Here is a 127,913-nt window from a genome sequence, read left to right as displayed (position 1 = left end):
AAAGTGCAGAGGCAGAGCTGAAGCGCTGTATGTCATCTGATGGCCTCAGAGAATTTACCTGATTGAAATATAGATATAACACTGTTTTGTCGCAGAAAGTGGAGTTTTGGTTATTCAGAGCAAGACAGTCATGGGGACAAAGCAGGGAAGCTCTGGCTAGATATATAAAACAGAGAGAGTCTTTTTCTACCATTCCCTCAGTGAAATCTGCTGGTGGTGAAAGTTTTACCTCAGCCATTGATATTAACAATGCCTTTAAAGAGTTCTATCTTGATCTTTATAGTTCCACGTCTACGTCTACTGATGAAGATATTAGAAACTTTGTGGAACCATTAGATCTTCCTAAACTGAAGACTGAGCAAAAAAACTCTCTTGATTCTGAGATAACCTTGGAGGAGCTTCACGAGGTAATTAAGTCCCTACCTACTGGCAAGTCTCCGGGGCCAGATGGTTCTGCCGCAGAATTTTTTAGATCCTATGCTACAGAACTGGCTCCACTTTTGTTAGAAGTTTATACTGAATCATTAAAGAATGGAAAGCTTCCTCCAACCATGACACAAGCCCGGATCAGTCTGATTCTTAAAAAGGACAAAGATTCAAGTGAGTGTTACCACCCAATCTCCCTGATCCAACTAGATGTAAAATTGTTGTCAAACATTTTGGCTAACCGATTAAGTAAGGTTATGACATCTCTTATACATATAGATCAGGTAAGGTTTATTCGGGTCCACAACTCTTCTGATAACATCAGGTGTCTCATCAATATCATGTGGTCAGTAGTGAATGATCAGTCTCCGGTCACTGCCATCTCACTTGACGCCAAAAAGGGGTTTGATATGGTAGAATGGGATTATCTTTTTAAGATTTTGGAAATGTATGGGTTCAGGAGTACATTTATTGGTTGGATTAAGTTACTTTATAAACACCCTGTAGCAGCGGTACAAACAAATGGATTAATTTCAGATTATTTTACTCTGAATAGGGGCACTCGGCAGGGTTGCCCTCTTTCCCCATTATTGTTCTGTCCTGCCCTGGAACCATTAGCAGCCGCAATAAGAAAGGAGGATGATTTTCCAGGGGTGATTGTGGGAGGTGTGGCGCATAAGCTTCTGCTTTACGCAGATGATATTTTATTATTCGTCTCCGACCCCACTAGATCTATGCCTTGCCTCCACAGAATTACTAATTCCTTTTCCAAGTTCTCAGGATACAAAGTCAATTGGTCTAAATCCGAAGCTTTGGCTTTGACAGCGTACTGTCCAGTAACGGCCTTCCAGCCGGGCGCCTTCCAGTGGCCCAAACAGGGCATTAAGTATTTGGGAATTTTATTCCCAGCAAATTTGTCTGATTTAGTCAGAGTTAATTTTGATCCCTTAATAAAAAAAATTTCGTATGATGTGGACAGGTGGGCTTCATTACACTTATTGATGATTGGGAAGGTTAATGAAATTAAAATGAATTGTATTCCAAAATTCAACTACCTGTTACAATCACTCCCTATTGATGTCCCCCTCTCTTATTTCAAGCAATTTGATAGCATAGCGAAGTCCTTCATTTGGAATGGTAAGCATGCCAAGTTAAATTTCAATAAGTTACACAGGACGATTGACAAAGATGGGTTAGGCCTACCCAAGATTTGGTTTTATTATTATGCATTCGGTCTCAGACATTTGGCTCATTGGTCGCTTCCACCTGAGGGAGCCCCTCCCTGGTTTCTTATTGAACAAGAAGTTCTTGCCCCTATTTCGCCATTGCAAAGCCTTTCGATCAAACTAACCGGAGAAGTTAAGTCACACCCCGTTATTTCGCATTTGCACGTGGTTTGGACTAAAGTGTCCAGAGTGTTTAATTCAGACATTTATTTAAATGTTGCCTCAAGCATATGGCTGAACCCTAAATTACATATTAATAAGTCCCCTTTCTGTTGGTCAGAGTGGATTGGGAGGGGAGTTGCTACACTCGGTGACCTATATGAGAGTGGAGTACTGAGATCTTTTGATAATTTGGTTCAACATTTTAAGATTCCTAGATCCCAATTCTTTAGGTTTTTACAGCTGCGCCTCCTGATCTGTACTGTTTTTCGGAGTGGTGTACACCCCCCTAAAGCGGCAGATACTTTGGAAATGGTGATTACTGCTAATGGGAAAGGTCATGAAGCTTCTGTTTATTACTCCCTGTTAATTCAGAGTCTAGGGGAATGGAGCTTCGTCTTCTCTCAAGAGATTATGGGAGAATGATTTAAACTTGGTATTGGAGGAGGGAGAGTGGGCTAGGATCCTAAAAAGCATCAGGTCTGCATCTAGAGATGCAAGGATCCTTCTGATGCAATTTAAGATTTTGCATCGGTTCTACTGGACCCCCTCTAGATTGTATAGGCTTGGTCTTAAAGACTCACCCACCTGATGGCGATGCCAGTCAGAAGACGGGGACACAACCCATTTTTTTGGGGTTGTATTAAGATTCAGGAATTTTGTGTGTGACGTACTGGACACTCAGTTTTCATTTTGCCCCAGACTTTGTATTTTGGGTGATGAAGGGGTCCTGAATATAGGAGATAAATATATGAAAAGCTGGGTCCTAAACAGCGTGATGATTGGCAGACAGCTAATCCTTAGGGGTTGGAAGTCAACTGATGCACCCTCATTTCACAGGGGGTTATAAAGGGTTATAAGTTGATTCCTAAATCATAATTTTGTGGTTAAATTTATTTTTGTCTGTCTGGAATCAATAAAAAATGTTAATAACAAAAAACAATCACATCAACCAGGACAGCCAGAAATCTCAGGGATATGTTTGACAATCAGTTGAATTTCACAGACTACTTTGCAAGAGCAGCCTGATCAAGCAGATTTGCGCTGTATAACATTAGGAAGATCCGACCCTTCCTATTTGAGCATGCTACACAATTCCTTGTCCAGGCTCTTGTTATATCTAGACTGGACTACTGTAATGCTCTTCTGGCAGGACTTCCTGCATGCACAGTCAAACCTCTGCAACTGATCCAGAACGCAGCAGCACGATTGGTCTTTAACGTGCCCAAGAGAGCGCATGTCATGCCTCTTTTCATCAAACTGCACTGTTTGCCAATGGTTGCTTGCATCAAATTCAAGGCATTGATGCTTGCCTATAGAACAACCATTAACTCCATACCCCCCTATCTACACTTGCTACTTCAAGTCTATGTGCCCTCCAGAAGCTTAAGATCAGCGGGTGAGCAGCACCTCAGTGTACCATCTCACAGAGGCACAAAATCACTTTCCCAGACGTTCACTTCATCCATTCCTCACTGGCTGAATGACCTTCTAAACCCCACCCGAGCTGCTAATTCTCTAGCCACCTTCAAGAAGGGGTTCTAAGGGGAACTAATTACAATGGTAACACTTTACTTTAATGTTCCCTTTTGCTAAGGGTTTATAAAGGAGTTTATTCATTATTTATAATTTGTTTATAATTGTAATATAAATCATTGATATGCAGTTGTAACGACCTACATAAAAAAGAGAGACTTTCATGCAATACCGGCAATATATTGAGCCAGTTTACCTCACATGTTCTAAATGCCTAATTACACATATTCAGCTTTAGAAACCTATGAAAACGTACCTTAATGTAAAGTGGACACATATAAAGCATTTGTTCAAGAGTTGTCCACACTTTAAACCTGTACATAAAGTTCAGTATGGTTTAATGGACATCAGGCTGAAAAATTATATATGCTGTGAATGAGCATGAAGACATGGAAAGGGTTTTCACAGAGGAGTTTAGGTAACTTGGACTAGGTGAGTTAGGTCACCACTAAGAAAGTGACATCACAAGTGGTTCAAGACATTACAGTAATGTAAATACATAGCGAATTGTAGCAAAATGACATAATCCCTCCTTTTAATCTGAATTTCAGATTTTTTATTTATTATTATTATTATTATTAATATTATTATTATCTTTTTCTCTTTTTTTGTTGCATTGTGACATACGTCGTGAATAAGGGCATTTCAAGGTTTGATTAATATAAGTATGAATAAGTGCATTTATTAAGCATTTATAACGTTAAAATGCTCACTATTTGGCAAGTATTGCATTAAAGTCGTCCTTTTTATTCATGTTGTCAAAACTGCATATTAATGATTTATAATACATTTTCAAATGACTTACTAGTCATTAATGAAGTCCTTTATAAACACTTAACAAAATGAACATTAATGTAGGTGTTAACATTACAACAAATAAATCTATTTTCTTTATAACTATGATTAAGAAAAACAGTTACCTGCAAAGCTCACATTCTGCTTTTGGTTCCTCTTTCTTTTTGGGTGAAATCTTCTTTCGAGCTTAGTGTCTCCGGCTGTTAATTTGAGTTGCCTTTCAGAGAGGCCGATGACAAGGTCCCAGACGCAAAACAATCCTTTTTCATGTACTCCAGTGATGATATGGGATTACCCTTGTATTTTCAACGACTGGAACTTGTTTTGTTTTTTGTACTTATACATATATATATATCTCCCAATCAAAGGCTACACCGTATTTGAGTGTCTTCTTTAGGTGCGAATAAGCTCATCTTGTGTGTCTGCTCTTTGATGAGCAGTTTGATGCAGTCGGTAACGTAGTTTTAAAATCAGCTAGAGTAAAACTGAAATAAAGGTTGCCACAGATAAAGACAGATCTGGTTTTTATTAAATATGCGCACAGTGTTTGTTCTCGTTATGATCATAATCATATTTTTATTTATTTTTTATAGTTCCTTCTTCGTTAGTAGGCTAATTTCGTCTGCACTTTTCTCACTCACTATGCGTAAGCTATATTCATCGCTATTCGCTTAAACAACTGTTTAAAACCTAAACGTGCCTTTTTGATATTTAATATCTTGAATGTTATTATTTAAATAAATAATAGTAATATTAAATATAATTACTTGAATATTTAATCAATATAAACTATTGTTTAGTATGAATGAATGAAGCTTTAAATAATAAATAATTTAACGTAATAATTTATTTTCAATAATAAATGAAAAAAAAATTGCAGCATTATGCTTAACAAGGAAATATATGAATAAAAGTTTTAATGGCATTTCTGACTGTTTGAAAGCATGAGCTAATTTGTTTTTAAATTAAGCATTACATAACAGGCCTGTAATAGCTTCTTTTTTTATATAACAATGTTATAAAAAAAATATGATCAACTAACTAAACTGCATTAGCCAACATTTTCAACAAAAAAAACATTTGTTTGAACGGATTTGTTATAGTCTTGTTTTTCAAACTTAAAATTAAATTTGTCATAGCCTGTTTATAATTACTCTAGAAGACATCATTTTATTTAAAACGACGCAGTTTTTAATGTTCGCTATTCTTAGCGAGACAAACAAACTGTTGGCTCTTTGTCTTTGAAACAACGAGACTGCATCTTGCTACACGCGAATGGTATTTAGACTATTGAAGACTTTCAACCTGGCGTGCGGATATAAACCACAATGACACTCAGTGCACCGTGTGGAGGATGTACATCTCTTATCTGGAGGATTGCCCTCAGAAAAACCCATTCTTGATTGTTCACCTATCAAAAATATGATTCACTCCAGAAGCAAGGGCATCGGTTTGATTAGAAAGTTGGTAGGGACATATTGCAAGGAAGAAAACATCCAAAATGTTGGTATGAAGAAAATGTAAGAAAGTCTGGTAATATCCACGATTTACACAGGCAAAATTAAGCGAAATTATCCATTATGCTTAGTGCGTTCTTCCAATGTGGATGCTACAGACTTCCTGTTCGCAGCTTATTCCCATTATCAAGAAGTGAAACATGACTAACAACAGTCAAAAATGGCGGAATAGTCTTTACTTAGGCTGCATATGCTGAGAAAACGCTGTCACATACACACAGCGCAACATGAGATATACAAACCTCGTAAAGATGATTAAAAAATAAATAAATAAATAAATAAAAAAAGAGGAGCTTAAATGTTTTCCATCTTTGTTATCTGCCAAAATGACAGACAGTATTTGGAATTACCTGTCAATGTTTAAAAAAATAGGCAAGTGGGGGGCTTGGGTAGCTCAGCCAGTATTGACGCTGACTACCACCCCTGGAGTCCCAAGTTTGAATCCAGGGTGTGCTGAGTGACTCCAGCCAGGTCTCCTAAGCAACCAAATTGGCCCGGTTGCTAGGGAAGGTAGTGTCACATGGGGTAACCTCCTCATGGTCGCTATAATGTGTGGTTCTCGCTCGGTGGGGCACATGGTGAGTTGTGCGTGGATGCCGCGGAGAATAACGGCCTTCACACGTGCTACGTCTCCATAGTAACATGCTCAACAAGCCATGTGATAAGATGCAGGGATTGATGGTCTCAGATGCTGAGGCAACTGAGACTTGTCCTCCACCAACAGGATTGAGGCGAGTCACTACGCCACCACGTGGACTTAGAATTGGGCATTCCAAAAAAAAAAAAAAAAAAAAAAAAAATATATATATATATATATATATATATAGGCAAGTGATGGAGAATTAATTAGGTTAATGCAACCTCTGCTTATTACACCTGGTACGGGGGTCTAGCTGATAACAACAACAAAGCAGTGCGGAGCATCAAAGAGAAGTTAGGAAAAAGATGGATAGGCAAAATAACATTATTTCCTCATATAACATGTCTAATTTCTCTGCCATACCACATTAAATATTTGCCTGTTTTATTTATTTATTTATTTATTTTTTAAGAATAAACCGGTTTACAACTGCATGGTGGAAAAATGTGATATACGATAAACTTCAAATTAATGTCAAAACTAAATTCAATTTCAAGTAGATCTACATCGAGAAAATAATTATATCCAAGGGACATGAAATGACATTCTATAAAATGTATTATCCAGCATTAAACAAACTGTAGCTTACAGACAATTACATGTGCAAACTGACATCAGATAAACAAATTATGGGGGAAATGAAGCATTGCTTTCCAACTCCCCTTACTCTCACATTATCACATATTGTTTATTTATATGCAGTTACATTTTAATACAAAATAAATAAATAAAATGCCTTCTGAACCATGTAGGCTTTAGGTTTAGACCTACAACTAATTACTATTTAGATCACGAAAACCGATTTTATTGTAGACTATATTTTATTGAAAAAAAAAAAAAAAAAAAACATGCTTTTTATATCTAACGAGAAGTTCTCCAAATTGCTAAATAAAACATGTATTGGCTAAATGTATATTATAAGTTGTATGCAAATATATATATATATATATATATATATATATATATATATATATATATATATATATATATATATATATATATAATGTGCAAACGTTCTTGCGCTGACGTAGACCGACTCATTTTGACGAACTGCTTGCTCAACTCTTTCACACACATCTAAGAACACAGTTAGTCGAAGTCTGCCTAGTGTTTTCTGCTCTCTGCATCTTTATAAACTGTATGGATAGATGCATTAAAAACATACAGCAAAGTTCATTTACGATATATCGTGAAATTTGATACAGTATCCGGCAACCCTATTGAGCATCGATACAATTCTTAATTTGGGATGGCATTTAGTTCTCTGTGCAGTTATTGCGGTATAGTTCACCCCAAAAACGAAATTCTCTCAGTATTTACTCTCATGCCATCCCAGATGTGTAACTTTCTTCTGCTGAACACAAACAAAGATTTTAGAAGAATATCTCAGCTCTGTAGGTCCATAAAACTCAAGTGAATGGTGGTCAGAACTTTGAAGGTCCAAAAAGCACAAAAAGGCAGCACAACAGCAAACCACACGACTCCATGTCCATGTCTTCAGAAGTGATATAAGTGTCTGTGAGAAACATCAATATTTAAGTCCTTTTTACTATAACTATGCTATATACTGTAAGCTTAATAATTATAATTAATTGATCATATACTAGGCTATAAGCTCCAATCCTGGCGTCTTCCGTTGGTGTTGTTAATTTTGTTGTTAGCTGGAATCGTGCGGGCAAACAATGTCAGAAGAAAAACGGTCAACACCAGATGACGTCACTATAGGGGTTACTATTGTGAGTGTGAATGCAAGAGGGGTTAAAGTCTCCTCGGGTGTGCCATTCCTCGTAAGAGTTCTCATCTAGAACGTTACTAAGGGAAAAACACCAGGACTGTAGGTGGAAAGGGGCTTACCACCATGTTTTCTTTATCCTTTCTTTTAAATCTAATCACACACTTAAAAAAAAAAAAAAAAAAAAAAAAAAATCCTTACAGCTTACTTGGATTAAATGAACACATCAATAAACAGAGACAAAAGAATATCTTTGGCTAGTTGTAAATTTGTCAAAGTGTAAATCAAAGTGTATAATTACAGTTGCAGTAATGCTGTATTTAAAACAGAAGGGAATGCTGTCTTCACAAGACTCCATATACCATGTGATTATAGGTTGTCAATTTACAGTAAAGGTTGACGGGCTGGAAATAAAAATATTTGTATTAAATCAGAGATGTTGAAAGGTAACATTTCAAAGGATTCAAAGGTGCATTCCAGTTTCATCATACATTGCAAACAATATTCATTGCAATGTACATTCAGTACATTCATTTCACTATTGTACTATAGTACTAAGAATTTTTAAACTTCAAATCTAAAATCAACGGACATGTTTAAAGATGATTAGGATATGAGCTGCACAGGGATTTTTTCCTTTGTAGTTGCATTGACATTCTGTAAATTATTGTTTATAAACTAAGAATAAGGCTGGTTTAGATCCTTCATGATTTACATTTTATCAATATTTTAAAACTGAATAAATTGGTACCTGCACAGGGGCTAAGCACCTATAAAAGATCCTTTGTATTTTAGCAAAACAAAACAAAAAAGCAAGTGATAATTAATTAATTACACACAAATTACTATTTCCCCAGCAACCCAGTTAAAATCAATCCTGAGAGGACATCCAGAGATAGAGCTATATTTAATGATTCTCCACACACTGGATTAGGCTTCATGCAGCGGCATCATCCTGTAAAAATATTAAAGTTTAAAGATTAAATATGCAGACTCAAGGTGGAAAATACTTTTGATGTTTCTCATATGGCAGTTCTGTCTTCATTGTACTTTGTAGACTTCAAAATAAACTGAATCAAGTGCTGTGTTGTGCAAAGACTTAACTTGAATATTTAATGGTATTTGGCACTCATATTTTATACACGTTGAAACTGTCTCCTTGTCTGCATTTAATAATGTATCTGATGGGGGTCAACATTAATCGCAAATATGTTGGGAGCCCAAAAAAATATAAAAATAAAATGCATCATCATTATCAGTGCATAACTTGCTGTGATTTAAATTTTGACACTTACCTCTAATTGCCATTATGACAGAAATTAGTGTTTAACAACAGCCATAATGAAACGAAAATGTTTTGCTTATGCTACCACTTTGTGAAAAGTGAATTCTCATTTGAGTTGCCTTTTCAAACATAAGATAAATCAAGAATTGTTACTACTGATAGGCCAAAAGAGTTTTTGCGATGAGAAATTCTTGTGTCTTCATCCATACATTTAATTATTTATTCATTGCAAACTTTTGATATATAAATTTAGCTAAAATGTAATCAAGATAATTTAATTTTTTTCCATTCTGGTCTAACTTCTCTCAAATTCAACATATCCAAAAATGACCCTTTATCTATAGTGTGTATTACACAGTATGGACACTTTGTTGAGCAACTCAGACAAGAAACTAATTTCACAACAATGATGACTAAAGTCTACTAAATAAGCTTCACTGTATGAACATACAATAATATGCAAAAGTCTTAGGCACATAATATGTTCCACAAAAACATTTGTCTTAAGATGATTATTTATATCTTCAGCTTTAGTGTGTCAATAGGAAATATAAATGTTAGACTCCCAAACCTTACTTTTGCAAATAGAAAAGATTAGAAGAACAGGGAGCCCTGTAACAGATGTCATGGCCCCCACAAAGCCCCCCACTGAACATGGAGTGAGTCTGGGATTACATGAAGAGACAGAAGCAATTGAGACAGCCAAAATAGATAGAAGAACTGTGGCAAATTAAGCTTGGAACATCCTATCTGCCAACAATGAAGAAAAACTGCGTCCAGGAGTATCTAGGAAAATTGGTGCCATTTTGAAGGCAAAGGTGGTCACACCGAATATTGATTTAGCTTTTTTTTTCTTTTTTTTTTTTTTTTTTATGTTTAATGGACTCTGTATGATGTTAATTGATAAATGAAAACTATTTATGTCATTATTTTTGAAGACATCCTCACTATGCAACATTTTTCACAAGTGCCTAAAACTTTTGCACAGAACTGTATATGGACCCAGATTAAACAAACAAGATTAATCCAAAGCCATTAATTAATTTTCATAATGAAGAAGGCATGTCTAACTCTTGATTTGTTTATTTAATTTAATCAAACTAAGGCAATATAAAACACAACAGAATTAGAACAAATGCAACAATGCATAAAATATTATGTATGGACTCCAACATGAATTTTTTTTTAGACCCACGTGACACACAATGCAAATCCTTAACATAATCGAGCAAATAATAATGGACAAATTCTTCTTGCAAATTTTAGCTTGTGTCACTTGTAGGTTTTCATAATTGTTGACATGGTTTGAATTAGACCCCTCGCTATTTAAAGGCAGGGATATAACAGCGAACATCAGCATGTGTGATATAAGTGCATATGAAATGGTGTGAACTACACATCAGACTATGTGAAATGGTATTTTATGGCTCAAACATTTAGAGTGGTCACGTGTTTAGTTATATTCCAGTAGTGCTTTGTAAAATATCCTGCCGTCGTATTTACTCGATATTCAATAGATTTTAGGTCAGTCACACAGATGGGTGAATATCACAAACATGTCCAGGTCACCACAAAATAATAAAGAAAAAAATGATATACAATTATTATAACTTTATATTTATATTATTATTGTAAGCAAAAAGAAAATGATGCCTTTAAAGACCATTAGCACCCCCATTAACAATGTTTTACTAAGAGTGTCTTGGTAATTTCCATCATTCTCAATTATTTTTATTAGATTCTAGTTAGTTTCATACAGTATTTTTTATGTTTTACAGTAAAAAAAAAAAAAAAAAAAAAATACAATGGAACCCATTAGAGGAATGGGAGGGAATTTATTTTCTGAAATAGTTTTACGTTACCTCGCAAAACATTTTGCATTCCTTCAAAATTATTTTGTGTTCCCTCACAATAAATTAACCGTGGTTTTACAATAGTAATATTGTAGTACACATAACTGTAGTAATCATGGTTAATTTTGTGGTTACTATGGTTTTACTACAGTAACTATAATATTTGTAGTAAAATCATACCATAGTGTAACCATATTTTAACCACGGTATTCATGTTAAAACTGTAGTAATTCAGAAAAAACAAAACTATGGTAATAAAAATCATAATCATTCTGCCAAAAAACATGGTTAGTTTTACTAGTAACACCATGGTTAATTTGTAGTACATGTACCATTGTTTAAACATTGTCCTTGCAACAAAAATGGTTACCAGTTTTACCACAGTGAAACCATGGTGCATTTTTCGTAAGGGCATGCTTTTATGTGGAGACCATGGTTTTAAAAACCATACTTGTTCTACTAATAAACCAATGTGTTTACTATAGTAAAACTGTAGTAATAAAAAAAAATTTGGCAGAATTATCATAGTTTTGTTTTTTCTGTATAATTACTATGGTTTACAATGAATATCATGGTTAAAATATTGTTACACTAGTAAAACGGCACTGGCAAATTTTGTGGTAATACTTTTACTGCAAATACCATAGTAAAACTACAGTTACTATAGTAAAAAAAACATGGTACATTTTATGGTTTCTATAGTTTTACTACAAATACCATGATTAATTTTCCTAAGGGATGGATAAAGGTATTGCGACGGAACGCAAAACTTATAACAAGGATACATAAAATACTGCGAGGGAATGCGACACTTTTTGTGAGGGAACTCAAACTACAAAAATACATTTCCTCCCTCAGATATACTGTAATATGTTTTTTTTATTTTTATTTTTTTTTTTACTTATATCAGCATAAAATCAAGGTTGTTAAATACTACTACGGTGTATAAATAGTTTAGAATTTAAATAGTTAGAAATGTTTTTTTTTTTTTTTTTTTTTGGTGAAATGTGACCTGGACATGTTCTTGACTCTTTCAAGTGACTCTAACTTTACTTCCTCAGTCTACTTACATAATAACTTCCATCAGATATTTCACCAAAAATGCTCATCAGGCAATCAGCATTGACTTCCTGGACTAATGATTCTAGATTTTAAGTGAAATAAGTTGATGCATTTGGGGTCAAATTTTCCAAAGTAGAAACAACTTCGCTATACCAACAAAATATTTAAAGTTCAAAATGTACATTAAGATGACATGTGAGATCCCTTTTAATAAGAAGCAGAATGTAAACAAAAAAAAAACTTTGCAGAAAGCAGATTTAACAAAAAACAAAAACCCCTTGAACCAACTTGGAAGAAGAAAGACTTGAAGGCACCAGTGAAATTTCTGACCAAATAAAATTCAAATCCTAACCCACTATCCCATCAAAACTAAAACAGATTTTGTTTTAACTGCAAAAATTCTACATATAAAACATGGGGAAAGTCATGAGATAAATTACATTCAGACAACTGTCCTCCGAACTTAATTAGCAAATAGTTATTCTGCAAAGCGGAATAGCATTTCGTATATAAAAATAAATAAATAAATATCTAGATTTTCTATGACACAAATCGGTTCCAATTGTATCAAAATGTTGTGTCAAAATGAATGAGGAAAAAACAAACATCACTGAATAGTGTCTTTAAAGCACTGGTGCTTTCAGTTTATTTTTCATTGTAGAGAACACCCAAACTGAAGATCGCAGCGGACTTTAAACAACTATTTCCAGCATGCCCGACCCTCCAATTACAGCAGATTGAAAGTTTGATGGGTTACCCAAACCAATTATCATCACTCAGTTTCCAGAAGTAAAAATATATTGCAATGCAGAATTTGAGAGTTACACGAAATTAGAGCGAGAGGAAAAAGAGAGAGAAGATTCACACACACCACAGTTACCACCCAACAAAAATGGCTCATCTTCATGTGGCCGTCTATACCTTACTCCTGAAGAGTGGCTTGGCTCCAGGCCCGCAATACTCATTGTAGATGAGTTTGAAGAGAAAGAGGTGGAAGAGCGTGATGAGGGACGCCACACTGAACCAAAAGAGAAAGGGCAGCCCTGGATACTGTTTGGCCATGTGGTCTTCGTGAGCTAAGATGGCCTTGACATGTATGGTGTGCCTCAGGTCCTGGAGGTGAGTAAGATCAGTGGAGATGTACAGCAGGGGAGTGATGGGCTGGGTCACCATCACTGGAAATGTGTGACCTCGCAGCTCTGAGGTCAGCTCCACGGGCTCATTCATGCAGCCGGCTTCGCAGGCATACAGCTTCACCGGTTTCTCTTGAGGCTTGACAGACACATGCAGGAAGGGTTTGCCTTCAACGTCCTGCAATACGGCCAAGTTAATGAGGTCTTTATTGTAATGAATGCCCCTCAAAGAGTAACTGTTGTGAAGAACATCTGGGTCAGCCTGGAACTGGAGGTGGTTTTCAGTGAACTGCAGACCGCCAAAACTAAGGACCATGCCTTGCATCATACCATGAGCTCCTGCCGCCACAAGGACCTTGCAGCCCCTTTTCTGGAATGTCAAGTTCCAGAGGTTGACAAGCTGCAGGATCTGAGCTACATTGGTCAGCCGCTCTGGCCACAGGTTCTCAGCGTGCATGGTGGCGTGGCCGCTGAAGCAGTGGTCGGCGTAATTCAGGCTGGACTCCAGCCGTTCATGCTCCTCTGCAGTCAGACTTTGATCTAACAGGGGTGCTGTGGAGGTGGAGAGAATGTAGTAAAGGGTGTTGTTGACTGTGCGACTGGATGGAGTATGGGCATCTGTAATCTTTCTGATCTCCACACCTGTAAAGCAGCAAAAGGCATACAAAGACTATGAAATATTTCTTTAATCATGTTCTTCAAGAAATAAAAAAAAAAAAAAAAAAGTGCTCTCATCCGGAGTTTAGACACATAGAAACCAATACTGCCGGCATTAGGGTAATGCACATATATAAACTCTGAGTCAACATAAAGGCTATCACATTTTGATCATTTCACACATTATTATTCAGAAAACAAATAGTGAAAAACAAATTCAGAGATGTTCAGAGATGTAACGCACAAACTGGTCTGATAAGCTTCCGAGCTTTTCGTATTGCTTCGCAGTTTCTCTCCACCATACAAGCTGTTGGTTTGCATGACTACAACAAGAACTGAATATCAATAGAGTAGAATTCAATAATCAAAATACACTACACTAGGCTTTGCTTTCAAAAGCACAGAAAGAGCCCTTCTATCAATGGGAGCCTACAAGGTAACAAAGCAGTGCATAACACGGGTGTCCCATTACAATTATATGAGTGGTACACTGGCGAGGAGACAAGAGGCCATTTTTTTTTAATAGATGTCTATGGAGGAGATGCTTCAGTGTGCTTAATAAACTGCTTTTGTGAGGAAACAGCTCATCACTTAAATGAACTGACCACCTGTCTGCTAATCTTCAACATGTTTTACAATAAACAATCCTTTTGGAATGAACTATGTGTGGAGTTTACTATGATAAATCTGTTTTATAAGAGATAACACAGACAATTTTGTGACAGCTAGGTGTCAGTTTACGGCCCTCCTTATACATTTGTATGGTATCCGCAAACGGTGACTTACTGTCGTAACACGCTAGTTGACCATTACGCCCTCTCCTATGGTAAAAAAACGGAGGTTGTTGGCTGCATTTGCAGCTTACTTGCTGCCTTATCAGTTAATGGCTTAACTGACAGCATTTTTGAATTAATATAATTCTTAAGAAAACTGGTCTCAGAAATCAATTTACGATATTCGATTAGTGTTTTTAATAGTTGACTATCTGGTGCAGAAAGAGTACTCGATTAGTCGATTTTCTGGGGGTTGAAGTAAAAAATTTCAAAGTGGTGTAGCCATCTAGAGACAGCAAAAAAAAAAAATAAAAATAAAAAAATAAAAAACTGTCATTAAAGGAATATTCCGGGTTCAATACAAGTTAAGCTCCATCGTCAGCACTTGTCGCATAATGTTGATTACTACAAACATTTATTTTGACTTTCACTTCTGTTCCAGTTAGGCAGAAGTGAATGGGGCCAATTTTTGGAGGGTTTAAATGCAGAAATGTTTAGCTTATACTTTTATAAATACACTTACATTAATTCTTCTGTTAAAACTTGTATATTATTTGAACTGTAAAGTTGTTTAAATCATCGTTTAAGGTCTTTTATGGGTTATTTCATTATGGCATACTTCATATATACAAGTTGTAAAACTGGATATAACTGTACATAGAAACGTTTAGTAAGCGATATTATTCACAATAAAATCATGTTTACAAGCATATTGTTTACATCGTATACTTTTGAAATGGTGAGAGAGTGATTTAACATTTATGGATTGGCCCCATTCACTTTCATAGTTAATGCCTCACTGTAACCCAGATTTTTTTTATTTTATTTTTTAAAGAAAAGGAGGGACAATAATTTAGGTTGTCCAAATCATCTTTTTGTGGTGGTGGAACTTCTGGTTATGAATTGCTGATGTTATTCCTTTGGTGGCTCAGCAGTTAAGGCTCTGGGTTATTGACCAGAAGGTCAGGGGTTCAAGCCCCAGCACCACCAAGATGCCACTGTTGGGCCCTTGAGCAAGGCCCATGACCCTATCTGCTCCAGTGGTGCTGTATCATGGCTGACCCTGCACTCTGACCCCAGCTTAGCTGGGATATGTGAAAACAAATACGTTTCACTGTATATATGCAAAAATGTATTATGTGTGACCAAAATAAAGGCTTCAATTCTATCAAACCAGTCTCATGCTAACACATCTAGCTTAATGTTTAAGTGTTGGCTTTTCTTTTTGAAAGAGAGTGATAACTGTATATTTTCAAAGTCTGTAGTAAACAACAACTGTGACGTTTCAGTATTTAACCCTGAATAATCCTTTAAGATTAAAATAATTCAGGTTTCATAAAGCTACATTAATTTATAATGAATTGCATCCAATCTGGTTACTCTCACTGCTTAGGGAGAACTTGAATTTCCACTTAGTCCACTGGATTTGAAGTATCAACAAATATCAAGTGACATTGATAATAATCATGTCAGAGTTTGCTCAATTAACTTGCCAGATATGAAGAGATCCACCCATGCTTGCTGGTGCTCTTGCACTAACTCCTCCACATTTGCTCGGAGGACATCCACCATCTCCCTCTTGACTCCATCTCTAAGCTTGCCGAGGGTCTCGTCCAGTTTCGCTCCTTCAGTAGGTTCTGATGTGTAAATCACACTCACCACATTTTCGGAGTAGTCCGACTTGGCAGGAACCTGGATCTTGGTGCTTAGATTCTTAGTGGCCACCACCAAAAACACAATGTCCTTCTTCTCCGTGAGCACCTTACCTGAGGCAAGCATAAATTCTTTGTCTTCCATCTTTTCCACGGTGCTCCTAAACTCTAAAGGAGACTCTATAGACAAGTCAACTGAAACGACTCGGTCTGTAGGGTTTGAAATGTGAATCCTCTGAAGATAGACATTGGGTCGACTGCGGAGAGCGATGAATTCCTCTCGTACAATGATACAATCGTGAGGTGACTGAAAATTACCTGTCAGGACACAGCGGGATGACAGCACAGAGCCTTTTCTGTACCACAGCATCATAGCCCGCGCCTCCAAGCGCATTCCTGGAATCTGCAACTGTGCTATTGGGGAATAATCTGTTTGGTGAACCGGTGCAGATCCAGGCTGTGAAGATGAAGCTACCCAGATTTTATTAGAGTCCACGTCAACCAGAAAATGTCCATTACCGACCACAAATGGTACTGATTGTTTTGTCTGTGGGGTAGAAACTACTCCCTCCCCTCTGTCAACCAGAGACAACCACCTGTGAATATCAGTCTGCAAACACACACCCGCAGCACCGCCAGAATCCCTGGAGATGCTTAGAAACTTCAGGAGCCCATCTGAGCTCGAATACCAGTAGAAAATGAGGAAGAGAAGCAGTCCAACCAATACACGCCGGGCCCAGCTGCTGGAAAGTAATCCAGGAAAGCCCTTTAATCTCTGCTGAAGCCACATATTCTGTCTTCTGCTCAAGATGTCCTTTGATGGACTGCACATGAACTGCTGCTGTAGTCCTCAGTGTCGGGTGATCACTATAAGTGTCATCAGCAACTTCCCGATAGCAGTACAAACTGGGAGTGGCTAACAGCTGTGACAGGCATAGTAGTATTAGCTCATCAAGCTAAACTTGAAAAACTACAAATACAAGAGGGACAGGTTGTTAACAGTGGAATAATGTTTGAGTACTTTTTGACACAAGCAGCAAAGATACTGTTTCGAGTGTTTGGTCTTAAGTCTCTTGAGTTTGTCTATTACCCGTTAAAATAAGTGCAACAATTAAATTCAAAATAATCTACTTCCAATCTATTCTATAGTGCGTTCGTGTGTTATTCATGTGCGTTCTCTATTTGCAGTGTTATCATGCTAGTCAGCTGACTAGTCAACACATTTCTGCTCACCCAGCTCGCGCTGCCTCGTCCAGATTTACTTTGTCACATCGGAGCTACATCTGCGTCGCTTATTCATGTTTGCGTGCTGGAGTTCGTTTTGCCGGTGTTTATTTATCTTATTTTATTTTCAGTGTGTACTTATCAACCTCTCAACCAGCTGACATCTCTGCTGTTTGTGGAAACAAACCAAGCTGCCGTAAAACCAACGGAAGGAGACCTATCGTAGGGTCGTATCTAGAAGGGAAACCTATTAGTGGGAAGGTCTCGCGAGAGTCAACATTTGCTGTTATTAAAGTTAAGGTTAGGGTTAGTGTTAGGGCTTGAGTTAATATACGGGTTAGGTTTTATGGAAGAGGTAGGTTTACAGTTTCTGTTGGAGTCCAAATAAAGGTATTAAACACCGTGTATGAATGTCGCGTGCGACTCTCGCAAGAGTTTCTCCAGCACGACGGTTCTCTTCTAGACACGACACTCTACGAACGCTTCATATCGCGGTTCCACAAACAGTTATTAACAGTCTGTCTTACGTCATTGAAAGGCAATAGCGGAAAACAACACAGATCCTGGATCAGCACATGAGACGAAATTACTTGCGCCCTCTAAACGGTTTTACGACAGTGTTGGTGGTAAGTGCTGCTTGTCACGTTTGAATGAAGATACTAAAAAAGTTTCTATACGACTATTATTTTAATAATGGACTTTTTAAAATTATATTTTGGCAAGTTATATGAAATGCGTGTAAAAAAAAAAAAAAAGGAATATATATATATATATATATATATATATATATATATATATATATATATATATATATATATATAGCACGCAAACATGAATAAGCGACGCAGATGTAGCTCCGACGTGACAAAGTAAATCTAACTATATATATATATGTCTAACTTATGTCTAACTTCTTCGTAATACTAACTTTATACGAAAAGATAGGACTAATTTTGATTTAAAATCAGCCTTGTATTTTGTAAACAGTCTTCTTTGGAGTTGCTCATCAATGTAATTTTTTATAAAAAAAAAATATATATATATATATTAAATTTGAAATATTTCTGTCCATATTTTAATTGAAATTTAGCCTACAATTAAAAAAAGAAAGAAAGAAAGAAATGAAACATTTAATAAACGCACTTCGAAAAATATGTGTGTTATAGGAACATTCCGGGTTCAATACAAGTCAAAGCAGTGCTGCAACCACCATAGACATTGAGGGCGACATGACCCCCACAATATTTATAATAGTGGTCTACTGATATGTTCTTTTTTTTCTCGTGGTTGATTATTAAATTATCAACCATGGAAACCCCCACCAATCCAGAAAATGTGGTTACATCCTTGAGTTAAAGGGATAGTTCACCCAGAAATGTGTACCCATGCCATATGTGTACGACTTTTTTTTCTTATGCTGAACACCAATGAAGATTTTTAGAGGAATATCTATACAATGTAAGTGAATGGTGACCAGACTTTTGAAGCTCCAAAAATCACAAAAAGGCAGCATAAAAGTAATCCATAAGACTCCAGTGGTTTAATATGTCTTCTGAAGTGACGCAATCACTTTGGGTGAGAAACAGATCAATATTTAAGTCCTTTTTTGACTCAAGATTTCAACTTCCACTTTCAGAATGTGAAAGTGAAAGTGGAAGTAGAGATGTATAGTAAAAATGACTTAAATATTGACCTGTTTCTCACCCACACTAATCATATAGCTTTAGAAGATGTAATAATCCAGTGGAGTCTTATGGATTACTTTTATGCTGCCACACTTGCATTGTATGGACCTGCAGAGCTAACATATTCTTCTAAAAATCTTTGTTTGTGTTCAGCAGTAGAAAGTAAGTCATACAAAGATGGGATGGCATGAGGGTGAGTAAATGATAAGAGAATTTTCATTTTTGGTGAACTATCACTTTAAGCTCAACTGACAGCATTTGTGGCATACTGTTGATTGCCACAAAAAATAATTAAGACGTATCCCTCCTTTTCTGTATAAAAGAAAGAGGTTACAAAGAGGCTCTTACCATGACAGTGAATGGGGCCATTTTTTGGAAGGTTTAAAGGCAAAATGTGAAGCTTGAAAAATAGTGACATTAATTCTTCTGTTAAAACTGACCTCTAAAGTTGCTTAATCATCATCACCAATATATTAGGCTTTACAATGTCACATCATGGCAACACAATTGTAAAATTGAATGTAACTTTACACAGAAAAGGTTAGTAAGCAATTTTACCACACTAAAATCATGTTTACATGCATTTTTTTATTGTATTTTTTTTTTAAAGAAAAGGTGGGACAGGTCAAAATTAATTTTGTGGTAATAAACATTATGCCACAAATACTGTTGATTGAGCTTAACATTGAAACCGGAATTATCCTATATATTCCTTATATTCTATACTATCCTTGAAAATATCCTCCTATAAAACACTGATTTAAACTCCTTGAGAAAGTTCGTGATTATATTGCAATAAAAACTGCATGTTAACTGTTGATGTCGGCGGTGGTGATGATGGTGCACATGACATCTCGTCAGCATTGGAAGCATGATTCTCAATAGTTTTCATCAAAGGTAATAATGTTCCTCTGTGACGTGTGGTCAGGGATCTTGTGGGCTGCATTCGAGGGGTGGGGAAAGGCAGAAGTGGGCTGGCTATGTTTGTACAGTAATTTACAACTAACTTTCTCTCGAGGAAAGAACTTATTTTATCAGTCGCCGTTATTGCAGAGGGCTGAAGATTAACGGATCCAAGTATGAGACGACCAACTCTGATCTTTCTATTGTGTTTGTTTACGTTATTTTCCCCGATTTACTGTCATGAGCAGGGACCGATCCCCGAGGGTAAGCCAACGATTTCAGCTTATCATCATCTTAGATAACCTCTTCTGTACGTGATATTCTAACACACTATCGCTGTTTTACAATGAATAATGTAAATGCTTCGTTACACAAATCTCATATGCATTCGGTGAAGTTATCCGGACATTATGAAGAGCCCCAGGCCGCTGACGTGGACCGTTCATGCAGGTATCATTACAGATCCGCGTAAAATCAGTGCAGAGTTTATAACGACGAATAACTACTAAACACACTGCAAAGTCTTTACTCAAGGTCTTGCGTTTACTGTTAAGCAGCGAAAAGGCGTCATTAAGCTAACTGATATTTGTTACATACTTGAGTATTCTCGCTAAACGTGACCAGGAGGAATGCGTTTAGATTACATAACAAGACAAGTCAGATGTAAATATAATTATATAGAACCCCCCTTTAAAAGACATTTAACATTTGCAGCAAAATTAGCTTTCATGCTGTTAAAGAGCATTTTAATATTCCAGTTGTGTACGGAATTCCCGTGTGATCCTCTGGAGAAGAAAAGGGATGTAGAATACCCATTAGACAGTGTTCTTTCTGCACGTAGGCAGAGGAACCGAGCAGCTGTGGAGATGTTTAACAAATATTGGCTGCAACTACTTTAACACTGACTTGAGTTTTACTCTCTCTCAGGAGACCTTCTAGTGCTGACTGTAGCCACACAGGAAACTGATGGCTTCAGGCGTTTCTTGAGATCTGTACGACACTTCAATTACACCATCAAGGTGCAACACTTTCTCAACATCTTCCTTTTTTAAATATATTTTTATTGAGCATGTTAACAGAGGAGAATGTTAAAGGAATAGTTCACCCACAAACGCCATCCCAGATGTGTTTGACTTTCTTACTTCTGCTGAACACAAACAAAGATTTTTACAAGAATATTTCAGCTCTGTAGGTCCATACAATGCAAATGAATGGTGGCCAGAACTTTGAAGGTCCAAAAAGCACGTAAAGGCAGCATAAAAGTAATCTATACCATATGATGCCATGGTTTAATCCATATCTTCTGAAGCGATATGAAAGGTGTGGGTGAGAAACAGAGAAATATTTAAGTCCTTTTTTACTATACGTCTCCACTTTCACTTTCACATACTTCTTCTTTTGTTTTTGGCAAATTCTTTGTGCATATTGCCACCTACTGGGCAGCGAGGAAACGTTATAGTAAAAAAGACTCAAATATTGATCTGTTTCTCACCCTCAGTTATCAGATCGCATCACAAGATATGGATTTAACAACTGGAGTCATGTGGATTACTTTAATGCTGCCTTTATGTGCTTTTTGAAGCTTCAAAGTTCTAGCCACCATTCACTTGCATTGTATGGACCAACTGAGATATTCTTGTAAAAATCTTTGTTTGTGTTCAGCATTGGGTGAATCTCACAAAGAAAAACGTCTGGCTATATATATATATATATATATATATATATATATATATATATATATATATATATATATATATATATTAGGACCATTATTATTAGCACTGTGACATTGTTTTCATGACAGTTTAAGCACATTTATCTCCAAATTCTGTAATCTGTAATACAGTAATTGAAATAATATATATATATATATATATATATATATATATATATATATATATATATATATATATATATATATATATATATATAATATTTGTTTTAGCTTACATCAGGTGACTGACAATTCTTATTGAAACTAAATGGTCAAAATGGCTTCATTTTCTTTATGCACTGTAAATTCTTGTTTTTTTCCTTTAAATTTTGGGGTAAAATAAGCTATAATCCTGGTATTTTTTTAACAGTTTTTGTGAGATTCACTCTATTACACTGTTAAAGGTCTATAATCTACAAACTGATGCCTCATTCTTTTGCTGTTTTTAGGTTCTCGGGAAGGGAGAAACATGGCAGGGTGGAGATTATATGTCACCTCCAGGAGGAGGACAGAAAGTGCGCTTGTTGAAGTCTGCTCTGGAGGAGATACAGGAGGAGAACAAAGTCATTCTATTTGTGGATAGGTAGTTATCTCCTCCTTTATATCTGTAAATGGAACATTCCTTGAATTGGTAGGAGTCTTGATCGTTGACTTGGTCTTTCCACAGCTATGACGTGATCTTTTCTTCTGGTCCAAAAGAGCTGCTGAAGAAGTTTCAGCAGGTCAAACACAAAGTTGTGTTCTCTTCAGAGACTCTGATCTGGCCAGACCGTCACCTAGAAGACAAACATCCGCACGTCAGGGAAGGGAAGAGGTTTCTTGGAGCAGGAGGCATGTATTTGTCTCTGTTCTGGTATTATTGAGTTTTAGCTATACTGCTAGTTCTGGTAGTGCCTGTTCTTACACAAACATCCTGTATAGTTTTGAGTTCAGAATTGAAATGTTTATGGCACACATCATTATTTATGGGTGAATCTCACCAATCAATGTCTGGGTTATATTTCACATAAATGTTAAATCAAAAGATTAGGACTGTGACATTATTTTCATGACAATTAAGTACACTTGCCTCAGATGTTTTCATTGTTTTAATGCGACAACTGTCTCATTACTGCAATATGGTAATACAAATCATCCTGTCTGGACACAATCACAAAATCAGCACAAAGTAAAATAAATTCAACAACTACTATCATGATGTATACTTACAAATCATTTTGCATTACGTCAGTGAGAATGAGATTTTTAGATCAAATAGAATTATATCCTTGTGTTAACAATTGCATGTTCCCATCCCAAGTCCTGTAGGCTGATTTCATTGTAACACTGGCTGTTTTATTTCTAGGTTTCATTGGCTATGCAGCCAACCTTAAAGAAATGCTTTCTGACTGGTCAGGAAAGGACAGTGACAGTGATCAACTGTTTTACACCAAGATATATATCACCCCAGAGAAAAGAGTGAGTGTTTGTGCAGAGTTTTTTTCAGTTACACATAATGTGGTTTCATAAAACTTTGTAGCTCTGTTCTACGACATTTTGCCATGCTTTCAGAAGTTCACAGTTTTCAGAAAATGGCACATATTAAATGTGTTTACGCTGCATTTTGACATTTTCTTCCCTGTCATTTCCTCTTTAGAAATCTATAAATATAACTTTGGACAACAAGTGCAGATTGTTCCAGAATCTTCATGGAGCCCTTGGTAAGTGGATCATTTGGTGCACTTACAGAAGGTTTTGTAAGGTTTAATTGGAAAATTGCTCCTTTAAATAGGCCAAATTCTACTAGCATCAGCTCTCTTAGGAAAACTGTCCAAACTGCAGTGTCAGTGCAGTTCTTGCCCTGATACCTGCTGGGAAATTTCCTCTTTCTGTAACCTGTCTGTTTAATAAGTAATTACTAAATGCTTTGCTGAAGGTCTCAAAATGCTGATTGGTTTCATATGAGTTTCTCTTTGGGTTAAAAGCCATTTTCTGCTCGGCAAGCAGCTGTAGTTTTGACTCGCAGCCAGACTGTGGGTAGAGAGTGAGTTTCCCAGTTGCCTGTAATGACACTTCTGGAGCTAACTGTAAGATGTGCCTGCGCACACGTACACATCCATCAGGGAGTTACAGTCCAGCTGTACCACACTGCAGCTATAGTTTGGTTAAAAGAAGACACTGTGCATTCTGTCTGGGAAAGGGCCATTACTGCACCTTAAATATTTAGTTATGCTGTCATTTGTAAGAGATTGGTCACCAAAAATTAAACAAGAGTTTCATTGTTCCTGTGACACTTTTGAGTGGTATTTTCTCAAAAGTCTTCCATTGGCAGATAGAAATAGGTTATCTCTAAGACAAAATGTTTGTTGCTGCCCTACGAACACTTTAGAGTTAGTCAAAAGAATATTCCAGGTTCAATACAAATTAAACTCAATCGATAGCATTTGTGGCATATTGTTTATTACAACAGAAAATATTTTCAAATCATCCCTCGTTTATTTAAAAAAAGAGAAAATTGCTGTTACAGTAAGGAACTTACAATGGAAGTATATGGGGCAAGTCCATAAATGATAAAATACATACTATTTCATAGTATAGCCGTAAGATGTAAACATTATACGTGTTAACAGCATTTATTGTTACACAATCTCTGTTCTACACAATTTTAATATGATAAAAACGCTTGCAGAGTTTACTGGCATTGCGTTGTCATGGCACTGAATTTACCAAAAAAAATAAAAAATAAAAATAATAATATGAAATTATATTTTTACACAAAGAATATGAAGTCTAAATTTAGGACCATTAAGATTTTTTAAGCACATTTCCCCTCATTGATTCTGTTTGAAAAATGTCTATTTCAAACTTTAAAAGACACAAAAAAACATAAAAGTGAAAAAGTGTTTTACTGTTTTAAAGCCCTCTTTCATGTTAAGTCAAGGATAATTAATTTCCTGGTTCCTCAACCTCTGAAAAAAATGCTTTAAAAGCTTCTACTGTTCTTGTAGATCAGAGGTATCCATTACACTTACCCAAGAGAGATACACCTAAACATTTGTGGAGGAAATCATGTCATAAGAAAACATTTTCTCAGACCAGTGGATGTTTTAAGCCATTTAACTAGACCTTTAAAATCAGTATGAAACCAAAATTGACTCTAATTTCTTCTCTAATTTCTAACGACTGTTCTGTTTGGGTCAAAAAAGACCCGGTAGAGTAAGGCAGATATGCTGTGCAAAAGCCTTAAGCCCTGTTCACACTGCCGGCGGCATTGACGTTTGGTGCCGCTAGACTTTGTGATCTGTGTCACTAGTGGGGGTTCCTACATCTGAGGCCGCTCTAACGTGATTGGTAGACTGCACAACTGGCCATAGTAGCTTTTGAAATGCTGATGACAGACGATACTGCCGATTAAACGAAGATATCATTCTAGTTTGACCAGGAATCAGTTCTCTTGCCTCTAAAAATGAACATTCTCCAGGGGAGAGTGTTTTATATAATCTGCAGCAGTGCTTAAAGCATCATATCATTAAACAAAACGAATGTCATGTCAATATATGAATCAAACTCACTCAGAATGCTCTCACTGAAAATGAATGGGATCGTGTCGATATGCCGCTAGTGGTGTGAATGGGGATTTAGGCACATTAAATGTTTCACAAAAAACATTTGTCTTATGATTAGTGATGCACTGTAGAAATAGACAGTAGACAGAGAAGAACTGCATAAAAATGTGTTGACCATTAAGAAAACCTTTGTTGTTAACTACTCTACTGCATAATGCAACAGCAAAATTTACAGTAATTCAAGTGTAAATCTTCAGTGAACATGAAGCTAGTTCTATTGGCACTTTTTCTCCACATTGTATGTGGATCTGGAATGTGGAAAAGATTCTTTAGTGTACACTTTAGTTGTAGTAGAATATTACATTACTCAGTTCATTTAAATATAGTTGTAATTTGTCAAATATTATTATTGTTATTATTAATAATAATAATCTGACTGTACATTGTCCTGCTTATTACATGGCTACTAAACAAACAAATAAATAAATGGACATAAAGTTTGGATTTTCATTAATTTTTATTTTTTATTTTTTTATTTTGTGAGAAGTCACTGAACAGCTGAATTCCTCCTCCGGATTGCGAGTTCTCCGAGTTCTGTTGGTGTTTATTTTGTAAATAATGACCATCTGATTGCTAATACAGCTTATTACAAGACTGTATGCCAAATAAATAAATAAATAGACATTAAAATCACTGATTTAAGTTGAAGTTATTTTATTAATTGTAGAGATAGCAGTTATCCGAGAAGTAGGAAAGATGACTCGCAATACCCGGATTACCGGTCTGATATGTCTTGATCCCCAGATGTGAAGTTATTATTCAATATATAATATATATATATATTTAATATCAAACCACTAATACTCGACCAATCAGAATCGAGTATTCCAGAGGCCCGTGTTATAAACAATAATACATTTTCAATCGTAATTTCTTAAATTTGGCTTTTATTTTGGCGTAACGCTCCAGGAAGCAGCGAATCATCATGAGCGTGCCACGAGCCGCATGTGACGCTATTATGAAAGGTCAAATGTTCTTTTAATGTTTTCAGCATTACTCGTCATAATTGCATTTTTACAGAGCTCTATAATTAAAATTTTACTAGTAAAAATTCAGATTCGAGAACTCTACAATTAATTTTTTTTTTTTTTTTACACAATTGAATTATACTAACAATTGTGTGGCTACAGAAAGATCATATTATTAATCTTAGTTTATTTTCATGAACAGATGAGGTTGTGCTGAAGTTTGAAGATAAACGTGTGCGAGCCAGAAATGTACTTTTTGACACACTTCCTGTTATAATCCACGGCAACGGACCCACCAAAGTAACGCGATTTACCATCATTATTCATATAACTGTAATGAATAAGCAAGATCTGTCTTCTTCATTTTCATCATTTTTATTACATGCTGTGTCTTTCAGCTTCAGATAAACTATCTGGGGAACTACATCCCAAACCTGTGGACATTTGAGACGGGATGCACAATTTGTAATAAGGATTTGCGACTGCTTTCTGGACTCCAGGTGAGCCTTACATTTACTTTTCCTCAGTTTTTAATTGAATTAAATTTCAGTGAAAATAGCGAACCCTGGAGACATTTAAGGAAGATATTGTTGTGTTTATTGCTCTTATTCTAATCCTTATATGACTTTATCTTAATAATCTCAGACACAGTCATAGTCATGGCTACAGTAAAGCATATACATTTAAATTAATTTAAGCTTTAGATGATTCATTTTTTTTCAGTTAGAAATTGCAGAGTGTTTATTTAGACTTGCTGTTTGTTTGCAGGAGAGTGAATATCCTGTAGTGGTCATCGGGGTTTTCATCCAGCAGCCCACTCCGTTTGTCACCGTGTTCTTTGAGCACTTATTCAATCTCAAATACCCTAAAAACCGACTCAGATTATTTATCTATAACCAGGTAAGATATTATGTTACAGATTTATACCTCTTCTATGTATCTATGTTTCCAATTATGCTCTTAAATCATGCTGCACCTGTGATCCATACATGATATTAACTGTTTTACACAATTTACATTTACTGTTTACATTAAGTGTAAATCATCTCTGCGTATGTACATCTGCTCATATGTATGCTCACGAGCACTGTATTAGTTATCCACACATAAAGTGATGCTTTGGAACTTATTTTAGCTGTATTACATGTCAGTCAATAAACATCTGCTTCTTATACAGCAAATACTTTAAAGCCAATGCAAAACAAGATTATATTTGAGCATTTGAGCATTGATTTTTACAGAAGAAAGTAAACATAACACATTCAAACATGCAGTTTTATTGGCATGAATGGGTAACAAACCATTAAACTAAAATCCACATTGTGTTGTGATAACATTGGCTAGGGCTAAAAGGTCATTTAGTGACTGCGTTATGTGGCTCTAAAAGTTCTTGATTTGGTTGGTGCAAAGTACTTGGTGTGCATTATTTTCTGAATTGATAAAAAACGTAATATCTTAAGTAGTAAGGGACAAAAAAGTCATACATACGAATACAGATCAGACTGGATTGATGTCGCCACATGTAACACTTTGTATACAATGAAGATCTCTAATTTACACCAAACAGAATGCTTACCACCATTTTTACCATGGGATTTGGTATTTCCTGTATATGTATATAATTACCAGATTTTACATACAGTACATTCGTAGTGGTTGCTGTGCAAAACAACCTCACTTGTCCTTATAAAATTGTAATATTTTATAGTTGTAGCATTATTTTTTATAAATTCTCATTCTCTAACATTCTCTTTAATAACACTTAAAGGAATGTGTGCAAAAATTCGCCTAGATCAGCTGGTAAGAAGTTTTCCGAAGCGCCATCGACAACTGTATGCACCGAACTTTGGAGAAACTACAGCTATTCCATCATCTCTTGAATGCTACTGTTTTTTTGTTTTTCCTAAACAACAATGGCAAAATCAGAAAACAGGTCAGGTTCCCCATCAACTTGTAATACGCCCTGTTCTTTTCAATAAAGTGTGCCATTATTCATTTTTTTCATAAGCTGGGTCATTCAGTGTTATTCAGCAAAAGGCAAACGAAAGTAGTGGTCGACCGATATATCGCCTCTGACTTTTTTAATTATCAATATCGGCCGATACATTTTCCAGTTTTGCCGTTTTCTTTTCTTTTCTTGAGGGCACTGAAAATCGACTGCTTGCATGTGAAGCGACAGAGACATGTAAACAATCAGTCAGGGTTTGTTGTTACGTACCATCGTGTTACTACAATAATAGACCAGTGTGCAACACAGTCTCATTTAAACGGTCCACTTATCAAAGTTGGAACACGGCAGACGCGTTTGAGCTCATAATGTTAAAGTGCTCGCCTGTTTCATTCTACCTCTCTCTCCTCAACAGTTCCCTGTAACATTTAACTGTCTTGTCTAATGAGAAAAAGGCAAATCTCAATAAAACTAATCATATACCGTCTGCAAATATGCGCATATCTCGTTTAAACAAATGTAATAAACAAACCTCACACAGCTTCAGCAGATCCAGCATCCTGTGGAGCACTTATAAATCTTCCTCTGAAGCATGTATTCTAACAGTCTCTCCTCAACAGCTCCCTGTAACTTTTCTAATGATAAAAGGCAAATATCAATAAAACTTATATTATATACCATCTGCAAATAAGCAGATATCTTGTTTAAACGTGTAATTCATGAACCTCACGAAAATCCAGCGTTTTCTTCCCGTCGAACGTATTCCATCAGCCAGAATCAAAAACTTCAGGATCAGGATAAAAATTCCTCTCATTCACAAGTCATGATGGTCACTCACAAGCAGGCGATCCAGGCTGTTTAAACTGTCAGGAGATTGAGGCTCACGCTGGATCCGCACGAGCACGTGAGTGCAACTTCAAGGCTGCGTCTGAAACCAGGAAAATGCTGCCTGTATATGGCGGTAGGATGAAAATAAGGTGCTTTATCAGTCGACCACTAGATGAAAGCAAAGTAAACCAGATCAGATGATTACATTATTTTTATTGAGGACACAGGTCCTCTTGTACATCTGAATTTCTACCTAACTTGTCATTTTGCTTACAGATTGCAGGTTTAATGAATGTGCTAAATTTTTCACTCAAGTAAATGTAAGAAATTATGATATTGTACTAATAGTGTCATTCCTGGTATTCGGTGCCTTTTGGACATCATAACAGTTAGAAAATCAAACACAGGTTTTAAAATCCCTTCTTGTGTAATCATGATAGGGAGATATAAAACATTTGAAAAATGTTCAAGCTCAGGTAAATACATTTAAGCATTTATGAAACTAAATAAATTAAATGGAGTACCAAAAATGTCCACCATGTTAGAGACAAATTAACAACAATTTGAAAGACTTATGTTTTAAATGTATGGGCATTGTGTACATTATCTTGTCCCTTTGTCCTCTTAAAAGCTTATCAGTTAATACATTATATAAAAATATTATGTATGAATTGTACTTACTTTCTCTCCAATGCATTTATTAAAAAAACAAAAACGAAATGCTTAACGGGGTGGTCACAATAATAGGTCTTCTGACTTAACAGAGTGGAGATTCTGACCTAGTCAGCCATTGCACCATGTCTGAGCAAAAAGAAGCTAACATAGAAGGTTTATCAAATAAAGAATTGAATGGATTTTAAAATGTTGATTTAAAAAATCTGAACTACTACTGACTTTTCATATTTCACTCAACAGAGTGGACGTATTAAGGTTGACCACATCAGATTGGAAAGATAAAATAAGTAAAATTAGACAATAAAACAAATTGAGGATCTCACTTTACTTCCCAAGTTGTTTTCCCTCCAAGGAAGTTATGTCAGCTTTATGAAATGATGTAATTCTTTTTGCCAGCTTTCATTTAAAGAGACAGTAGTCGAAAATAACAGAGTGGACAATAACTTAAGGGACATGCTAAAAACCTTTATTGTAATTGTTAAAATAAATGTAATAATTGAAAACAATTTACACATTAGAAAGATGTACCCAACAATGTGAAAAATTGGGAAAAAAATAACTAATAGTAAGTCTTGTATTCATCATGAAAATGGGATACACAAGCCTGGGGACATAGGACAAATTTTGATATTTGGTGGTTTGAAATGCTGTAATATGTCTAAAAATATATATTTTTAATCAACCTTAATATGCTTAAATGGTTATATTTATGTCAAAGACAGCTTTAAAATATTGAATAATATACATTTTAAGGCAATAAGATCATGATCTTTACTCGGGATGCAAAAGGCACCAAATACCAAGAGTGACCCAAATATGGCCTGGGTTGAGGAGTAACAGAATACATGTAACGAGATTACGTATTTAAAATACTAAATATTAGTAACTGTATTCCACTACAGATACAATTTAAATCATTGGTAATCAGAGTACAGTTACATTCAAAAAAGTATTTTGATTACTGAAGAGATTACTTTGCCTTTAATTGTCATTTATTTTATTTAATATGTAGTCTATTCAGTTGAAAAACATGTATCCATATAAATGATGCAATCCGAGGAGCTTTTGAACAGCGGTGAAACACGTATGATTTGTTTCATCATACGAGTGCTTTCACATTGTTGTGAGTGAAAAGGTGGATATGACGTCATTGAGGAACTTTCCCTTGGAAGCCTGATAGAGGAGCAACATCGTGTTTCTGCAGCTTAACAAAAAACAGTTAGAAACACTTTGACAAATGAAACAAATCCAATAAATACCAATGTAGCCTTTAACATTGTATAGAAATCTACAAATAATATATTTTCTACCTCATTCTATGAGCAGAATCCACATACGATCAGAAAATGATGTCGTTGTGTACACTCTGTGGGGTTTTGAAATTTGGAGCAACAAAAATAGTTAACCTTGTGTAAATTGTCATGTAAACCTTTAGCTTTATGCTAAGCTAAAATGCTATTTCCTGTCTTTACATGCGTTTTTTTTTACCTGGCACGATTATATTTTATAATGAATTCTATGAAGAAAATTCACATTAGAGCATTATTTTTTTTCTCTAGTAAGACCTTTGAAATTAGGGCAAATGATGTACTGCAGATGTAAAAATCCTTAAAACAAGACAAATTTACTTGAGTAGCAAATCTACATCAGATATTTTGTCTTTTTTTTTTTTTTCAGAAAACATATATTTACAGTGAAGTGCATTTTTTTTACTTTATTTAGTTGTTTATAGTCAAAACAATTAAAATTATTTAGATTACTGACCTTGAGTAATCAAACAGAATTTGTTACAAATTACATTTTACAGCATGCATTCTGTAATCTGCAGAGGAATACTTTTTAAAATTAACCTTCCCAACCCGGATAATGGATAATGGCAATGTTTTGAAAGGGATAGTTTTCACAAAAATGAAAATTCTGTCGTAAATTACTCACCATCATGTCTTAGGAAACCCATATGACTTTCTTTCTTTGTATGCTCTTTGAAGCATAAGCAAGATTTCCGAGGGAAGATTTTCTGTGAATACCAGCTTAAATTTAAGTTTTTTTCCTCACACAAAGCTATTGGCTTCAGAAGACATGGAATATAGTGCATGAGTCATATGGACTATTTTATGGTGTTTTTTTTGTTGTTGTTTTTTTTAAAGCTTGACAGTCTCTGGTCAGAGAGCAGTGTGAATATTTTTCAAAATTTATCATGTTGTGTTCCACGGAATTAAGAAAGTCTGTTGGGTTTGGAGTAAATCATCACAGAATATGACGAAATTGAATGTTACATTTTTTTGGGTGAACTATCTCTTCAAAATAAAGTATGTAAAGTTTGTAAATTGTCTGTAATATACCTATATATACATTCATCAAAATATACTGCGGGACATTGCTTCCCATTTCATTTCTTTTGTAGGAGTCACACCATGATAAACAAGTTCGCACATTTCTAGAGTCTCATGAGTCTGTGTACCAGGCTGTTAAACTGATTGGACCAGAGGATGGTATAGATGCAGTGACATCACGTAATATAGGCTTGTAAGTGTCCTCTTTACATACTACAACTCAGTATTTATAGACACAGATTAAATTCTGAGCAATGTGCAGTATAGACACTTTTGTATTCATATAGTACATCTGAACACTATGAAAACCTGTGAATACAGTTACATTGTCAATTTTTGTAAAAATAATAATTTTTAGCAAATTTCTGATTGTGAAAATTCCAAAGAACTCCAATTAGCTTTGTATATTACAGTAATTGTTTTTATTTTATATATATATATATATATATATATATATATATATATATATATATATATATTATTTTTTTTTTTTTTTTTTTTTTTTTTGTTTCAGCGATATGTGTCGAGATGACATTGACTGTGAATACTTCTTCAGCATTGATGTGGATGTGGTTTTAAAGAATGAAGACACACTTAAAATCCTGATTGAGCTCAATAAGTAAGTAAATAAGGAAGACTTAAAGTATAGTATGGACATGAGGGGTCACAGTGGTTTTCTGTGTTGAATTCATGTCTTCTGTTCTTTAATGAAATAATAATTTAATCACTGGCCTTAAGATATATCACAGGAGAAGCATTTTTAGGTTTCTTAAAGACCCCTTGAAATGTTTTGTTGGTGTAACCTAATGTAGTCAGGTAGATTTAAACATGGTAAGTCATATTTTTGATTAGACTTAAACTGGTTCATTTATATGTTATTACATGAAGCACATTTTCTGTTAACTTGTGGGGGAGTGACATTCTCGTTCTAAAGGGCATTTTATTGGGCAAAAATTTGTTTAAGCCCCCGAGTGCAGGATGATGTCAACAATATTTTTTGATCTGTTTTACCAGAAGAGATATACTGTCCATTTCAAATACATTTATCTGCTAAAACTTTTAGTAGTACACTTGCATATAGATGACCTCAAAGCTGAAAAGCTACAAAGTCGAATTTTGATTTCATAGGGTCTTTAACACCAGGAGAAAACAATAGGTCAGTTCTCTGTGATTATTCTATTTTATCAATCCCACAGGCCTTTCATTGCCCCAATGATGACCAAACCAGGGCGATTGTGGACGAACTTCTGGGGTGCACTTAGTGCAGACGGGTACTACGCCAGGTCAGAAGATTACGTGGACATAGTTCAAGGACGTCGGGTGTAAGTTATTATATTTAGTTCATTTCATTTGAACTAACCTCACCATTATCATGAAACCATAGAGCTATTGTTATTGGAGGGTCCTGTATGTACAGTGGCAAGAAAAAGTATGCAACCTTTTGGAATTAGCTGGTTTTCTGCATTAATTAGTCATAAAAAATGATCTAATCTTCATCAAAGCCACAAGTATAGACAAACACAATGTGCTTAAGCTAACAACACACAAAAAATTATAATCTTTCATGTTTTTACTGAAAACATCTCATTAAACATTCACAGTGCTATGGAAAAAGTAAGTGAACACTTGGATTTAATAACTGGTTGATCCTCTTTTAGCAGCAATAACCTCAACCAGTCGTTTCCGCTAGCTGCGAATTAGACCTGCACAACATTCAGAAGGAATTTTGGACCATTCTTCCTTACAGAACTGCTTCAGCTCAGCCATATTCTTAGGATATCTAGTGTTAATGGCTCTCTTGAGGTCATTCCACAGCATCTCTATAGGGTTAAGGTCTGGGCTCTGACTGGGCCACTCCCGATTTTCTTTTTTTGAAGCCATTCTGTATTGGATTTACTTCATTATTTAGGGTCATTGTCCCACTGAGCTTCAGCTGGCGCATAGCCACCATGACATTATCCTGTAGGATATCTTGATAAACTTGGGAATTCATTTTTCCCTCGATGATGGCAAGCGGACCAGGCCCCGAAGCAGCAAAGCAGCCCCAAATCATGATGCTCCCTCCACCGTACTTCACTGTTGGGATGATGTTTTCATGTATGCCGTGCCCTTTTTATGCCATACAAAGTGCTGCGTGTTCTTCCCAAACAATTCAACCTTAGTTTCATCAGTCCACAAAACATTTTCCCAGTAGCTTTGTAGAGTGTCAAGATGGCCTTTGGCAAACTTCAGGCATCCAGCAATGTTTTTGTTGGAAAGCAGCGGCTTCCTTCGTGGTGTAATGACATGGACACCATGCGTGTTTAATGTTTTCCGTATAGTAGACTCATGAACAGAGATGTTAAACAGTTCCAATGATTCCTTTAGGTCTTTAGCTGTCACTCTAGGATTCTTTTTTACCTCATTGAGCATTCTGCAGTGTGCCCTTTGAGTCATCTTGGCTGGACGGCCACTTCTAGGGAGAGTAGCTACAGTACTAAATCATCTCCATTTATAGACAGTTTGTCTAACTGTGGACAATATCTAAGCTCTTTGAGATAACTTTGTAATCCTTTCCAGCTTTATGCAAAACAAGAATTCTTGATAGTAGATGTTCTGAGATCTCTGTTTTGCAAGGCATGGTCCATGTCAGCAGATGCTTGTGGATTTAAACTCAAAATGTTTGAGTGCTTTTTATAAGTCAAAGAAGCTGTAACATGCCAACTCCTGACTCTAATTTACTTTTGTTGACGTCATTAGCCTAGGGATTCACAATCGTTTTCCAGCCTACACTGTGAATGTTTGAATGATGTATTCAGTATGTACAAGAACAATACAATCATTAATGTGTTATTACTTAAAAGAGATTGTGTTGATTCATTATTGTAATTTAGATGAAGATCAAACCAGATTTTAAGACAAATTTAGAAAAAATTCAGGTAATTCCAAAGGGTTCACATACGTTTTCTTTCCACTATACATTATATGTGAAATAGTGTCCTAACAATATAACATAAGTGTAATGAAAGTTTATGTCGCAGAGTAACAACCTAGCATGTTGTTAAAAGAAACGTGTTGAAATTTTCACACCGTGTATGGAAAATGTGATCATTCTCTGGTTCTTCTGTAGGGGTTTGTGGAATGTACCTTATGTGTCTCACATATTCCTGGTGAAAGCAGATGCACTGAGGACTGACCTCAAATCTCCTGACCTGTTTGAATCTGCAACGCTTGATCCAGATATGGCCTTCTGTGCCAACGTCCGAAACAAGGTCAGAGAAACTTTAATACATATTAAACAAGAAAAATATTTCACCAGAATACACGACTTAAAAAACAGTTAAAAGGTGGATGATGCACGTGAAAACATCTTTCAAAATGTCATGAACTACCATTTACTTTGCTTTCAGAATCACCCAATGTTGTGTATAGCGCAAGTTAAATTGCTTGCTGGCTGATATCTTATGCATTTCCTTCTTTAATTCATAGGGAGTCTTCATGTTTGTAACAAATATGTACACATTCGGACGAGTTTTATCTACAGAAAACTACCAAACACACCACTTGCACAATGATCTCTGGCAGATTTTTGAAAACCCTGTGGTAAGATTGAAAACTGTAGTTATTTCAGAGACATATTTCAGAGATTTCAAATACTATACGAAAGACGAGACATTCTGTAGACAGGCTATATTTTATTTTGTGCTCTACTGTTAATTTACCATTTGTTTTGTCTTATTGTACTTAACTATTCCCTGGACCAGGACTGGGAGGAGAGATACATTCATGAGAATTATTCAAAGATTTTGAGAGACCATCTTTTAGAAACAGTGAGTATTCAACCAAGAGACAAAACTGAGATGATTATAGCCACATTGGGTATCGCCAGCCACCTCACGATACAATACGTATTGCGATACACATGTCACAATCCGATATATCACAATACAACACGATATTATGGTTCGATTCCGCTTTTAATTTCAATTAATTTGGGTATAGTTCAGTTATAATGTCCATTTTGTTTGCATACAGTATGAAAAAAATTCTGTTTCAGCTTATGATGTTATTCATTATACAGGGGATCTTTAAACTTGTTAAATTACAGACATATCAAACTTACAAATTTTATTTTATCATTACTTTTTCATCATTTTGGTGACATTTTAGCTTTTAAACAACATTTTTTTGACATTTTTCAATAAATATGGTGTATTGAAATTGCATGCATTATATTACATATACTGTATACAGTATATTGTTACATGTTTGTTGTTTACATGCCTTATTTGTGCTGTTTACAAGTATTTACCTATGTATGTAGAACAAGTGCTAAAATGGGACTGTCTCTTTAAGACCAGCAGCAGGGATTCTGACAGTAGTGTTTGTTTGGTCAAATGGCTTCTTTACAGCATCCATGTTTAGGGTTAGGGTTCAGGGTAAGGGCTGGATTAGGATTAGGGGTTAAGGTTAACAGTGTCACTATAGATGTAATTAAATGCAGGTACTATAAATGTAAGTACAATGCAACAACACGTATGTACATAATAAGTACATTGTATCAAATGCTTAAGTACATATTAGTTAAAAACACCTAATATAAAGTGGGTCCAAAATGTTTATTTATATACATTTTATTCAGTTTAATAAATGAATATTTATTTGATGTATCGGGGTGGAAGAAAACTTAATTTGCAAGAATGCCATTACCTGTGTTGAATTTCTTTGAATTACAGTTCAGTAAATTCTTCTTCCTGTCATTCCAATTAAAATTCCACTTCAACATCCTGTGGGGTGTGGCTAGTTGAATTTAGGAGCCAATTCTTAAATTTAGCATTTTGCCGAACCCTGACCATTAGCAATAGTGTTGGCGAACACCATTAATGATTTTAAGTCTCTTGTAAAGTCATGATACTTGAAGCTTTGTTTATTTTGACCTTTTTATGTAGCCGTGCCCTGATGTGTACTGGTTCCCTGTTTTCAATAACTTGGGCTGCAATCATCTCGTTGAAGAAATGGAACATTTTGGCCAGTGGTCAGGAGGTGGTAATGTGGTATGTGCTGTTTTTCTCTGTCTTAATATATGTTTCTGTCTTAGTATTTCTTTTGAGTGAACCTTTTTTTTTGTGCGTTTAGGATACTAGGATTCAGGGTGGATATGAAAATGTCCCCACAATTGATATCCACATGAATCAGGTGGGCTTTGAAAAAGAATGGCAAAAGTTCCTGTTGGAGTATATAGCGCCTGTCACAGAGAAAATGTATCCTGGGTACTACACACGAGTGAGTCTTGCTTTGTTTTTTTTACTTTGAAAGTACATCTTTTTTCACTATTAATGTAGCTTGTAAAAGTGTCGCTTTGCAGAAAAGACCCCCGGTCTTAGAGTATAAAGAAGGCAATGGGAATGTTAGATGCAGTGGCGGATATAGGCATGGGTGACATGGGCAGCCACCCAGGGCAGCATCTTGCGGGGGCGGCACAAGGTGCCCACACAGACAAGTGGGCTCTCTGAACTCCACCAGCCATCTCATTTACAATCCCCGCACCCCCCCCCCCCCACCATCAACAACTTTGGGGGAGTGCTGTCTCATTACGCAAGAATGTCCTTGACATCTGTGCAACTGTCTGTGTGTTTGTGTTCTTCAGGCTCAGTTTGATCTGGCATTTGTAGTTCGGTATAAACCTGATGAACAGCCTTCCTTAAGACCTCATCACGATGCCTCCACTTTCACTATCAATATAGCACTCAATCAAGTGGGGACTGACTATCAGGTGAGTAAAAACATGTATATAACACTTGACTGTGTTGTTGTTAGGCACAAAAGGAAGTGGATTTTAACGTGGCAAAATCAATTTAACTCATAGCCTCGATTGGTTTTTTGCTCTTATAAAACACTGTCAAACACTTGGGAGCAATTTCCAAACACCTGAAGGTACCACATTCATCTGTACAAACAATAGTATGCAAGTATAAACACCATGGGATCGAGCAGCCATCATACTGCTCAGGAAGGAGACGCATTCTGTCTCCTAGAGATGAACGTAGTTTGGTGGGAAAAGTGCAAATCAATCCCAGAACAACAGCAAAGGATCTTGTGAAGTTGCTGGAGGAAACAGTAGACAAGTATCTATATCCACAGTAAAACGAGTCCTATATCGACATAACCCGAAAGGCTGCTCAGCAAGGAAGAAGCCACTGCTCCAAAACCACCATAAAAAAGCCAGACTACAGTTTGCAAGTGCACATGGGGACAAAGATCTTACTTTTTGGAGAAATTTCCTCTGTTCTGATGAAACAAAAATGGAACTTTTTGGCCATAATGACCATCGTTGTATTTGGAGGAAAAAGGCTGAGGCTTGCAAGCCAAAGAACACCATCCCAACCGTGAAGCATGGGGGTGGCAGCATCATGTTGTGGGGTGCTTTGCTGCAGGAGGGACTGGTGCACTTCACAAAATTGATGGCATCATGAGGAAGGAAAATTATGTGGATATATTGAAGCAACATCTCAAGACATCAGCCAGGAAGTTAAAGCTCAGTCGCAAATGGGTCTTCCAAATGGACAATGACCCCAAGCATACCTCCAAAGTTGTGGAAAAAAAGGACAACAAAGTCAAGGTATTGGAGTGGCCATCACAAGGCCCTGACCTTAATCTGAGAGAAAAGTTGTGGGCAGAATTGAAAAAGCATGTGCGAGCAAGGAGGTCTACAAACCTGACTCAGTTACACCAGTTCTGTCTGGAGGAATGGGACAAAATTTCAGCAACTTATTGTGAGAAGCTTGTGGAAGGCTAACCAAAACATTTGACCCAAGTTAAACAATTTAAAGGCAATGCTACCAAATACTAACAAATTTTATGTAAACTTCTGAACCACTGAGAATGTGAAGATAGAAATAAAAGCTGAAATAAATCATTCTCTCTACTATTATTCTGACATTTCACATTCTTAAAAGAAAGTAGTGATCCTAACTGACCTAGGACAGGGAATGTTTTCTACGATTTAATGTCAGGAATTGTGAAAAACTGAGTTGTGTATTTGGCTAAGGTGAATGTAAACTTCTGACTTCATCTGTATATACATACTACTGTATTTAACACAGCAAATCCCATGTACACAACATTTCTGAAGTGAAACAAACAGTTATTTTATGCAATATTTAATTACATTAGCATAAATTGCAATATTTACTCACATTTGCATAAACTTGAAAAAAAAGAAGATGACATTTTTGACCATTCATTGAAAAATCTATTGGTATATTTTGGAACTGATACAAGGGAAATTAACACTTCTGTTAATCTGCCAAATGAACATGGTTATCGATTGATGCGTAATGGCCAAATATCACCCAATTAATTGTCCTGGCCTATATAATGGTCTATCACTATACATGCAAAATATTGCTGGAAAATGAGAGTCCCATGTTCACACTGTAATACAGCAACATGTCTTGACCTGCAACTCTCCTGAAAGCTTGAGAAGTGGAAACTTCCAGATATTCCAAGGATATTCCCTGTTGCTTGAACAAAAGCAATCATGATTTTCTGCTCCTTAATTAATTTTACTTTAAAGGGATAGTTCATCCAAAAATGAAAATTCTCTCATCATTCACTCACCCTGATGCCATCCCAGATGTGTATGACTTTCTTACTTCTGCTGAACACAAACAAAGATTTTTAGAAGAATATCTCAGCTCTGTAGGTCCATACAATGCAAGTGAATGGTGACCAGAACTTTGAAGCTCCAAAAATCACATAAAGGCAGCATAAAAGTAATCCATATGACTCCAGTGGTTTAATATGTCTTCTGAAGTGACGCAATCACTTTTGGTGAGAAACAGCACAATATTTCAATCCTTTTTTTTACTTTAAATCTTAACTTTCACTTTCAGAATGTTAAAGTGGAGATTTATAGCAAAAAGGTCTTAAATATTGATAGGTTTCTCACCCACAACTATCATATCGCTTCAGAAGACATGGATTTATTCACTAGAGTCGTATGGATTACTTTAATGCAGCCTTTATTTGATTTTTGGAGCTTCAAAGGTCTGGTCACCATTCACTTGCATTGTATGGACCTTCAGAGCTGAGATATTCTTCTAAAAAATGTTGATCCTCTGTTTTGCGATGATATATATATATATATATATATATAACATTTTATCATCAAAACATGTTGAAAAAATTATTTTTTTGCATGATTTTCCTTCTGGATGGCATATTTTGTTCTGGGCATCTAAGATATAACATTGGATTATTCAGCCAAGCAAGCTCACAGACAAGTATATAAAATGTTTGCATATTTGGAGCTTACAGCAGCAGTTATTGGAGCATAAACAAGATGTTTGTATTTGATGACTTACAGAAATCATATTTCACTTTGTGATTCTTTTGAAAATCTTTCAAACTGTGGTATTAGGGCAACAAAAATAAAAAAAACATTTAGGTGTTATGTGATGTTATTTTAAGTAACATAAATACAGAAGTGATGGTAATCTTTAAAGAGTTCAGATTCTAAGCTTTCAAATGATACCTCTTATGCCTGACTTATGTATACAGATACTTTAAACGTTGTAAGCGTAAACATTTTTCGCAATATAGCGCCCCCCTTCCGGCAGGTCCATAGAGTTTAAGGGGTTGTGCTGCACTGCCCATGTACACAAATACATTGTAAAATGCTTCATATTTTTTGTCTGCTATTTTTAAGTAGTTTGATAGAGCACAGAGTATTTTAATGATATATGACTATTTATTACATTCACTCTTCTGTTCAGGGTGGTGGCTGTCGGTTCTTGAGGTACAATTGCTCCATTAAAGCTCCCAGGAAGGGCTGGGCACTCATGCACCCAGGACGCCTCACTCACTACCATGAGGGCCTGCCCACCGTAGAAGGGGTTAGATACATCGCCGTCTCATTTGTGGACCCTTGAGTTAAGATCTTTCTATTGGAAACTTGAATCTGCTTTTCCACAAGAAGGGCTAGAAAAGATAATCAATGGGAGTTTGTGCTTGAACATGTTGAAACAGTGCCTTACAATTGTGAATACGGCAGTGTAAATATTGTTTTAATATTTTTGTTACAAAAAGGGCATTCTTTGATGTAGACATTAACGATGAATATTGAAAGCAGTTTTGACAGATCACTATGCAATTTGTGACTTCTATGCAAGGTCATTTTTACTCTGTTTAATTTATTGTCTTGTGTAGAAGGGATTATTCCATAGAGGAGATTTACATTTCAGTGATGCATACCGATAACCACACCAATGGAGATATGTTCTGTCATTGGCTTTGACATTCACAAACATATGGAGTTGTTTTTTAATTAATGATGCCCCTCAAGCATTCGGTGCTACTGTTTGTAAACAGTCTGATTAATGATTTGTTTCCTTACAGCTTAATGCTGCTTGTTAGGTTTGGAGATTTATTTTCTTGCCTTGTTTATGAATCAGCCATCATGAATTTTGGAAGAAAACACAATAAAAAGGAGAAAATTAACAGACTGCTCAAATGCATAATTGTTATTGGCCACACACTGATATCAAGACACAAAATGTAATTCTGGTGTTTTTATAACTAGCAGCTGGTTAAGTTTTATTATAGTCAGCTTTGTTTTGCTTATCTTCATCTTTCCAGTTTAATTGATTTATTAATATGAATACAGGCAAAATTAATGAATTTTAGTGAGAGTGTGAATTGAAGCTATAGTACACACACCAAAAGAGGATAACTGAAATATTTTAGACTATAAAAATAAATCAGAAAGCATTTGTTTTCTGCGAACAATTCTGTAGCATAAATTTACTTAAATAATATTCACTTTGTGTAAAGTAACAGATACAGAATGCTCCATTTTCACACATTATGACAATATGACGTAACTGTGTAAATATGACGATATGCTTAGTTTATCTTTAATCTGAACATAAAACAACCTCCTAGTTTAAGGGCAGTAATAAGATCATAGTATTAAACTAATTAAATTACACTGCCTGGCCAAAAAAAAAAAAAAAAAAAAAATAAGTCACCGTTTTGATTTAAACAATGTTTATGATCTGGGTTTGCTTCAATTGGTCAGGTCTAGGCTCAGCAACGTTATGCGGCAATAAAATGAAGTCAGCTGACAACCTGAATGTACTGAATGACCAGGTTATCCCATCAATGGATTTTTTCTTCCCTGACGGCACGGGCATATTCCAGGACGACAATGCCAAGATTCATCGGGCTCAAATTGTGAAAGAGTGGTTCAAGGAGCATGAGGAATCATTTTCACTCATGAATTGGCCATCACAAAGTCCTGACCTTAACCCCATTTAAAGTCTTTGGGATGTGCTGGAGAAGACTTTATGGAGTGGTTCGACTCTCCCGTCGTCAATACAAGATCTCAGCCAAAAATTAATGCAACTCTGGACGGAAATTCCCAATGTGCTCTAAGTCCTCGTGGTGGCGTAGTGACTCGCCACAATCCGGGTGGTGGAGGACAAATCTCAGTTGCCTCCGCGTCTGAGACTGTCAATCCGCACATCTTACCACGTGGCTTGTTGAGCGTGTTACTGCGGAGACATAGCGCATGTGGAGGCTTCACGCTATTCTCCACGCCATCCACTCACAACTCACCATGCGCCCCACCAAGAGCGAGAACCACATTATAGCGAACACGAGGAGGTTACCTCATATGACTCTACCTTCCCTAGCAACCATGCCAATTTAGTTGCTTAGGAGACCTGGCTGGAGTCACTCAGCACACCCTGGATTCGAACTCGCGACTCCAGAGGTGGTAGTCAGTGTCTTTACTCGCTGAGCTAGACCAGCCCCCTCATAACCATTATTTAAATCCAAACGGTGACTTTTTTTGAGGGGCCAGGCAGTGTATATTAAGAGAGAAATAGAACGTGAGTAAATATTTTGGATTCAGAAAGAGTTTTTTTAAGTAGTAATACAATATATTTCTACGATTCTTGATGGCTTCTGAAAATGGCGAGGTTTAACGTCCTGGACTTGAATACAAGTTAAGCTCAGTCGACAGCATTTGTGGCATAATGTTGATAACCACAAACAATTTGTGGTTTTCTTAAAAAAAACAGTGAGGTTACAGTGAGACACTTACAATGGAAGTGAATGGGGCCAAATTTTGGAGAGATTAATGGCAGAAATGTGAAGCTTATGATTTTATAAAATCACTTACATGAATTCTGCCGTTAAAACTTGTGTAATATTTTAGCTTTAAAGGAGCATTATGTAACATTGACATCAAGCGTTTAAAATGGGTACTGCAGTCCAAATTGAAAATATTGGAGAGAGTTGTCTCCCCCGCCCTCCTCCCCAGACTCAAGCTCATGCGGATTGCCAGGTTGAGGACACGCAACAGGAACGAGCAAACTGACAATGGCAAGCGACGAGCCTTACACTGTAAGTTGATCAGCTAATCAACGTTTGCAATGTTTTAATTGTTTGCAAATTGTAAACCAGCTTATGTGGATTTTTTTTATAACTCTGTCAATGTTAGCTAAAGGTATTGCTAGCTTCCATGGCTGCAGCACGCTGTGTTTGCCCGCTAACTTGTGTCAAATCTGGCAACACGTGGTGTCGAAATACTATTGGGAAATGGGCAGTGGGCGGGATCACACTGGCCAAAACACAAACAGGCTGTGTCTCATTTGGAAGGATGTGTCCTCCGGTGGTCGCATTTGTCGGCCGTATACGTCATCGAGGCTGTCTCGTTTCAGAAAAGGGAGTAGGACACTTCGAATGCGACCTTCTTTCACGGGAATTTGGAGGATGCATGAGGTGTATCCTTCGTGGGCACTCACAACCCACAATTCTTTGCTTCAACGGAAATGTCTTAAAAAAATAACGCCAATTTGCCGTAAATATGACGTTCAAACGCAATTAATGTTCATTCCCAAGTTGAAGTACCTCAGTAGATGGGTGCAGAGTATATTATATGTATAATTATATTAATATATAATTAAAATAAAGTATTAGACTAAAAGTACACCACTAAAATCTGTTTTCTTTTCTCTTTACATAATTTTAACTCTCCTAAAATGTACCTCATACATTCCCTTCCAGAGGTACTTTGTTCCCTTATCACTCAAAGCGCTAGCGCTTGTTAAAGAGTGACGTGCTGTCATAGCAACCATGTTACCTTCCGTTTCCGTTTGTCCTACGTAGGTCGTCTCGTTTAAACGAGATTTGTTTAAAGGAGGACACTCGGTATACTGCAGCCTTCAAAGGACGCGTCCTACCTAGCATGCATCCTTCCAAACGAGACACGGCCACAGAAATCCGGACGGGACCGACATTTCAAAGTAGATTATGCTTGCTGTAGCATTGTTTTCGGAGAAGCCAGTATTTCAACTTAGCATGTTTCCCAAATCTCTGATAATTTATTATGATAATTTTATGCTTTAGTACAGTAAATATATTACATATTGCTCCTTTAAAATGTGTAAAAAAAAATTGTAACATTGGATAAAACTTTACACAGAAATGGTTAGTAAGCGATTTTATCACACTAAAATAATGTTAACACGCATATTGTTTATGTCTTGTGGTTATACTTTTTGAAACAGTGAATATTTAAACATTTACGGATTGGCCCCATTCACTTGCATTGTAAGTGCCTCACAGTAACCCAGATGTTTGCTTTTTTTTTTTTTTTTAAGAAAAAAATAAAGAAGGGACGGGTTGAAATGCAATTTTTTTAAATTTATTTATTTATTTATTTTTTTTTTAATCAACATTATGCAACAAATGCTGTCGATTGAACTTGTTTTCAACCCAGAATATTTATTTAAGATAAGTACTTTGGGTTTAAGTAATTTTCCTGTTTTCTTTTCACTGTTTTACATTCTATTCATTGTCATTCATGTGTAAACTACTGTAGCGTGAAGTGGCATTGTCACGTGGTAGCTATTTGTGGTACTAATTATTTATTTATTTTATATATCATTTAATAGAGATTGCTGGGGCGGGTTTTCATTTTCCATATTGAGAGCAAATCGCTGGAATTAATACATTTAAATTTGTATAATTTTTTCAGTGTAGTCAGTACACATGTCTCCAATTAAACAATAACTAAAGTCTTACGATTTGAATGCAGCTCACAGGAGAATTACAGAATTCGATTTTCTGCGCCCACTGGAGCATGACAATTGTTTTTATTATTGTTATTTATTTATTTATTTATTTTTTACATAGAAGCTGTCACACTTAGATGACGTAATACATCTAGCTAACGTTATAAGCTAATGGCTAACATAATGACGACCACATAAAAGCTGTGTAGTATTGTAAGATCATTTGTTGAAAATAGACAACTTAAATTTGCGTGACAATATAAGTTTAAAACACAAGTTATATTGATATCGAAAATATCAGTTTTTTTTTTTTTTCTTTTTTTGTGTACATAGTAATTAGCAACATTGCTTGCGCGCCGTCGTTTAGCTCAACAGTCTGATTATCAGTCGCAGTCATTTCTTTCTGTCTTATTAAGGATTTTGTTTAGCTTTCGTTCAGTCTGAAGTGCATGGACAGTTCTTCTCGGGAAAGCACTTCCAGAAGAGGATTTTGATATTATTTTGAGGACACATCGCCGGATGAACATGCTTGAGGAATATTATAAGATCTAATCGCTGCACCCTTTCTGGTAAATATATACTATTGTACATATTAAACAGATTAAAATATAAACGTGTTGTTGTGCACGGCAGGTTTGCAAGTCTACCATAACTCCGCACTCTTTATGAATATTAGTCAGTGTACTGTGTATGACATTGTTGAATGATATGCAAAACGACTGATACATCTGTCATCGGACTGGACCTTCTCTCTCTCAAAAAACAAACAAACATAATTATTAAGATTGTCTGATTGTGTTTACGATGCTGCTGTGTGTGTGTGTGTATCTGTTCTTGTGGTGTGTATGTGACAGTTTATTACATAATCAAATGTCTTATTCAGTTAAAGGTGCTGTAAGCGTTTTTTTTTTTTTTTATTTTATTTTTATTTTTTTTTTTTTTTAATACAGTGCATCAAATGTCACTTATCTCACATGTCTCAAGGTACATATTTCAGAAACATCACAAATGTCTGTGTGTGACAGCCGAAGGTTGTAGGCTAAAGACAGTCGTGGGAGCGGCCCGCCCTTTCTCGGCCTGTCAATCACTATGCGCGTTCTGGTATGCTGACATCAGGTTGGCTGGCATGTATATGGAGGGCGTGGTTTTGGAGCGAGGGTGTGTGTCAAAAGGAAATGGAAGTTTTTTTTAAAACGGATAAAATCACTTACAGTACCTTTAAAGCTGAGACTGACAGTGCTGTTATTTTTGTTTCGGAATATTTTACGCATTCAGACTTGTTAAAACAGTCACGTGATCACGGCGCTCGGTCTTGTGGAGGAGTGGATCAGAATCGCGAGCCGCTGACAGGGTCGTTGATGTCGTGAAACACACTTTATGTAAACCGTGTCTCTCATATCAGTCAGTCTGAAGAATCTGAGCTAAAGACACGGACGGTGCAACAGAGGCATGTTTCGGGATATTTCCCGCGTTACACTCGTTTAGCACGCGTTAAATTCATTCTCGTGGAGGAGTGCAACGGAGCCGCGCGCTGCTGCCACTGTCAGTAACATTGAGTCGTGACTCTGATATTGTTAGTGTGTCTTATATGGAGTGTATGAGATCATGACTTTATCAGGACTCTTTAATTTGAGTTTACTGCGGGAAATGTAGGCGACCTGTCATTGCAAGAGCAAATGCTGGGGAGCTGATACGCGATTTGAGCATCATCTTTATGTTATATAAGGTGTTACACACACTGTAAGGTAAGCATTTGCTCTCTTTTATGTAATTCGTTATCTTCTGATTTTATGCACATTTTCCCTGTATTGGCCTGCTCAAACGTATATGTTTACAAACCATTATCATTACCTTATCATTACTATCAATTTATATCCAAATTATGTTATAAATGGACATTGTGTGAATGTTTGATGGATTAAGGATGACTGTGCAGCAGTGAGAATGCTTGCATCATGTTAAAGGGAGTGTGTATGGGAGTGTTTCCAGTGCTGATAAAGGACAGAGGTGATGCATAAAGTACTAACTGTAGTAACCAAGATATTTTAGCAGAAACTGTGGTTACCATGTTGCATTAACCTTGTGCGACCTTAGGGACATATTTGTCTTTTTCATTTTTTCAGTCATTTTGGCTGTGTTAATTCCAACGGCATACGTTTAGCCAAAGGTGTGTATTTTTGAGGGAATTTTGATATTTCAACCTCAGTTCCTTTAATACATCTATATGTGTTACAAATCTATCTACTGTGTACACAAAATAGTTACAGTCAGGAACTTAAGGACAAAAATGTCCCCATTGAAACCCATTCAAACTGCAATATTTGATCCCAGTGCCATTAAAGCATAAAATCATGAATTCTATGATATCATGCTTTCATTCCAGAGCCCTGGCTTCAAAATTTAAAACGTGTGTGTGTGTGAAAAACAACAGTGGCATTATGTAAACATCTGGCATTTAAAATGTTAATCCTGAAAATGAATGAATATGAAATGAATATTTGGTAGTTATGATCAGGACTGATGTTGGTTAAAATCTGAGTCAGTGAAAGTGGAAAGTAATATTAATATATTTTTATGGCAGTTTTTTGACGTGGACATTTTTGTCCTCTAAGGTCCTGAGTGTGTGTGTTTTTTTTTTTAATTTTTTTATCTGACACTGCATAAAATTTTTTTTTTTTTGTTTTTTTTTGTTTTTTTTAATCAAAATCAGTGTTGTTGCTAATCATTGACAAATCCCAGACTGTGATAATCCAAAAAAAAAAAAAAAAAAGCATTTTGTATATGGAAAATAATAATACATATTTTTTTTTTTCTTCATAAAAATCAACAGTGGCATTATATAAACAAACCAGCATTTAAAGGGTTAAAATCCTGAAAATGAATGAATATGAAATTAATATTTGGTAGTTATGATCAGGACTGATGTTGGTTAAAAAATGAACTCATTGAAAGTGGAAAATAGTATTCATGTATAATATTATTATAGCAGTTTTTTGACGCAGACATTGTTGTCCTCTAAGGACCTCTGAGTAACTTTTTTTTTTTATTGACGCACAAGGGTTAATGTAAGCGATACTCCATGTTGTAACAATGACTTTGAGGTCCATAAGCAAATACCTAGTCAGTTTTAAATAAAAGCATAATTTATATTTCATATGGCACATTTGTACATTTTCGGACAATAACAAGCAGTCTTGTAGTGTGACATGATATGCTTCATGTAAAACTATTTTAATCAGCATATTTCTAATTCTTGTATAATTGTTACATATGCACTGCAGGTTTTATTGTGTGACCATGGAATACTAAAAAAAAAAAAAACTATCACACCGCAGGACTATTTAAGTGAATTGCAAAATAGCTAAAAGGTGAGAAACGGTGAGCAGTTATAGCACCTAAAACTAACACTTTCCCTATACATAAATGCCCACGTTATGTAAAACTACCCATTTATCCTCTACTTTGCACATTTTTACATTTGCATTTTTAATTCCTTTGTTCTGTTAATTTTTGTGTTGACATGTTTTATTGTTTTGTTTTTTCTATAACCTATGTTTGCAACTTGGCACTTGCACCAATAGAAATTCATTGTATATCTATACTTGGCAAATGAAAGTTATAGGTTACTTCTATTTCATGCAATAAAACTGAACTTGCAAAAAGTCAAGCCACAGCAGTGGCATATTGTAAAGAAAATTTCCTGCTTGCAGTCTTCTCTTCAAGGAATACTTCACCTAAAAATGACAATTCTCTCATCAATTCACCCTCATATAATCCCAGATGTTTATGACTTTCTTTCGTCTGCAGAGCACAAGCAAAGATTTTTAGAAGAATATTTCAGCTCTTTAGGTCCATACAATGCAAGTAAATGGTGACCAACATTTTACATTTCCTTAAAGCACATAAAAGCAGCATAAAAGTAATCCATAAGACTCCAGTGGTTCCATCCATGTCTTCTAAAGCAATTGAATCAGTTTTGAGTGAGAACAGAATGTAACTTCTTTTTACTATAAATCTTGACATTAGCAGTCTCCTTGGCGATCATGATTTCAAGCTTGATTACACTACCTAGCACCACCTAGCGCTCTGTGCAGTGTAATCGAGCTTGAAATTATGATCGTGCCAAGAGACTGCAATGGCAAGCAATAGTACCATGGACATTGAGATCCGCAGAACCTGTTAGTTGTAACCAGCAAACTTAAAAAAAACATACCATGATGTGACCCACATTTGGTTACCCACAGCCATTGAAAATGGCTCAAATTGAACAATTTATGAATGGAGCCACATTGAGAGACCCATATCTCTGGGATTGAACCATATATGGCCTTAAAAATTAAGAAAATACAAAGAAAAGTTTGTTCAGAACCAGAATCTAAAAGGATTTTAATATCTGTTTAATACTTCTGGAGTTATAGGCATTACAACTTTAGGAAAACAATACAAAAAAAGTGTTGTTTCCAATTTTTGGACTCACACCATTGGTAAACTCAGCTTTCAGGACACTGTATTTTAAAGATAATTTTGTAAAAATTCAAATAACTGTACAGATCTTTATTGTAAAGGGTTTAAACAATGTTTTCCATGCTTGTTCAATGCACCATAAACAATTAATGAACATGCACCTGTGGAACGGTCGTTAAGACACTAACAACTTACAGACGGTAGGCAATTAAGGTCACAGTTATAAAAACTTAGGACACTAAAGAGACCTTTCTACTGACTCTGAAATACACCAAAAGAAAGATGCCCAGGGTCCCTGCTTATCTGTGTGAACGTGCCTTAGGTATGCTGCATGGAGGCATGAGGACTGCAGATATGGCCAGGGCAATATATTGCAATGTCTGTACTGAGAGACGCCTAAGACAGCACTACAGGGAGACAGGAAGGACAGCTGATCGTCCTCGCTTTGGCAGACCTCGTGTAACAACACTTGCACAGAATCGGTACATCCGAATATCACACCTGCGGGACAGGTACAGGATGGCAACAACAACTGCCCGAGGTACACCAGGAATGCACAGTCCCTCCATCAGTGCTCAGACTGTCCGCAATAGGCTGAGAGAGGCTGGACTGAGGGCTTGTAGGCCTGATGTAAGGCAGGTCGTTACCAGACATCACCGGCAAAAACATCGCCTATGGGCACAAACTCACCTTCGCCGGACCAGACAGGACTGGCAAAAAGTGCTCTTCACTGACGAGTCGCGGTTTTGTCTCACGAGGGGTGATAGTCGGACTTGCGTTTATCATCAAAGAAATGAGTGTTACACCGAGGCCTGTACTCTGGAGCGGGATCAATTTGGAGGTGGATGGTCCGTCATGGTCTGGGGCGGTGCGTCACAGCATCATCGGACTGAGCTTGTTGTCATTGCAGACAATCTCAATGCTGTGCGTTACAGGGAAAACATTCTCCTGTAACATCCTGACATGACCCTCCAGCATGACAATGCCACCAGCCATACTGCTCATTCTGTGCATGATTTCCTGCAAGACAGGAATGTCAGTGTTCTGCCATGGCCAGCGAAGAGCCCGGATCTCAGTCCCATTGAAAACGTCTAGGACCTGTTGGAACGGAGGGTGAGAGCTAGTGCCATTCCCCCCAGAAATGTCCGGGAACTTGCAAGTGCCTTGGTGGAAGAGTGGGGTAACATCTCACAACAAGAACTGGCAAATCTGGTGCAGTCCATGAGGAGGAGATGCACTGCACTGCACTACATGATGCTGCTGGTGGCCACACCAGATACTGACTGTTACTTTTGATTTTGACCCCTCCTTTGTTCAAGGACACATTATTTCATTTCTGTTAGTCACATGTCTGTGAAACCTGTTCAGTTTATGTCTAAGTTGTTGAATCTTTTTATGTTCATACAAATATTTACACATGTTAAGTCTGCTGAAAATAAAAGCAGTTGAGAGTGAGAGGATGTTTCTTTTTATTACTGAGTTTATATAATGCAACAAGGGGTGCTGAAGTCAACTGATTTTAGTAATAAACCAACCTATAACCTTTCTAAAGTTATTTCTTTGACTTGTAGTTTTGCTAAAATCATAGGCAAAAATTGTCATTTTGACCCCCTTTTACAAAATAATGGATTACTCTGCACATATTGATCCATGGCATTTAATATTTTAGTTTCCGGCATTGTTTGTTTATATTTCTTAAAATAAAAAAATTCAGCAGGGGAAGTTTCTGAAGATCTTACAACCATTCTGGCTTTTATCTAGACAAGCAGAATGGGGTTCTTGAGTTGTTCCTGTGCATAAAAACTGTCAGTGTCCACTGTCCAGATTCCGGGCATATGATGGATGGACTCACTAATAGATTTCAGGTTAAATCCACCTTTGAGGCCTGGTTACCATGTGAGTGCAGACAGCTGGACTCTATTGACGTTGTCTTTGTCCTCTTAGTCTGTGCATTGAAGGTGACTTCCCTGAGAACATGAACGCACCATTTTGCACGTATTTGCCAACTGCCTGTCCAGACTCTTTAATATGACACCGCTCAGTTGTTCAGATCTCTGGCATTAGCCGTGGTGAATGTTAATAGTGTACGGCTGAGGTCACATATTGGTCATAGATTAATGTCCGCACCTGGCTTGATTTGAGGAAGTAATGTGCATCTCAAGAACTTCATCATTTTATTTGTTTGTTTAGTATTTGGTTTCATTTAATCATTCCAGCAATATTGAACTGGTCTGTCTAACAAGAGCAGCTGAGTTTTAGTGCTGCATCAGCTTTCTTGATCTCTGTACATCCTCAAATAATATGCAGGCTAATAGTTCTGTAATTTGCTTAAATCAATGCATTTCAGAATCAGTGTGTGCATTTAAAATATTCCAAATTAGATTAATTGGTAATTAAGGTTAACTGTCCACTTCCTGCATTCATGACTGTAGAGAAACTTGCTTTGTAATGCACCCATAAAGGTGCCAACTCGCTATCCTTACACTAAACAGTATTAAACACTGACTTGGTGTTCAGAAAACCTAAAGGGAATAGTCTTGAATAGTCATCAACCAATAATAATCGGACAGCTAATTCATAGGCTGATATTTGGCTATTCTGAGATTATCTTTACAGTAACTGTTAAATAATAAATAAAAATAATATTGGATTTAATGCCCTTAGCAGCCGGTTACAAAATGAGATATGAGAGAAGTTTATATTTAACAAAACAGATTTTTTCAAAAGCTGTTTATACAGACTTATTAGTTTATTGTTTTAATGAATTTCAATAATGTTAAAAGTCAGAGTCCAGTAAGAGCAGGTCATCATGTCAACTCATAGAACCAGAAATATGCCTGACATTCTACAAGGATGTAGTTAATGCTCAAAAGAGCGTAAGATACAAATGGTCCATTTTTCAATTCCTGCATTGAAAATGCATTGCATACAGCTCATTTAAACTACCAAATTCTTCTGGATGGGCTGTCAAGCAAACTCATCTGGAAACTGTAGTAAGCACAATTAGAACGGCTTGTGCATTGGGTGTTGTTGATTCTCTCCTATTTTGGGTGACACAGCATTTCCCATCAACAAATGGGACTTAGACAATAGCTCTGAGCAATGCAATTAGAAAACAACAACATACAGTAGCTGAAGAATGTTTTCAGTCCAGAGCTCAGAGTTTGTGAAAGAGGTTTCAGAGCTTTTCTGTTTTGTTTTTTCTGTGTTTATTTGCAGCAGTGTCTTGTGGGTATATAATCCCTTTGTTTTACCTGTTTAAACGCCCATATTTTACGACTAGTCAATCCCCTAGTTTGTGATTAGATATTTCAGAACAGGGAGACTGATTGTGCTAAATTATTTTGTTTTATCTGATTGTAACAGCACATTACAGAGAAGCTGTCCTTAAATGTTGTTCACACTGCCACTACAAATGCCAACACTTCAAACATTGTAAAGTTGTCTGTTGGGAAACATAACTGTCATTTTCACACTTCCCCAACACACACCAGTATGGTTAACACACTGATCCAGCAAAACCCAACAACAGTGTTTCCTGGGCTGTGCTCCGTCGCTACTGAATCTCCGGTGCCACGGCAAAAGAAATGATATTTTAACCGAGTTGTGAGCTTGAAGTTTGAATATGATGACATTAAAAGAGTGCATACTGCGAAACAATGGTAAAACAACACGTCTTTCTGTTGCATTGTGTTTGAACTTGGTTACCCTTGAAAACAAACATACAGCACAGTCCAGTTCATGAACAAAGGGCTCTTATGATCCGTTTTTTTTAATGAATCAGTCCAAATGACTCATCAACCTACAAGTTATCAGTATTGAATCAGTCTGATGAATACTTAACTGAATGAACTCACTGAATCAGTCAGAGCGCTTACTGAATTAAGTGTCTCACTTACGGAACCGCAAGTCTTAATATCAGTCACTTCTAAAGCAAGATAGTGTATATATGTAAATGTGTGTATACACTGATCAGCCAAAACATTAATACCACCTGCCTAATATTGTGTAGGTCCCCCTCGAGCCTCCAAACAAGCACCAACCTGCATCTCAAAATAGCATTCTGAGATGATTTTCTTCTCACCACAATTGTACAGAGTAGTTATCTGAGTTACCGTAGACTTTGTCAGTTTGAACCAGTCTGGCCATTCTCTGTTGACCTCTCTCATCAACAAGGCGTTTCCATCTGCAGAACTGCCGCTTACTGGATGTTTTTTTTTTGTTTGTTTTGTTGTTTTTTTTTGTTTTTTGGGCACCATTCGGAGTAAATTCTTGAGACTGTTGTGTGTGAAAATCCCAGGAGATCAGCAGTTACAGAAATACTCAAACCAGCCCATCTGGCACCAACAATTATCCATGCGATTATCTAATCAGCCAATTGTGTGGCTGCAGTGCATAAAATCGGGCAGATACAGGTCAGGAGCTTCAGTTAATGTTCACATCAACCATCAGAATTGGGAAAAATGTGATTTGGACTGGTTTGAGCATTTCAGTCTATGGGAAGAAGGCAGGCCGGCGGAGGCAGTGTGATGCTCTGGGCAATGTTCTGCTGGGAAACCTTGGGTTCTGGCATTCATGTGGATGTTACTTTGACACGTACAACCTACCTAAAGATTATTGCAGACCACATACACCCCTTCATAATAATGGTATTCCCTGATGGCAGTGGCTTCTTTTAGCAGGATAATGCGCCCTGACACACTGCACACATTGATCGGTAATGGTTTGAGGAACATGATGAATAGTTCAAGGTGGCCTCCAAATTCCCCAGATCTCAATCCGATCGATCAACAATTTCAATCCACCACGGCTCCACCTCACAAATTGCAGGTTGGAGTTGGTGGTGTTGGTGCCACAGGGCTCCAGACTAAAAAAATGACTTAGGAGCCAATGGCTCCTAAACTGAAACATTAAGGAGCCAGATGGCTGTTTTTAGTCGCCAAATCACAGATTTTCTCGATTTAGATTGCTGTTCAGAAACGAGATAGAAAGCCGAAGAAAAGGAAGACAGCTAATAACCCATTCATCGAAGGGTTAACAACTATAAGTATATATAGTTGAGAAGATAAGTTTGCATTCCATTTTGTCTCGTAAATTTTCATATATTTTGAACATTACCCTTTCATAATATATACAAATATAACAGATAAAAGTTTTTTTTTTTTAGTACTGCTCTTCAGAATCTACATTATAGATATTTACATAAAGTATAGTATGCATATAGTAGTGTGTTGTCTTCTTGAGCATCGGTGAATGTTTGCACCTTGTGTAATAGTTGTGTACAAGTCCCTCAATTGTCCTAAGTGTCAAAAGCTTGATTTTTATATACACTGTATGTGTGTAACTTAACAAACTTTTGGCTGCCAGTGTGTGTGTGTGTGTGTGTGTGTGTGTGTGTGTGTGTGTGTGTGTGTGTGTGTGTGTGTGTGTGTGTATATATATATATATATATATATATATATATATATATATATACACACACACACACACACACACACACACACACACACACACACACACACACACACACACTGGCAGCCAAAAGTTTGGAATAATGTACAGATTTAGCTGTTTCGTAAGGAAATTGGTACTTTAATTCACCAAAGTGGCATTCAACTGATCACAAAGTATAGTCAGGACATTACTGATGTAAAAACAGCACCATCACTATTTGAAAAAAAGTCATTTTTTATCAAATCTAGACAGACCCCATTTCCAGCAGCCATCACTCCAACACCTTATCCTTGAGTAATCATGCTAAATTGCTAATTTGGAACTAGAAAATCACTTGCCATTATATCAAACACAGCTGAAAGCTATTTAATTCATTAAATGAAGCTTAACATTGTCTTTGAGTTTGTTTCTGAGTTGCCACAGTATGCAATAGACTGGCATGTCTTAAGGTCAATATTAGGTCAAAAATGGCAAAAAAAGAAACAGCTTTCTCTAGAAACTCATCAGTCAATCATTGTTTTGAGGAATGAAGTCTATTCAATGCTTGAAATTGCCAAAAAAACTGAAGATTTCATACAAAAGTGTACACTACAGTCTTCAAAGACAAAGGACAACTGACAACAAGGACAGAAAGAGATGTGGAAGGCCAGATGTACAACTAAACAAGAGGATAAGTACATCAGAGTCTCTAGTTTGAGAAATAGACACCTCGTATGTCCTCAGCTGACAGCTTCATTGAATTCTACCCGCTCAACACCAGTTTCATGTACAACAGTATAGAGAAGACTCAGGGGTGGGCTCTTTTGCAAATGAAAAACATGATAAATTATTTGTTGTAAATGAAACATTTCAATACACATTTTTTTTCTTACACATTATTTCCTTATTGTTGAGCCATTCTCTAATTGATCTCTTCTCTCTGTGTTTGCAGTGAAATGTCTCTGGTTTTCCCACGACCCAACACTAGCGTGATCGGTAAGAAGGACAAGCGACTCATGGCCGAGGTGAACGCCTCTCCACTCAAACACTTTGTCACTGCCAAGAAGAAGATCAATGGCATCTTTGAACAGCTGGGCGCGTACATAAAAGAGAGCTCAGCCTTTCTGGAAGGTATCTACTCCCATTCATTCACTGACCGTTGCTTTTACTCCTTGACTCAAGATCTTAAAGCACACTGTCTAGCTGATAAGGGAAACCTGGTTGATTTTGACTCACACACAGCAGGTAGCAGAGACAGGTTACATAACAGACAGAGACAGCTGAAGGCTCAGGAAAAGCATGGTTTTGTCAGCATTGCATGCAGATAAGGCGCTATTCTCTGAACGCCACAGGTTTTCTTCAGATAACACATAGCTCATATGCCCAACAAGCTTTTTCCTTGAAAGATTTTGGTATTATAGTTTATTGGATGTCAAAATAGCAGAAGTTTGCTAATTAGTTCAAGCTGATCTGGATTCAGATCTGGGTTCTATTTGTACTTTCTTTGAGCAGTAGGGTCTTCCCAGTTCAAATGTTGCTAAATATTTGCAAGGGCTGTCAGTAGGTTAAACATGTTAATCAAATTAATTACATGAAATGCCAAACATATTAATTTAATTAAACACATATATTTATATTTGCTGAGAAAATCCCTTAAATGAAGATAATTCAAAGACATGACATTGCGGCAGTAAATCATTAAATAGACATTACATAAAAGTTGCTTTAGTGGTACTTTTAAAATCAAGTGTAGTTAAAGCAGTCCATTTTCTGTGATAGAAACCTACAGCAATGAAGAACTGGATCCTGTTACTACGGATGAGCAGGTGGCGGAGGTACGGGGTTACCTGTCCAAAGTGGCAGGCATCGGGGAGGTCCTGTCCCGCAGACACATGAAGGTGGTCTTCTTTGGCAGGTACAGTGTAAATTGCAGTCAAAGCATTTACCCAGAGTTTGTGCCATTTTCAGAGTATCAATCAGTCGTACCTCCTGTATTTACAGGACCAGTAATGGGAAGAGCTCCGTCATTAATGCCATGCTCTGGGACAAAGTCCTGCCATCTGGAATCGGACACACCACTAACTGCTTCCTGCGGGTGGAAGGCACCGATGGCAACGAGGCTTTTCTGCTCACCGAAGGATCGGATGAAAGAAAGAGTGTTAAAGTAAAAGATCTCTGTCGTCTTATTTATGATACAGGCAGAAAAAAAAAAAAGATTTTATGGGTGGGGGCGGGGTGGTATCTGACTCAAATAAGTTTAGTTGTTTGTTGTCCGAACAGCGAAAACCACATGAAATCCAATATTTGTGAATCCAAGCCATATCCATATGTGGTTTGAAATCAGATTTTTTGATATGCGTCAGATCTGTTAAGACATCAGAACAGTCAGATCTGATTTCAAGATTTTTTTTTTTTTTTTTTGTCATTCGTTATGCAACACATATGTAACATCATATAAATTGCACAATATTGTTTAGAAATTTTTGTTCAATCTTTCCTTGTTGAGCAAACTATGTGACATTCACTATGTAGTGAATGAGTAAACAAGTCAACGGTTTTCCATCTTATGATTGTCAGTTGTTTTAGAAGAAACTCTCTTGGTGTTGTGCTGATACTAAAGTCATTACAATGGCAACCATTGTTGATGCACTGGATGTTAACACACTGTCTGAACAAACATACGAAATCTGCAAACAGTCATTTCTAACGATCTGATTGGAAAAACAAATCAGATTTTTGTGCAGTGTGAACAAAGCTAGAGTTATTCCTCAGTGATTCTGAGACCAGCACTCTCTGGTTTGACTCATTAGGTGTGTCTGAAATGTTGAGTCAGATCAGTTCTATGCTTTAGGATTGGGATTGGAAAATGCCCCTTGCGTAACACAACACATCTTTCTATAGCAACAATGAATGAGCTTTGCTCAATGCAGGTGTTAAGGAGGCTTTGAAAGCTCCTTAGTGTGACATGTGAGGAAGTCACCCTGTATAACTAATTATGTGTGTTCTTAAAGACCTCAGAAAACACAGGAAACTATTGCCAACCTGAATTGTGTCCATGTGATTAAATTAAATATAATGTTGACAGATGAAAGCTTATTACTCATGCAGAGTCTTCAGATATGACAACACCCATGTTTCACAGACTGAGATCTGCAACAGTGTTATAATATACAGTGTACACAGATGAGCCAAAACAGTATGACCACTCACAGGTGAAGTGAATAATGTTGATCATTTCCTAACAAGGCCACATGTCAAGGTCTGGGTAGATTAGATGGTAAGCGAACAATCAGTTCTCGTAGTCAATGTGTTGAATGCAGGAGAAATGGGCAGGAGTAAAGACCTGAGTGACTTTGACAAGGGCCAAATTATGGCCAGATGACTAGGTCAGAGCATCTCTGAAATGGTAAGGCTTGTGGGGTGCTCCTGTTTAGCAGTGGTGAGTACGTACTGACAATGGTCCGAGGATGGACAAATCACAAACCAGCGACAGTGTGTTGGACGGCCAAGGCTCATCAATGCGCGAGGGCAACGAAGGCTATCCAGTCTGGTCTGAACCAACAGAACGAGAAGGCCTACTGTGGCACAAGTCTCACAAAATTTTAATGATGGTTATGGGAGGAATGTGTTACAACACAGTGCATCGCACCCTGCTGCGTATGGGGTCAGAGTGCCCATGACGACCCCTGTACACCGTCAAAAGTGCCTACAATGGGCACGAGAGCGTCGGAACTGGACCTTGGAGCAGAGGAAGAAGGTCGCCTGGTCCGATGAGTCCCATTTTCATTTACATCACGTGGACGGCCGTGTACGTGTGCGCCGTTTACCTGGGCAAGTGATGGCACCAAGATGCACTGTGGGATGACAAGCCAGTGGAGGGAGTTTGATGCTCTGGGCAATGTTCTGCTGGGAAACCCTAGGTCCGGCCATTCATGTGGATGTAAATTTGACACGTGCCACCTACCTAAACATCGTTGCAAACCAGGTACACCACTTCATGGCAATGGTATTCCCTTATGGCAGTGGCCTCTTTCATTCGGATAATGCGCCCTGTCACACTGCACACATTGCTCGGGAATGGTTTGAGGAACATGATGAAGAGTTCAAGGTGTTGCCCTGGCCTCTAAATTCCCCAGATCTCAATCCGATTGAGCGTCTGTGGGATGTGCTGGACCAAAAAGTCTGATTCACGACGGCTCCACCTTGCAACTTACAGGACTTGAAGGATCTGCTGCTAATGTCTTGGTGCCAGATACCACAGGACACCTTCAGGGGTCTTGTAGAGTCCATGCCTTGGCAGGTTGGCGCTGTTTTGACGACACGTGGAGGACCAACAGCATATTAGGCAGGTGGTCATTATGTTTTGGCTCATCAGTGTGTGTTTATATACAGTTGAAGTCAGAGGTTTACATACACCTTAGCCAAATACATTTTAAACTCAGTTTTTCCACAGTTCCTGACATTTAATCATAGAAAACATTCCCTGTCTTAGGTCAGTTAAGATCACTACTTTATTTTAAGAATGTGAAATGTCGGGGGGCCTGGGTAGCTCAGCGAGTATTGATGCTGACTACCACCCCTGGAGTTGCGAGTTCAAATGCAGGGTGTGCTGAGTGACTCCAGCCAGGACTCCTAAGCATCCAAATATTAGTAGAGAGAATTATTTATTTCAGCTTTTATTTCTTTCATCACATTCCCAGTGGGTCAGAAGTTTACACACACTTTGTTAGTATTTGGTAGCATTGCCTTTAAATTGTTTAACTTTGGTCAAACTTTTTGGGTAGCCTTCCACAAGCTCCTCACAATAAGTTGCTGGAATTTTGGCACTTTCCTCCAGACAGAACTGGTGTAATGGAGTCAGGTTTGTAGGTTTCCTTGCTCGCACATGCTTTTTCAGATCTGCCCACAAATTTTCTATCAGATTGAGGTCAGGGCTTTGTGATGACCATTCCAATACCTTGACTTTGTTGTCCTTAAGCCATTTTGCCACAACTTTGGAGATATGCTTGGGGTCATTGTCCTTTTGGAAGACCCATTTGCAACCGAGCTTTAACTTCCTGGCTGATGTCTTGAGATTTTGCTTCAATATATCCACATAATTTTCCTTCCTCATCATCCCATCTATTTTGTGAAGTGCACAAGTCCCTCCTGCAGCAAATCACCCCGACAACATGATGCTGCCACCCCCATGCTTCACAGTTGGGATGGTGTTCTTCAGCTTGCAAGCCTCGCACTTTTTTCTCCAAACATAACAATGGTTATTATGGCCAAACAGTTCAATTTGTGTTTCATCAGACTAGAAGACTTTTCTCCAAAAAATAAGATCTTTGTCCCCATGTGCACTTGCAAACTGTAGTCTGAATTTATGGTGGTTTTGAAGCAGTGGCTTCTTCCTTGCTGAGCAGCCTTTCAGGTTATGTCGATATAGGACTAGTTTTAATGTGGATATAGATACTTGTCTACCTGTTTCCTCCAACATATTCAGGTCCTTTGCTGTTGTTCTGGGAATGATTTGCACTTTTTGCACCAAACTACATCATCTCTAGGAGACAGAATACGTCTCCTTACTGAGCAGTATGATGGCTGCATGGTCCCATGGTGTTTATACTTGCTTATTATTGTTTGTACAGATGAACGTGGTACCTTCATGCATTTGGAAATTGCTCCCAAGGGTGAACCAGACTTGTGAAGGTCCACAATGTTTTTTCTGATTTCTTTGCTGATTTCTTTTGATTTTCCCATGATGTCCAGCAAAGAGGCACTGAGTTTGAAGGTAGGCCTTAAAATACATCCACATGCATACCTCCAATTGACTCAGTTAGCCTATCAGAAGCTAATTGGCCAATTGCCTGAAGGCTTGACATAATTTTTCTGGAATTTTCCAAGCTGCTTAAAGGCACAGTTAACTTAGTGTATGTAAACTTCAGACCCACTGGAATTGTGATATAGTCAATTAAAAGTGAAACAATCTGTCTGTAAACAATTGTTGGAAAAATGACTTGTGTCATGCACAGAGTAGATGTCCTAAACGACTTGCCAAAACTATAGTTTACTAATATTAAATCTGTGGAGTTGTTAAAAAAGAGTTTTAATGACTTCAACTTAAGTGTATGTAAACTTCTGACTTCAGCTGTATATATGTGTGTGTGTGTGTGTGTGTGTGTGTGTGTGTGTGTGTCAGGGCTCAACAATAAGGACTGCCAGATGGCCCGGGGCCAGTGTGAGAGAGATTCGGGCCAGTTGCTAGAACTGTCACTTGCCCGATCGGGCCAGTGCTGCATTTATAACATTAGTGCAAGCAAACAACAAGCGAGAGAGCACAAAAATTACACGGAGCAAACGAAGTCTTCCAACCGAGGAGCGAGCTCGAGTATATTTATCTCGCATGCCAAGGCACAGTCGTGTGCATGCACAAGAACATGCAGACACTGAGCGTAGTCTCCTAGCACTGTCCTCGCTCTTTTCCAAGTGTCTTAGCAGCAGCTATTACCAATGTGTAGAAAATAGCAGGAAAAAACCCACTTAATGAATTTCGTAATAGGATTTAACATCTTGTGCAACACTAAGTATCCCCGCACATTCCGTGTTCACATTTTTCGATTTTACATGTTTTTGAAAATTAGTAATCCACACATTGGAACACAAGAAATCAACAGTTTTTTTCTATAGGACTGAAAATCCATGTCTCTCCATGCATATGTCTCATCATCTCTCTCTGTGCAGTGTAGACTGTTTCACATGCATGTGCTCTCGTAAAGGGACAGAGCGCTAGTTTTATTCCCACTGTAAAAAAACAAATACATTTTCTCTCATTAATTTGCCTTTAGAGATGAAGTGGCGAATGAGACGTAATTAACTTTGTTAAACCCCAGTTATACGCGTGTCTGGAAATCACGAGCTGCTCAATATCCAAAATGTAAGTATACATTTAATTAGGTAATGTTTCAAAACGTAAACATTAATTTGACATTATAATGCCTATTAGGCTATTATTATCAGAGCTGTATTAAAAACATAAGATACGTAAAAAAATATTTATCTTCGGACATATTTTTTGCGTGCGTGCGTGTGCGTGCGTGCGTGTGCGTGCGTGCGTGTGCGTGCGTGTGTGTGTGTGTGTGTGTGTATGTGTGTGTATATATATATATATATATATATATAATTACACACACCGATCAGCCGCAACATAAAAACCACCTGACTAATTTGTGTAGGTCCCCCTCGTGCTGCCAAAACAGCGCCAACCCGCATCTCCGAATAGCATTCCGAGATGATATTCTTCTCAGCACGATTGTAAAGAGTGGTTATCCGAGTTACCGTAGACTTTGTCAGTTCGAACCAGTCTGTCCATTCTCTGTTGACCTCTCTCATCAACAAGGTGTTTCCATCCACAGAACTGCCACTCACTGGATGTTTTTTTTTGTTTTTGGCACCATTCTGAGTAAATTCTTGAGACTGTTGTGTGAAATCCTACGAGATCAGCAGTTACAGAAATACTCAAACCAGCCCATCTGGCACCAACAATCATGCCACGCTCCAAATCACTGAGATCACATTTTTTCCCCATTCTGATGGTTGATGTGAAGATTAACTGAAGCTCTTGACCCGTATCTGCATGATTTTATGCACTGCACTGCTGCAGTAAATGAATACATAGCTCCGTTATTGTTACATGCACACAGCAAGTCATTCAGACATGCACTCTTAAAGGGATAGCACTAGATGATAGCAAAGATTTATCTCATCTTGATTATACAGAAACAGTTTGTAAGTCCATAAATATCCAATATCGACCAATTACGATAATTTAAAACCAAAATAGTCACTGATCTAACATGAATGTCTAGGAATTTTTGTTTTGTCATCTAATGCAATCAAATGCACAGAACTAGGGATGCACCGATACCACTTTTTCTCTTCCGATATCGGAAATCTGCCGATACCAGGGTAGTTTTTTTTTTTTTTTGCATAATCAATTTAGAATATCCTTACATTATTGTGTGGAACTAATTGGGAGTACTCTTTAATATGTAAAGAAACACAAACCTCTAACTACACATTATTTCAATATAAATGTATAGCTTATTAAGAAACACTTTATTATTAACTAGTATACTGGATAATGTAGCAGCAAAATTATCAGTAATTCCAGTCTTCAAGTCTTCAGTAGAAAAGAAACCAGTGTTTTTTTTTTTTTTTTTTAAATGATACAACATGCATCTGGACATTAAAGGATTCAGATCTCTTTTTTGTTCAATTTAGTTGTAAGACATCAGTCCACTTTTCATTCACACAGTTATTTATTGGAACCCATTCAACTTAAATATTGTTAGAAATTGTAAACAAATACTAATGATGACAATAATAATAATAATAATAATAATAAATAGTTATTATTATTATTATTATTGACTTTTATATTTAAACCCTCATGCTTTTATTTTGACATTCTAAACTCTCCAGGAAGTCCTGTATGTGTCTGTTTGTAGGCAAGTTCACAGTAGTTTAATTCGCTTCTTATTCAAATTCTGGTAAAATGCACCTCCGGTGCCATTCTAAATGCATATTGTAAGTGAACTGAACAATAGAGCATCTACATCTGAGATGCTGTTCTTGAGTAGCGTTCAAATATTGCGCACCGCTGTGAAGGCTAAAAATAGCCGCGAGTGCATCACAGCCTGTGCATGACTTAGTGTCAACAGAGCAGCACCATTCACTAATGCGCTGTGCATACTATATATTTACTTATTAAACACAGCCTTTTTTGATTCACAGAGCTATCGCACATCTTCAAGTGGCTTTGAATAAAATGCACGAGTCATATGAACTGCTTTAATGGTGTTTTTATGGTTCTTTTATGTCATTTTTGGAGCTTGACAGTAACGAACGTAACTAACACACAGTATCGGATTTGGATCGGGCCCGTCGGACCGATACCCGATCCGTCTAAAAGCTTCAGTATCGGAGCCGATACCGATCCAGGTATCGGATCGGTGCATCCCTACACAGAACAATGTTTGATGAAAGCAATTATATGAATGCTGTGCTGCTGTAAAGACACACTAAATGAATGTCTGTGGATCTTGATTGACTGTGAGCTCTGCTCTATAATTACGCCCACATGAGTCAGGGATTCTTTCTTATCAGCTGTCACAAGGTTGCATGTTTCTGCCATTCAAGACTTGTCTCATGACCTTTCCTCTGCAGTGACATATTACGGGGCTGATGGCACATTTTCACCATACATTCAAGAGCGCATTGTCTGCTGTAGAGGAATGCTGGGAATGCACATGCTTTTTTTAATGTCAGTGTACTTGCCAGTTCTTCTGAAAAGAAGAGAGACAGAACAAGAAAAGACTAAGACAAATGTTTAAAAGTTTTAAGCCTTCTAAACTTTTGTAGTTGTGGCTAACGACAGGAGCATGACATTTATAGATCATCTATATATGTTGTATTTTGTGAAAAACAGAGAAAGGTATTATTGTACATTTGCACAACAGTAGATAAAGCATAACTTCAGCAGCCAGCTAACGTTCATTAAACATTGCTTAACACTTATCTGTTTCTAAGATTCACTGTTTATGCTCTCTGTGGGGATGGGTGATATTGCTAAAAGAATATACATCTCAATACTTGTAATACATTTTTACAATAATAAGGATGCTACTATTGATCGGCCACCGATCGGTATTGGCCGATATTGATGTCCTATGATCGGTAATTTGGCTGATCATATAAACCTTAAAGTGGCTCCTTTAAGACTTCAGCAGCACTGTCATGACATCACAGAGTGTGGGGAATAATGGCATAGTGTTGTAAGACAACAAACTTGATTCAGTAGTTAGGAACAATGCAGTGGGAGAGGTATGACGAATATGAAAAATTTGTGTACTGTTAATGTGGCGTTTCACCCGCGACAAGGCAAAGGGAAAACAGCACGAGCTGTGTAACGGTCCTTATTGTTCATGGCAGCAGCTTCTCATTCTCCGCCGGTCATAGACATCTCAATAATAACGCGAGATACAAGATGTGGTGTAATTCAAACATCTTTATTATATATCTCCCGATTAAACGGCATTAACAATAGTAGCACCCGTCGAGTCCAGAAACATGCGCTCTTTTCATCTCTTTCCCTCAAGAGAGAGAGCGCGTTCCCCTCAGTTCAAGCAGCAACAAGTGAAAAATCAACTATTAATACAATCATCCAACTCAATGAAAAGGCAGGGAAGGAATTTATAAATATAATAATTCTTTATACAATATTAAGATAGCCCTACCATAATATAATATTAAATATAATGCAAAAATAAAAAAATAATAATTATATGATAGGATGACAATGAATCAATAACTAAAAATGTTACATTAAGTTTATTTGCACCTATGGGTCATCAGTTTGTCTTCAGTTTGACACTAAAGCCCTGTGCACACTGTACGATTTTGGCCACGATTCTGCCGTCTGAGACAATTTTCAGGAATCCTAAAAGATTTTTCTCGTCGCAGGGCAAAATCGGCAATCTTACAACGTTCAGTGTGACATGTTCACAGACGGCCGATTAATAGCCTTTGCGATGATCTTCAGCCTCCGACAAAGTTTGGGTAGTGTCTGAAATTTAGCATCGCAGCCGTATAGTGTAACTTCTATTACGACAGCCAGATGAAATATTCCGCTCCTCTCTCACACCCTAATTCACTTGGAAAGAAACCTGCTCCGCGTTTGCACCACCATAGCAACATTTGTGCCCAGTTATCACTCTACTCAAGCACTTTCAATGTTTTTCCTTCTTTTCATTTTATATAAAAAGTTTTAAATAAATAAACAGAAAATACTTGGAGAAAAGTGTAACACGTCAACAATATGAAAGCATTATTCTCTGAATTAAATAAAGACAGAGCTTAGGCTACAAAATGAATATAAATAAATGATTGCATTTTCTCGTTTTTTTTTCCTTACATTTATCATGCATTTTCTTTACAACGTTATTTTAATTAATATTTTACTTTTAATAAATTTACTTTAAACGTCTGTAATCTTCTTTAGTTAAGATTCACACCACTCCAATTTTATTTATAAATAAATAAATTAAATAAAATAAAATAGAAAGATTGAACAATTTATACTGGTAAGTATTTATGGGACGTTTTAATCCAAATCAGCAAATACAGTTGGATACAGTTATAGAAATCTATGTCATGTTTGTGCATCATCCATAGGGGATTTGCAAGCGTGATATATTATTAGCCTTTATGAATTTTCAAAATTTTGCGTGGCCTATAGGTTACTAATCTAAAAGAGGAGAAAGACATACTATAACCCACCTTTTTTGTTTTCTCCAGTGTGAATGGAGAAGTTTGTAATTTTTCGGGCCACAAGTCTTTTTATTTCCACAATGAATATTTGCTTGTGGTAGCTCATTATTACTGTCGGCTACCTCCCGCACTCACGTTCATTCTCAACATCTGTAATTTTCTGTATTTGTGATCAAGCTGTCTTATTATAGGCTTATTTGACAAAATCCATCTTTCTTGTAAATGTTAGCCTATGCTCGTGATGGAGTGGTATTGGAGCAATGGAAATGCTGATGTCCTGACTTTCAGAGAGAGAAAAAAAAATGCTCCTCCGTGGAGGGCAGATTTCGCCGTTTCGCTTCGATTCCGCAACACTCCCGTAACGTGAGTCACGTTCACTGATCGGGACGATTGGGACCACAGTCGGCTACGATGTATATCGTGCAGTCTGACATAATGTCGCACAGTGTGCTATGGCGACATCAATGCGTTCATATTGTACAGTCTGTCAAGCAACAATCGTAAAGGACTATTATAAATCGTACAGTGTGCACCTGCCTTAAGCTTCATTTTTATAGGGCTGTCTGTCTTAATATAGAGAATGTACTTTAGTCTATACTTTTTAAATGTCTTACAAAAAAGCTTTCTTAATAAGCCTTTTAAACGTAACTTTTTTTTTTTGTTAGCAAAAACTAGGCAAAGTGATATTACTTGGAAGAGGAAAATTCCATTAATAGTGACAGTGTTCAGAAAGCTTACATATAGCCAGTTATGACAGAGATCTTGATAAAAGGTGAAATGATCGAGATCGGTAACAGCCGATTAAGTGACAAGAAGATTGGTGATCATATCGGCTGTAAAAATCCTGATCGGAGCATCCCTAATAAACAGTGATGCCATTTTTGTTTGGTCTGGATCTATTTAATTCACCCAAAACATTTCTTGAATACACCTCTTCTGTGATGTTTTCAGTTTTTGAGTTCAAAATCATTTTTATATTTTTCTGGGGCTTTAATTAGTGGTGCAAGTATGTTTATTTTATTTATTTTTTATTTAAAAAAATATTCAAAGTTGGCATAGTAGTTGGAATAATCTTTTTTTTTTTTTTTTTTTAATAAAAAAAAAAAGCTGTGAAAAATGTAGTTTTGAAACATTATTAATATTTGAAAAACTTTTGCCCACCAAATCAAAGTCAGGTGGTGTAACCCCATAAACCAGATAAGACCCCTATAGAAACTTATGACTTTTTTTATATCAGATATTTTAACATTTTTATGACAAGCAACATTAATGCTTTATGTTCAGGTCAAATGGAGTAATCCTGACTAAACGTCTTGATACTTGTTAATATGTTTGAAAATGTAGTTTTTAAATTAATGATTAAGTTGTGTACACGGAAAGTTACAAGGAAAGTATTTTAATACTTTAACCTTGATGGTTAGACCACGACATTTTTAAAGTCATTACATATTCTTGATTGCAGAAAATGCTATTAATGCTTTAAAAAATTGATGTAACCAACATGGACACAATTACATTTATACAAACTGAACACGTGTTTTAAACTACATTTTTAAAACATTTCTCATTTTTTATCACCTCAGACAGCCTTATTTGTCAATGACCCATCTGTTTCTCTCTTTTCTATTTATTTTCTCCAAAATGGGTTAAAAGGGTGATTTTTATTATTATTATTATTATTATTATTATTATTATTATTATTATTTTATTTTCCAATCAGAGGAACCATAATTTCAGCCAAGCCATTGTCGTCAAGTAGATTCAAAATACTTAATGCATTAAGTAAAATACAGTAAAAATCTAGGCGTGTTTAGAGCAAGGCCTGTTTTCCATACTGTTTTTAATGAAATGATAATGAACAGCAGTATTTACTTTCATGTATTTTTACTGAAATAAAAAAGTCACATATGGGACTTCTGTGAACATTTCTGAGTTATAAGTTATGTTTTTTAGCCAATTCATTGAAACTGACAATTCAAAAGAACTGATTTGAAGAAATGAATCAAACATCCCAAGTGTTGCTACTCAGATATAAATCCTGATTATCACTCTCTTTGAATGATTTATCACTGTTGTCTCTCAGTATTTGATAGAATAGTTGGTAAGCATCGTGTAAATGCCCAGTGGTCATGTTCTGATATCTGGGATTTCTCTTGAGTCCTTACTGCATTATGATGACTTGCATTCACACAGGACACTCGTCAACATCTAAATATAGCCCACAGATAATGTGAGCCGAGCAGCTGGCTGATAGGTTCAGGATGTGGGACACAGCAGCTCTTGATGCTTTTCCCAGCATCTCTCTCTCTCTGTCTGAAAGAGGCCATTTCCATCCTGCCTGCTAGCATGTACACGCTCTAATGACATAAACAAATGCACTCATCCCAAGAGTGAGCCAAAGGTCTCCCGTTTCCCTGTACCTCATCTTAGGGTTATTGTTTTTGATCCTTTACTATCTAATGTGTGTTTCCCTGCATCCACAGGTGATTTATGATAAGCCATACTTATTATTGGGTTCATAAGCCAAACGAGTATAGTGGCTTTTGTTTGCTTTATTTCTGTGGAGTTATTTTTGTCTTATTCTAAATTCGAATAAGCTTGGGCTTGTATGATGTAGAGGAAAAACATTGACAGGAAGATGATGTCACTTCCACTAATTAATTTGTTACAGCAAAATTCACTGACCAGTCACACACCCAATAACATGAAAACAATGATAATCATTACACATTAAAGGGATAGTTCACCCAAAAATGAAAATGTTCTCATCATTTACTCACCCTCATGCCATCCCAGATGTATATGACTTTCTCTAAGTTTTTTAGAAGAATATCTCAGCTCTGTAGGTCCATACAATGCAAGTGAATGGACCGAAACTTTGAAGGTCCAAAAAGCATGTAAAGGCATCAAAAAAGTAATCCATACGACTCCAGTGGTTTAATCCATGTCTTCAGGAGTGATATGATAGGTGTGGGTGAGAAACAGATCAAAACAAACAAGTCCTTTTTATTATAAATCTCCACTTTCACTTTCACTTTTCATAGGTCCCATGGACCTATTCACAACGGGCAATCATATCAGCAAATTCAAAATAATTATATATATTCATGAAAAATGACTCCTTTAATCTCAGATTTGTCTCATAGTGATGATGATAGATTGTGGGTTGTTTGTGTATTTGTTTGTGCAACATGATTATAATAGATTAAAATGATGCAGAAATGCTAAGCTTCAATAAGAAAGATTAATGCTGCTGTGTGTGTGTGTGTGTTTGTTGGCAGACGGTAAATCAGTTGGCTCATGCCTTACATCAGGATGAGGATCTGGACGCAGGCAGTCTGGTGTGTGTCATGTGGCCAAAAGCAAAGTGTGCATTGCTGCGAGATGACCTCGTGCTTGTAGACAGGTACACACACACACACACACACACACACGCACACAAACATACATACACTCGCACCTTGTCTGGTTCTGAGGCCTGAGCCATATTGACCGCACTGTCAGGAATATTTGATGTCCTTTAACATCATTTCCAGCACTTTTCCTATCTTTGTTTAAATATTTGTAACTATCAGACTTATACATATTTAACTGCAGAATTTTTTAATTTGTTTATTTGTACATATTAATTTTTAATTGAGCTGTTTATATTCATACTGCATGCTTTGAGCATTACTTGAGATATGTAACTGATGGATGGATAGATGGATAGCATCATAAGTCATATGAGTTTATTTCTAAAATTCTATAAAATCTTAATTTTAAGCCCTGGCATCGATGTAACAACTGAGTTGGACAGCTGGATCGACAAATTTTGCCTTGATGCCGACGTCTTTGTGCTGGTGGCCAACTCGGAGTCCACTTTAATGCAAACAGTGAGTTTTATTTGAACTTTAGTTTGTGGAAAAAGCTAATAAAAATGTTAGCGTTTACTCGACACGTGTCGCTTATTTCTTGAATATATTACTTACATGGGAATATTACAGAATAATGGACATGTAGATAAACTGCACATTATTTCTTAAATAATCAAAGCTTGCGAAGCAAATGTATTGATTGATTTTTCTTAAAATTGTCACTGCAACCCTAAATATTACTCATCAAGCATTATTATGTAACCTCATGACTGAACTATGATTCTCCACCCCACCTCTCCTCTGCCCTCCTTAAGGAAAAATCATTCTTCCACAAAGTGAACGAGCGCCTCTCCAGCCCCAATATCTTCATCCTTAACAATCGCTGGGACGCCTCGGCCAATGAGCCTGAGTACATGGAAGAGGTCAGGCTCACATGACACAACAAACTACATGCATCCTCTGTGACACATGACCCTGATCTGTGTTTAAACTATTAGACCACCATTAGTATGTTTTTGCAAGTTGAACTTAAAAAGCAGATGCTTATTAGTTTAACCCTTATATTGTGTTCCAGTCAAAACTTCTTTTTTTCTTCTGAAAATCATAGTTTATTTCTTCCAGTTGGAATACATTTCCATGACTGTGTTCACTCAGGTCAACTGAACATGCATTTTTTTTTTGTTTTTTTTTTTTGTTGATAATTTTCATATAATTGTATTGGTTTTATTTCACGTTGTTACACCTGTGGTGTTCCCGGTCTAAAGTGACTCGCCATTGGAAATGAATGGATTTGACTACAAAATACAGAAATATTAGGAGAGCAGGGCCATCCAAATCATTTAGATGAGCACATATGTTGATGTGTGTTTGCACTCACAAAGTCCTCGGACATGTGCACACACACACACACACACAAACAACGTGTGTTGAGCTCCCTTTTGTACGCTGTCTTTCTGTGTACTCTCTTTGAGGAATATTTCAAGATCTACTTATGTTGTGTTTGGGCTCATTTGAATCGATAGTCTGCTGTAAGTTACGAAATGACATTGTCTAAGTCATATTATTTTTATTTTTTTTGACCAGTTGTTTTTATTACGGTAGATGGCATAGTAATACAGTTGTAGTTGCAAACAAAACAGTAGGGCATTTAAGAACAAAACAGACCTGCCCACCCACCCTACAGAGTACATATACAAACAGGGAAACAGCAGCCTCCCCCCACCCCGACCCCCCCACCCAAGCAGTCCTGCTGATATAGGGTATAAAGTAGGGCTGCACGATTATAGCAAAAATCATAATTGTCGATTATTGCCCTTGATATTGTAATCGCGATTATTAATGTCGATTAAAATATTAAATTACCGTGACGTCACAAAGTAAGCAACCGTGTGGTTCTTCAGAGTAGCTGATTTCAATGGTGGATATGAGCTGCGCTCCAGTTTCTTTTAAGCATCTTTTAAGCATTATTTTGTATTTTATATTGAAATAATGTTTGTTAAGGTAAGGCAAATCAAAATTATTTTAAATGGATATCTATCATATAGAATAAATTAAATTATTGCTAAATTACTGCTTACATTTTTAGTCCACGTACAGTAAATAATATGACATATTCAATATTGAAACTTATTAACTTATTTAAATTGACCAAGTTACTTACTGCGTTCAGTAAGCCCTTTGTTGGCGAGACGGGACCATTCATCCCGTTAGATCTTCAATGGTGATCTTGTTCATGTAAGATCATCGTTAGATCATTTTTGGCCTCAGTGGTTGTACTTTGGAAATTAAAAACAGTCATTTGCGATTGGAGTTTGTGCGATTCGTGAAAATGTTAAATCTACCAATACGAGCTGCGTGGCAAATGGGTCTTATTAGAGCAGACGTGATAAAAATGATGGTGATTCCTGAAATATGCTATTCATGCCATATTCTTTATGTTGGCTGCACCTCCAAAACAAACTTAGAACAGTTAAGCTGAATTACTTTATTGCTATTTTTGTACAAATCAAATTCACATTGGCCTACTTATTAACATGACAAAACAAAACTGTTATTACATTTTTAATCAATTGTACACAAATCGAGCAATGCGACAAACTCTCCCATTACAGTGACTGCTGTCACTCACTGCAGGTTTACACTGTTTGAGACCTGCATTTCCACGCAAGCTCAACGATGCTCCGCACAAAGTTCTGCACTCTCGCGAATGCTTTAATTAAAAACAAAGCTGTCTAATCAGCATAATAAATCAGTTATTTACACCACGTCTGTGCCTTGATTAGAACGGGATCGTTTTAGTTTTGTCGTGTTGCTCATTTGAAGTGTATTTAACATCTACGTTCAAAGCAAGTGGTGCAATATGCAATGAAAGTGCTTTTCGCGTTTGTTCTACAGCTTCTTTTCAAGTGTCAGGTGATGTTTCTTCAGTATTAATTTTCGTGTGCCACGTGAACAGAACTAGAACATAAAGCAAGCATCTGGGCATTCAGATGGTTTAAAACTTGCGCATTAGGATCAGTTGTCATTACTGATAGGACGGAGGATTAATTTAAGCAGCTCTGATTGGTCATTGCCGTTTCATTGCTCAACGGACATGTTAGTGATTGGTTAGAATACTCAACCGCTGCAAAAACACGTTGTAAATAGAAACCATTGATGCAACAGGAGCAGACTTAAATTGAACGCTGTAATCGTCAGTTTTCACGATTACATAATCGTTGCAGCCGTAATCGTAACCGCGATTGGTTTTTCGATTAATTGTGCAGCCCTAGTATAAAGGTGTGTGTATATACGTATATATATATATAAAACACCTACACATCTGCACAGTAGTACATGAGTTCTGCCACTTGGGATATAATAACTTAGACATGTCATATTTATGTTTTAAGGAAGTAATAAGGAAAAAAACGTGACACAAAGACACTCCTGTTTTTTATATTTATGTGTGTCATTGGGAACTTCATACACTAATACTCACTGCAGTTTGGCCTCTGAGGGACACAGATTTGCTCATTGCATTCTATAAATTGAGACCTTTCCAATGATATATAACACTATCTCATCTTTTTATGTTTTTACCAACTCAACAATTTTGATAAAAAAATAAATAAATTAAGAATTGGTAGGATCAGCAAAATGCATTGTGAAGTCCAGATTCTAAGCTTTATAATGAGACCTATTTTGTTTAGATCAAGCAAGTGGTTTTTCATTTATTACATAATTATAATAATGTTTATTTATTTTTTTCTGTTGGGAGTGTCCCCCACTAGCCCAGTATGAGCTCAGTTCAATGAATCCTTATATTAATAAAAAATTCATTTAAAAAAAAGTACAAAACCTGTCATAATTACTGAAAAAAATCTAATGCAATATATAGGGATAATACTGTATATGCAATATGAGAGATTTATTAACAGTCTTAGTGGGCCGGCCATTTTTGACACAACAGGTGTTAGCAAAACGAACACAACACAAACAAGGGTTAAAGGAATGTTCTGGGGTCGATACAAGTTAAGCTCTATAGATAGCATCTGTGTAATGCCATCAAATAACACAGAAAATAGTTTCGACTTGTCCCTCAGTTGGCAAAGAGGAAAAACCATGTTTACAGTAATGTACTTACAATTGAGTTAAAATTAACACTACTTCAAAAGGATATACACAAGATTTAAATATTGTACTTGTTACATGGGACTAAAGTGATCAAATCACATGCTAACCTTGTCTGTGCAAAGTATCTAATCTTTCAACTCCTGTCATGATTATGCAAAGCCACTTTCGCATAATACACGCAAGAAAAACACAAAGAGCCTATTCATACTGAAAAAAAAAAACCTCAGGATAATTACATTGGTAATGCATAGCCAGCCCTGAAGTTTATTTGCCTAAAACTGCTTTGGAACAACATGTATTGTGCAGCACTGTACAGATGAATTGAACTGAAGTAGTCCCACCTCTAAAAAGGTGATTTAGACACCTTTTCTAACACTTTTGACACATTAAATAACATGTTACGGAAGAAATAATATAAGCTCTTTAACAAAACATTCCCTTCGGGAATGCCTTGCCCCATAGACTTCCATTTAAACCAGAGGAATGAGGATGGCTACACATTAAGCAAGTTATTCTGGGTTTTTGCACGTCTTAGATTGTGTGTGTTGTGTGTTTGTTAGGTGAGGCGGCAGCACATGGATCGCTGCTCTAGTTTCTTAGTGGATGAGCTGCGGGTGGTAGACCGTGCTCAGGCCAGTGACCGGATCTTCTTCGTCTCTGCTAAAGAAGTTCTGCAAGCACGTGTCCAAAAAGCCCAGGGCATGCCTGAAGCAGGTACTCACATTACATCAACATGTCATACATTCGGTCAATATCATGATGATTTCTGAACAAGACATTTTTGCATCATTTTGTCATAAATTAACTGGTTTGACTAGGCAGGGAGCTTTGCATTGTGAACACTAGGGTCTGCATAGTACATCAAACTTTATTTCAAAAGAGCAAGATAAATCCTATTTGTCGTGATATGATCCCTTCTTTGATTCTTTTTGGATTTTCAGGTGGTGCTTTGGCTGAAGGTTTTCAAGCGAGAATGTTTGAGTTTCAGAACTTTGAAAGACGCTTTGAAGTGAGTGTGATGTTGGGTTTGAGTAATTCAGTGGTTCAGGTGTGTGAGTGTGTTTGTCTGACTATCATAAATGTGGATGCTTACAGGAATGCATCTCGCAGTCAGCGGTGAAGACAAAGTTCGAGCAGCACACGATGAGAGCCAAGCAGATTTCTGAAGCTCTGCGTCTGATAATGGACTCTGTGCATATTGCAGCTCAAGAGCAGAGGTGAGCGCAAACACGCCTGCTTTTCTTAGCTGGATTGCCAACAGACTAAACACTGATCCACTGCTCACTTTGAAATTAGCTTAGTTTCTGACTCTGCTGGTGCAGTCTGAGGAGGTGATATAAATACTACAATTGAACGTCTTTGAGCATACCTCATTCAGCTTTTAAGGAATAGTTCCCATTAAATGAAAATTGTCATCATTTACTCGCCCTCATGTCGTTTCAAACCCAAATTACTTTCATTCTTCCATGGAACACAACAGGAGAGGTTTAGCAGAATGTCCAGGCTGCTCTTTTTATATGATGAGTACATATCTAAAATGGTCGCAAATGTGTGAAAAAAATTGCTGATTTTAAATCTAGTCACTATTGGCGACAGTCAGGAATACTCTGTGTGCGTTTCATCAGATATCATCATTGTATTTTCAAAACATCATTGTGAGTTAATGAATTACATGTTTAGATTTGCGCAAGTGTGCCCCTTTTCATAGCACGAGCCATGATGTCCGAATCGCTAACAGTGACTCTTCGAACTGGGTCTTTTAATGAATCGCCTGAAAATATTCACAAAATGGGTTTGAACTCAGGTTAGCAATTTGAATCAGAGTCACTTTCTCAGCGAATCATACAGTGAATCAGCTGTCAGTGAGTACACAATTGGGAGCACAGACATTTCAAAATAGTCTCTGGTGTATTTTGGGCTTTTATAATTAAAAGTCCTATGCTATGTGCCAAATCCTTTTTTGGGGGATTTTGGTAGCACAATAAACTGCATCTGGTATTTCATTTAATTTGGACTCTTGTAGCCTCTGCGTCTGGGCTGCCCCATCATAGAAAGACTAAGAATATTTTTAACACATTTTATACATATGTACATTTGCATACAGTGTATAAAAACTCAATAGATTTTTTAAAGCTATCTGCTGATTATTTTTTCTGTTTTATATTTTTTACTTGTGAACAATCATGTAAATTGAGCAATTCTGTAATATGACGACATTTGGATCCCTTTAACTCTATGGACCTGCTGGGCGGGTCAGTGGACGGGGCAAACCTCGTATGATAATTTTACACTTAAATTGTAAAAGTCCCAGATACATAAGTATAGATTTATGTTCATCATAAGATTGTATAGATATACAGTTTCTTTCTGTAAAATGAGACCAATTTTTAGCAATTAGTGAGCTTTTAAATTTGGGAGTGAAAAATTGCTGGCGGCAGCCAAAAAAGGCAACAGAGTTGAAGAGGTTAATGTTTCAGTTCAGGAGCTAATGGCTCCGTAGTATTTTTTTTTTGTCTGGAGCCCTGTATATAGTGACCATGGTCTGTCAAGCTCCAAAAAAAAAAAAAAAAAAAAGCATAATTAAAGTGGTCTACACGAGTTTTGCACTATATTCAAAGTCTCCTGAATCCATTCAGTAGCTTTCTGTGGGGAACAGACAATTTAAATTGTTATTCACTGAAAATCCTCTGACATGTTTGAATTGTATGCAAATGAAATTTGAGTGCTACAGCTGAGTGGAAGAGTTTTGGAGAATAATTATTTCAGTTTGGGTCTGTTTTTCACACAAAGGTATTAAATGATTCAGAAGACTAGAAATCAAGCGCACGAGACCTATGAACCTCTTTTATGATGCTTTTTTGTCATTAAGCATCCCGTTCCCCATTCACTTTCATTATATAGAAAAGAGCAGCTCAGACCTTCTGCATAACATTTTCTTTTGTGTTCCATGTAAGAAAGAAAGTCATATGTGTTTTAAATGACAAGAGGGTAAGTAAATGATGACAGAATTCAAATTTGTGGGTCAACCATTCTTTTATGGTTTATTTAAAATAATATTTTTTGAAGTATCAAGACATTTCCACTGTATTTGTGCACAATCTTTCTCCGCATGAAGTCACCGTATAATCAAGCAGGGACTAATTACATCTGCAGGTAAATGTTATACATTGATCCTGATAAATTGCCATTGTTTACTGTGCCCTTGATTTCAAAACACTATTAGATAACTATTATTATTTTATAAACACACTTGCATTTACTTAGCTTATCTAAATGGGGACATACCCATAAACTTCTATTGTTTTGTATATTAAGCTGATTATAACTACTACAGACTAACCCTAAAGGTAAACTTTTTTTTCATTTTTAGAATTTTCTAAAAACATCATTTTTATACTTTTTTTCTCAGAATATTATTTATGTATGTATAAACACACACAAACACACACACACACTTTTTGTTGTGCCTGTGCTGGAGAAACACTGTAACCTGCAGATCCAGGCAAACAAAGTGTGACTAAAGTGAACATCTAAGTGTTAGGGCTGATTTGATTTATGCGGGTTTGTGCACTAGGATTCATTGTTTAGAGGTGAAGGAGGAGCGAGAGGACAGGCTGGAGTTTATTGACAAACAGCTGGATTTGCTCACGTTGGACTGTAAGAGCAAAATCAAGAAGATCACAGAAGAGGTGGAGAAACAGGTAAAACTTGCTCACTGCAGAGTGTTCCAAACACTTGAAAGACCCAGTGTGTCTATCGATATAGGGGTCTATCTGCAGAAACGGTTTCAATCTTTCTGGTGCAGTTTGTTCTGCTTCCAGTACGGTGCCTCATAGAAGTAGCTCTGGCTGCACTAAGATTTTTTGAATATTTTATATAAGAATATTTTCGTTTATTTATACAATCTGCATCTTCATTAATTGAACTGTAGGACATGATGTTAAAGCTCACATAAAAAAAGAAATATTGATACAATATCTACATGCAATATTGCGAGAATAAGATGTGCACTCTATCCCCATGATCCCAACTGAACTTGTTCTTGTGTATGTGCAGGTTTCTAACGCTATGGCAGAGGAGATCAGGAGACTGGCCGTGCTTGTGGACGACTTCCACTTGGACTTCCATCCTTCACAAGTGGTGCTGAAAGTGTACAAGAATGTTAGTGTTCTCTCCTCTTTATAAGTCCACTCCTTTATTTCACTGTTTGGTGTTGACTGCTAATATTGAACTCTCTGCCTGGAAATTCCCCAGCCTCCCAATACCAGCATTTGATCTTATCTAATGGGAAGTGAGCATGCTCTTGTCGTCGGCTAATAGGCAAATATTAACTTTCAGATTTATATGTGGCTGTCAATAGATAAAAATAACTAACCATGATCTCATTATTTTTTTGTAGTTGAAAATTCAGTGCAGTTTTAAAAGAAAAACAGAAGAAAAAAAAACTATGTATTGATAGATACAGTGGCAATAAAAACTATGTGAACCCTTTGGAATTACCTACATTTATGTATAAATTTGTCTTAAAATCTGGTCTGATCTTCATCTAAGTTACAATAATGAACAAACACAATCTGTTTTGACTAATAACACACAAATTATTGTATTTGTACATATTTTATCATTTAAACATTCTCATTGTAGGCTGGAAAAAATTTGTGAACCCCTAGGCTAATGATGTCAAAAAAAGCTAATTAGAGTCAGAAGTTGGCAAACCTGTCATCCAATTAATGAAACGAGATTGGAGGTGTGGGTTAGAGCTACTTTGACTTATAAAAAGCACTCAAACATTTTGAGTTTGCTATTCACAAGAGTGACAGCTAAAGACTTGAAGGAATCATTGGAACTGGTTAACATCTCTGTTCATGAGTCAGAAAATATTAAACAGGCCACAGGGTGGCTGTGCGCCAGCTGAAGCTCAGTAGAAGTTGGGTGATGCAGCAGAAAAATGACCCTAAACCGAAGTAAATCCACTACAGAATGGCTTCAAAAAAAAGAAAATTCACCTTTTGGAGTGGCCCAGTCTGAGCCCAGACCTTAACCCAATAGAGATGCTGTGGAATGACCTTGAGAGCCGTTCACATGGCTGAGCTGAAGCAGTTCCGTTAGGAGGAATGGTCCAAAATTCCTTCTGAATGTTGTGCAGGTCTAATCCGCAGCTACTGAAAAACGCTTGGTTGAAGTTATTGCTGCCAAAGGAGGATCGACCAGCTATTAAATCCACTAGGTTCACTTACTTTTTCCACAGCACTGTGAATGTTTAATGGGATGTGTTCAGTAAAAACACAAAAGATTATAATTGTTTGTTGGTTGTTAGCTTAAGCACATTGTGTTTTTCTATACTTTGACTTTGATGAAGATGAGATCACATTTTATGACCAATTAATGCAGAAAACCAGTTAATACCAAAGGGTTCACATACTTTTTATTGCCACTGGAGATGGTTAGGGGTTAGCATAAATATGCTGCAGTAGTCCTCCGGTAATTTTCTTATTAACTTTAGTGCCATTTGACTTTTTTTTTTTTAGTGACCTTCAGCTTTAATAATGAAATGATGCCATACAAAGAATGCAAATTGCTTTACTTTTGTTAAAATTTTATTTATACATATATAGATTCCTATATAGGGTATCCATTTAATTACATTAAACAACTTTTTACTTTAAATTGTCTCATAAGTTAATGCGTTAACTTTGCAACACTATTTTAACGTGGAGATGAATTTGTCATGTTTTGTTTGTGTGTTTGATTGCAGGAGCTCCACAGACACATAGAGGATGGTCTGGGCAGAAATATGTCTGAGAGATGCTCCAGTGTGATCACTGCTGCCCTGCAGACCACACATATGGACATGATAGGTGAGTATCTCTCAATCTGTGAGATGTCATACAGCAGTAACAGCAGTATGTACATGAGACGCTCTTGTTCTTACTCCAGAGGGTCTGAAACCCCTGCTGCCAATCGGGGTTCGAGAGCAGGTGGATAAGATGGTGCCTAGACAGTGCTTCAGTCTCAGCTACGACCTCAATTGTGACAAATTGTGCAGTGATTTCCAGGAAGACATCAGCTTCCACTTCTCTCTGGGCTGGACCATGCTGGTCAACCGTTTTCTGGGCCCCAAGAACACACGGCGTGCTCTAATGGGCTACAATGACCAGGTAACGCATCTAATTTTGATTTAGTTTTGGTTTTAAGATCAGATTTTGGCTGAAATTGGAAAATTAACCACTTAACATGAAAGTTACATGTTTTCAAATGCTGATGTTATGGCTAATGCAATATAAGATGCGGCATCCACGCACAACTCACCACTTGCCCCACCGAGAGCGAACCTCATTACAGTGACCACGAGGAGGTTCCCTATGTGACTCTAACCTCCCGAGCAACCGGGCTAATTTGGTTGCTTAAGAGACCTGGCTGAAGTCACTGACCACGCCCTGGATTCGAACTCGCGACTCTAGGGGTGGTAGCCAGCATCTTTTCTCGCTGAAAACTCCTTTTTTAACCACTCCACAGATTTAATATTAACAAACTGTAGTTCTGGCAAGTTGTTTAGGACATCTACTTTGTGCATGGCACGAGTAATTTGTTTACAAACCAGTTGTTTACAAACAGATGGTTTCACTTTTAATTGACTATATCACAATTCCAGTGGGTCAGAAGTTTACATACACTAAGTTAACTGTGCCTTTAAGCAGCTCGGAAAATTCCAGAAAATTATGTCAAGCCTTTAGACAATTAGCCAATTAGCTTCTGATAGGAGGTGTACTGAATTGGAGGTGTACCTGTGGATGTATTTTAAGGCCTACCTTCAAACTCAGTGCCTCTTTGCTTGACATCATGGGAAAATCAATAGAAATCAGCAAAGACCTCAGAAAAAAATTTTTTGGACCTCCACAAGTCTGGTTCATCCTTGGAAGAAATTTCCAAATGCCTGAAGGTACCACGTTCATTTGTACAAACAATAGTACACAAGTATAAACACCATGGGACCACGCAGCCATCATACCACTCAGGAAGGAGATGCATGAATGTAGTTTGGTGCAAAAAGTGCAAATCAATCCTAGAACAACAGCAAATGACCTTGTGAAGATGCTGGAGGAAACAGGTAGACAAGTATCTATATCCACAGTAAAACAAGTCCTATATTGACATAACCTGAAAGGCTGCTCAGCAAGGAAGAAGCCACTGCTCCAAAACTGCCACAAAAAAGCCAGACTACAGTTTGCAAGTGCACATGGGGACAAAGATCTTACTTTTTGGAGAAAGTTAGTAAATGACCATCATTATGTTTGGAGGAAAAAGGGTGAGGCTTGCAAGCCGAAAAACACCATCCCAACCGTGAAGCATGGGGGTGGCAGCATCATGTTGTGGGGGTGCTTTGCTGCAGGAGGGACTGGTGCACTTCACAAAATAGATGGCATCATGAGGAAGGAAAATTATGTGGATATATTGAAGCAACATCTCAAGATATCAGCCAGGAAGTTAAAGCTTGGTCACAAATGGGTCTTCCAAATGGACAATGACCCCAAGCATATCTCAAAAGTTGTGGCAAAATGGCTTAAGGACAACAAAGTCATGATAATGGAGTGGCCATCACAAAGCCCTGACATCAATCTGATAGAAGATTTGCAGACAGAACTGATGAAGCGTGTGCGAACAAGAAGGCCTACAAACCTGACTCAGTTACACCAGTTCTGTCTGGAGGAATGGGCCAAAATTCCAGTAACTTATTGTGAGAAGCTTGTTTAAGGCTACCCAAAACATTTCAGAATCAGAATTAGAATCAGAATTAGTTTTATTGCCAAGTATGCTTCCAAATACAAGTAATTTCTTGGTGACAGAAACTTCCAGTGCACAAACAATACAATAACAAGACAGAGATAATAATAAATAAAAAAAAGAATTAAAATAAAAAGTAAATAGAAATAAGTATATATAGAAATACACATTCAGACATATATATATATATATATATATATATATATATATATATATATATATATATATATATATATATATATAGTTTGTACAAATACAAATATGTTATATACAGTGTAAGGGAATGTAATGCAGAAGAGGTAGTGTATGTTAAATAATATAGTTGACTAGGCTGTGTATTGCATGTAATTATAGTATAATTTTAACTGTTCATGAGATGGTTAGCCTGAGGGAAATAAAACTGTTCTTGTGCCTGATGGTTCTGGTGCTCTGTAGCGTCGGCCAGAAGGCAACAGTTCAAAAAGGTAGTGGGCAGGGTGAGTGGGGTCCAGAGTGATTTTACCAGTCTGTTTCCTCACTCTGGAATTGTACAGTTCTTGAAGGGAGGACAGGGGGCAACCAATAATCCTCTCAGCTGTCCAAACTGTCCTCCGTAGTCTTCTGATGTCCGATTTCGTAGCTGAACCAAACCAGACAGATATTGAAGTGCAGAGGACAGACTCAATGACTGCTGTGTAGAACTGTATCAGCAGCACCTGTGGCAGGTTGAACTTCCTCAACTGGCGAAGGAAGTACAACCTCTGCTGGGCCTTTTTCACAGTGGAGTCAATGTGGGTCTCCTATTTCAGGTCCTGTGAGATGGTAGGGTTGTCTGCAAACTTCAGGAGCTTGACAGAGATGTCCTTGGCGATGCAGTCATTGGTATACAGGGAGAAGAGTAGTGGGGAGAGCACACATCCCTGGGGGGCACCAGTGCTGATCGTACATGTGCTGGAAGTGAATTTCCCTGCTGCCTGTCCGTCAGAAAGCTTGTGATCCACTGACAGATAGACATGGAAACAGAGAGCTGGGTTAATTTATTCCATTGGAGAGCTGGGATGATGGTGCTGAAAGCCGAACTGAAGTCCACAAAAAGGATCCTTGCATATGTCCCTGGTCTGTCCAGATGTTGCAGGATATGATGCAATCCCATGTTGACTACATCATCCACAGACCTGTTTGCTCGATAAGCAAATTGAAGCTGATCTAGAAAGAGTCCAGTGATGTTCTTCAGGTGGGCCAACACCAGTCTCTCAAATGACTTCATGACTACAAACGTCAGAGCGATGGGTCTGTAGTCATTAAGTCCTTTGATCTTGAAGCAGCTGGGAACTTCACACTGCTCCAGTGATCTGTTGAAGATCTGTGTGAAGATGGGGGCCAGCTAAAGAGATCACAGATATGGATGAATCTCTAGAGCAGTTTTGTAGCAGTAATAATTACGGTTAAGATTTGTCTGTCTGAAACATCCTGTCTTTGTAAAGGATTGGCACTATATGAAGATGTAAATTAAGTGTTTGTGTTGTGTCAGGTTCCCAGGCCGATGGCCATCACTCCGGTCAGCACCAGTATGGCTCCTTTCCCTCAGGGATCCATGACCCAGGAAGAGCTCATGGTATCCATGGTAACTGGATTGGCATCACTCACCTCCCGGACATCGATGGGCATCATAGTTGTTGGAGGAGTGGTAAGAACATGTCAAATAACAAAACTATTCAACAAAAGCTTTATCTAACACACTATAATTAATCTGTACCTGTATTATTTTGTTTAGCTTAATTAGTTCGCCCTGAAATGAAAAAATTCTGTCATTATTTACTCACCCTCATGTTGTTCCAGACTTGTATGATTTTTTTTATTCATAGTCACAATGAGCATGTTTACATGCACAACAAATGGCTGATAACTACCAAAAATCAGCTTATTCAAAAAAATCTTACAATGCAAGAAAACAGCATTTACATGCGATTTGAAATCATCTGATTATTCTCCCCTTTTGACGTCGAAACGTAAACAGACATGCACACAATACTTGAGCACATTGGATAAGATGGAAAGAACGGCAGTAAAGGTGTTAACATAAAAAGCGAAATCAGGCTAACAGGTAAAATCGGCCAGTGTCTATATTTTTTTGCTTAACCCCTTACGTCCTGAATGGATTTTTAAAGACAAACAGAAAATAAATTGTATTGTTACAACATAATTGTATTGTATCCTAGGGGTAGGAAGCAACAAGGTGAAGGAAACGATTTCCGCACAACCGTCAGACCAAACACGAGAACAACGGCGTATATATTAAACAATTTTTATTGTTGTAAAGAATTAAAATTAAAGCAGCAGGAAAGAGACTTCAGAGTGATCCCTGGCCCAAAATAATGTACAAATTAATCTAGAAAATAAAATAACCTAAATGTATGACAAATAAAAATAATTAAAAAAAGACTTTCCTACCTATACTAACAAAAACAGGGACAAACGATAGTCAAATGAAAAGGACAGGCCACCCCTACACCTTTCTGCTTTAAAGACAGAAACTAATCGTAGTTTCAAGTGTTGCACAAACTGCACATGAATTGCATTTAAACAACACATGCACAAAACACACAAAGTCTGGTCTGGCAGGTGGCAGAGAGTAGGGAGCAGCACGACCGGCTAGAAAGTCATGACAGCTCCCATCTGAAGGTCTGCACAGAGATTTTATCCAAAGCACAATCAGGGACAGCTAATCGCCATTGCACAGGTGGAGCAAACAATTAGCAAATCTGCTGCACCTGAAACAGACACACAGAGAGCAAACACACACACACAGACAGAAAGAGAGAACAAGCAGAGCAAACCAGCAAAATGCACAAAACAGCATGGATTAATTTTATAGAAAACCCTTTAAAATATGGAAGAAGAAAAAATAGATTTGGAACAATTCTTTTTAGACACTGCTGAGAAAACTCTCCAAATTGTAGGTGTCCAAAGTAGAATTTTTTTGTTTTTCATTTTTGACAATTTAAATTAGGATGCAAATAAGTCAGAAAAAAAACTTTTCTTTTGTTCACACACGTCAAGTGTACCTGGAAAAAATGTGTAGGTACTACAAAGGAAACAAAAGTTACAGCATTTGGAAAGTGGTTGGCCTTTTAAGTGTCCAAAAACCTCTCCAAGCAAGCATTTCAGGTGTTTTATTGAACACAAACAGAATTACTGAAAACTATGAATGCAAACATTCATATATATATATATATATATATATATATATATATATATATATAAATACTTAAACTTATATCAAATAAATAACCTAATAATGAAAAATAGTTCATATGGACATCTTATTCCATCACTCCAAAAAATGTGCTTTGAGCACCCTCTTGTGCATAGTATATGTACTCTGGGTCTGATTACATGGGAAAGCTTATTCCAAATATGGATTCTAACTAATGTTGTCAGTCGATTTAAAAAAATTAAATAAAATTAATCGCGATTTAATACTAATTTTTTAGCAGTTAATCGCAGATTTTGAAAGTGCTGAAATTGAACACTATACGTATTTTCTTGTCAAAATGTATTTATTTCCATCTTAAGAAAAGAATATTTAGCAATATAATGCTTTATTAACATTTTTCAAACAAAGGCTTCCACAATGTAAAGATAGAAATGCACTAAAATATCGCCAATTCAAGCAACATTAAATGTTTCTCAAAGTCTAAGTGAGACTAATTGAAATAACTAGTCTCCACATAGGTTGCATATTCATTGCAATGGGCATTAAATCTCTAAAACTTTCATTCTCCACAATATTAATCCTCCGGTAAACTGTGGCTATCTGCTTTCCAACAGCAATCGTGAAGCTGCGTTCATGATTCGTGTCAGAGTGTCAATGCCAGTGTTGAGCGCCTCTTTGAACTCACCATGTGCCTTGCATAGGCTGAAAAACACTTGATTTCTATCACAAGTCCCATCTGTGCTTGTTTTGTACATCAAATAGGGCTAAGAGCTCCTTTCTCCATTTTATCGCTGTCAGAGATTAATTTATTTACTGAGATAACAACTACCGCGGCTCTATCACAGGAGAGAGCGTGTTACAACAGTACTGCCCACAGAATGTGTATGGGACTGCCACGTTATGCTAAGCTTGTAGGCTCCCCTTGGTAGAAGGGCTCTGGCATGTGTTTATGTTTTGAAGTGTGCTTCAGTGTAATTACTCCGGGCAGACATCACAAAGGTTTCGCCCTTCACACTAGGGCTGGGCGATATGGACCAAAAATCATATCTCTATATTTTTAGGCTCAATGGCGATACGCGATATATATCTCGGTATTTCCTACGAAGTGGACTAAATGTTCAGTTGTAAGTCAAAGCCACATGTGAGATGGTAAATGAAGCTTGCAAAACGCTTCGTTTCGGGGTAGAAGACTTTTCGGGCTGCGAAGCCTTCGAAGTTTAACTCATTTAACACAGTTTATGGCGCTGGTGGAAGAGATTTGAAGTGCTTCCACTTTTTCTACTTATTTTCTATATAATGTTTATTTTTCATAAAGTAATAAACTAAAATGTGAGACACATTGTTTATCTGTTCATTATACATGTGGATTTCACATGCGAATACTCACTGTAGTTTGGTCTCTGAGAGAAACAAATTTGCCCGTTGTATATCGTTATCATTATACCATTTGTTTTGTTTTTTGTTCAGCACACCCCTGTAGCCTGGTACTGGGCCGCTCCTGGTTTAAAAGGTTAAAACGTTTAATAAAAATAAATACCTTTTTGACCTCAACTCGATAAAGGAAAACCGTTTTAAGTCATTTACGTGACCATACACATTGCCGGGCTTATTAAGCATAATTGGTGTTAAATCGTGCATGTAAATGCGCTCAATATCTGTCAAGTTCCAAAAATGACAAAATCCCCTAAAAAAAAAAAAAAACAACGGCATGAGGGTGAGGAAATGCTGAATTTTAATTCTAACATGAACTGGTTGCATGAACAATTTCTTTAAATATGTTATTATAAAGCTTCTTAATTTTCATCGTAGTTTCTCCTAACTAAGAATTTTATCATTTATAATAATTTGTGAATTATTTGTCTATCAAATGTGTGAGGATCTTTCTATATGTGTGTCAGATCTGGAAGGCAGTGGGCTGGAGGCTCATTGCCCTGTCTGTGGGTCTCTATGGGTTGCTGTATGTGTATGAGAGACTCACCTGGACCACCAGGGCCAAAGAGCGAGCATTTAAAAGACAGTTTGTGGACTATGCCAGTGAGAAACTGCAGCTTATCGTCAGCTATACTGGATCCAATTGTAGCCATCAGGTGCAGCAGTAAGTATGAGTCTGATTCTACCTTCACACAGATTATAGCAGTGTGGCGTCATGTCAGTCATGCCTGCCAAATTAATCCCATTGGCTGAGGAACTTTTATGGGATTTACTCATCCTAAAATGTAGTGAGTTTTACACTGCAAGCACCATTTACATTTTCTTCATAAAATGTATTCATTTATAGCATTATATAAATATTGTGTTTGGTGCTGTCATAGTAGGGTTCTGGTGTATAAATATATAGATGTTTTCAATAATAAGAGTAAAACTGGAATATAAGGCAAAAGAATAATAAAATAATGCCTACAAACAAATAACAGCTATTGAATATCACACAATCATGTGTAACAGTGTTTTACACATTTGACTTCAGAAAAAGCTGCTTAGTCCAATACAAACCAGAGATTGTAGGTTGTGTGATAGAGTCTGGGTCTTAATGTCAATGCAAATGTTGTTGTGTCACTCAGATGTTACATAAGCACTCACATTTAAAAAGAGATTTACCTGGAGCAGCTCTTCATTAACTGCCTCTAGTGGAGAAATAACAAACTCTAAATGGGATTAAAGGAATTTTTCAGCCAATAATGAACATTTTGTTATTATTTACTCACTGTCATGCCGTTCAAAAACAGTAAGCTGTCAGCAATGATTTTAATTAGATTTTACATTTTGTTTCATGGACGCATGAATATTGTTATGCATCTGTGTATATTACAAGACATTTTAAGACCTCAAAGGTGCAAGTCCAGGCTGTCTGCATATTTTTCAAAGATTGATGCTGAGCACTCATCGCAGCAGCCTGCTAACTTATAAAGCTGTCTTTGTGTTGAACAGGGAGCTGGCCAGCACCTTCGCTCAGCTCTGTCAGCAGGTGGACGTCACCAGACAGCAGCTGGAGGATGAGATTCGAGACTTTAACAGCAAGATTGAACAGTTGGACTCCCTGCAGAGTAAATCCAAGCTGCTCAGGTGAGAGATTGACATCCCTAATCACACGATTGAAAATTGTGGATTACCCATTGGCTGTTCATAAAGTTTATAATTCTAGAGTTGATTTCAAAGTGTATTGCGATCAGTACCTTATGATAAATGCAGCTAAACAAAGTAAATCGGTGTGACTACAAATAAAGTAAATTACATTGCAGTATCTTAACCTCCTGAGACCTGAGCGTGATGCTGTGTGCATTTTCCATTCCCCTTTTTGATTTGTAACTAGTAGCCCCTAAGAAACATTAAAAAAAAAATTTTTTGTAAAGTTTTCCTAAAAATTGATGTCCACATATGTGGACAGTGGGACTAAGTTGTGAAATTTTAAATAATACCAAGCTATTATTTATTTATTTATTTTTATCAAATTGTTTCTTATGTTTCCAGGAGTGTTGGTTATTCATGTTTTTGAGACGTTACATCATAAATTAGCATAAATATTTCTGATTCAAAGTAATGGCCAGCATCATCCAATCACGGCCAACCATGTTAAAATAACATTTTGCATGAAAAGTTCTGAATCTATTTACTGATTACCATTGTCCAATGTCTGCCAAACATGTTGAGTGATCCAAACATCATCTGCAGCCTAAAACTGAACTTTTGATTAGAAGTTTGGATTGAATGCGCTTAGCTGCATAGAGAGCTATAGGATGCTCCCTATATAGTGAATGACTTTTCCTGCAGTGTGCTGTCTGTCTGCACTGATCTCAGAGCAGTTTGAAATGCACCCTATTTTCATCCTAACTCTGTATACAGCCTTTGAAAGCAACATTTTCCAGTTTTTGGATGCATCCATTGATTCTCAATGTGATAATGCACAATAAATATAGGATATTTTAAATGAAAATGAGCATATAGTCCACTTACGTGGTCATTGTTTTTAACAGCGTGCTGTTTCGCGATAAATCTCACATTTTAAAAATGGCATATTGGATAAAACTAGAGACTCAGCTATGTAAAACGTAATGAGGTTTCTCACCAGATGTAGTTTTGTTGCCGTTTCTCCCAAAGACAAACTCAGCTGTGATCGGTGCCATCTTTTTACTTTTTTTTTATTTTATTTTATTTTTTCACATGACTCCTTGCATTGAAGGTTTAACCTTTTACCAACAGCACAGAGTCTCCTGAACTGAGATCAGTCGGTTTAAATGAAATAAAATTATGCATTGCGTATAGTGAAGCCAAAATACAACGTCCAGGCATGTGGACGCGGTGTCGCACGGGGTTAAAGGATATTACTTTTTTTGTGATAGGCCTGAACATCATATTATATTTAATAAATAATGTGTGTGGTTTCTTCTACAGGAATAAAGCTGGCTGGCTGGACAGTGAACTAAATATGTTCACCCAACAGTACCTTCAACAGGGTCGATAGAAAGATCGAGTCTGACCAACACTATCAACGCAGTGAGCAGCATAGAGCCCATTGATCTTATTCTCTACTGCTGCATTTTTATATAATATCAACTTCTGCAAATAATGTAACACTTAGCCATGCTTTGATACATACCAAATATCATTGCTCATTGCATATGTTTTCTTTCATAGGTTTTGCAATGTTTTTTTCTATTAGTATGTTTTGTTCTGAACTATGAGACCTGCCTTTGTGAGTACAGTGACATGTGCCACTTTAAAGAGAGCTTCCTTTTGTGTCTTTGTTTTCTATTTAATACAGGAGTAATTATTTATTCTTTGTATAAGAGGTCATGTAAAGTGTTTGACCTCTGTAGATTGTGGTTACAGTGTATAGATTTCCAGACTGAGATTTTGCAGTATGCCACAGGATGTTGCAAAAAATAGTCTCTCACATGCCTTGTTATTATTCGGGGTAGTGTGCCGGACAATAAACATAACGGGATTATCATTCTTTTATCATTTTACTCACCCTCATGTTGTTCCAAACCCATAGAACTTTCTTCTTTGGAACACAAAAGGAGGTGTTAGGCAGTACGTCAGTCTTAGTCACCATGTAGTTACATTGCAGAAAGTCATACGGGTTTGGATCAACAAAGTCGTTTTGCCAGTGTACAGGCTTGTAGAGGTCAGATTCTTAGTTGGATTGGGGAAGGAGAACTGACCTATTGGAATTCAGTGTAAATCCAAGCTGAGTTACTATATAAATAATTATATTTTTGTCACTGTGTTCCCAAAGTCTTGGTTTGAGGGAGCATTAAAAACAAATGAAGGGATTGGTTTGAAGATGCAACCATTTTTAAACTCTTGGTACAAAATCTCTCAATGATTTTTCATTTTGTTTTGTTTTTTAATATAAAGTTTCATATAGTTTTTCTATTGAGTGACGTTTGACCTGATGTAATCAGTGATAATTTTGTGCCTCTAATTGTTTTTCCGTACCTGCCCCATATTAATACTAATCGTAGGTTTAGTATAAATACTGTGCATATTGACACATTAATTTAACATGGTAAATATGAAATGCATAGGCAAACCAGTTTTTATGTGAAGTGGGACTGATTTATATTTCACCCAAGAAATAATTATATAAAAAGAGATTATACATTATGCAGATTATACTGCATAAAGAAAATTAAGCCTATGTTTTGCATTGTTGAATTTTCATGATTCACCACTGACATCCTCCTCTGACTACATTCTGAAAGCATACTGATCTTTGTGATCAGACTGTAAATGTGTACGAATCATTGTTCACCAGTAGTCCCTCACTAATGTATAGTATGGTATATGGTAACCTGTTAAGTTTGGATTATGGTGTGCCAAGTGTTCGAGAAAGTGATCTGAAAAGCTCTTGTGACATGCACTTTATATTTTGCTGCTTTTTTGCATTATTTCCAGCAGGTCCGTTGAAAAGAGAAAGGTACAGCGATCCTTGTACTGGTTCCATGTCAACAGTAATGTATAGATTATGAGCATGCAGACAGCTTTAATTTATTGTGTTGTTCACTATTACTCTTAGATGAAATAAGTAATAAAGATGACACTGTTCAAAAGTAATACAGTCTGTTTTTCTGTTACATGTGTGAGGTGAATACCTGATTCTAAAATTACAGTGAAAGACAAAAAAAAAAAAAAGATATATTATATATATATATATTTATTTTTTTTTTTTTTTTTTTTTTTCAAACCACTCCGTTAAAGCAATGTTAGAATTACAGCCAAACAAAATAAGCTTACATTATTTAACTGGATTAGTCATAATGTAGGTCCAGAATTGCTGAAGATATACATATACATGTAAATACATCAGTACTGCTCTGTTGTTTTCTTTCCTAATGTTCATCTGATAGCTCTTAATTGTGGTTTTATAATAATGATTTACAGTATATGAATAATTTTTTGATTACATATGCACTGTTTTCTGCTCATGATGATAATTTTTAGCATTTTGTATAAGATTGTGAATAAATGTTGGTATAAATCTGATAGTTCCGGTCCTGGATGCTGATTGGTCAATAGCCATGCTTTATTCATGATAAAGCACAGCTCTGACCTCTTCACGGAACTTCTGTTTGTATCACTCCGCAGCACCCATAGCTGACAGTTATTCTTGTTGCCTTGTGACGTTCTGTTTACTGTTAACTGCCTGGGATTATATTTTCTGGTGGAAGGATGGCATTTAATGATTTTACTTCCAAAATATGACATTTTAATGAACATTTGTGTCCTTAATATTTTTATTGTGTTGTGACGATGTTATAAAAGCAATAAGACACTCGAGGCCATGCTATATCGTGAAGATAGTCATGGCTAAAGGGTGTTTTAAGTCGCAAAGCGAAGTCTGTGGCCATGATATTGGTACTATGACTTTATCTCTAAAAAGCACCATACATTTTATGTACTATTCACCTTATTCAGCCCCACCCCTTTTCAGCTCTCTGCTCTTCCAAATTTTGTCATCTAACTTCCTGCTTGTATTGAAGCTACTGCGAAGAGCCGATCAAAATGGATTACGTGTGGGAACACAAAGTATTTTTCACAAAGAGTGGATGGTGTGACTACACCACTACTTTACTACGTGAAAATGCTTGTGAGGTGTATTTTCTGTCACTCTAAATGTTTGTTTTTTCAGACACCTGTTGAGGACCTGGCAGATCACATTCAGACAGCTATGACACACCGCACTTTTTAACGATACAAGCGTTTAATTGGTATACGTGTAATTCAGATTATTTTTTAGGTTTTAACTTATGTGTTAAAATGTGTCGTTGACATGAAATTTCCAACAGTGACAGCTTGTATTATTACAAGTTCAACAGTAAAGTATTTTTAAAATTAATTTGTCTCCTTACATTTTTGTAGGGAGACAAATGTGATTAAAATAGTTGTATATATGTGTGTATATGTGTATAAATATAGTTGCACCCTTCCTCTGTCCCGGTTTAACACTCACCTTAACAATAACAGATGGGTGAATGACACGAAAAGATGGTCAGAGGTGTCATACAGAGATATTTTTAATGACTTTGTGTTGTCTCTTGGGGTTTCATGAGCACAGAAGCGCATCAGTACATCCACAGCGTGAAGATAGGATCTTGTGTATTTATGAATGAAATACTCTTGTTTTAAAATCTCCCCATTCTGCTTTCTGTTGTTATGACATTCCCTGAACACTTTAAAATACTCATGATAGCTTATGACAACTCTGTAACCTGTAAATCCACTTTGGTAGCTAATTACACTTTGACATAGGGTGGCCAGATGTCCCGTTTTTCCCGGGACAGTGCCGTATTTAAGCACTTTTTGTAGTGTCCCGACTTTTTCTGAAAAAAAAAAATTGTTTTAGCCCATATTTCCCCTCTCCTAAAATTTCTCTATCACCTATTCTGCTTTCTCAGTCTCTTGAGTATTCTAATCAAAGGTAGCCAAGAATACGGCTTGTAAAACCAATAAAATCAAACCGTGTTATTTGAAGTACATGATTTGATTAAACTATTCAGTCACAATCCCCTATCAACAGACGTCCAGTTAGTGAACTGATTGAAGAATCAGTTTGAAAGAGCACACAGATGAAATTGCGGCTGGAAAAAAGCCAAGGAAGCGTGCATGTACATTTAATGAGGATCCTTCAAAAAGGAGTCACAGACAAAGCCTAGTAAAGTGAAGTGAGATTTGTGGAACTTGCTTTTCCATCGCCCGTGGAGGCCGTACCGACATTGCACAGCATATTCATACAAAAAAGCATGTGGATGCGGCAAAACGTAAGTGTGCCACACCAAGTGTTAGTGATGTTTTGTGAAGCAAAGTTCCGAATCTGACAAGGTGCATGCAAGTGAAGGACTTTTTGCTTATCATTCTTATCATTGCTTATCATTCTAAAATGAAATGCATTTTACGATAAACTCTTGAAAGACAAGTGCACACTGAGAAAAATTGCTGCTAGTGAAAAGTTTTAAAGGTTAAAACAGTTACAGATGCGGATGCACCCTCTACTTTGCATTGATCTGCGCCTAGGTAAAGATACGTCAATTTAATTTTTGCTGGGAGGTGGCTGTCCTGTTTTCCACAAGCAGGAATCTGGTCACCCTACTTTGCCATCAACACCATAGATATCTACATAGACAATGCTAGACCGGAAGTTCTGAGACAATTTTTTTCATTCTGTTGTGCATGGCCATAGCTTTGCACATTCAAGACCTGAGAAAAGGCCAGGCTGGAGAAATAATTAATATCCTCTAGCATTAAAAAGTAGTTGGATGGGGCCTGGGTAGCTCAGCGAGTATTGATGCTGACTACCACCCATAGAGTCATGAGTTCGAATCCAGGGCATGCTGAGTGACTCCAGCCAGGTCTCCTAAGCAACCAAATTGGCCCGGTTGCTAGGGAGGGTAAAGTCACATGGGGTAACCTCCTCGTGGTCACGATTAGGGGTTCTCGCTCTCAATGGGGCGTGTAGTAAGTTGTGTGTGGATCACGGAGAGCAGCATGAGCCTCCCATGCTGTGAGTCTCCGTGGTGTCATGCACAGCGAGCCACGTGATAAGATGCGCGGATTGACTGTCTCAGAAGCGGAGGCAACTGAAACTTGTCCTCCGCCACCCGGATTGAGGTGAATAACCATGCCACCACAAGGACCTACTAAGTAGTGGGAATTGGGCATTCCAAATGGGGAGAAAAGATAAAATAAAAAATAAAAAAACAGCTGGATGCCCTGGTTGAAGCTGGTGACATGTGAGCAGATGATTTCTTTTGTGCAGTCAGAAACTTTTATTCATCATAGGTGGATTACCTCCAAAATTGGAGCTGCTCATTGGAGAACACAGAAAATCTTCAGTGGGCCCTACTGAGAGACATCCCAGAGTGGAAAAACATTCAGAGCAGCCTCAAACACTGCTACTCCAGAATCCCCGCTCTCAGTTTGATTGACGAAACCACGCTCTTTAATGAGTGGGCTTGCACAAAAAACATTGTCACTCGTCGCATCACTGAGTGGAACATGAACAAGACGGTCATGTCTAAGAGATGGACAGACGTTTTTCGTGAGCTGGGAAGCAAGACCATCAACTTAGCCTAGAGTCTTAGCCAAGGTCGTGGAGTTTGTTTTATGCCTGCCTGGGACATCTGCATCTGTGGAGCATGTGTTCTCATTAATGAACGCAGCATGGACACTGGATAAATCTTGACTCAGTGTAACAGTCATGAAGGCAATGCTTTTCATACGTCTTAATTTTGGACTGGACTGCTCTGCATTTTACGATAAACTCTTGAAAGACAAGTGCACACTGAGAAAAATTGCTGCTAGTGAAATGTTTTAAAGGTTAAAACAGATACAGATGTGGATGCATCCTCTACTTTGCATTGATCTGCGCCTAGGTAAGGATACGTCAATTAAATTTTTGCTGGGAGGTGGCTGTCCTGTTTTCCACAAGCAGGAATCTGGTCACCCTACTTTGCCATCAACACCATAGATATCTACATAGACAATGCTAGACAGGAAGTTCTGAGACAATTTTTTACGATGGCTGCACGCTAGTTTCTCTGGCACGTAAGGTGAATTCACCTTTTTCCTGGGGGTCTTACTGGGGAAACGAATGTGGGTGGGACTTCCGCAGGAAGTTGTTCTTCAGCATTCCTTAACTCTGGCTGCAGTCATTGCAGACCCTGTTTACAGCTGGTAATAAGACACGTTTCGGATGATCTGATCACAAAGTTCAGCAGTAAATATAGCTGTAAACGGGGTGCAAAATGTTTTGTGATTGGATCACAAAAAACACATACAGAGGTAGTCAAAAACCACATCGCATTTGAGGTTTAAAACGGTGTTCTGATGTGTCCCGGATAGCAGAAAAGCACCACCTCTCACCAGTCAATCACCCGCCGAACAAAAGTTGAAATTTACGTGCGGATTTAAAAGGAAATTACCGTCCGATCGGAAAACTTTAAAAAGCGATTACATACCCAAGTATGAGAACTTCACAGCTCTTCCTCAGTGTGTCTGTCTGATTTGAACATGCAGGGTGACAAGTACAAGCACACATCTGAAGCTGAACTAACACAGATACTCTACTAAAACAACCAATAATTTTGCTCGAAATGTTGCGTTTGTGCTTAGATTAAATCTCAGTTGCATCTGGGAGAAAGAGCGTGCCAGTTTTGTTTGCACTTTCTTTGTCTTTATGACCTTTTTTTGCAGTTTATTATCATTCAGTAACACACTGATATAGTGATTGATGTATGTCCATACGAAATCATAAATGCTTCCTCAAAATCCCAACACCACAACAAAAAAATGTAGCGTAACTACATAAGTAGTAATAGCCATATTTCTTTCTAAGCATCACAGGACATAGGAAAAAGATGGATAATGGAGGCTAATTAAAGGTCATATGTCATGGATATGTCAATGCTGGAAATTTCAGTGTGCCATCTAATTAAAATCTTAAATTAAAAAAAATAAAAAATAAAATAAAATAAAAAACACCTGTCAACATCATTCACATTAATATTTCAGTTTTAAGTGAATACCTTCGGTACATGTTGAATACTGTTTTAATTTTTTATCATGCATTTAACTAATAGCTTAGCATAGGGTAGCATTAAATAGTGTGTTTGCTGGGTTAAGTTTGAGTTTGTAGTTTTTGTGCAAAGACCCATAGCTTCAGTACAGAACTGTTATGAGAACATTTACCGCCCTAATCATTATCTGACTCATTATGGAATACCTCCATTTATAACTCTATGTTCGAGTTTTTAAACAGTAATTAAGGCCTTAATGAACAGAGCTCTGCTGCCCCCACCTTACATCCCTGAGCTCATTTGCATGTTAATTATCATTAGCGTCGTAGGGGAAAAGGGCCCATAACAGCTAAATTAGCAGCTCAATCATATTTTTGGCTATCTAAAATGGCGCCGAAACAGCAGTATTTCGCGGTCTTATGACTACTTTCCGCTCTGTTTTTAACAGAGATATTTGTCTGTTTTATTGTTTGTGTTTTAGACCGTGTGTGTCCTTAATAAAGCTTTGATTTGACTTGATTAACATCTTTCAGAACATCACAGACATTATCAGTGCCGCTGCCGAGAAAGGTTTGGTCAACACAAGAATAAAGTTATTATTCTCACCTGGCAGGTCAAATGTGTGGCGTAATCTTTATTTTAATGAGATAAAAATGATTAAAAGCGTATTGATAGTTTTTTTAATTTTTTTTATTATATATATATATATATATATATATATATATATATATATATATATATATATATATATATATATATATATATATTTTTTTTTTTTTTTTTTTTTTTCTCAAAATGTAGTCAAAGTTAGTTTTAAGATAAAATGGGCAAATGTACCACACCATAAAATTGGTTATATACTATAATTGTCTAAAATTAATGTTACAGAAATCTTAAAAATAAATAACATCAATTAGAACGTATGTGAAACTTTTCATTTACAATAGTAAAATATACTTTATTGATATGTGTATATGATATAACTAAACAATTTAGTTAGAGTCGGTTTTTTCTCATGTTGGAGTTATGAATTATACAGTGTCTAACCAAAAGAGGGCGACGAAGCATCACAATTCACAATGGAAGGGCTCCATGTGCAAAAACAGCAACATGAAACAATAATGTTCAGACTAAAACAAAATAAGAATTTATTTATTTGTATATGAAATATGCTGGTTGTTGAATAATTCAAGATAAACTGGGTTATGTATTTTTTATTTTTTTTTGCTCTACATTGTAAGCCAAAAAAAGTCTACTGATGATTCTGTTCAGTTGATTTAAGAAGTAGAGTAAACCCTACTAGATACTGTGCATTTTGAATTCAGGATCAAGTAAAATTTTTCATAAAGGACTTTAACACACACACACACACACACACACACACACACACACGCACAAAAAACGTCCTATATTTTTACAACAATAGTTGGAGATCTGATCACTTTAGTCATCATATCTCTGATATGGAAATTTGTGTTAAGATTTCAAATTAAATTTGCAGATAAATTTTGATTGAAAGACAGCACAGACACAGATGTTGAAAGAGAGAATCCCAATATATTTTCTTGTTGCGTTTTTTTTCTTCTTCTTTTTTTTCATTGCTGCATGTGAATCTGTCATACAGATAAAAAAAAAAAAATAATTAGAAAGGAGTTACACAGTGTTTCTGCTAAAATATGATTATCTTTTTGATAAATCTTTTTGGATATTGTGGTGTTAGGCCTATTAATCTAATACAGTTCTGCATCTTCATAATATTTAGATTTTTCAGATTTTTTTGGTCATGTTTGAACGTATGTAAAGGGAATAATTTTGAGCTTCATTTAATTTAAAACGATAATACTACTCTATTTATATGTACCAAACCAGATACATGTTAATGGTTTATATATTGTAGTGCTTTCTCAGCAACTGCATATTGTGCCTTATAGATTATCAATAGCTAACTGATATTTTAGAGAAAGGATTGATATCTGTGATATACTGTATAATGGTGCTTCTTTTATTCAATTTATTCAAGTTTTCCATTTGCAGGAGCATTTCCATGTTTTCCAAGTGGCACAACATCATGATGTCTGACAGATCTGGAAAGAACAGCAGTATGAGAGTGAGTACAGAGCTTTCGATTGACATATTACAAAATAATCTTGATTTTGACTTGAATAGAGGTACACACACACACACACAAAAAAAAAAAGCTTTTTGGCTGAACTTGATTTAACCAGCGGTTCTACGTGTTTGAAATGAGTTTTCTTACCTTAAAATTACAATGTAATCTCAAAACAAACACTTTGCTTTGTGTAGAAAGAATAGTTGAACTGGGTAAACCCAGCAAAATTAGACATGTCAAAACTTAAATAAATCTCTTTCATATCTGTATGTGCTAACTAGAGAATGTTAGCATGCTAAATACATTCAAAATGAGTTTTCTTAATTTAAAATTACTATATAATCTCAACACTTTGCTTTATGTAGAAAGAATAGTTGAATTGGGTAAACCCAACAAAATTAGACATATCAATGTAACTCAAATAAATATCTTTATATCTGAATGTACTAACTAATGAATGTTAGCATGTTAAATACATTTGAAATGAGTTTTCTTAACTTAAAATTACTATGTAATCTCAGCTCAAACACTTCACGTAGAAAGAATAGTTGAATTGGGTAAACCCAACAAAATTAGACGTGTCAATGTAACTCAAATTAATCTCTTATGTCTGTAAGTACTAACTAGTGAATGTTAGCATGCTAAATACATACATGCTGGTTGGAAGTATTTGAGAGTGTAGCTTGACTATGCTATGGGTAGCACATCAATTGCTCAACGAAGCGAGCAATCAATTTCATGTGCAACATCTTGTTAGATTAAGCTCCTCTCTTCACCATAATGGTAACCCCTAAAACTCGAACATAACAGAATCTCTTCTAAATCTCAACATAACAAAACATTAAACACTAGCAAGTATCCCCCTTTATAACCTTGCACAAAAACACATAAAATAACACTTAATTTGAACATTTTCTCTCGCTATCGAGTCCCATGCAAAGCATGCTGGTAAATAGAAATCTCCTGTCCAGTTTCATCAATGCTTCATTAACACCACAAAAAAGCATTCATGTAGTCCCAACTGAAATGGATTAAGTAAACATCCATTTTACAAAATAAAATGGATAGAATGCAATGAAATCAAATTGTGACAAAATGTTCTAGAATTGTGCTGCATTAGTTCATTTTAATTAAGTAAACTGAACAATCAGCAAAAATCGTTTTTTGAGTGTACAAACCGTTAGCTGTGAATCTGAGTTTGTACCAGTTAGTCATTGGAACACCACTTATCACTAAAAGTTTGTAATTCCCGCAGCCTTTGCATCTCTAAACGGAATTGAAAAATACTGTTTTCAAGCAGCTTTCCTGAATAGTGTCTCCATTCGCTGTTGGTTGAATGTGTCTGATACTGAGCAATAGCTGAGCAATATATGATAGCATAGCGGTGTACATGCTGCCATGACAAATCACAAGGATGAACTCATAATTATGAACATACGTCCACATCAAACACTGTAATTAGTAATTTAAAATTTGTGTAATTTAGTCCAGGACTGAGCTCAATCCATCTCCAGGAAACTCCTTGTGGGACATCAGTGTTGATGTTGAATCATCACTCCTCAACCCACGCTTAAGACTGCTGCTCCATTCTGGGTTCCAGTGAAGGATGAATAGATGGAAGACAGGGAAATTTGATTTGGACTAAGAGCATGTCTTCCTGGAGCGAGATGTGCATACACAGCTGTGTAAATAACAGTGAATGGAGTTTATCCTGAATCACCTGCAAGCAATGAAAGCAGCACTTCAGCGTTCTGCTCAGAGAGGTCTGATGCCAACCTAAGGGAACCCGAATGCTCTGATGAAATAATACACAAAAGAACTCAATAGAACTCAATGGAAATTCCAATAATAATAAATAATACAGCATCAATAAGATCAAGACTTTTTCAAAATCTAATTTCTCATTTTTATATATTTTATCTTTTATTATTTTACTTAGTAGTAGGTTCTAAGGTAAGCCTCATGATTACTATTAGTCATATTTAGCGTTGGACTTTTCGCCTGGCGGACAATCAATCGAGAGAAAAAAGTTCCATAGGCATACTACATTAGCCGTTTTTCCACTGTCGGGCCAGTGCGAGCCAGAGCTATCAACTGGTCAGCCGGGGACAATAGCCCCGGCCCTCGAGATGTAAGACCAAAATCGTTATGTGTTTCCATCAGGCAAACAGCCCCGCAGCGTTGCCCAAAAACCCGCCCTTATCACGCTGCCCTGGTGCCAATGTCACGCACCCTGTCCATTTCAAAATCAAGAGGGAAACTCAAGATGAGTTATTATGTTATCTAGTTATCTAAAATAACTAGTTTATATCATTTGTAAACATTAGCTAGCTAGCAAGATAAGTTAGTGTTGACAACTCATTGACTGTAACTGCCATGGTGTCCCAAGTGGTCTCTCCACTAACAGCGGGACTATGCTCCAGCACACCGTTCATGATCTTGAACCATGGAAAGTTCTTTCACTGGGCACTGTTTTGCCCATTGTGCATTTTAAAGATTTTGTACTGTACCCAAAACATTTTTTATTTTTCCTGAACCTGTACCGTTGTGTGCTGGATACACATCCTGGCAAGTTCGGCGAAACTCTGCCTTTGACATTGACCCCACCTCAATCCCCAGTTGGCCTTGTTTGGCTTAAGGGTAATCAGCGGGCCATAGGCCGTTGGCACCAAGAAAGCCCAGAGGAGGCACAATGAAGCCCCGGAAGTGACAGTGGGAACACAACTGGCCCCGGCACGCACTAGCACGCCCTCATTTGGCCTGATAGTGGAAACACAGCTATTGAAGGACCTGAGCCATTTCCAGTGACCAGAATATCATAGACTTGGAGGTTTAGCAACCACTTTTAACACCCTAGTAGAATCCATCTAACAACTACCCAGAACACCTAAGCAACCACCTGGAACACCCTAATAATCACCAAACAACTCCATAGAACACCATAGCAACCACTTAACAACTACCCAGAACACTCTAGTAACCACCCAGAACACCCTTGCAAACACCTAACAACTATGCAGAACACCCTAGCAACCACCCAACAACTACCCCAACACCCCAGCTACCACACCACCCAACAACTACCCAGAAAACCCTAGTAACCACACCACACAACAACTACCAGAACACTCTAGCAACCACTCAGAACACCATAGCAACCCCCCAACATCTACCCAGAACACCATAGCAACCGCCCATAACACCCTAACAATCACACCAATTAACAACTACCAAGAACAGCCTAGCAACCACCCAGAACACCCTAGCACCTATCAACTACCCAGAACACCCTAGCAACAGCCCAGAAACCCTTGAAACCACACAACTACCCAGAACACCCTAGCAACCACACCACACAACAACTACCAGAACACCCTAGCAACCACTCATAACACCATAGCAACCCCCCAACAACTACCCAGAACACCATAGCAACCACCCAGAACACACTAGCAACCACCCAACAACTATTCAGAAGACCCTAGCAAAGAACACCTAACAACTACCCATTACACCCTAGCAACACCTAACAACTACCCATAACCACCTAACAACTACCCAGAATGCCCTAGCAACCACCCAGAATGCCCTAGCAACCACCCAAAACACTATAGCAACCAGCCAACAACTAGCAATAACACCCTAGCAACCACACAACAACTACCTAGGACACCCTAGCAACCACCTAGAACACCCTAGCACCTAACAACTACCCAGAACACCCTAGCAACCACCCAGAAATCCCTTGAAACCACCCAACAACCACCCACAGCACCCTGGCAACCACCCAGAATACCCTAGCACCTAATAACCATCCAGGACGTCCTAGCAACCACCCAGAAAACCCTCAAAACCACCCAACAACCACACAGAACACTCTAGCAACCACCCAGAACACCTTAGAAACCACCCAACAACTACCCAGAGCACCCTAGCAACCACCTAGAACACCCTCGCACCAAATAACCATCCAGAACACTCTAGCAACCACCCAGAAAACCCTCAAAACCACCCAACATCCATGCAGAACACTCTAGCAACCACCCAGAAAACCCTCAAAACCACCCAACATCCATGCAGAACACTCTAGCAACCACCCAGAACACCTTGGGCACCACCGAACAACTACACAGTATACCCTAGCAACCTACTAGAACACCCTAGCAACCACCTAACAACTACCCAAACACACTAGCAACCTCCCAGAACATCCTAGCAATAACAAAATAACTACCCCGAAAACCCTAGCAACCAAATAGCAAAACCCTGGCACCCACCCACAACACCCTTAGATAGTAGCGGTGAGTTTTGTATAGGCAAGTGCCACTCACATTTTCTTCAGAAAATGTAAAATCTTATTTAGATTAGCAAAAAAAAAAAAAAAAAAAAAAAAAAAAATATATATATATATATATATATATATATATATATATATATATATATATATATATATATATATATATACAGAGAGAGAGAGAGAGAGAGAGAGAGAGAGAGAAAATATGTTCTTTTGTTTGATTAATAAAATATATATATTTCAAATCAAATGTAGGGAGTTCTGCTAATTCATGATACATCTTAAATGGCCAATTTGACCAAATGTGCTGCATTTCACCTCCTGTAATAGAACAAAATTAGAAATCTATTATTCAAAATCAATTAAAAATGAATGTAGTTAGACTGCCTGATGATGATATTTTTATTACAAATCCACAATTTCATCGACATCCAAAATTGTGGTTGTGAAAGTGTCAAGACACTTTGTTTTATCCAAAGATATCAGTTATTGCAAAAATGTTTCCCGTTACACAAGCTGTTTGCATTTCATTTTTACAACGAGGGAGGTTGAATCATTGCTGTCTGAGGTTTTATATTTCCATTAACCGAATATGTGTGTAATAGTCCTAGTTTTCTTGTTTCTTTCAGTTTTATATGATAGCTGGGTTCTTTAAGAGCTTCAGCTAACAGCACTTGGCTTCATATGCTGAAATGTCCCCCTTTGATCTTACATCTTGGCTATCGTTTAAGCACTGACTGGTCATTGTGGTTTGATTTTACAGCCACAACCCAGCGCAGACAGAATAATGTCTATTAAAATCGTGCCACTGAAGATAAGCATGTTGACCGATAGCCAGAGAATGCAAATATAAATGCAATGATTGGTCAGTGAGAGAACTTGCTATTAAAACTAAATATGCCAGCCAGAGTTGCACTGATGTCATACACTGTGTGTGTGCTGAGGGTGGGCATGGAGGGACAATATGCTCTTTATACGTGCTGCTGTGCTCCAAGGCAGAAACATTGTTCAGCAATAAAACATTCTGAAACCAAAACCACATGCTCCGAAGTGTAGGGCACACTTTACATTGCATAGCGGAGCTGTTTCTCAACTGGGGACTTCAGGCTCCCGAGTCATGCCACACTGGTGTTGGACATTGCACATTTTCATTTGTATCAGGAAGCTCAAATGAAGAACAGACTTGCTTCGAGACATGTTGCAGGAAAGGGGGTGGGGGTTTACGGAGATTTGAAACACTATGGAAAAGATCGCTTTGAGCTGACTGTTCTGACAGCTTCACAATTTGCTGCTTTTTGTTAACTACCGTTAACACAAAAAGGGATTTTTTTTCCCCTAATGCTGACCATTCGACAGAAAAGTGCTCTTATAGTTTCTTCACTCCATGTTTTGTCTATGAAAACACAAGAGATTTTTAATGCATCTGACAGCCAGCCTTGCAATATTTGTTTATTTATAGCATGTTGCATGCACAGAATGCATATTTGCAATAGGCTTTTTATAGTTTCATGTTTTGTCGAAAATGCAATAGACAAACAGCTTTTGCTTGCATGTGCCAAGATATAATACACAGCAGCATTTGCAGCATTTGTTTGTTTATGGCATGTTACAGTACATGCATTGGATGCAAAACTGCAATTTGCTTTTAGCCTTATAGTTTTATTACTCCATGTCTTGTCTACAAAAAAGCAAAATATTTCCACACCCGCCTGTGCAAGGATATAATATGCAGTATTTGTTTGTTTAATGCAAGTTGCATGTATACCGGAAGCCTATTTACAATATGCTCTTTATGCCCTCAGTTTAAAGCCTTGCAATATTTGTTTTTTTTTTATAGCATGTTGCATGAACTGGATACACATTTGCAATATGCTCTTACATATTCATCACTCCATGTTTTGTCTATGGCAATGCAAGAGATTTATACTGTACCTACCTGTGCATGGTATATAATAAATAAATCCTTGCAATATTTTTTTGCTTATAACATGTTGCATGCACTGAATGCATATTTACAATATGCTCTTCATGCATTTATAATTTCATCACTCCATATTTTGTCTATGAAAATGCAATATTTATAGCACCATGATCACACGGGAAGTCGGAATGACGCTTACCTTACGCCTGCCTTTGCAAAGATATACAGCGTTTGCAGTATTTTTTGTTTTTGTTTGTTTACAGCATGTTGCATGTGCTGGATGCATATTTGCAATGTGGGTTTTATGCCCTTCCAGATTTAACACTCCATGTTTTGTCTATGAAAATGCAAAATATTTCTATGTCTGCCTGTGCCAGTACTTTATAAACTATGAAGCATTTGCAGTATTTGTTTGGTTAATGCATGTTGCATGCACTAGATGCATATTATTTGCTATACGATTTTGATGCCTTTATAGTTTTGTCACTCCATGTTTTGTCTATAAAAACACAAGAGATTTTCAATTCATGCCTACTTATGCATGGATATAATATAAAGCCTTGCAGTATTTGATTACATCATGTTGCATGCACAGAATGCATGTTTGCAATATGTTCTTAATGCCTTTATAGTTTCATCACTCCATGTTTTGTCTATGAAAATGCTCTTATAAATACTTAAACACATCACAACTATATAATAAAATGAGGTTGTGAAAAGAATAATAATAATAATAATAATAATAATAATAATATATTATAAATGTACATATAGCTATACAAGATCATAAATGTTGTTTAAAATAGTTAGATGAAGAAAGTGTCACACAGCAGGACACTAATGACAATGCTTAAAATTTCATGTTAATTACCTACATAACTGTGTAATTGTTTATTTAAAAAACAAATCAATGAAAACAAAGTTGGCCAAGATATGTACATATATACATATGAACAAATATAAATAAAATAAAATAAACATACCTCTTAAATCTTTGTAGATATTTTGCAGATTAATTGCTCATATTTTCACTCTATGTGAGTTTGTTGCATCTTTATATCTGCAGTGTTTTAATTCCTTCCCCAGATTATTCTTGAGAAAAAGTGAAAAGCTCTATGCTTTGACAAGCGCTGTTTTTGCTGTCATTTAAACAAAGAAAGAGCCTCAAAAACTCAAATAGCCACAAAGTTATATTTTTATGACTGTATTTTTGGTTGTCAACATTATTGTGATTTGTATGTCAAACACAGGAGGTAGGGAGTTAATGCGCACATACGAATATGCGCTCAAATGTTTAAGTAATTGCAAAATAAAAGTCATGACATTATTTCAAAATAAAAGCTATTGTATTGATTGCACCTTACAGAGTTTTTTGAATTTTTGCTTTGTAATGGGGTCCGCGGGGGCATTTGGAGCCTAGGGTAGCTGCCTATATCGCCTGTTGGATGAGCTGGTACTTGCACAGCAGCAGGCTGGCTCAAATTACTCAGCGGGCCAACGAGAAAACGTCCAGTGCTCTCGATGGCCAGTTCACCCCTGTACACACCTTACACCTGCCTGTGCAAAGATATAATTTAAACATTTGCAGTATTTGTTTGTTTATTGCATGTTGCCTGCACTTTAAAATAACATGCAAAGAAGAATTTGAAATGTTTGTTTGATTAATGAAGTGCAGGAGGTAGAGAGGTAACCAAGTGCACAGCTGTGTCTAAGCCAACTGTTGTGCAGCAGCCAACACATTTTATCCCTCTCTGATAGCCATGCTTTTAAACAGCCAGAAAAAAACAAACAAACAAAAAAACAATTGAGTTTAGCAGCACTGAGAATGGTTTCAGAGTTAATCTGTTTTACTGCTTATATTTAAAGATGGCTCTAAGTGCAGGCGTAATTTCCCCAGTCATAAGTTTACACAAATTGTATGGTCTCTAAAAAGTGGCTGGCTTTCAAGATGCATAATTAAAGCACGCCACAGTGGGAGGTAGGGCCCCTCTTTAAAACCAGAGCTAGCGCACGCCTGTTAGCCATGCATGGAGATACAGTCAAACAGGTAACAGAATTTTACGTAGGTCGCCCCGAGGCATGGTTGAACCTCTGACCTCTGGGCCGCCCAGCCGTGTTGGGGTTTCTAAGCAACCGGCCCATGTTGGTCAGTGATGTGTGTATGTATTAAGTTAGAAATAATCAGCTTTTCCATTCCAAAAGCCACTGCTCTGGCATGGTTGATGTTGGGTAAGATTTTCACAGTAGAAGTTTCTCTTTTCAGAACTATGAAGAATTATGTTTGTGCTGTTTTTGTGTAAAAACAAATGTAAACTTGTAATGTACATTGTGACAAATGGGAAAGTGGATGGTTACCAGGTTGTCAGTGATGGTTAAAAGCTTTAAAGTCAACATAAATCAAAACTGACCCTAAATGCTTTCTTAATACACATTCCTGGTCTTACTGTGCACAATTCATCAGTGCACATTATTCCAATAAATAATGTGATTAAAAAATAAAAATAAAAAAATTAAATATTTTTTAATCTTTAATCAAAATGTAATAAATGTAACAACTTTCCTCATTTGCTGATGCCACCAAGCCCTCTTATTTTAAACCTCTCCCATCCAACAACCTGTCCGAAGGTGCGTTCCATTCCAAAGTGCTCATCCCAGTGCCCTTGTCCCTTTGAAGCCTTAGTTCCGGCCATGTTTCATGTTGACTTTAGGGTAAATGTCCATCAAGACATGCAGATCACTAGATGCACATAACTTATCACTTTACATTTAGAGGGTGTAGAAATTAGGTCACAAAGAGGTCTGTGATATTAATGCAATATATATATATATATATATATATATATATATATATATATATATATATATATATATATATATATATATAATTATTTATTTATTTTTATTTATGTGGAAAACTACCATTCATGTTCACCATTAAATAACACATATGGGAAATTTAAACAATTGAAAATTTTACATTTGACATTTGAGGTAAACAATTCTGAGCTACAGTATTTTCATACTGATGACTATTACTGTAGCTATACACTATTAAGAACTATTCTGATGCTGTCTTATGATAGGGAAGACAGAGAACATTTTTGACACATTTTGCTATACTGCAAAAATGCTGACCAGAATAAATATGGCATTTTTCCACATGAGATACCTTGATCTGTCTTTGTAACAATATTCAGAGTAAGGGTAAAGGAGGAAATGGGAGACGGCGAATCCAACTTAAACGGTATTTTATTATAAACTCAAAATTCACTCTTTTCAGCAGACACACTCAAAAAACACGCTTTTCAGCGGACACAGATCAGTACAGACTCTTCAGCTTGTGAACTCAACTCTCTCTCCCCTCACTGGCGTCCAGCTTGCTCTTAAAGCACAAACAGCTGTTAGAGACAATCATTGCCAGGTGATGATCCTTACCATTCTCATCTCCTGATCTCGCTCTCCATTTACAAACTGGCGTTCAACCACGCCCCCACCACCACATACCCACATCGCCCGACTCAGGCCACCTGGCCTCCCCATTTCTGGAGAGAAAGTCAGCAACAGCCATCTGTGCCCCTGGTCTGTGGACCGCCTTGAACTTAAAAGGCTGAAGAGCCAGATACCAACGGGTGATCCACGCGTTAGTATCCTTCATGCGATGGAGCCACTGGGCATGGTCCGAATAGAGGGTGAAACCCGTCCCAGGAGGTAGTACCGAAGGGTGAGGACGGACCACTTGATGGCCAGACATTCCTTCTCAATGGTGCTGTACCTCGTCTCTCTTGCCGAAAGCTTCCGGCTGATGTACAGCACCGGGCGCTTCTCCCCCTCCACCACCTGGGACAACACGGCTCCCAACCCCCTGTCCAACGCGTTGGTCAGTACAACAAAAGGGAGAGAAAAATCAGGAGCATGTAACAACGGCCCACCACAAAGCACAGCTTTCACCTGCATAAAAGCCTGTTGGCACTGCTCCGACCACTGGACCAGGTCTGGGGCTCCCTTTTTAGTGAGATCAGTCAGCGGGCTGGTGACATCCGAATAATTATGCACAATCCTCCTATAATAGCCAGCCAGCCTCAGGAACTGTCTCACATCCTTTTTGGTCTTTGGTCTCGGCCAGGCCGCAACCGCTGCAATCTTATCAATTTGGAGGCGCACCTGCCCCTGACTCAAGTGGTACCGTACCGCCACCGTCCAGTTGCGCACTTCTTGAGGTTTGCCGTGAGTCCCACCCATCGCAGCGACCTCAGAACTGCCCTCAGATGCTGCATATGCCACTGTCAATCATTACTGTATATAATGATGTCATCCAGATAGGCAGCAGTGTACGCAGAGTGCAATCTGAGGACTCGGTCCATAAGGCACTAAAATGTAGCCGGGGCCCCAAACAAACCAAACGGAAGGGTCACGAGTTGGTGTAAGCCAAACGGTGTGGAGAAGGCCGTTTTCTCACAGGATATTGGTGTTAAGGGGATCTGCCAGTAACCCTTTGTAAAATCCAGTGTCGAATAAAAGCGAGCCGTGCACAACCGATCGAGCAGTTCATCAATACGAGGCATTGGATATGCATCAAATTTAGACACCGCAATGACCTTTCTATAATCCACACAGAAGGTGTGTCCGCAAGTGACCGTGGTGCTGTGATTGCTTTTAAGTTCACCTCCGGCCCGAGCTCTTCCCTCTCCGGTACCACCATCACGAAAGCCATGGTAAATCTGACGTGCTCCGCCCCTATCCATGTGTTTAACCTCATAATCGACTTCCCCGACTCGCCGTGTGACCTCAAAGGGCCCTTGCCACTTTGCAAGCAATTTAGAGCTTGATGTGGGCAGTAATATAAGGACTTTATCTCCCTGTGTAAATTCCCGTAGCTGAGCTCCCGTTATACAGCCGGGTCTGACGTTCTTGAGCCTGTAGCAAATTCTCCTGTGATAGTTGCCCCAATGTGTGGAGTTTTGCTATCAGGTCAAAAACTTATTGAATTTCGGTTTTGCTGTTTGAAGGTCCATCCTCCCAATTTTCCCTCACAACATCTAAGACACCGCGAGGCTTACGCCCATACAATAATTCAAATGGGGAGACCAAGCCGTCCATTTGTGGGTGCTATGCTTGTCCAAATCAATTTAATGCCCAATAATTCATACAGCTTGCATAGTGTATGTGACATAAAAGTAGTGCCTTGATCATTGTGGATTTCTTTCAGAATCCCCACTCCAATTCTATCGAAGAGGACCTCGATCAAAGGAAGCGGGCGCAAAGGCACTCTTGGTGTGGCCGGCGGATTCACCAGCTGACATTCACGGCATGCCGCACACCATCTGCGAACATCCCCACCATCCTTACCTTTCTCATCTCCTGATCTCGCTCTCCATTCACAAGCTGGCACTCAACCATGCACCCACATCCCAACCACGCCCCCACCACAGTCTACTTTTCCACAGTTAGTGTTTGAAGACTAGGAGTGCATTTGTTACAACTGTCTACATGCCAGGTACTGCTGTAACACTTATTATTAATTGTGCTAAATAAGGTGTTATGCCTAACTTAAGTGAAATATACTGACCCCTTTTTATACTCTGTGATTTTTGTTAATTATTTGTTTATATATATATTTCAAATGCTTGCGTATGTATCAATTGTAACACATCAGCTGGAAATACTCTCTTGGTTTTCCTAACCCTGATACGAGGCATCCTGTGACATGAACACACATGCAAACAAACAAAAATACATTTTCAATAATATTTTTGGACTAAATCTACTAAATATAAATACCTATGTATAATATCTGTCTGTCTGGCTTTCTACCAACTAATTAATTCATTGATTTATCTTATACTTATCTAAGCTTTCTGACTGAATAAAAGCTAGCAATACTCTGGAAGGAGCATTTGCTACCATGTTTCTTATGGCACAGGTACATTTACTGTCCCAGCTGATCATCTAGGATGTTTGCCTGATTTCCTCAGTGACCTTATGTCCTAACATGTCCCAAAATATTTTTAAGTAGACAAATCAATAATTACAACAAGGAAAGTTTCATTTCAAGGTCATTCAGGAATAATCATTTATTCACAATGAAAGAGGAGTAAAAAAAGAAATAAAAAATGTACCTCCCAAAAACAAATGTTCTCTAATAATTTCTTATCCGTGTGGACAATTTTTTTTAAATTCCCCCACACAGAGAGAGGACGCTAATGTGAATGTGCAAATGGAAAATGACAGTTCAAACTTGCTTTAGAAAGTTAAAGTTCACAACATGTTGTACTTGGTCTACCCTACTAAAGGAATAGTTCACCCAAAAATGAAATTTCTCTCATCATATACTCACCCTCATGCCATGTCAGATGTGTATGACTTTCTTTCTTCTGCTGAACACAAATTAAGTTTTTTAGAAGAATATCTCAGCTCTGTAGATCCATACAATGCAAGTGAATGGTGACCAGATTTTTGAAGCTTGAAAAGGACATAAAGGCAGCATAAAAGTAATTCAGTGGTTAAATCCATATCTTCTGAAGTGAAATTATAAATTTGGCTGAAAAGTCAAAAGTCCTTTTTTTTACTACAAATCTCCACTTTTACTTTCACTTCCACATTCTTCTTCTTTTGTTGGCAATTCACAATCTTCGTGTATATCGCCACCTACTGTGCAGGGAGGAGAATTTAAAGTAAAAAAAGGCTTAAATATTTATCTGTTTCTCACCCACACCTATCATATCGCTTCAAAGTTCTGGCCACCATTCACTTGCATTGTATGGACTTACAGAGCTGAGATAATTTTCTAAAAATCTTTGTGTTCTGCAGAAAAGAAAGTCGTACACATCTGAGATGGAGTAAATGATGAGAGAATTTTCATTTTTTGGGTGAACACTCAAGTTAAAAGTGTTTCAAGGCCAAGTCTAAGTCAAGTATCAAGTCTTTGCGGTAAAGTCCAAGTCAAGTCTCGAGCCTTTCAAGGCCAAGTCTTAGTCTCAGTCCAACTCAAGCCTCAAATCCCGTTTGGTAGGCTAATAGTTTTCTATATGCAGCAGGTTAGTGTGATTAAATTTCTTTAAATTTTTATTTTATTTTTATTTTTTATTTTTTTTAGATTTCCTTCCCTTCTAGAGAAAACATTTATCAAATGTATCATTCTCAAGTCAACTGACAAATGAAGTTGAGTCGTAAATCAATTCTTTTGCTAATTAAATTCAATTTGAGTTTGTCATCTCAGATTTCATTCCATAGAAATATTTGAATTTGATGCAAGGATTTTTCTTTTCCAATTTAAAAGCTGCTTTGTCAGTGATTCAGTGGAGATTTGGTTTAGGTGAACTTGACTGCCTTTATACTAACTTAACTGAAGTCCAACTTTTACAGTTGTTTGTTCCTGTTTTTGTTGTTGTTTTTTTTTTTTTTTCAGTTTCACTTCACAGTTTTTGGATGTCATCTAATTTTTTACTCCACCTCAGTTAATTTTTTCAGAGGAGATGTTTCTCCTACTACAACCTACATTCTGTAACAAACAATCTACTCTGTTACTATAGAAAACAGTGTATTTCCAGCAGGAGGACATTGCTCTCCATTTAATCTCATTGTCTAGAAGAAACAACTGAGATATTCAATATCTTTATCAATGTGCAAATGAAAATTTTCCTTATTATGGGTAATAATGATGGAACATTTGTGATAACTATATTATTAATAAACCACTTTGAGATGTATTGTATATATTCTTTCATTTGCCATGCAGGACTGTCACGTCATCAAATTGTGTTTTTAATTCATGAGCTTTTTAATAATAATAATAATAATAATAATAATAATAATAACAATATGTAGATACAAATATACTGAATATTGCCATCTCAAAGCATATACACATGATATGTGACCCAAACTGACCCTATAATAAACAGTGATGATCGTTAGTAGATCGTTAGTAGTGAAAATTATGTTCTGCCCTCTTTGGTGCATAGAAGAATTGAAATGGTTCACACTGTTGGAGGTGAATACCATGACCTTTCAGTACAAGTGTTTTTATCTCAGGAAATGTCTGTTTTTACATTAAAAATCCACAAGAGATGACCTTTGGCTTAAAGGAGAAAATTATGGATTGGCTGTAAGATCACAATAAAAAAAAAAAAGTTGAGTAAACAGCAAAGTAGTTTTACCAACTTAACAATTCAAGTTGGATGCAACTATACATGTCTAAATTCAAATTGCACTCCAAACGAAACGAAAAAGCAAATAAAATAATGTGATAAAAGAATAATTATTATAGAATAAAGAATAAAGATAAACATCATATGAAGGTTGGGTTACTAAACATTAGACCTCTTTCTACCAAAGCACTAATTGTAAATTATATTATTACAGATCATTGTTTGGATGTGCTCTGTTTGACTGAAACCTGGCTTAAACCGGATGAATATTAGTTTAAATGAATCTACTCCCCCAGGTTATTGTTATAAACATGAGCCTTGTCTGAAGGGTTGAGGAGGAGGTGTTGCTACAATTTACAGTAAATTTTTGGTGTTACTAAGAGGACAGGATATAAGTTTAAGTCTTTTAAACTAATAATGCTTAATGTGACACCATCAGATATAAATAAAAAAACTCTGTCATCTTTTGCCCTTGCTACAGTATATAGATCACCCTTGGCCGTATTCTGATTTCCTTGGTGAATTTGCAGATTTTTTTATCAGATCTTGTAGTTACTGTAGATAGAGCTTTAATTGTTGGTGAATTCAACATTCATATAGATAATGAAAATGACACATTGGGATTAGCATTTTTCAATATTCTCAAGTCTCTTGGAGTCAGACAAAATGTGACAGGACCAACTCATCGGCATAATCATACACTAGATATAATTCTGTCATATGGAGTTGATGTTATACTATAGAAATTCTTCCGTAGAGTGATGACATTACCTTATCTCTTGTTTGCTGCGATCAGCTAATGTTACTCAATCTACACCATGTTATAGTTCAGATAGAACTATTCTTTTGACCACTAAAGATAGCTTCACTAATAACCTTCCAGATCTATCTGATACACTCAATAAGCCCCAAAGTCTAGAAGAACTTGATGAAATAACAGAAAATATAAATACAGTCTTCTCTAGCACTCTTGATAGTGTCGCCCCCCTTTGATTAAAGAAAATTAAAGAAAAAAGCCTCACACCATGATACATGATGTGGGGCTCTCAAGAGAACAGCTCGAAAAATGGAGCGCAAGTGGAAGAATACAAAATTAGAGGTATTTTTTGGTGCATGGAAGGATAGTGTCTGTAGCTACTGAAAGGCACTAAAAGCTGCCAGATCAGCATATTTTAGCAAACTCATAGAAAATAACGTCCTGGTTACTTGCATAACGTTGTGACGTTGTGTCGATGTAGTGACACTAGGGGTCACTCTTGGGAGCCCGAGACACCTCTGGTCTTTGATAAAAGGCCAATGAAAATTGGCGAGTGGTATTTGCATGCCACTCCCCTGGACTTATGGGTATAAAAGGAGCTGGTATGCAACCACTAATTCAGGTTTTATGCTGAGGAGCCGAGACAAGGTCCGACCATTTCAGCGGGTAGTTCAGCGTTGTGGCAGGAGGGACAAAACGTCTCGTTCCCTCCATCAGGGAACGTAGTTTACGCAAGTAACAGGACGTTCCCTATCTGTCACTCACTCGACGTTGTGTCGATGTAGTGACACTAGGGGTCCCTATATGAAACGCCACAACTGGCTGAACTGTGTTACGTGAACTGGCGGTGTGCGATGGGCAGACCACTGTGTGCTTCGTAGCCAGCGGTAACCACTTCACCTTGGTGAAGGACAAAAATGCTGCTACCTTGTGTGCAGAGATCACTACACTCCTACGGAAGAGCGTGATAGAACCTGTCCCTCCGGCCGAGATGAAGAAGGGGTTTTACAGCCCCTACCTCATCGTACCGGAAAAAGGCGGTGGGTTGCGGCCAATCTTGGACCTGTGAGTACTGAAACGGGCTTTACACAGACTCCCGTTCAAGATGCTGACGCAAAAGCGCATTCTGGCGAGCGTCCGGCATCAAGATTGGTTCCAGGCCATTGTGGACGGGCCCACGACTGCATTGGCACATCAACTGCCTCGAGTTGTTGGCAATTCTGCTCACCCTGCGGAGGTTTCGGTCAGCTCCAGATGATTGGGTTTCCTTGACTCTGGGTCGCCCGTCTCAGGGGCGCTTTGACGACCTCCGTGGGTTCTTAGTGGCTGACTGTGAGACGGGTGGCATCTGCTTCCTGCGGTGGGCTCCACGCCAGGGCTAGGCTGAAGGGGCAGGCTGCGGCGGAGCCGGTGCAGTCACTGCAGAGGGATGCCCTTGGCAATGAGCAGATGGGGTGCGGGATCTTGAGCCATGCCGGGGCAGGATATGCCAGATAGCCTCTGTCTGCTGCTTCACCGTCGAGAACTGCTGGGCAAAGTCCTCGACAGTGTCGCCGAATAGGCCAGCCTGGGAAATGGGGGCAGCAAGGAACCGTGTCTTGTCGGCCTCACCCATCTCGACCAGTTTGAGCCAAAGGTGGCACTCCTGGATCACTAATGTGGACATTGTCTGCCCGAGAGAACGCGCCGTGACCTTCTTCACTTGGAGAGCGAGGTTGGTCGCTGAGCGCAGTTCCTGCATCAGATCTGGGGCAGAACTACCCTCGCGCAGTTCTTTTAGCGCCTTGGTTTGGTGGACCTGCAGGAGAGCCATGGCATGCAGGGCAGAGGCGGCTTGTCCAGCAGAGCTGTAGGTTTTAGCCGTCAGGGATGACATGAACTTACAGGGCTTGGACGGGAGCTTTGGGCGTCCGCGCCAGGTGGCGGCACTCTGCGGGCATAGGTGCACCGCGAGCGCTTTATCCACCGGGGGAATCACTGTATAGCCCCTGGCCGCCCCGCCATTGAGGGTAGTAAGGACGAGGGAACTGAGGAATCGGGACCGGGCGGTAAAAGGTGCCCCCCACGATTTCGTCAGCTCCTCATGCACTTCCGGGAAGTAAGGCACTGGAGCGGGGCATGGCTGCTTTGAACGGTGCCGCGAGCCCAGGAACCAATCATCGAGACACGAGGGTTCAGGGGAGAGCGGAGGGTTCCACTCTAGCCCGACGCTCGCAGCCACCCGGGAAAGCATGTCCGTCATCTCTGCATCAGCCTGTGACTGGGCAATCGTCCCCGAAGGATGGAGCCCAACTGAGGCTTCTGTGTCCGACTGGACATGCCCGCTCTCCGATGCTGCGCTCGAGAGCTCATCATCTTCACGGGCTCCGAACAAGAGGTCAGACTCGCCGTGAGATGAGCCGGCAGACTCATCCAGAAGCCCGATCGGGGCAGACGAGCGTGCTGGGGAATGGGAGGTCCGCAGGGGGATACCCGGTGGAGGCGATCCCATTGGAGTCCCCAGATCACCCCCAGTGCTCTTATGAAAGCAAGCCGCGACCACAACATTGCCATGGTCATGTTTTCGCAGTGAGAACATGAACCATCCACGAACGCTGCCTCCGTGTGGGTCGCGCCCAGACATGAAAAACAGCGATCATGACCATCCGAAGTTAAGAGGTAACGACCGCAACCAGGAATAACACACAATCAGAAAGACATCTTTAAAAAGATGCGTTTTTTAAAAAGACATTCCGTGTGTGCCACTCTTTTAGAGAAATAAACTCTTTTCAGAAAATATAATCTCTTTTTCTGCCGAAGCGCCCAGGGGCGTTCTCTGCAGTGCACCAGTGCAGAGGAGGGAGAAGCCGCTGAAATGTGCTGTCAGATCCAGCAGAGGTGAATGAACAGTAGGAATTCAGCTCAATGAGCATGACCGTTCGGCTCCGAAGAGAAAATCTGAATGAGTGGTTGCATACCAGCTCCTTTTATACCCTTATGTCCGGGGAGTGGCATGCAAATACCACTCGCCAATTTTCATGGGCCTTTTATCAAAGACCAGAGGTGTCTCGGGCTCCCAAGAGTGACCCCTAGTGTCACTACATCGACACAACGTTGAGTGAGTGACAGATAGGGAACCACAACAATCCTAGGTAATGCAGTACTGTGCCTAAATTGGTTAGGAATAAAGTCTCAACTGAACCAGATATTCCGTCGCAGCACAATAGTAATGACTTCATGAATTTCTTTACTAATAAAATTGAAATAATCAGAAATAAAATTGGAATTATGCAATCAACTGTCAAGGCACCTCAGACTCGTAATTGTCCTCACGTGTAACTTCAATCCTTTACTGTCATAGATCATGAAGAGCTAACAAAACTTATCAAAAGCCACAACATGTATGTTAGATCCAATACCAACCAAGCTCTTAAAAGAAGTATTCCCAGTAATCTCAGAACAACTTCTTAATATTATTAACTCCTCTCTATCCTTAGGACATGTCCCAAGAAACTTTAAAATGAAGTTATCAAACCGCTTATTAAGAAGCCACAACTTGATCCTGGAGAACTTGCTAATTATAGACCAATTTCAAATCTCCCGTTTATGTTGAAAATACTAGAAAAGGTAGTGTCCTCCCAACTATGTTCATTTCTACAGAGAAATAGTATATATGAACAATTTCAGTCAGGATTTAAGCCCTATCACAGTACAGAGACTGTAGTTATCAGAGTTACAAATGAATTGCTCTTATCATCTGATCGCAGCTGCATTTAACTTCTAGTGCTTTTAGATCTTAGTGCTGCCTTCGACATGATAGATCATGACATTCCCTTGAATAGGCTAGAGAATTATGTTGACATTTATGGACTTACATTAGCATGGTTTAGGTCCTATTTAGCAGATCGCTACCACATTGTCTATGTAAATGAGGAATTGTCAAACCAAACAAACGTTAAGTATGGAGTTCCACAGGGATCAGTTTTAGGGCCTCTGCTTTTCTCCTTGTATATGCTTCCCTGGGAGATATTATCAGGAATCATGGAATAAGTTTCCACTGTTATGCCGACGATACCTAACTTTATATTTCTTCAAAACCTGACAAATGTCACAATTCTCCAAATTAACAGAGTGTATCAATGAAATCAAAGATTGGATGGCCAGAAATTTCCTTCTACTCAATTTTGACAAAACAGAGGTACTAATTATTGGACCAAAAACCTCTAAAAACAAGCCGCTAAAATATAATTTGACTCTCAATGGATGTACTGTTACATCGTCTTCAACAGCGAAGAACTTCGGTGTTATATTTGATACCAATCTGTCCTTTGAAAATCAAATTACCAATGTTTGTAGAACAGCATTCTTCCACCTCAGAAATACTGCTAAATTACGACACATGCTATCTGTTGCTGATGCCGAAAAACGAATTCATGCATTCATGACCTCAAGACTAGATTATTGTAATACATTACTGGGAGGATGTCCAGCAAGATCAATAAATAAACTTAAATTGGTTCAAAATGCAGCAGCCAGAGTGCTGACTAGAACCAAGAAATATGATCATATTAGCCCCATTTTATCATCATTACATTGGCTACCTGTTAAATTTCTTATTAATTTTAAAATTCTGTTAACTACGTACAAAGTTTTGAATGGTCAGGCTCTGCAGTACTTAAGTGACCTTCTACCATGCTATATTCCATCACATTCATTACAATTGCAAAATTCTGGCCTGTTAATAGTTCCTAGAATATCAAAATCCACAAAAGGAGGTAGATCCTTTTCGTATTTGGCTCCTAAACTATGGAATAGTCTCCCTAACACTGTTTGAGATGCAGACACACTTACTCAGTTTAAGTCTAGACTAAAGACTCATCTATTTAGCCAGGCATACACCTAATTTATCCATGAACTCACAATTAGGCTGCTTTAGTTAGGTCTACCAGAACCAGAAACCAGAAACACTGATCATGATCTATAAATCTGCAATAAATTGAATGGCATCTATGCTAATATTATTTTATTTGTATTCCTGTCTCAACCTCGGGACTCCTATCCTGAGGTCACCAGAACCGGCTGGATCCAGCTCCATTCCTGCTTTGTGTTGGACTCCACTGCTACGTGTCTCTGAGTGATGATGATTAAATGCAGCCAGTATCAGCCAAATATCACTTCAGTCTATTACGATGGACTTTAGAGGATGAACTGATGCCAACTCCAACCAAAAGACATGGGATACATCATATGCCATTGCCTGAACCTTGGACTTAGAAAGACCTCACCAAAGTTACCGGCCGGTTGAACTGCGATGCACCTCACTGATCTCTGCCTGCATCACCTCGGTCTAATGATGGACTACACTCTTATAATGGAATACATAGACTATCAATAAATTGCCAACAAAACCCTTCATCAGCCAACTAACAAAGGACAATACATCTATGTGAACTTCTGCAGTTATTCCAGGATGAACTTCAAAGACATTAATCTTACAGTTCTTACAAAATCTTTGTTTAAACACTGGCCCTTAACACTTAATTAGTTTAATCATTTTAAACCATGACTTGCACTATCATAATTAAGTCATATTGGCATTATATTCATGATGTTAGCCAGAGGGGAACTGGCCCCACAGTGAGCCTGGTTTCTCCCAAGGTTATTTTTCTCCATTAACCAACATCTTATTGTCATGTGTATTTTATTAATTCATGATTTTCTTGTCTTTTATTTTGAAAAGTTTATTTCTAGTTCCTGTTTCATGTCATGTGGTTCCCTTGTCATGTGATTTCATGTTTTCCCTCCATGTTCACATGTCTTGTTTTCATTGGTTTATTGTCAAGTTATCTTGTTTAGAGTTCTCAGTGTTTATTGGTTATCTTTGTCATGTGTTCTCCCATGTTCATGTATTTAAGCCTCATGTTTTCCTTTGTCCATTGTCAGGTATTGTTGACTGCAACTTTGGTTGAGTTTCAAGTCAAAAGTCAAGTCAGGATTTATGTTTTTGGAATTTCATGTTTGTAATAAATTACACTTGGGTTATTCGATTCATTGTCTTCCTCAGTGCCAGTACCAGCAGCATTGTTACACTTATGGAGTTTTGTGTTCCTTGCCACAGTTGCCTTCGGCTTGCTCACTGGGTTTCATTTTCTGTTATGCATGATTTTCTGTAAAGCTGCTTTGAAACAATGTGTTGTGAAAAGTGCTATACAAATAAAAATGACTTGACTTGACATTATAGACTTAAAATGTAAACCTCCATTTCACAGAGGTGCACAAAATTTCCACAGAAAATGCACTAAATGGACAATCATGCAGTTATTTTGAAAAAATCATTTTGTCAACTAGTATGGTAAGGTCAATATATAATAATAAACAATTCAGCATCTGGTGAAAATATTACTTATACAATGTACTTGTGTAAAAATTTATATTTCATAAGAAAATATTCCTTGTCAAAGAATTGGGGCTAGCATGCCCTGGATTTGAACTTGTGACTCCAGGTGTGGGAGTTAGTGTGTTTACTTGCTGAGCTACCCCGGCCCCCCACTCTCCAATGTTTTATTTATATCCATATCATGCGTGTGTGTATTTGAAGCATGGGAAAACCACACATTGAAAAATAAACAATACCATTTAAGGGGCAAATTCTAAATAGCATTTTGCACTCTTAAAGGGCACTGCGTGAAGGGGACGTCACTTGAAAACAAAAAATTTGTAATGTTATTGCAGACATAGGTCTGATTCAAATGAAGGTTTTAGCGAAAATATGTACTACCGTACATACAACAAAACTTACTGTACTACTGTATTAACAGTCCTACCGTTTAAAAAATACTGTGGCACCACCAGCATTTTGATGCTTTAGTATTGTGATACTTCCGTAACACTGGTATCCTGTGCAACCCTATTGCATTGTTAGCTAAGCAACAAGCTAATGTCAAACTACTGGAATCAACTCAGAGTTGAGTTTCACATGTGCTTCCCGTGAGGAACTCTTATTGTGTGGAATGGCAATTTGCTGCCAGAGCATTCCAAATCAGTCACTTATGAAGTTACATTTTATTTAGGATACTGCCTTAGGATGTTCATCTGTTTAGACTTCTTCAACATGAAGATAAAAAGGCTGGCCAGACACAGACCTGTCTGTTTATGGGTCACAAACATAGATCATAGAGCAGAAATTCAACAATCAGTGCTGCTGTCTCTCATCTAGGACCTGGCCATAGGAATTTCTGCAAAAATAAGAGCTGTTTGTCTCACCTTTTTCTTTTCTTTTTTTTTTTTTTACTTTTAGAAGAGTCCAAGAGTCCCTCAAGCACTTCCCTGCTTTTTTCTCTCCAAGGATTACCTTTCACTTGCCAGTGACATACCTCTAATGTCTCTCTGTCCAAAACAAACACCAGTAGATCCTCGTGTCCAATTCTTTACACTGAAGCCTGTCCCCCCCTTTGCCTTGTCTCCTCTTCCATATTCTGAAAATTGCCAATCCCAATCTAATTTATGGAATATTTTCAAGGTAACCGTGTAAGCCAGGCCTCGGCGATAACATCTCCAGGCCCCCGTGACAGGCAGGAACTGTGCAGCGCGTAGTTAATAACATCAATTCCTGCACAGGCCAGACCAAGAGAGCAGGCAGTGAGGAGAACGAGAGAGGCAGTCTGATGAACTACTATACGACATAATTGGGACCATGTGAGCTTCCCCCAGTGGAGGATTAGCGAAGAAACGAAACACTGCAAGGCCTCGAGATCGCTTTCAATTAGATGTTCCCAGGGCAAGTGAGAGAGAGGGACTTCAGCATGAGGAGACAGCTAGCTTGAAGCGTCTCAGTGGAGAAACCCTGGCTGGGTTGAGCATAGGGTCATGTCCAAATGTTGCTAATAGAAGATAACGTGCCACATTTGTGCACCAGGATAATCCATACTGATGAGATGTAAATGATGGGTATATTTTTAGAGAGTGCAAACTTCCAAAACTGATAAACTTGCAACTGATGAGCATGTATCATTGGCCCTGTCTAGGGTGACCAACTGTCCTGGGATGCCCATATTTTGACCGAAATGAAGAAGTCCTGTACATGATGCCTTTTGTCACATATTTTAGAGGTGAGTTGCTGGAGGGGGACCCCCCACCCAAAAATCAGACAGTCAAATGTTCTGTATTGGAATGAGCATTTGGACAGATGGCAAAGCACTCGAGGGAGGACATCCTCCCTGGACAGACAGCAAAACACTTGACAGGGACCCCTGTGCCATATTGAAGCGCTGACCATCGCATTGTGTCTTTTTAGTGACGTACTGCAATGCCACATAGATTGTCGGGTAACAGTCGTGCTGCAGAGTGTGCAACAGTATGGAATGCTTAGTGGCTTTAAATAGGGGTGTTCGTGAGCAAACTTTAGAATTATAAAATTACAAATCACAAATTACAAAACCGCTAATTGGTGACTGCTGCGCTACAGTCTATTGAACTTATCGGACACATTCAAGTGAAGGCTGGTCCACAAGCACATTGAGTGTGCCATTTGGGAAAGATCTACCAATAGCCTCGATAAGGGGCCAAAATGGAGATGGCCATAAAAGAGTTCTTATTTTGGAAAGGGGTAACTTAATGTGTTAGGGCTTGTCTGTAATAAAAGATGTAACTAGCATAATTTCAAACTTTCCATGCCAATCATATCAGTCAAAGCAATCTTTCAAAAACAAAATGGATTCAACATGTGGCTTAACCAGTCATCCTATGTTTGAAGCAATCCTCCTGCCAAGCTGCCTCAAGTCATTTCTTTAAACCCACTGACAAGAGAAGTAGCATAAATGTTTGCATTATATTTACGAGTGGTTCTCAAGAAATGTATTTTGTCACACATCTGTTGAATAAAGGGGCTTGTCAGAGACTACATGCAAATTTTATTGCTACAGCATTAGCCATGACTTAATCAGAGCTGTGTCATTGACTTCCTGATAAAAATATGGAGACATTGAGTAGATATACTTCCAGTCAATTTGTGTTGAATGATGGTATATGGCATTTCTCCTACATCAGGCTCCACTTGTGCGCAGATGACTGAAAGAAGCCCTGTTTTCACACACTGCGAATGACTAATGCTAATAGCTCTGTAACACACACACACACAAACACACCCTGGCATTGGCCCAGCACATAGCTATAGGTGGGCTTAGCGACTCCCCAGTTACGAATACAACACATGGAAAAACTAATAGCCCATTATTATGTTTCATTGGTAATTAAAACGTAAAGAGCCACATTAAAAAGTTTCATGGTCTGAACACTCCATCTCAATGGTCTTAAATTTTAAAGACACTTTGCAGCAACATAAGAACATTGGAGACTTATGACATGAGTCAATTCATCAGAAAACAAAATTAAAATCTTCACTAAATTACAATAGATGCACTATTATTTAAAAACTGTCTCAGCCACTGTTAACATACTCTATGCAAGTATGCAAACGCAGGCGCAAATTATAGGCCGTTGTGGTCCCATTGTATACACTTTACATTCATGTTTGTGTTACTGTGGCGGTAACAAACCTCAGCACTCAAGAGGGCGATAGAGTTACCTTAAAATGTCTGTGTTATTACTATAAACTGGATGTGTTATGTTTCAGGTAGCTAGTTATAAACAGGGTTAAGGAGTAATGGAATACATATAATGGAGCTATGTATTTCCGTATTTCATTAAAGTTACAATTTAAATCATTGGTAATCAGAGTACAGTTACATTCACAACATATTTCAGTTGCTGATGAGATAAACATGCATTTTATAGTCATTTGTTTCATTTAATATTTTGTCTATTCAAAACATTTATCCATATAAATGACGCGATCAGTGTTTGAACAGTGGTGAAACAATTTCTTATGATGTGTTACACTCACACAAGCACACAGAGGGTGCTTTCACACTGTTATGGAACTTCCCCTTGGGAGCTTAATAGAGAAACTTCAGCATTTTTCTACAGCTTAACAGAAAACAGTTAGAAACGCACTGACAGATGAAACATGAAACCAATAAATACATATTACAGCAACATTTGTTTTTTCAATGTTTTTTATGCGGTTAAGGTCTTTCTACTAGAATAAAAGATGTTTATATGAGAAATGCTAACCAGTCTTGCCTTTAGCATATCATATAGAGAGCTTCAAATACATCTGTATTTTTTGCCTCATTCTATGAAGAGCTTCCTCAAATGATCCGAAGATGTCTTGTATACACTATGTGGGGTTTTGAATAGGGATGCACCGATACAACTTTTTTCTTTTCCGATTCCGATTCCAATACCAGTGTTGATTTTTTGCATAATCAGTTTAGAATATCTTTACATTATTGTGTGGAACTAATTGGAGGTACTCTGTAATACGTAAAGAAACACAAACCTCTAACTACACATTATTTCAATATAAATGTATAGCTTATTAAGAAAAATGTTATTGTTAACTAGTCTACTGGATAGTGTAGCAGCAAAATTAACAGTAATTCCAGTCTGTTTTCAGTAGAAAAGAAGGCAGTTTGTTTTTTTTTTGTTTTTTTTGCCAATTTTTCTTTTTTAAATTTTGTATCTGGATTTTAAAGATCTATTTTTTGTTCAATTTAGTTGTAAGATATCAGTTCACTTTTCATTCAGTTATTTTTTAGAACCCATTCAACTTAAATATTGTTATAATTTGTAAACAAATAATAATAATAAATTATTATTATTATTATTATTATTATTATTATTATTACTACTACTACTACTACTACTACTACTATTATTATTGACTTTTATAATTTAAATACAACAGTAATATTTCTTAATCGTGCACCTATAATTTTAAAACCCTCTGGCTTTTATTTTGACATTCTGAACTCTCCAGGAAGTCCTGTATGTGGCTGTTTGTAGGCAAGTTCACAGTAGTTTAATTCGCTTCTTATTCAAATTCTGGTAAAATGCACCTCCGGTGCCATTCTAAATGCATAGTATAAGTGAACTGAACTATTGAGCATCTTCATCTAAAATGTTGTTCGTGAGTAGCGCTCAAATATTGTACACTATGTGAAGGCTAAAAATAGCTGCGAGTGTGTGTGTATGTGTGTGTGTGTCAACAGAGCAGCACCATTCCCTAACGCGCTGGCGCTGTGCGTGCAATTGATATATTTACTTATTAAACACAGCCTTTTGTGATTCACAGAGCTATCGCACATCTTCAAGTGGCTTTGAATAAAATGCACGAGTCATATGAACTGCTTTAATGGTGTTTTTATGGTTCTCTTATGTCATTTTTGGAGCTTGACAGAAACGGACATGACTAACACAGTATCGGATTTGGATTGGGCTCGTTGGACTCGTTGGATCCGTCTAAAAATGTCATTATTGGAACCGATACCGATCCAGGTATCGGATCGGTGCCATCCCTAGTTTTGAAGTACATTTTGAGCAGCAGTAATAGGCAACCTTATGTTTACTGCCATGTGAACATTTAGCTTTATACTAAACTAAAATGCTCTCTTCAGCCCTTACATGCACCTGTTACCAGGCACAATTATATTTTATAATGAAATTGCAGCAAGATGTACTGCCAAAAAATCCTATTCTTAATGATTAATTTGTGTTGTTTTCCTGCAAAAATATCTAAAAATCCTTAAATGTACTTGAGCAGCAAAACTGCATAAGGTATTTAGGCTTTTTTCAAATAATCTATTTTTAATTTAAGTGTATTTTGTCTTAATGTACTGCAGGGCTGTAACATCCATAGACACTGAGGGGGACATGTCCTGCCCATTATTCAAAATAGTTGTCTACTGATATGGGTTGATTATTAAATTACTACATTTTACAGCATGCAATCTGTAGTGCATAACATTTTAAATGTAGTCCTTCCAACCCTGGCTATAAATATGTCGCCAGTTTAACTAATTTTAACTTGCTCATCAAGATTCTGTTCAAACTGTTGCTCTGCCATGACAGTAGACAGTTGACCTGAAATTGAAAACTAACCAAAGAAAAAGATACATAATACCCGCTAAAGCACCCCTTGTGCCAGCACTGAGAATGCAACACAACCTGAGTTATGAATTGTTCGGACACATTTTGGAACACAACAAAGTGTGTACAAGAGCTTGCATAGCTAGAAGTGTTTGTGTTCACGTTCTTGCATAGTATGTTTCAGGCCTAAGTATCTAACGGCTACAAATTAAATAAATTAAATAATTAAATATAAATAGATTTATATATACTGCTACCAGACTTTTTTATTTTATTTTTTTAATTGGTCTAACAATGCAGCTTTTTTGGTTTATTGCCAAAAAAATTTTTTGTTAACTTTTCATAAAAATCCAGGGACCTCATGCATGCTATGTGCTTTCTGCATCATTTAATTTAAACTGTGTGCTTTATACGAAGACATGCATGCCGTAACTCGCAAAGTATGTTTAGCGTATTGAAACTTAAGTAGAGACGTGACATGCTGCATATTTTTTTCGTAACTCTAAAATTCAGCGCATATATTTGGAGGACATCTAAATACTGGTGATTTTATTTTAGATAAATTTGCCAGGAAACAGCTTTCGGTCAAGATAAATATGCTCATAGATGTAACTTAATGTAAATGCATGCACTGCATTTTTGTTATGAAATGAGAGAAATGGAAGCTTTACGTTTGTGAGGTTAAAAGCCACTGCCTTCACTGATGAGGTAATTATGTCTGTGTTTAGAGTATGTTGACTGCCTACTTTCCCTTTCCACTGCCTCCCTCTTTCTTGCTCTATTTGTCTCTCTCTCTCTCTCTCTCTCTCTCTCTCTCTCTCTCTCTCCCCCTTCCCCACTTCCCCCTCCGCTAGACGTCTCCCTGTGGGAAGAGGTGCCTGAGATGCTGGCTGGCCCATACATCTCTGTCAAAACCTCTATGAATAAATTAACCTTTTAAAGATTAGTGCACCCTAATACCTCAGGGTTTTTACACAGAACAAACACTGAAAAATGTTTTAGGTCCCCCTACCATCACCACCAAAGCCTTACCAATTTGGTGTTGGCAATACTTTTAAAACTTTAAAGTATGGACTTCATATTTTCATTAGATTCTGTGGCTGTGTGCAAGGACGTTTACATGTGCATGTATGTTATTGTTATTGTAACAGTGTTTAATATTGGACTCTTTTACACAGTTTACCGGCTAATGAATAAGTAATTCAGCCATTTATTTGTAACTGCAGCTATTGTTGGCTTGGGTTTGGAGAACGAGTTGACGGAGGCTCTGATATGTTTATATAAAGCAAATGATTTCTCAGATTAATCTTTGTGTAATTTGGTGAAAACTGAGGCCAAGCAGCTGTTCCAGCATAAATTACCTGGGTGTGCTATTAAAGATGAAATGTGCCATTTTTTTATTGTTAAAATTAGGGCAGTTGATTTAGCGTGTTAATTTAGTGAGATTAAATACATAAAAAATAATGTGTTAAAAAAAGGAATGCAATTTATCATGCCTCCTAATCCATACGGAGCTTCCATAATAAAGGAAAGTACTTTCTTACCTTCAGAGCAATTCAAGCTTTAATTAAATGTAAATTTGTGTTTTTGTGAGCCGTGTCAGCAGGGGGCAGTCAGCGTGCTTTAACAAACCTCACAAGAAGCACAGTCACAGAATAAGAGCCTCTCACAGAGGACGAGTTTTTGATAGCTGAATGAAGCACAACAAAATGCAGGGATCTCAGATGCAATGCTCAAAGTTTTAACTACTTTTATCTTGACAGAGCATCTTAAAAACACAGCATTTATGATGCTGAAAACCAGTGAGACGCTCCAAAATTGTCGGTCTGATGCACAAAAAGAAAGAAAATATAATAGAACAGATGGAACGAAAGAACGTGTCCTGTGAGAAAAGGACTTATTGACAAACTCAGTTGCAAAATTAATTGCTTCGACTGTAGGCTTATATTCAATAATATCTCTTCTTCAACTGTTGTCCATCATTTCCGAAGATGATGTCACTTCCGGTACTGTGGTTGTAGAAATCAAGGGCTAACGTGGATATTGACGGTGCCATTGTAGATGGCTATGAAGTCGAATCCTTGACCCGCATGTCCTGCCACAGTCAGGGCAAGTGAATGCGAGGCTAGGAGATTGCTTTTGTTGGGCCTGTTTCTGTTGGTATCTGCGAAGACGCAGTACAGTTCTGTACTGGATATGCTGGTTTCCAGTTGAGAAATACCCCTTCTGCACGTTGGGTGGAAGTGAAGGCCAGAGCATAGAGTGGATTTAACGTGAAGCCTGGGGTGTGCAAGTCCTGACTCCACAGCTTGACCCAATAATACATAAATCAGTGGCATAAGAAGAACTCAAGATGACTACAAGTAGGATGAAGCTGCAGGGGGCTGAAAGGTCTCATTGAGACTTCCTCTCACAGGCCCTCAATGCAGCCTTGTCTTCAGGAGTAGATAACTTGGAAGACAAACCACAGGCATGTGGTGGCAGCAGGCTTATTTAATGGCGGCCTGGACTCGCCATGTCGAGATAAACCGTTCGGCCTATCTGGAGTTTTTGCAATGGCAATCAGCTAACCCCTCCATGCCTGGTAAACCTCTGCTGTAGCAGCCAGCTCTGCCCCAACTCAATGATATAGGAATAAAACAAACAATA

General features: G+C 37.5%; 3 protein-coding genes across 4 annotated transcripts; 2 read left to right on the top strand and 1 right to left on the bottom strand.

The window, feature by feature from the left end:
• Positions 1–6,555: 6,555 nt before the first annotated feature.
• Positions 6,556–17,871, bottom strand: LOC127414476 (uncharacterized protein KIAA2013 homolog). The gene is made up of 4 exons (XM_051652518.1): positions 17,680–17,871; positions 16,288–17,416; positions 13,153–14,006; positions 6,556–8,986 (listed from the first exon to the last, which is right to left on the bottom strand). Exons 2-4 carry the CDS (start codon positions 17,276–17,278, stop codon positions 8,969–8,971), a joined length of 1,863 nt encoding a protein of 620 aa, XP_051508478.1. The 5' UTR covers positions 17,279–17,416; positions 17,680–17,871; the 3' UTR covers positions 6,556–8,968.
• Positions 17,872–20,318: 2,447 nt separating this feature from the next.
• LOC127414474 (procollagen-lysine,2-oxoglutarate 5-dioxygenase 1-like) lies at positions 20,319–41,813 on the top strand. Its single transcript, XM_051652515.1, has 19 exons — positions 20,319–20,522; positions 21,186–21,277; positions 22,422–22,555; positions 22,640–22,803; positions 23,318–23,430; positions 23,609–23,672; positions 26,748–26,845; positions 26,944–27,045; positions 27,314–27,445; positions 32,401–32,522; positions 32,844–32,948; positions 33,526–33,651; positions 35,439–35,580; positions 35,798–35,911; positions 36,073–36,138; positions 37,258–37,362; positions 37,445–37,591; positions 37,956–38,081; positions 41,086–41,813. Exons 1-19 carry the CDS (start codon positions 20,435–20,437, stop codon positions 41,239–41,241), a joined length of 2,196 nt encoding a protein of 731 aa, XP_051508475.1. The 5' UTR covers positions 20,319–20,434; the 3' UTR covers positions 41,242–41,813.
• Positions 41,814–45,556: 3,743 nt separating this feature from the next.
• Positions 45,557–91,107, top strand: LOC127414472 (mitofusin-2-like). 2 transcript variants are annotated; one of them, XM_051652513.1, is made up of 18 exons: positions 45,557–45,962; positions 56,243–56,421; positions 57,070–57,205; positions 57,292–57,454; positions 69,882–70,006; positions 70,367–70,475; positions 70,772–70,879; positions 74,633–74,786; positions 75,014–75,081; positions 75,168–75,289; positions 77,647–77,773; positions 78,129–78,233; positions 79,828–79,930; positions 80,010–80,230; positions 83,365–83,520; positions 86,949–87,145; positions 87,979–88,113; positions 89,440–91,107. In XM_051652513.1, exons 2-18 carry the CDS (start codon positions 56,247–56,249, stop codon positions 89,507–89,509), a joined length of 2,274 nt encoding a protein of 757 aa, XP_051508473.1. In that variant the 5' UTR covers positions 45,557–45,962; positions 56,243–56,246; the 3' UTR covers positions 89,510–91,107. The 2 variants fall into 2 exon arrangements, with proteins under 2 accessions (XP_051508473.1, XP_051508474.1); XM_051652514.1 differs by lacking the exon at positions 45,557–45,962 and adding an exon at positions 46,581–47,138.
• The last annotated feature ends 36,806 nt before the right edge of the window (positions 91,108–127,913 follow it).

The sequence above is a fragment of the Myxocyprinus asiaticus genome, chromosome 24, assembly GCF_019703515.2.
Source record: "Myxocyprinus asiaticus isolate MX2 ecotype Aquarium Trade chromosome 24, UBuf_Myxa_2, whole genome shotgun sequence".
In the NCBI taxonomy this organism is placed as follows: domain Eukaryota; kingdom Metazoa; phylum Chordata; class Actinopteri; order Cypriniformes; family Catostomidae; genus Myxocyprinus; species Myxocyprinus asiaticus.
Note: the sequence above shows the minus strand (reverse complement) of the source record. Positions and strands in the feature narration are given on the sequence as shown.

What these genes read in the sequence shown, in the direction of transcription:
- LOC127414476 (XM_051652518.1), bottom strand. Translation starts at nt 17,278, where the DNA reads ATGTGCAGTCCATCAAAGGACATCTTGAGCAGAAGACAGAATATGTGG. An exon ending in GGTGGATCTCTTCATATCTG is followed by an intron (nt 14,007 to 16,287) that starts GCAAGTTAATTG and finishes GCTGCTTTACAG; the next exon opens with GTGTGGAGATCAGAAAGATT.
- LOC127414474 (XM_051652515.1), top strand. Translation starts at nt 20,435, where the DNA reads ATGAGACGACCAACTCTGATCTTTCTATTGTGTTTGTTTACGTTATTT. An exon ending in GATTATTTATCTATAACCAG is followed by an intron (nt 27,446 to 32,400) that starts GTAAGATATTAT and finishes TTTCTTTTGTAG; the next exon opens with GAGTCACACCATGATAAACA. An exon ending in AAGTGGGGACTGACTATCAG is followed by an intron (nt 38,082 to 41,085) that starts GTGAGTAAAAAC and finishes TCTTCTGTTCAG; the next exon opens with GGTGGTGGCTGTCGGTTCTT.
- LOC127414472 (XM_051652513.1), top strand. Translation starts at nt 56,247, where the DNA reads ATGTCTCTGGTTTTCCCACGACCCAACACTAGCGTGATCGGTAAGAAG. An exon ending in ACTTTGAAAGACGCTTTGAA is followed by an intron (nt 75,082 to 75,167) that starts GTGAGTGTGATG and finishes GGATGCTTACAG; the next exon opens with GAATGCATCTCGCAGTCAGC. An exon ending in CAGAAGAGGTGGAGAAACAG is followed by an intron (nt 77,774 to 78,128) that starts GTAAAACTTGCT and finishes GTGTATGTGCAG; the next exon opens with GTTTCTAACGCTATGGCAGA.